This window comes from Lepisosteus oculatus, chromosome 12 (genome assembly GCF_040954835.1).
Source record: "Lepisosteus oculatus isolate fLepOcu1 chromosome 12, fLepOcu1.hap2, whole genome shotgun sequence".
Classification (NCBI taxonomy): Eukaryota; Metazoa; Chordata; class Actinopteri; order Semionotiformes; family Lepisosteidae; genus Lepisosteus; species Lepisosteus oculatus.
Window position 1 is genome coordinate 18,602,983 of NC_090707.1, and position 104,289 is coordinate 18,707,271.

General features: G+C 35.6%; 3 protein-coding genes across 7 annotated transcripts in view; 1 reads left to right on the forward strand and 2 right to left on the reverse strand.

Moving 5' to 3' along the window:
* Positions 1-3,703: 3,703 nt before the first annotated feature.
* ppp1r1c (protein phosphatase 1, regulatory (inhibitor) subunit 1C) lies at positions 3,704-28,888 on the reverse strand. 3 transcript variants are annotated; one of them, XM_015358843.2, is made up of 6 exons: positions 28,431-28,858; positions 27,157-27,217; positions 18,054-18,091; positions 17,093-17,159; positions 7,127-7,291; positions 3,704-4,818 (listed from the first exon to the last, which is right to left on the reverse strand). In XM_015358843.2, the coding sequence occupies exons 1-6, from the start codon at positions 28,509-28,511 to the stop codon at positions 4,730-4,732; spliced, it is 501 nt and encodes a 166-aa protein (XP_015214329.1). In that variant the 5' UTR covers positions 28,512-28,858; the 3' UTR covers positions 3,704-4,729. The 3 variants fall into 3 exon arrangements, with proteins under 3 accessions (XP_015214329.1, XP_015214331.1, XP_015214330.1); XM_015358845.2 differs by lacking the exon at positions 7,127-7,291 and having other exon boundaries at positions 28,431-28,832; XM_015358844.2 differs by lacking the exons at positions 3,704-4,818; positions 7,127-7,291 and adding an exon at positions 13,009-13,578 and having other exon boundaries at positions 28,431-28,888.
* Positions 28,889-35,161: 6,273 nt separating this feature from the next.
* On the reverse strand, positions 35,162-85,404 carry itprid2 (ITPR interacting domain containing 2). Of its 3 annotated transcripts, none has more exons than XM_015359012.2 (19): positions 85,307-85,404; positions 63,100-63,320; positions 62,646-62,691; positions 60,786-60,835; positions 59,890-59,943; positions 56,964-57,006; positions 56,760-56,858; positions 56,349-56,557; positions 52,693-53,348; positions 45,930-45,990; positions 43,099-43,187; positions 41,858-42,865; positions 40,125-40,202; positions 39,840-39,967; positions 39,374-39,518; positions 38,506-38,571; positions 37,935-38,342; positions 36,955-37,064; positions 35,162-36,355 (listed from the first exon to the last, which is right to left on the reverse strand). In XM_015359012.2, the coding sequence occupies exons 2-18, from the start codon at positions 63,275-63,277 to the stop codon at positions 36,960-36,962; spliced, it is 3,423 nt and encodes a 1,140-aa protein (XP_015214498.1). In that variant the 5' UTR covers positions 63,278-63,320; positions 85,307-85,404; the 3' UTR covers positions 35,162-36,355; positions 36,955-36,959. The 3 variants fall into 3 exon arrangements, with proteins under 3 accessions (XP_015214498.1, XP_015214499.1, XP_015214500.1); XM_015359013.2 differs by lacking the exon at positions 85,307-85,404 and adding an exon at positions 63,451-63,545; XM_015359014.2 differs by lacking the exons at positions 60,786-60,835; positions 62,646-62,691; positions 63,100-63,320; positions 85,307-85,404 and adding an exon at positions 60,245-60,441.
* A 15,544-nt stretch (positions 85,405-100,948) lies between these two features.
* The window catches only part of neurod1 (neuronal differentiation 1), a 3,466-nt gene continuing 125 nt past the window's right edge, over positions 100,949-104,289 (forward strand). The window contains exons 1-2 of the mRNA XM_015358864.2: positions 100,949-101,095; positions 101,979-104,289. The exon at positions 101,979-104,289 is cut by the window's right edge and continues 125 nt beyond it. Of these exons, the coding sequence (XP_015214350.1) occupies positions 101,988-103,037 (1,050 nt within the window). The 5' untranslated portion in view covers positions 100,949-101,095; positions 101,979-101,987 and the 3' untranslated portion in view covers positions 103,038-104,289. The remainder of the gene's footprint in view (positions 101,096-101,978) is intronic.

Genomic DNA, 104,289 nt, shown 5'->3' on the forward strand with positions numbered 1-104,289 from the left:
GTTGTCTTGCATAATGGTTTGACAGTTTTTGGGCCATTTTTGAACTACAGTACATAATATTAAAAAATTGCTACTTAAGAAACAATGCATTGCATTTTGCAATAATGGGTACAAGAGGGCAGTATTTTCCACTGTTTCTTGATTCTGCTGCTACACATTCAAGGTATAGAATAGGTATGATTTTGATTAATCAAGTCACGCCTCACCTGGTCTCATTAAAACAATGTGTACAGCCCAGCCATTCCAAGTTAAAAGGGACTGTACTGACTGTATCACAGGTGATTGCGGTCAACACCATAACAACCAGTCTGAAAATGTGATCAAGCTGTCTCCATTCTGAAACAAAAACAGTGAACTGTACCTAAATAAGTCATTGTTGTTTAAGGCACAGAGGGCCCCAAGTGTTACTGTACATATCTATAACAGCAGTGGTACCATGTTGTACAGGACAAGACTTGAGGTACTGTAGGTCAGCCCTATTCCTTGCTATTTGGGGAGTTATTTATAACCAGTACAAGAAACTGGTGCAAGAAATGCTTTTCCCTTTTATAATGACCTTCTGGCAACGATCTTAAAATGATCTTAAAAGGAATCACCTTGCATTTGTCCATCTCAAGCACCAGATGGTTTGAGTGAGGCCAACTATGAAGTATTTTGTATTTAAATTAATTGAATTAAATTGAATACACAATTTTATTTTTCTATTATACACTATCAATTTGGAACTTGGAATAACCAATCATTAATCAACTTAATTGATCACTAAAACAGCCAGCAAATGTACCACATAAATGGTGACTGTGGCTGCACTAATCTAACAAAATCGCTGGCCTCACCTTCAAGCAGGAGTTATTAATGATGATGGTCAAATGATGTACAGTATCTCTTGCTCACATGTCTGCATATTTGCGGGCAATAAGTAAATCACAGGGGTTGATGTTCAAAGCAAACAAAGGATACCCTGGACAGCGGATGCCTAACCAGTGCAGACAGTATTAGATGGCAGGTAATGATATACTGTAGCCCAGATTAGAACCGATGGTGTCTACGGTATGCAGTCAGTCTGCACTCTAAGGAAGCAACAAGGGAGAAACTGTACTTCAAGAAGAAACAAACTGTGAAACATGAATCACAGGGCAAAAGAAGAAAACACATGGAAGTGCATTTAAAACTGACACCAGAAGGCACTCCCTTACACAAGAAACAGCTAGTAGCTACTATTTACCGAATGTGCTAGGTGGGTCAACTGGCCTCTTTTCTTATAACATTTCTTATGTTCTTAAATAAAGAAAACAGCATTTTACAAGAATGGTCTTTTTCCAATGTAACAGAAAATAATGTAAATTTTATGTTGTAGCCACACCACAAAAAAAGGGAAAGCTTCTTTGGTTTGATATATTCCAGTCTTTCCAATCTTTTTACCCCCAGTATTATTTATGTACAGTAGGATGAGGAATTTGTGCTAAGAGCATCCAGATACGTCCCCCAATGTTAAAAATAAAAGAGAATGATACCAAAAAAGTCTTTCTACAAACTGTATGTTTCAATGGAAACACCAAAGGCCTATAAAATGTTTTCTTCAAAACAATAAGTTAATTAAAAGTACATACATTTATCTGCATGGAACCTACATAATATAGACCAATTATTCATAAATGCCAATTAGATGGTCCATTGCAGTTGACAGTAAAGTAAAGTGACATATTAGTGGATAAGATATATTCTTAAGAGCAAGTAAAAAGCTTAATGTTTTGTTTAAATATTAAAATAAATTTAATAAATTCAATTAACCTATCTTTCTGCATTGGTTCTACAAACACAAAGAATATTAATTTAAATTTAAATAAGACTGTACATGTCCTCCCCAAGACAAATGGACTGTAAATGGATGGATGAATAGCGTGATACTTCACACAAAATTTGAAGCCTTTTGATTTGCTTCTGAATAAAACTGTAAGAAATAGAATAACAAATATAATAATATAATAATAAAAAAACTATATTGGAAGGATGTTTAAGTTAAATTACTCTAATATTATGACCAAAAGCTGCCCTAACTAGCATATTCCCCTAGTCAACTTGTTTCTTTTTGAGCATTTTTTCTTCTTTAGAATGTAGATACTGTGTAATAAAAAAAATGCAGCCATTGGGACTTGAAAGTACATAATTCTACTCAGAGAATTCTAAACATTTAAAGATTTTAAACATGATACATTATCATATAAGGACTACATGATGAGAAAATTGTGAGTACCCTAAAGATAATAAATGGAAATGTCATAGTTTAATAATAATTGTCTTATTGAATCAAATCAGTCTATATGTTCATATCTAAGAGTGTTTATAGTTACTAGTTCAATGTCTTTTGAATGCAGTATAAAAATGTATGATTTAAACAAGCAATAAGTAATTAGGTTACAGGGTTTGAAAAATTGAGCCACCAGTTTCATCAGCTTAGTTTAGGGAATAATTCAAATCAGTTGTTTAAGTAACTACAGTAGGCACATCTTGAGGGCCGACTATGAAAGGCCTCACCCCATATAATGATCAGAAACACTGTTAGTTTAGTCTTCACCATACAGGTATGTGGACACAAGTCATGTCACATGTCACAAAGGGAGGTAAGATTGATGTTTCCAAAGCCACTTATACAGTACAATATGTAGTTAATTTGTGTTAAAATATAACTATTTTGTGATTACATATAAATTATCTTCACGATACTTTTTCATCCTTAAAAGTTATACTTTAGTGTTTTAACTCTATATGTAATGAACACAAAAGTACATAAATCTGTACAAACGTCAGCAAACACTTGGGATGAGAAACATACAGTAGAGATGTCAAGTCATTTTGGAAGATGAGTCTGCTTAATAACAAGCACATTCTTATATCAGAAGCTTTATTAGATGTTAAAAAAGACAGCACTGTGGGATTTAGATAAGCAATAAAAAGCTCTGGTATAAACATGTACAGTAGCTGTCAACTTTCAGTGTTTCCATTAAAAAGAAACTTGAAATAAGCCCAAACAATACTTCTTACCCATTCACTGTCATACACATCCAAATCTAATTCAGTTTATAAAACTGAGAAAAAAAAAAACATCTATTCAAACTTAAAGGGACCTTAAAATGCTGAGTCGTAAGCATTATGATAAAAATGTGAACTCAGATTTCTCTAGGCTGCACATAAATTTGTCCTTCTTTCTAAGCTCTACATAAAACTGAAGGACATTGATACAGGCCATAATCAGGCTAAGTGCCAGACAACCCTGCTGACTGTGTTTGATTTCTACAAAGAAAGACATCCCATTTTTTCACCAAGATGGTTTATAATGTGAACACAGGGATACATTAAATGAAACCTAATGCGCTGTCTCAGACATTTTGCATTATGGATTCAGAGGCATGTTGCACTTTATTTTTATTTAATTTAATTTCCCCTTAATGCACATTAGAGTCTATGCTGAAACTGGTAAACATGGTTTTCACACAAGTCAGATTTTGCCCCTAGAAGCAAGAATTGAAAGACTAGGCAAATGCTGTAGACAGTTAACATTTTACACAGCTCTTTCACCACTCTTCCATTTAATAAAATAGAATTTCTAATACATCTGTCTTGTAAAATGAACTTTATATTGTGACAGAAGTCTAAATGAGCTTTGCATGGTTGATTAAACAAGGCAGAAGAAAGCAGCCAGAAATTAAGTTCATAAGCAGTTTTATTCTAAAAATATAAGTTTTTTCTTACTATTTCAAAATGTGTTACACAGTACAATCAAAAATTAAATGCAAAAGAGAACTAGATGTAAGTGTTTATGTAACCCAGAAAGTAAACAACTTCTTTATACTGTGTATATGTATGCTCTGCTCTACAACAGTCTTAGACATGTTGCCTTATTTAAGGCCTTACCACTCAATTATCTTTTTTTCTTTATGCAGACACACAATTCTATAGTGATTGACAAGTTCAAGTGAGAATGATGGCAATGAGTCTATTAGATTAGATTGGTCAATATGATGGATTCATATTTACAGTGTATGCATAGGTTACCTTGGGATTTTTCAAACTTCACATTTTGGAAGATTCTGATCAATATGAAATAAATATTGCTCTATAACCAGCTTGATTTCTTTTTCACCCAGATGGAGATATGTCAATAACAGTCATAGTTGTTAAAGCAGCAGGAAAACTCTTAGAGGCTTTCAGTAAATTGTTGGTACTCTTACATATATATTACTCACGATTGTGTCTAAGATGTCTAAGGCTGTTGTATGGCAGTGAACAAGATGTAGATATATTAGACAACAACATTATTCTTTGTGTTTGAAGGTTGTTTTTAAAGATGTTGATCTGCAGTTTACAATCAATATTTCTGCAATAGCAATTGGCAGACTCAATGGGATATAATTTGAATATTCATTGTGGAATAATTGACAATGATAGCAAAAGGATTACAAACATAAATGTTGTACAAGTGTTAACGTTGAAAGAGGATGACATTCAGCTAATAAATTGCAACATTATTTTTCATTTGAGGGGTGATGCGTCATTATAGATTTAGAGGAAAAATTAGTTAGACCTAATTTTTAGCAGGTTTTATAAAACCTGGAAATGATCATTTCATGGCTAAATTCAGTCTGCAGGACAAGTTAGAAAAGGCTGTCAGTTCATTCATCTGAAGCTACAACAAAAATCCAAAATTTCCCATTAAGGCACCTCTTGTCTTCTAAGGGGACCAATTTTCTTCTTGTTCATTTATTCCTTCCTCTTCCTCTGGAAAAGCTGATTCTTTTTGTGTTTTCATTAGCTTCACCCCTACAAGTGCAAAAGAATTACATGTTAAGGTTCATATATGCAAAGTGAGACCTAATTCCTTTCTTTAATTTTTATCTTTTGTGTAGCCATTACAAAAGCTCAGCCAGAACAGATATTGCAACCATCAAGAAGTACCTATGAGGACATCAGGGGCCATTATTAAGAATGTTTATGAAGCCTTTTAATACATGCTTTCTGCAAACACTCTCTGTATCTGTACTGAACATACTCTAGGTCAAGTGACTGGCATTCAGACATTTCTAATTTTCTATATTTGAAGTTGGTTACAGAATACCTCAAATGGGTGGACTCCATGGACCCAAAGTTATAAAGAGCCACCCCCCCCCCCCTTTATTTTTGAATATAATACATTTAAATATTTGAAAAATGTATATTTGTAGCACAAATTATAGCTCAAAAGTCCATTTAGATACCCTTTCTTTGGCATTGGCATATAGTCAATTCTGACCACATACCAATTTACTCCCCCACTGACAGCTGACTGCAAGAGACTTAGCTTCATGATTCATCAGATGCTAATATCTGAATGCTCACAGTAATACACTTCAGACAGAATTCACAAAGGCTTGGATAATAGAGTTATGTACTGTATTTATTTGAACTGCATGGCCTCATTGAAGAGATGTTGAAGCACATGGACAAGTGTTTCATTGTTTGTGAGTACACCCATCCTCCCCCTCATTATTACTTTTGCTTCTGGCATGGAACGCAAATAATACAGAACAGTTTTAAATAAGAATTCAAATTTAAATAACTCAACGCTGTTCTTCTTTTCCTTATAGCATCTGAAAAAAAGTAGTACCAACAACTCCATAAAACACAGGCAAATGCTTACAATACAAATGTGTTTTAGATTTCTAAATCACATGTATCAGACTACCAACATTTTTCAAGAACCAGCAAGCATAAAATGAGCCAAATAATCTTACTTCTTCTCAGAATAAGATGCAAGAATATAATTAAAAACCAGGACAACTATTTTTGTTAAGTTTGTGTTTTGAGTTTTAAAAGCTACATCATATTGATACTTTTTAAATTACTTTTAGTACTAAGAAAGGTATTGGGTTTTGCAAAATGACAATGTCTTCTGGGCTATATTACTCTAAGAATTTTACCCATAAATCTTTGGTGTTAACTTCTGCATTATGCAGCTGTTGCACCTAATGACTAACTTAACAGACAAACTCTGCTTTAAGCTTGACCAAGTGAAATATGTGTATACATAGCCTAGGGTTTTTGAAAAAAATGTGTATGGCATCCGGATACTCCAGTTTTTGTGTGCTGTTTCTTTAAGCAGGCTTTCAGTTGGTACAAAGAATCAGAACCCTCACAGTACATTCCAGAAACTACACTAACTGTTCAGATTTGATACTTCTGACCTTTACGAATCTGACACACGATCCAAGCAGCCAATGACAACTATTTTGGGAAGCACAAGATGAACTCTCCCACATAACTTTTCTGCTCATTTTCCATCCTACAGGAATATTTTTGTCTGCTTCGTCCGCTTGGATTGCGGTTTTCCAAAATATGGTATACACATTCATTTATGTATCATTTCACAATGTGTTTACTTCTCTTTCTATTCTTTTCACTTTGGTGTATTTTGGAAAAAGTACTTAGTCATTGTAGCACTGGTTTGGTCATTGACAACATGGTTTCTGTCAGAAGGGAAGTAACGTAAATCATGGAACAGCTTTCCTAAGACAATAGCAGCAGGGAAGCAGGGAAAGGCCATGTTTCTCAGTACATACTGTATGGAACCTAAGAATATTAAAAAGGAACCAGCAACACCACAAAACATATTATTTGTTGCTAGAAAACAAATTATACATACAGTATGTTACAAGTGTTCATTATGCATTTCAGTACACATGGTACAGTAGATTGATGAAATATAAATATATATCCTCTTTCGCTGAGTTTTGTGATGAAATCAGACTAGGAATGATTCATACTGCATATTTATTGTCCCTCAACATAGTTATTGTTCCTGTTATTATTTATTATGTTTGTAATGTACTGTCTACATTGTGTGGTGTTGTCTGCTGTACTGTGTGTGTCCCGGGAGATCAGCGCATTTAAGAATTCCAATGTACGTGTACTGTACTGTACATATGGCAATAATCTACTCAACTCAACTAATTTGTATGTGGTAAAAATTCAAAATCAAAGATAAGATTTGAAAAAAATCTCCTATGTACTATGTATGAATGTACAGTAAATTAATCTCCCTGTTGCAAGTTACAGTGAAAGTGGTGACAGAACTGTGGTTGAAAGGCCCTACCTGGTATAAAGGGAGGTTGGTGGTGATATGGTGTGTCTTTCCGCCTTGGTTTCTCAGATTGCTCTTCTGAGCTCATCATTAAGAGCTGCTGTGTATTTCTGGAGCGCAGGAGATCATTCTTGTCATCGCAACTTTTTAGGGAATCTGCCTGTTCACAGCCTGTAACTGCAATACATTAAAATCCCTAATAAATCTAGGCATCCAATTACTGGAACCCGGCATATGGGCATGTTTTCTTTTAAGTTAAAGGATTAATTTAGTTAGCTTTTACTGATGGCAAGTACATGATTAGTACAGTATGTGTTAAGAATAAAAGGTTTGCCTGATTTAAATTCCCTGGCCATAGTAGATTTGATCCATTTGATGTACTGACGAGAGAGACTGCAAGGACGTTATTTAAATCATTCCATCAAATACACAAAATATTATAATTATTAGATACTTGATCTTCATGTAATGATTTTTGGTTGCTTAATTTTTAGGAATCACTACTCAATGCAATATACAGTAACACTAATCTCCGTCTCTTTTGTAATAAGTCAGATAATTCAAAAACATATCTGCAATTTATAAATGTGTTGTTGCTTTTCTGGCACATCTTTATATATTTAATATACCACATTTTAAATTTAAGCAGTTTTATGATATACAGTATGTAATAATCGAATAGTAATCAGGGAGAAAGAAGAAACATTTCAAGCAGGTATTGTAAATATGTCTAGGGTCTGTTCTGTGTAATTAAATCAATATTATTCTTTCCTAGGAAAACTGAACCAACCATAGAAAACAAAATTCTCCTGTAAATATACCTCCTGTCTTCATCAGAGAACAGTCATGCTCTTACTCTTTAATTCCTCCATTTAAATGACAAGATTTAAAGTAATGTAAAATGATTAATCAAACATAAAACTTATATGTTTTACTAATAATAATACTAATAAAACTAATAATAATAATTGCTTACACTTATATAGCGCTTTTCTGTACAATCCACTCAAAGCGCTTTACAGGTAATGGGGACTCCCCTCCACCACCACCGATGTGCAGCATCCACCTGGATGATGCGACGGCAGCCATAGTGCGCCAGAATGCTCACCACACATCAGCTCTCAGTGGGGAGGAGAGCAGAGTAGAAGCCAATTCATAGATGGGGATTATTAGGAGGCCATTATTGGTAAGGGCCAATGGGAAATTTTGGCCAGGATGCCAGGGTTACACCCCTACTCTTTACGAGAAGCGTCCTGGGATTTTTAATGATCACAGAGAGTCAGGACCTCGGTTTTACGTCTCATCCAAAGGACGGCGCCTGTTTACAGTATAGTGTCCCTGTCACTATACTGGGGCATTATGACCCACATAGACCACAGGGTGAGCACCCCCTGCTGGCCCCACTAGCACCGCTTCCAGCAGCAACCTTAGTTTTTTTCCCAGGTGGTCTCCCATCCAGGTACTGACCAGGCTCACACCTGCTTAGCTTCAGTGGGCTGCCAGTTGTGAGTTGCAGGGTGATATGGTGCTGGCCAATAATTCCACACAGCCTACAAAAATGTGTTTTGCATCAAATGATAGTATCACCGGATCTTTAAGGATTTATGTGTATTATTAGGTAAATATAGAACATGTTCGAATGTTGTTTTCTATGAGTTGTGTAGCCTGATCGGTTGGTCGGTCTTGGTTGTGTGCATTTAAATCGTATTTGCTACCTTTCTTAATCAGTAAATTACAAATAATTTGAAATAATCTAGAATCAAGACATTGAACTTTTGGCTATCTTAAATTAGAAAATAGGCAAAACTTACAGCTTTATTGTTAGTACAATGTACGAAGTGATGTACAGTGTTAGTAGTGATGTACGAAGAACCCCAATGAAATGCATTGATCCATTTTATAACCGGAGCCCATTCCAGCAAGCAACAGGAGAAAGACAGGGCATAACCTGGCACCAGTCCATCACTGGGCGGACATACACAGCTACACTCAAGACTAGGGCCAATCTTCCCAGATGTCAATTATTCTACCAGTATGTTTTTGGACTGTGGGAGGAAAACGGAACACCTGGAGGAAGCCCACACACACACACGGAGATAGAAACATAGAAACTCCACACAGAAAGCATCTCAGGTCCAGAGTTGAACCCAGGACCCCACTTCTGTGAAGCATCAATGCTAACCACTGCACCACCTTGCTACTGTACCTATATCCAATGAAATAGGAACAAAAACTCATTATAATCCAATTAATAAATCAATAAATCCTTCTGCTATGTTATGTTTTATAATGTGCATATTGTATTGGGTGTTTGAATAAATCTGTCACTGTAGCTGTCACAAAGTGACAAAGGTGACAGGCTGAGAATAAAGTAAATCTGAAAACAACTGTCATGACAATACTCATAGTTGCCAATTTTTTGTGCTTTTTTAAGCAGTTGGGGTCACATCCAGAATACTTTTGATCCAGGTGCTTCTGGTTCTAAAGAAGATGGTGCTCCATTGCTGGCTTTAGCTCTCTATTCAATGTAGGCAATATGTTTAATAACTTACACCCTGGAAACAGCACTATGTGGAGAAACAGTCCAACGCAAAAACTGATCTTGAGAGCTATAATATACTTTGATTAATTCTCTTTAGGTATATGTTATGTTCTCTATTTGTGTTCTAATCGGCGGTCATTAACCACACAGCTTTTCAATGATGAACATGCACTTTATTAACACAGCCTTCTTTAACTCTTACTACACCAACTCTGTAACTGCCTAACCAACTGCCCCTCAATCTGTATATTTTTATACTATTTACGTATTCATGCATCATCTGTGCAGTACAGCAACCCGTAAGGATCAAACTCTACTAATATCCTTAAAGTATACAGCATTTATACCTTAGTATTTATTCCCCTGATATGCAATTTCTCTTTCACATGTACTGGATTTAATTTTTAGAAAGGGATGCTGCCTTTCTGGGCTGTAGGGCTTATCAAATTAAAATATGTATTAGAACATGTATTAAAATATTGTCTTAAAATAAATGAGCAATAATCTTTATCTAACACATCACTGGGATTATTTTGATTACTAATTAGATGGGGGGGTTATATAAAATACAACGCTTGTTTTAAATTTGAGTCTGTACTGCATTTTTCACATAATACAAGTTAACTTTGAAAGTGAATTAATTCTATGTTTATACAGTATACAAGCTATTCTTTAGAAATTTACATGGAAAATGATAAGTGCTAGTAAAATACTAATGCAATATAATATAATATATATAATAAAATTTACTCTAAACCCAAAGGCTCCAAACCACAGTGTCACAACATGTTTCTTTCAGTTTTAAGTGAAAGTGCTGTCAGCTGTTTCCATGTACTATTTACTCAGAAGCCTAGAAGGTCTCTTTGACAGCAGCCTTCCTTTGGATGTACACACCTTATGTATTTTAAAATATTTCTTCTGTCATGTCTGACAAGTCTTGCAGGTGCAGAGATTCTCTGCCAAACCTTCACACCTCCTCCTGGACAAACGCAATCGACCATTCAGTAGATTTTCATCACACATCTTCCACAGTCAGAATTCTGTACCCAATAGCTCAAACACAACAGCTCCCATCAAGCTCATCCACAGTGACTGACCCTCAGTTTCGCAAACTTGGCTTTCATATAGCCTTTACAAAACAGACCTGGGATTACTTGTGATATCTGTTATTCTGCTGTTTGACGATTCAGATCCCCTGTTTTCTACCTACAGTAGTCAGAACTCTTTTATTTAACATGCAGCTTCTGTACCTCAAAAGCCCTGCTGTACCTTAATTCTGAAGCTGTCTACTTGGCCTGTGCCTTCTCCTTGTCCCAAACTGACACCACAAGTAGATCTGTATTGGCAATACAGAGCATACAGCTCATTTTCCCACTGAGAACGTTTATTTAAGGATTAAACTCCCTTTCAAGACACCTAGCTTCAAAAGTGAAAACACAGAGTAACAGTGCTCCAGTCTTAAGTAAATTCTAAAAATGAATAAAATGTGTAGAGACACACATTGGTAAAGAGAAATCTTTAAGGTAAAAATTAACTTAGTTATCTTACTTGTATTTTCAATAAAAATGACAGATTCATTACACATTTTACTGATAATAGATGCTGTGAGACGAATATATGCAGGCAAAGGTATGTACAGATGAAACACAGAATATTCAAGCAATTTGCTCAATTTATTAAGTTAAAACCTATGATTTGTACTCGTTGCTCTGCACCATAACTGACCCCAACAAACTCGCGGAACAATATTTACATCTGTCAATGTAAGAGACAACAAAAAAGTCAAGGAACAAAGCCAATACTGATGAACAGTAAAAAGCAAATTGTATTATTCTACTCTAGCCTGCATAAGGTGACATTATATAATCATTCCCAATCTCAGTAGCACACAGTACATTGCAGATTCTCCTAATTAAGCTCTCAATTTAGCTGAAAGAAACTACTAAGTGCAAAATGAAAACAATAACAAAGGCATCCAGTCCATTTACTGCCTGGGAAAACGATGATTACCAGTACTCATACAGACTTCTCCCTAAATCAATAAAAGAAATAAATGTCTGCTTAGTGCATCTATTCCAGGAAACACATCCTACATGAGTCAGCAGTGGGGCCTTCTAATGATTTCTCATTCATGCTCTTAAAATCCCTCAGATAGGTTTCAGACAATCTCTCTGAATTAAGCTTTCAGACCAGAGATTGTGAGGTGAAATGCATATCAAGTTCATCAACCACTTTGAGTATGGATTTTTTAAAAGAAAAGCAACATGATATTTACAGTACTTTATCTGCCTTGTGTGAAAATATTGTAACGCAACAGGGGCTCAGGCGGGCGCCCTTGCCGCATCTGGTCGGCCCCATCCCGACTGGAGGCTCTTACACAGTGCCTGTCGGCCGTAAGCGTTACACTCTCCCCCGCTTAAATCGCCGTCCCCCGGCGAAGGGCTATCCCATCCCACTCTCACACCAATGTAACGCAACGGGGGCTCAGGCGGGCGCCCTTGCCGCATTAGGTCGGCCCCATCCCGACTGAGGCTCGAACCCGGGACTTCCGTGTCTCTCTGCAGCGACCTAGCCCCGTGAGCTAAAGAGAGATCTCTCTACAGCCCAGTAGCTGTGGTCCTGCTATCACAGGGAAGGGCGGTGACGTCACCTGCTCTGGTACGCCGGCTCTTACACAGTACCTGTCGGCCATAAGCGTTATAATATAATGTTCATCTGCATATTTAAAACATTGTATACATATTTAAAACATATTTAAAACATTGTGCGCAAATTCCAACAGCAGAAAAATAACTTCACTTAACTACTGTGTCACTTGATACATCAGGTGGGAAACACATTTCAGAAAACACTTATTTGAGATCAAGAATACATTTTTTTCAGAATTATCTGGAAGGAGCCCCACACTTTTATAAATATACCCCAGAAGTCCATCTGAGTTTCTGTGTTCCTGGAAGAAAGGAGAATGGTTGCCTAACTTAAATTGCCTTTAGTTCATTAACTTTACAATGGTTTCTGAATTTATGTGTGGTATAAACTGGACTGTAGTAAAGGGATAGATCAAATGACTCAACTTTTATTTGTTTAGCTCTTTATGAATGAGTATGAATTCTCTCCAGCCAATTCCTTAAAATAAAACTTTTGACACCACCATTATGGTCACTACAACCTTCAATATCTGTATTCTATTTAGCAGTCTCCAATGAAAATACGTAACGTATGAGAGAAAGAGTAAGACAATAAAAGAAAATATGCTAATAATCTGAAGAAGTTGAAATATTTTTAGAAATATATGTTTTTTTTAATTTGTGACATTTGCCTAATGTGTTGGAGAAGCAAAACATGTTCTAAAATTGACCGTTTTAGGCAAACCTTTATTTTCATAACTAGTGATTACAAACAGGAAGGGCATTTAACCTTGGTTAGAACGCTGTGTAATACTGAAGACCAGTTCTGAAGGTGCAGTGGAAAGTTATCACTAAAACAAATAATATATTCCCTCTTTTGCATATTAGTCATGAAAAGCATTTGTTGAAATTATGCTACGAAAGTTTCCACAGATGAAAATGTTTTAAAAGATTTGTTTTAAAAGAAAAGCAATGTTCATCACACTGAAAATAAGCAATATGGATTCTGAAGTGTAAACAAAACATAAAAAGCCTGCCAAATTACTACGTTTATTTTTTATGAAGAAACTAATAACATACGGTTGAAACAGTATTTCTCTTGTATCTATGTTAACCATTTGTTTTGAATTTTATCTTGCACATGTCAGAAGAAAATTCTGCCAATTTAAAAAGTGCAGAACCGGTCTGGTGGAATGGACAAAAAAATGCAGTAGTCCTCACTCTGTCATCAGCTGAAATTTTCTGTTGACAGAGCATAGCTTCTACAGTGGGTGCAATCCATTTTGTTATTTTCCCTGAAGGAGAAACAAAAACCAGAAAATACACGATGACATGTAGAGTCGTCATGAACTACTGCACCATGCTGGATAACATCCATGCAACGAGTAAAAGAGTGGCACATTTCTCTCATTACTGTAAGAAAAGTATAATCCACTGCCCAGAAACTGAAAGCAAAATCAAGAAAACTTGTTAATGTAATTCCTTTTTGTACTGCAAATTACTGGACCAAACTGTCATGAAGTGTGAGGATTTAGCAGAATTATTGAATTAATGCAAAGTTTACACCACAAACTCACTCACAAATATGGAAAGAAATAGTATAATGGGTATAATAGCCCTATTAGAAATAAAACAGAAGTATAAAATGTTTGTCCTGTTAGAGATCACCCTGAAATGCTAATATCAAGTAACTAATAAGAATACATGAACATACATCTTACCTGTATCATAAATGATTGGTCTTCATATCCCATTCAGCACAAAACTGTAATTGACTGTAATTTTCATCTCCATTTTACATCATAATATGCTAATTTAATCTATTATGCAAGCAAACATAATCTTAATTTGGTAATGCCTTGTGCAAATCCCACTTTTACTCTCTTGAAACCCTACTATAGCTCGCATGATCTTTTTGCATTTTTAGTGGCCTCCACTTCCACTTACAATGTCCTGGAACCTCCATGGGATCACAGGAATACAGTTTTTAAGACTCTCTCTGTGTTGCCCAGTTCTATTTTGTTTTACTTCATTCAACTCTGTTACAGTTCAACTCTTCTATATTTTTGCTTTACCTCCCTCCTCAATAGTCTTCATCTGGCTGGTCCTGTTTGGCAAGGGCCACTTTTCTATAACAAGGCCAGGTATCCCTGACACAGCAGCGGCCATTTGGTAATTTCCTTCCTTTCCTCTTCATTCCATTTTCTCTCTCTCTCTCTGAGACTGCCCTTCTGTCTGCAGCTCTTCAGACACAGGATGTATAAGTGATTCACTCTGTGCTGTTTATATTCCTCCTCTCTAGTCTGTGGTGAGCAACAATAGTACAATCTTGCCAGGCAATACCTACGTCTTCAGGTGCTAGCTCCTCCTGTTAGCAATGATCTAGCAAGCCAATTCTGTTCTTTAGCAGCACAGGTCTTCCTCACTAAACCTTGAAAATTGAATTCCCAAAACACTAGAACCTGTGACACACCTCTGTACAGCACTAACTGTATGTGCCTCCAACCAACCCAGCTCTCTTAGTTCCACAGGCCTGTTACACTCCCCAATCTATCTCTGGTAATCACCCCTAACTGTGGAGTCCTCAATTTCTTTTCTTTCCAAACGGGACCCTAGACACAGATGGGTTTTCTTTTTTTCCAACTATACTTAAGTATAAATAACTGAATGAATACCCGAATATGTAAAGGTATATCTTATTCCACAGAGAGCCAATCTGAACAGTTCTTTTCCCTCCCATGGAATTCCATTTCCTCTGAGTTCTATACACTTAGTTAGTCCAACTGTATTTAATTTTACATCAATTTCCAATTACAGGGTAGCCATCTTGGCTCAAGGCCACGCCATAGAGTTAGGGTTTTGAGCCAAGATGGTGGCTTCCTCATGGAGCCACCACTCCCTACATTATACACTTGATTAACAGTTTGTTGCCATTTGTTTATAACACTGGTCTCAAACCCAAAGAAATGTTTGGCCTGCTTGATCCTTTAGTAATGTGTTTATAAAACTAAATCCTTTGCAGATGGGCCTAAATATTGAAGCATGTTGTGGTTTGGTTTTCAGAAATATAAATATTTTGCCTTGCAAAAGCATCCAGAGCCTTCATGTGCTATCTCATATTATGCAATTATAAAATTATTTGTACACAATTTAACTTTTGAGTAAGTCTCTACCAATATTATACCTATGTTTTGCCTCAAACCACCATACATTTTTTGGAGATCATTTATGCACATCTGTTAAGACTTTCCAATAAGATTCAAGTCAGGACTTTGGGACTCTCAAGGATGTTCAGTTTCTTATTCTTTAAGTACTCCAGTGAAGGATGTTCAGTTTCTTATTCTTAAAGCACTCTAGTGTAGCTTTGCCCTTCTGCTTTGGATTGTTGTCCTACTGAAAGGTGAAGTTTTGTTACAGTTTAGGTTAGAATCATGTTTTCATCAGTCCCTGCTTATGAGAAACAGAACTATAAGATCATGCTGGAAACCACCATGCTTGGCAGTAGGGATGGTGTTGTCTGAGTAAAGTAATAAACTGGATCTGCATTAATTTTGCCTTGTCTGACCACAAACACATTTGCAACATGGGTCACATGCAGTATCACCTTATTGCCAAGCCCATGTGGGAGCATGAGATGTTTTTTTTAGTTCCATACAAATCTCCTTTGTGGAGTGACAAGATTGTAGATATTTTATCCCATCTCAACCTTTGAATTATGCAACTGTTTTGAGGTAGTGTGGAGTTGGATCTGTATCTGACAAATATCAATTGCTACTTTAAGTATTAAGCTTTGACTCCAAACTTTAAAGCAAAAAATAAATGGTGAAAGGGTCTGAAAGTTTTTCTTATTGTTTTTCCCTGCCTGTAGAATACAGTAGCAAGCAACCATTTATGGCTAGATTACTGAACTGAAATTATGCACTTATAAGTAAGTGTAATTCTATAATCCAGAGGATGGGTTCTGTCCTACGCTGAGATTTACCTGTGTGTACACAATGAATCTGTAAAGCAATTCTTAAAGCCCCAATTAGAATTAAGTACCTTCACATTTCCTACACACATTTGAGCAATGGATACATCATTAAGGTTAATTTACAGTAGCTCTTAAGAGTCCTTATTTCTTACTAATATTGTATAAAATAAAGTTAGTTTAACCTTGCATAATATTGTTTGAGCAGCTCCATTACCAGTCTCACTATTCTCATAGATAAATGAAGTGAGGTATAAGCTGTCTTTTACTGTGCAAAAAGGCAAAAATAAACACTGGTACCAGTCTGCATCAGTGCTGTGCTTAATCACTTGAGTAGGTGTTGTGTTGCAGATAATAAATTAACAAAATTATGCAATTTAGCAACCTATTGATGATTTTTTTCTGATACATGTAGAAGACACTCTTGTTACATCAATTTAGTGACACATTATTTTTATGATCAATTGTGTACAATTAAATACAGAAACAAAAGACTGTATATATAAAACATGTATAACATGGACTTTGCATGTACAGGAGGTCTTTAATTAACTGGTATTTGGGGAGATTTCCCTTTGTGACCTTCAGACAAGTTTAGGATCGAAATGAAACATAGGTACTGTATAATGAACTTAATATACTGCTATTGGAGAGTGGCTACACAAACCTCTCAGAACTCACAGAAACATAAGGTAAAACATTGAATATCATTCATCATATACACTGACATATTGTGTGTCACATACTGTAGGAAATGTGATAAAGAAACTGTATACCAGCCACAATCCAAAACCCGTCAAGCAACCATGCAATAGTACAGATCAGTACCTGGACAGTACCTTTCATTGTGGGAGGTGTGTAGACACTCTGCTTTCTCTGCTTTGGTGACATCTCAGCACTCTGAGCCTGGCAGACAGAATGGAAAAGCTGTTAAGAGGGATATCAGATTCTGCTGATGTTATTTTTGGCATAAGCACATTTGGATATTCATTAATTCCAGCATCAGTTAAATGTTGTTATTATTGAAAACCCTTCTTGGATATTTTTCTGAGCACAAAATGATCCAAGAAGAAAAATATCAACTGTCTGGAAAGTGTGATAAGAATCAAAATAACACACATAAAAAGTATTTACTTCATTGAGTTTGAAAAGCTCCCTTACAACCCAAGTATGAAAAAAATAACAAAAACAATCATTTGTTTTTGGCATATTACAATTGTATAGAAGAAAAACATTCCTTTACAGAATGATTTCTTTCATCTGCTATACCAGTTTTAAATAAACCCATGTTTTAAGAACAAAAAATACTATTTCAAAATATTTTATATAAATTTGGACATTTTACTACTAAATAATAAAAATAATTTAAATAAGGTATCTTAGATTTAAAATATCTAAGCTAAGACTTTTGACTCTAAGGATGCTTACTTAGGAAAGTTCATGTTTTTTTCTATTTTATAAAATAATTGAAGGGAATCACTAAATCTAGAGCCACTCTGTATATTTTGGTCTGGAATGGTATGCCATGTGTAATTAATTTACTTTCTGGTTATATTTATTTCATTTATCTACATTGCAGATATCCACTTTAATATTAAAAATGCTAATGTGCAAGAACATTCTGACTTTAAAATGCCTGTAACATAACATTTTCATTTAAACTTTTTATTTTCAAACGAGGGACTCAAAATACCTTGAATATAAAATCTAAATTAAAAACATAATAAACTGAAATATAATGTCAAAAAAGGATAGACAGATGTTTTCCATTCATTAAAGAAAATAAATTATGTAACTTACTTCGCCTGGATTATTTGCTGTTCTCTTTTCATCTGTTTCTAGAGAAAGGAGAAATTAAATAAATGTATCACTGAACACTCTGATACATTTACACTTGTTGCTCCACTTGAATCGAAGGAAAACAGAAATTAATTCAAAAGAAACTAATAAGGCCACAGCTGTTAAGAGAAATGGATAGTCAAAATCCTGCTATAAAACAAAAAAGAATATTTTCATTATATTTTGATACAGTACTACAGTGCAATCTTAGTCTTTTTTCCTCCATAAATTGATTCTTCGATTATTGTAAATAGTCTGATTCTACAGCAAACAATGGACAAAACAAGGCACTAAAATATTTTTTTTTTTACTAGATGAAATATTTCAGTTTATTTATTGTGCTCTGCTTTTACTGGTATCCTGATATGCTTGGCATCCAAAAAGACTTTTGGCACACAAAATTTTAGGGTATGCAGTTAAAAGCACAGAATTTAAATCAGGGATGCTTGGTTGAAATTGTAAAACACACTAGTGAGGCCTCATTTAGAATAGTCTGCACGATTCTGGTAACCACATTATAGAAAATATATTGCTGCTCTGGAATTAGTCCAGGCAAGAGCAACCAGATACATTGTGGCGCTTAAGGGAATATCCTACACTGACAGGTTGAAAGAATTGAACCATTTTAGTCTTGAACAGAGACAATCACCAGGGGACCTGAAAAAAAGTATTAAAGTATTAAGGCATTGACAAAGTCAACTCAGTGGACTACTTCAGAATGAACGGTAAAACAAGAAGCAGAGGACACAAATAGACATTATCTAGATTTGCATTTTAAACCAAGAACAGGAGGTACAGTACTTCTCTGCCCAGAGTTGTGGGAGTTTGGAACAAGCTGATCAACCATGTTATTGATGCTGATATCCTACTCCAGCTTCTCTCAAGAAACAGCTGGATGAAATCCTTGTTTTAGTTATTAACTACTAATTGGGCTAGACAGGCTAAACGGCCTCTTCTTGTTGGGCACCTTTCTTGTGATCTTATTCTTTTCTTATGTTGTTCCTCTTGCCATTTACAATACATTTGTGGACAGCAGTAGAAGCAGTGATCATTATCTTACTGTTTGGTTAACTGAATAGGTCCTTACATAACATGGAATCTATATACAGCTCAGAAAATTGCAGAAAAAGGTTTGTTTTTAACAATGTCAAGGCCACACATATCTTTTAACTGATAAACCTAGTCTTTTGATAAGCAAAAATATTTAAACTCTTATCTCCAGAGCTATTGGCAAGCCTTGTCACATTCAGAAAGCTTTAGACCTTGACTACATATACAAGTAAAGTTTTATATTCAGTTTCAGAACTGGAAGGTTTAGTAAAGTCTCTGATGTTACCATGCTCAGAACAAATTATATGTCTGCTGAACAGACTTCTCTGATTCTTTGAGGAGACAAAATAAATTAATTGTGATTTTTTTGCTTTAAAAATCACATTACAGAATTGGATAATGCAACTCATTGAAGAAAATAAATAATAATGTAAGTTAATCATGATAGCATTGTATAGTGCAATTTATATAAACTCAGAACAAAAGACTACCTTCAAAGTATTTTTTTGCTCAAACAGCTAAATTTTCCGAATGGCAAAGGTCTTGTCCCTTAATACACGCAGGTTAAATCTAGATCATCTCCATATCTCTAACTGAGATGGAATACATTTTAGAGTTTGTCTGACTCTCCTCGATTTTTTGTATTACAAATTCAAATAAATATGTCATATTGACAAACCAGAATTTACACATTGTATGTCTGATACTATATTATGTATCAGTTTGTAAGTTATGTAAGTTCTTATTAAGATCTGTTATTTTGTACTTTAAAGCAGGAGAAGATTAGTAGATCCTACTTTATACAGTATGTAATTCAGATGCTCTAGTGGGAATCTATAAATACGTGGTCTTTACTACTGACAAACTACAAAAATACAATATACTGTACATAAGTTTTAACAACAGATAAAGTATGACTGTGAGAATGTCAATAGGCCCTTGTGATTTATTTATTTCAATCCATTCTGGACCAATAAAACCTCAGTGTTAGTTGTTCCAGGGATAAAATTGTTTCATGTCTTTAACATTTATTCATTTTGTATAACATTTTCTATCTTGATCAAGTATACTATTGTCCTACTGAAAGGTGAATTTTCATCTCAGCTTTAGCAGTCTGACACAGAGGCCATTCAAATAACTGCATGAGTTGTTGATGTAGTTTTTAGGAACAGAGAAGGGATTTTGCAATCCAGATATTTTAGTATCTGACTTGGCTTGTCTATACATGCACATAGCTGTACAGTAATATAAAGAAATATAAAACACAGCCTTCATTTTTATTTTAGCCTCAATACCCACATTTCAGGAGACATGGAAGGTGTTCCTCTTTAAAATGACTTTTCACAGAGAAAACATTTTAAACATTTTAAAAAGCAACACCATTCTCTCTGGCAAAGTAAATGACATTTAAATTAAAATGAAAAAAACATTAGATTGATCATACTTAAAGAGCCAAGATGGAATAACTGAGAATTCTTATCCAAAGAAGTAGCTGCCCACCACAGGCTAATTAAGTGCCGTGTCAGTCAAGTGTCCAGATCTGAACATCCATTTTGAAAACTAAGCGTTGGTGGACTTCATAATTAAACCAAACTCCGAACCTATAGATAAACAAGTGCTTAACAAAACAGCAAATTATGATAACTGTTATTACTTGCATTACAAATGACATCACAGTCAAGTTTATTCATATAGTTTTATTAGACCAGAAATATTAAATGACTAATAACTCGCATACATTGACCTAAACTCCCTCTAGTCATATATAAAATGCTGTGGTGGTTCAGTTGTGTTTGTAAGAACAGGGAGTTTATAAAGTTAAAAAAGAAGATATAAAAAGTCCAATACTTAGTATGAGCAATACATTCATTTTGTCACAACATTTTGTCATTTATAGTAAAACTAAAGTGAAAGCAACAGTATTTCTTATACAGTATATGTATACATGGCCAAATTCAGAAAAAAATATTTCCGGCAATATTAACAAGCAACATGATTGTCTTCAATATTTGTAATCTTTGGCAATATGTCGTAATTTAGCATTTTAAAGTAATGTTACTGAATTCAACACAGTGTATGCATTATATAGTTTCATATAATTCAGTAATGTCAAAATTCTCAGAAATTAGTTTTGCATCCAAGCAGTTGTTTACACATATCGAGATTATCAAAAGCTGTATGAAAAATGAACATTACATTAGAAATAAATATACCATTACATAAAAGTAATCAAACCATTGACATTTCACACCACTAATCATCCTTAGCCTTTGTAATTGTACATCACTCCCTTCATTTTTGCACCTAACCACTCAACTATGCACTTGTCCATAAGCAATGCTCATTTGTTGATTGCGTAATTTGAGTGAATGTGGGAAAACAAATTCCAAATTTAGTTAAATCTGCATTGAGACTCAAAACGTCTGTTTGAAGGCATGCATTGTGTACATACCACATAAGCACATCAAAGTATTATTTTACCTGCTTATGAGAAAAAGTAATTATTATTATTAAGATGCCATTATCTTACTCTCTTATCAGATTCCAGGCCCAGATCAGATATGTAGCATTGACATGCCCTGCATGACACCTCCTGCTGCTTTCAAACTTATCAATGAAAATTATAATGCAAATGTTACAGTGATGTCTAACACAGTCCTGAAAAAGAGAGCACGCAGAGGTAACTAGCAAACATATCCCCAGAAACACTCAAAATATATGGCTGTGAAAGAGGAAAAAAAGGCCAGCAAATAATTGGTTGTTCACTGAATACTGTTATAAACAGAGAAATAGTTCTCATGGACCACACACGTAAGCATTTTAGCAAAAAAAAAAGATGAACTGTTAAAAATGTTAAATAACAAGCACATTTTTAATGTGTGTAGGCATCAGTGATTCAGATCATATGGATGGAGACCAGGAAGGACAGAGAGGAGAGGAATATTTAGAATTCCATTTCTCTCTTTCTCCCGCCAGTAAAAAATGATGCTGATGATGAATGGATCAGTTTTACTAACTTTTAAATGCACCTTTATTAAATGATGTTCCAGATGTACAAATGCATGGGTTGAAAGCATCATGAAACAGAGACTCGGAAATTACCTTTGAACAAGATTATAGCCAATTTCAACACATTCAAGAGCAGGGCCCATCCATAAAGGTCAGATCTTGAGTAATGGGGTCATTTTCCAAGTCTAATAGTTCAAGCTGACAGCTATGAGATAGACAGAAATACAACATAACACTTGCAAATATTGAATTACAAAGTCATCTTGAAACAAATGTATCCAGCCAATTATATAGTTATCTTTTAATCTTCTTTTTTAGGTAAAATGAATTAAATTATTAAATAGTGAACATTCTGTATTGATTCAAATATTGATTCTGTAGGTGTTGTAAAACAAAGACTTTCTTTTATGCCGAAAAATAGGATGCCTCTTTAACATGTAGTGTTTTTGTAACATTCAATTTTCAAATTTTCAAAAGCACATTCAATAAAACCCAAAAATCTACCGGATCAAGTGACCAATAACTTACTGAATTTCTTTACCTGCCTATGGCAACAAGCTACTGGAAAGTCCAACTGGAAAGGTGCTTGAGAGACAGGGAGGGAGCAAAGAACAAGGAAGGAACAAAGGATTTACAGATTTTATATACAGTATGTGGGACAAAAAAGCCAAGATGATCATAAAAACACATTCAGGTTCCCACAGAAACGATAAGGTGCTATGTGGGTCTATGGATGCACCAGTAACAATAGAAAGAAATGACTGTGGAAACACAGGTATTTTTGATGATTTAAGATTAAGTCCATAATCTGTATTTTATTAATTATGTTAAAACATTGAGAAAACACTGCTTTGGGTTAGGCCTACAGCTAGGATCAGTGTTTGGTTACTAGTATGCAATTCATCTACACCAGAGGTTGGTTATTATTGCATTGTATAATTTATTGTATTGTAATTCTAACCTAATCCCTATAAACCTCTGTCCTACTCTTCTATCCCTCTGAATGCTGTACTGTTTTGAATCAATTGATTGATTGATTCATGGCACACCATAAAGTTATTCCAACCATAAAACCTAATCACCATGCTACCAGAATTGCTAACCTATACTTTAAAGTCTTGTTAGTGTATGAGTTATATTATGTTATCTCTCCCACAAGAATTAATGGACAATTTAAGGAAACCATTACATCAATTCAATAAGCATGAATTGCAACAAGTGCATAATCTACCAGGAAACCATGTGTCACAAATTGGAAACAGGCATGCTACTTGAATGAACTGGAAGGAACATACAATACTGTTTGTAAACATCTTTCTTCTGAGTACATGGAAAAACTTGTACTTGCCTACTGTACATAGTTTCATAATATGAATGTGAAAAATAGGCTTTTTATATGGACCAGAGGAAGGTCTGACAAAACAAGGCATTAATATGAATGTACAGTAAGCAGAGTCCTAGAAAATGTATTACAAAGTATGGATCGACTCAAGTGGACCCAGCTGAACCATCAAAAGGTACAACTTTTTATGCATAAAGGCAGGGGCAGCAAGAATAAAGCTAAGCTTCTTTGTACAATAAAGTAAGAATTTAGGCTTCTAACATCACAGCCATATAACCACAGTGTAAATGGAATTGCAAAAAGAAATCATTGCAATAAAGAAATGAAGACACAACTTTGAGTAAATGTGCTTGGCAAAGCTGAAGAAGTGAAACATGAAAGGGGTGATTCAATTACTTTCTGAATTTATATAAGTATAAGCTTTCTAATGCATAAGGGATATTCAATAAATTATTCCAGTGAGTGGTAGTCTGTTGAGTGAACATACAGTAGGAAAGAACACAATATTCTGATATATGCAGTCTGAAGATGAGAACTGTTTTGCTCCTGTTTTTTCAATTAACTGATTAACTTAATTTATGTTTTTATAAACAATTGTAGCCATTTAAATTGAAAAATGTAGTTTAAACTTATGTTCATATGTGTCTACATTTTTTCATGCATGTGAGTACAGTATATACACATCTTTCTATATGTGGTATAATTGGTTCTATTTGGGGTTTCTTTGTAATGCAATCCATACACTAAAAATTGCTTTAAAGAAAAGCACACCTAGTTTTAAACCCAAAAAGAATCAATGTCCAAAAGACTCTAAACTCTGTAAGTAATAATGTTTTTTTTCATTTTTGACACTGCTGGAAAGAGCACACATTCTTAACTGTATGATCAAAGACGTGCTAGTGTGTCTTCCTCCCTAAGGGAGTGTTGAGCTCTGCAGCTGAGACCTAAATGCATCTTCCCAAGGATAAAAAATGATGTCATCTAAAAGCCTTCTGTTGGAATCATGGTTGTTTCAGGAGCTGATCACATAGCCTTGCAGCAGATAATCCTTCTTTATTAATCATTAATATTTTCCCTTATACAATCTGTTATTGTCAATGTACTTGGTTTCAGTTACTTTCATGTTTATACATTTCACTATGTCATGGGGAAGCTAATTTGAATGCAGTAGGTGAGAATGTTGACTGCAGATGTTTTAATGTGTCTGCATTGCTCTTAACTCTAGTGCTGGAACTCTGTATAGCAATGAATTATGGCTTCTGATTTTTCTTACAGCAGACAAGGGCAAAATATCAAGCACAAAATGTTACAGTGTCAAAAACTCAAGGATAGATTAAAAAAGTTCAAAATTATTTCTGGGTACTTGGTACACTGTTATTCTTAAATAAAGACAAAACATTTGCTTTCAATGACTCCAGGTTTTCAAGGCAATAGTATAAACAGTATAAACATAATAAATGTTAGATCTTAACCATAATTAAATTATTTTATTTTATATTAATGTTATTTTAATATGCCTATATTATTTTATGTGCTAAGAAATGCTGAAGAAAACTAAGAAAGGCCAGTTATTGAATGGTGTGGTTTATTGTATCTAAATGTTTAAGGTTTAATTGTCTCTCCCTAATCTTTACATCTTCACCGATGTAAAGATGACACCAGTGTGTGGTACCTAATTATGCATCAAATCAATATATAACTAATTAATCATTTCATATGTGACATATTTTTAAACATTCTACCTGAATAAGGACTATTTTTCCTGTATTTAAACATTAAAGAATGACCTGTACAACCCCTCAAAGAAAAAATATGCATAAGACTTCAAACAAGAAATTTGTGGCTTATCACAAATTTTTCAGTCTAAACTATACTTGTGTTACAAACACATCAGGCAGACATCATAACCAGTGAAGTCATATTACCTTGGAAAACGATACAATACACTGAGCAAAAGAGAAACATTTCTAAGATATCAAACTTACAAAAAAAAAAGTTTTTTTGACCTCTAATCTCACAATACATGTTTGTATTGTGAGATTAGAAATCACTGGCTTTATGTCATGTGTGACATACAGTAATCCTTATAATTTATTATATGACATGTCTTAACTAGTTCTATTTAAATTTTCTTAAATACAGTATTAATTGCTTCTGAAACTATAATTACCAATACAAAATCAGCTCTAAATGCAGTCAATAGCTGGAGAAATGAGATTACCAGTTGACAACTAAATAACAGACACGTCAAAACACGAGGGGAAACCATTTATGTTTTTTCTGAAATAAGTTGGACATGTTACATCCTCATTTGAGAGATATAGAGAGGTTGTAGAAAGAAAGCCTATTAGATATGTAAAGTGTAAAATAAATGAGTACCTGAAAAGTGATGATCTCTCATTCATTTTGAATTGTGTTTTTAGTTTACCTGAAAACTTTTATTTATTTTTATGACAATTTAAAAAATAAAAAGGGGAATTTTAATTAATTGTCAAATTGTTTTGTTGCTTTTACCATTTTCTTCATGCTAAAACCTACTGTACGTTTTTGCATCACATCACTATCCATGATACTTATTGAAGTTTAATGTAAATCAAACTGGGCTTTTGTGCTTTAACTTCGCTCATCATGATATGCTATTTTATCTATGTACTGTACTGTATTAAAGGGGAATTTTCATTTGTGGATAAATCAGTTTTGAAACATGTTCCTTTGATAAATTTCTTCTGAGAAATTACAACTCACATAACCAGACCTTTTTAAAAATGTTGACATGTTTCTTTTAAAGAATTTCAAATGAGAATGACATTTATTCTCTGTAACATTTGTATGTCTTAAAATTCTAGTTACAAAATCAGTATAAGCTTAATATAATATTTTCATTGCTTTAAAATAACTGCTGAGATACCACACACTTCACAGCATTCATCTGCAATTATTTTTTCTTGTGGAGAGGTGTACTGTACAACAAGGCAACAAGAAGTTTTTATTAGTGCAAAAACTGACACCTTGGTCAAACATTTTCTTTTAAAAACAGTGTTTAATTAGACCACTTTAAGCACTTTTTATTTGAATCTGTGAAGTTAGTTTTTTGTATTTTTTGTATATTGTTTATTTCTATTTTGAAAATTAATATCAAGTAGCTATTGCTGTCATTGCATTCCTAATAGAATGCCATGCCTTGCTTTACTCAAAACAGGACAAACTTATAAGCAACATTTCCAAGTATATCACACCAGCAGAGGGGCCTTTCCCACATTTAATGTACTGTATATATTCAGATGACTGAGCAAATTCATTATTAATTGCCCTTCTTAAAACAAACACAAATGGGTCTTTTTAATGACTTTCCAGTAAGTGCTCTGAAATCAGACAGATACAAACAAACCTTGTCATATTTTTCCATAAATATTTATCGAATCCTATTACAAAAGTAACCTGTTGTTGTACCATTGTTCCCTATGCTGTGAAGAACAGGTATATAAAAAAATAATTTGGATCTGAAAATCTCATCAGATCATCATCAGTGCATCATGGTCTTGGGTAATTACAGTTTCAGCCATTGTACGTTTCCATTGTGATGCATGCAATATGAAATCATTAACCTGATGTTTACCAGAAGAACTCTCAAATTAATTGAAAATGTTATGTGCTCTAGTTTACCTGGTGGTGTTTGTTCATTAAAAATAACCAGTGTTGCTGGCGTGGGTCTTCTCTTCCTGATCTGTGGAAGACAGGTTAGAGTGATGTGGACATGTATAGTACTGTACTGTATATATAGGACAAACAGCAATTTCTCTTCATACATTTTTGTAACTCCTAGAGGATTTACAGTAACAAATTCATATTGCATTGCACTATCTACCATCTCCTCTAGTAATGGAATTTTCAATGGCATTGAATTCTTGTCTAGGGGAAGTATACAGATTGAACAAGTACGTGAAAAATGGTCACAATTCATTATCCTTTCTTTGTTAAGGCAAAATAACTGATTTTTAAAATCAAGTCTGATGGAAAGAAGCTAAATCAACAAACGACAAAGGCACAAAACTCTTGCTCTACCACATTATTAAAAAATCAGACTAATCTGAAGAGCTGTCATGGTCTATTACATTTGATTTGTAAATTGTCACTCGATTGAACATGAAAACAACTCCTAATGATACATCTGTACAAAATAATGTGTGCGCAAATATGGCTGCATTCAAAGTACACACAAGCCAAGCCCTTTCTCATTCTTTCTAATGCATCAGAGCCCCTGATCAGTTACCACCGCCCCAAATGACAGCCACTCTTCAAGCTCACACTGCTAAATAAGGCACACTCATGTATCCTTTACTGAGAATAATCATATTGTTATAGTGTGTTATATATCTTGCATTAAATTTCACTTTGGTTTTTTTTTGTTTGGTTTAAGTATTTAAGCGTTATTTGTAAGCAAAATGGCCTCAAGGGTCCTAAACTTTGTTTTCAACATACAGGTAAAAATTGTTTTCATGGGCCCCACCAAAACTCTTTAAAAATAAATCTCTTTAGATACTGCAGATCTAAAAATATAAAATACATTTCTGTTAAACTTGGGTCTGTGCCATGAAAGTATTCCACCTAAAGCCTTTTGTTTTCTTACGGAGGATTTAAGAAAAGTTACACAATGAGAGCTTTAATTTGTTAGAAAACAAGAAACAAGAACATGTAATTAAATCTAAAATGCAAATTTACCTAAATTACCTTTATTTTAAAAACCAGTTGTCTGATATTTCTTCATGAACTAAATAACATACACATTAAAAATATCCTGATTTTACTACCTACAACATGGATTTTTATAACAGATATATTGCTTACATTAAAAAAATCCAAGAATCCTAATGACAAACAAGCACCTTTTAACCTTATCAAGTCATATTACATATGATGTTTTGCTTTATTTTCCTTACCTGCTCAGATGCTTGTGGGTCTAACTGACTCTGAAATAAAGGAACAGCAAACTGAATCTTCTTTGGACTGTTAGGTTCCATAGTGAGAAGAGATGGAGGTGGAACCTCACCAAGTCTACCCAAAGAGCACAGCTACCAAGAATTATCCCTCTGGCTCCCTCCTTAAGACCAGGCTGATTGTGCTCCAGTCAACAGCCCGCCTTCAAGTCCCCCAGTAAGCAAGTAAAGGACTTCCACGCAGCATGAACTGAGCTGCCTGCACATCCAGAGTTATGCGCCCCTTGCCTTTGATACCTCACAGTACTAAAGAACTGCCTTGTTCTTGAAACCAACAACAAACTGCTAATTGTACAGCACTCTACCTCTGTGCTCCAGCCAGGCAGGCATTACTCACTGGCTCATTTCAAATGAGTCTCTGGCCTTGAATGGGCTGGTGCCCTGGGATTTCAATAAGCCAACCTATTTACTGTATATTATTAGCAGCCTGCTCAAAAGTGCAATATAAGCTTCCTTTGGGCACTGCTGATGTATTGTTAATTATTAATGAGCCAAGTTCAGGAAGCTTCCTTTTGTTTGTCTTTTTCTTTTTTTTTAAAAAAAAAAAGCATGCATATTTGAAAACATGACTTTTTTTGCATAGTTGTTCACAATGAGAATTGTCTAAAGGCTAATAAATATATACATTTCATCTGGCATGTGTTCTTCATTTAGTATGATTTCCACTTCTTCCAGATCAATATCTGTACTGGTTGTGCTCAGTAGAGAAGGGGAATTATTTAAACGTGTAGGACAAACCATACCAGAATTTCCTTAACTGAACTACTTTACATTGTGCATTACATTTTAAAAATGCCTTTGTATAGGCAAATTAAAATCTGATCTAGTTCTTTATCTCTTGTCATCAAATCAGGGAATATTATAAAAATCACTTAAGGGACTAAATAATCCATCAGTTTCAAGTTCCTCAAACTAACCCTATGTTGATTTATAAACCTTTTACAATTGAGCCAGACTGGCTGCTTCCTATTGTCCTGTCATTTCTTTCTTTATAAATGGCACATAACTAGATTGGAAGTGATTTTAACCTGGCTGGAGAGCGGCTGCTTCAGTAAAGAATACATGAACGCATCTTACTTATGTTGTCTTTAGACAGAGTTTCAGAATGAAACATAGCAGACCAAAAACATTTCCTTTCTATACCCACAGACGTATAATTGATGAGGATTTGCACACTTTCTGCCATTAGGCGGTAAAGAAGGAGCAAAAAAAACAAGCTTTTCATATGGCAAGAGTATTGATCCACAGATACTGTATACAACCGTTTTTACTCTGCTGAGAATTCACATAGAAAAAAAATGCTGCTTTGGGTACTCACCTTGCATAGAATTTAAATTCACAATAAAATAATTTTCAGTACAGGCCCTAATGTTTTAAACTGCATTAGCTATTTGTGTTAAATTGTTTTAAAATTGTTTTAAAAATGTCTCAATATAAATAACATACATTTCAAGAGGAGCAACAACAGCCAGGAATTAAAAGTACAGTAAAGTGTTTGACTTACTTTTATTGTTCCACATGGGACGGTTGCTTTGCCGACAGTTAAAGAACATAGGCACAGCACATTGAACACAACATGAACCCATTAACAATATGTATGATGAAAAAGAAAAAATATACATTTAATAAAATATACTATCAATTGCCCAAATTAAGCAGATTAATAGCCTAGGGATTAAAAGATAACTTGGTTCTATTGCATTTGAATCTAAGTAGTCTAAAAGTGGTGGTCATAACCAGTCAATAATTATATTGGCCTTCTGCACTATTTGTTTGACATAGATGTCTGAAAGCTGTAGCTGTTGTGCACCAATTATTTGCTGGCTACCTTCACAATACTGCTCAGTCTGTTTGACTGCGTAGTCATAGTAAAATGTGGCTCAATCCGCATGACTGAGGGACAAGCTCCTGGCCACGTGACAAGGGTGCTGGAACCCCAAGCTGTGTGAGGTCAAACATGGAGCAGCTTGGCTTAGTTTGGCTTAGTTTTAAAAGAAAAGACATCAGAAGTGATTACGATTTAGAGCAGCTGAGAATGAACTTGCCCGCTCTCTTCTGTCTGAAACATTTGTTGTAACTCTATTTAATTATAATTTACATTTAAGAAAGATTGTGTGGCAGTTAGCACTGCTGCTTCACAACGCTTGGGGCCTAAGTTTGATGGTGGACTGGGATGTCTTCTATGTGAAGTTTGTGTGTTAGCTGGGGTTTTCACTGGGTGCTCCAGGTTCCTTCCAAAGGTGGGTAGATTCTACATGTGAGTGCCCTGCAATGGAGTCCATTTAGGGTGTAAGTCCACCTTATGCCCTATACTTCTGGGTTGTTGTGACCCTTTCCAAGAATCAGTTCTAATGAAGAACGTTTTTTTCCCTGCACCTAAAAAAAGTATTGTCTCAAGCCTTCTTCATGTTTTTTACAGTCTTTTCCCTTGAGAGTATTGCCTACTGCATTTGAAAATGATAATGGCTATCATGAATCTACATTTTAGTTTCCCGAAATAATTTTTATTTTTTCATTTCAGCATTGTGGTCTAGAGATTAAGGTCTATGTCTTTCCTTTGTTTCCCCAAATGTAACCTTTAATGCACCTATTATCTCTTTAGGAAGTGAAGAGTGAGCAATACTAATGTATTTAAGCAAGCAGTTTCCACCAGTTTTTACAGACTGATGTTGAGTGTGTAGGCAGAATGTTTCCAGGATGAAGATTCCCATTTGCATTAAGTGCAGCAGACTCTGTATATGCGTATTTGTGTAGTAGTTGTGTTGCCTTATTCAGAGAACCTTGCTGCATTGTCAAAGCTTTATTTTAAGTGTAGATACAAAGGCAACAATAGATTTGATCACAAGCAAGTACAATAAAATAAGACATTTCTAAAATATAACTGATAACATGACAAGGCAAGCATAACGATGTTGGAAAGGAAGTACACTATAAGGACTATGGGAAAAAAAGGCAGTTAAGAATTTGAAAACCATTGAATGGCAAGCACAAGTAGTATGCTCATTCACACTGTAGATACACTGAGCATGAGCTCAGGAAAAATTCTCTCAGCAGCATGGACTTTCCTTGATACTTTATTTTAACAAGAAATATTTGTTAAATATTTTGAAATGGTCATTGTTACGACCCCAAGTGTCTAGGGGAAAAGGGGTGTGACATTTAGGATAATTCTTTTGGAAGCAGGTGGGTTTTAGTGAGGGACTAGGAAGTGTGATAAAGGTAAGGAACTAGAGTGGTGCCAAAGAAAAGAAAACAACAAACAAAATGGAGCTGGCTAGGACAGTAAGGGAAAGCTAATCTGACTACAAAAGAAAACCCGAAACACATGGTCTTCTGCGTCTTCAACACCCTAGCTAACCTGCACTGACTACCCAAAACCATACAAATGGCACTCACCCGTACTAAACTAGTGTACTAATACAAAATCAACTAAGTGTGTAAGTGTACCCAACAACCTAAACCTTATATACAAAAGTTCACACAAAAACACAAGTGAACCAGGAATACAAATAAGGGAAAACAAGAGTAATCAACAGGAGCATGGTACAAAAGAACACAAAAGTTGAACATGTAACACTAGGGCAAGGTAATGACAAAAAAAGGATGAACACAAACAAATGAAAGTACAAAGAAACTAACAAAAAAAACCCAACAAAACAACAAAGCCGAAGCTATACAAAAATACACAAACACTAAGCAAAACAAACCAACAAACGAAGCCGAAGCAATAACCAGAAGCGAAGTGATAACCAAACCCAAACAGTACCGAAGTCAAACGAAAGGCCTTTTCTTCCTGAAAGCCTCCATGTTAAATAGTGAATAAAATGAGTTCTGATTGGCTGAGGGCTGATTGATGATGTCATCCTGAAACAGTGGTGTGATGGTTGGCCAATGGGGAAGGGAGAACAATCAAAGGTCAGCAGTGTGGACATAACAGAAAAAACACACACAGAACACACACTGGGACGTAACAGTCATTTAATGTATACCACAAATACCTGGAAATGGCAAAATGGCAGAAAAAAGGTAACAATAAAAAATGAAAAACGGCTAAGGGGGTAGCTTTGACTTTAAATTGGTATTGGATATAAACTGTAGAAGCTCACATTAAAAATTAGTTTAGGGATGTAATGTATCAAGGAAATCATCTTACAGTGATCCATATTTAGACTGAGAAAAGATAGTTGAATGATTGTGAAAATGAACCAAACCTAATGGCACAAAGAATTACTTATTCCATTCAACAGACAGATGAAAGTGGCAAAATGCCGAGAAGAGAATCTGAGGGAGGACAGATCAGCACAGAACGAGAAACTAGAAAAATAGCGAAAGCATAATCTTACATTATACAACAGTGAGATTAACAGTGGATAGTAGTTGGAGATTTATAGATTTGGTGAAATCTGAAACTTACCCAGAACATCTGCCACATAAAAACATATTGACTCACCCCCACCTCCCTAACTCCACAAATGTGTCATTAGCTTGCAATCCACTTGTATCCAGACAAACGCAGGACATTATTTCTGAGAAAGATTCTTGAAATCAAGCTCTCTTACTTCAATAACTAATTACTGAACATTATTATCTGAGTGCTACCAAATATTTTTTGCACACTATATCTAAGAAAAATACTGCATAAGAAAATAATGTTGTTAAGCTCATTTCATGCAAATATTTCAACATCATAAACTACAGTATTTCTATACAGTAAATAACAAATGGGTTTGTACAAATTCCACTTGCAATTTTCTTCAATATAGACAATAGGGTTTCGATCTTCTAATGCGCTTTTTTAATATTGACAGATTTACACAATCTAATGTACACCTGTAGAAAGAATCTGTCTTTTTTTAGAAGATACATTTATAATCTTTATAATGTCAGAATCAATCTGAATTTCTCCCATAAATAAAAAACCGGGGAGCATAGTACTTTAAAAGTACCTTTTACACTTTAAAAAGTACAATTATACTTTTTGTATTACAACATTTCTAGTTATGCATAACTGCATAAATGTAGGTTACTCAAGAGTGAAAGAATGCTTTAAAGATACAGTTGTGCTATTCATTCCGAGCCAACTGGTCCTATTTTTGTAAATGTTGGTCATGAATTCTGGTGCCCACACTCTTGTTTTCAAACTTTCATCAATAGTAACCTTTAAAGTTGACATGTATATTAACATCTATGAAGTAACTCCTGACCAGTGATGTGTGCAAAATAAGTAATTTGATGCATTTCAGATAATGAACAACAACACAGTCAAAAGACAGGAAATGTGAAAGGCCCCAGATGTAGCAGGACATAATTAAACTGAAATTACCTTTTCAATTTAAGCTTCAGCAAGTTGGCTGTACCTCATTACCTCAGTAATGTCCATATTAATTAGTAATGGCAAAATAGACTGTACTGGTGCACAAAATGTACACATCTGGTCTAAATTAAACCATCATCTACCATTAGGAGCCTTTCCCACCTAGATGACATTTGTTAAATTCTCAATTGGTTTTTAAAAGGGTTTGGCATTGACAAAGTCTCTTGTGTTCATGTAAAGCAGAAAAAAAATGAGCTGCAGAACACGAAGTGAACCTCATTAACAGGGAAAAAGAGAACAAAATTGAAATCAAATCTACCTACTGTACGTTTGGTATAGCTTTCATTGATCAGTCACATTATTCTGTTTAAAGCAAGTTAATTATTAAATAGAAGTATTACACAGAAAATGTGCGTAAGACTGAATGCATTGTGGAACTATGCAAGTTTAATTTTCTGGGTCTAATAACAACATACACGTTTTCAATATCCCAGTTTTAACACAGCTTTCTTTGCAAGAAAGTGGGGGAAAAAGCTTCTGACAGCCTAGAATTGAAGACAGAGATGTGTGTGAATGACACATGAACAGGATAGACCTTATAAATAAGTAAATAAGTGCTGTATTGCATAGCTTTCGAAGTAAAGTAAATGTTACTCTAAAAGCTATGAAATTATAATGCAAAAGCCAAATATCCACTGATCAATTAAGCTCAAAACTGTTCTGATTTAACACTGACCACACTTATCAAAAATAGATTAATCCATATTTCATGTCTAACTTTGTTAATTTTCTGACTTAAATATTAATGTTTCAAGTTAAAAACATAAGATTAAACCTAAAGAAATGTGTCAGTACATAAAATGTGGACTGCTGTATCTCCAGCAATATATGTTCCAATGTAGAATCCTGCAACCTCTCTTTAAATTTCATTCTCCTGACAGACAAATATCTTTGCAAAATATATTGCTACCATGGAAAAAAAACTGTCTTTCATATATCTGAACTGATTGTAGAATTACTTTGAAAAGTATGAAGCTCTCTTGTAATCAATAATTTCATTTTCCCATATAGAATGAAGCTCTAAGTGAGATACAGTGTGATTTAAACTGATGTTTAAGATAAACTTGAAAAGATTATTAACTTTATTTCTGGGTCAGTTTTATATTTCCCATGGTGTTAAATTATATGAATATTTGAATTTTAACTTTTACAGTATCATTATATATTCAACAAAAATATTTTGGACAAATGGATGTTACTTTCGTTTCCTCAGGATTGTATATGCTCTCTTTCACAGACACCTTCCCTATAATTAAAGCTGATTTGAATCAGAACACATTAGAACACAAAACATCTTCAGTGTAATCAAAATAAATAAATCTTTATTTTTTTACTTTATAAATCTCCCCTTATACATCCCACATGACAAAGGTAAGAAAGTCCCTTTAAATTTCTGTCCATTTACAAATACAGATAACACTTGCCATAAATTTGTTAGTATCTATTACAAAGAATATTTTATTTTAAAAGAACAAAAATCACCCCTGTTTTTTGATACAGTATATAGAGACATCAGGGCTTGAAACCACAACACTTTACCAGTTCTGTTGATAATTTCCAATTTTCTTTGATTTCTATTGATTGACTAATAAAGTATTACTCTTGTTAATAAGACTGCAAAGTATATTTTTTTAATATGACTAAGCTGGCTTTAACATATAGAGAACACAATGTAAAAAGAAAACATTCTTGCTGTGCACGCGATAAAGTTTATTGTTATGAATACTCCTCAGTCTCAGGCAAACCAACTAGATTAAACCCTCTGGTATAAAATGACGTCCTAGAAAAGTTTCCTGAATAACTCAAGAAAAGCGAAACTATTTACATCTCTCTTATATAAAACTATTTTTAATAAATGTTATTGCCATGCTGGCTTCAGGTCTGGAAAATATACATTTTTCATGATAACATTTCTTTAACAAATTAATTATTTGAGACAACTCGGACAAAAGGCATTTAGTGATTGCAATACAACACAGGTAATTCAAAGTGACAAAAGTGAAAACAGTAGTTGCTCAGTTCAAGTCCAGAGTTAAAGGTATTGCACAGCTAGCTCCTCATAGAGGTCACATTAGTAAGGCATCAGACTGAAATAAATGCATGCAGATTTACAGTAGACACTTTCTTAAGGTACATTTTCACTAACCAGGCAAACAGCCATTTCAAGTTTTATCACCTTTTCCAATTACACATACACTCGAACCAACAACACTTACTTAAATACAGCACAGAAAAAATAAAAATAACAGCCCTTAGAACTTGACTTTAGCTGACCAAAAGCTCATACACATTTGAACAAAGGAGTTAACAGTAGCTCATAGCAGCAGCATTAGTGTCTCCTGAAGCTTTGTGTAGGATACATAGAGGAAAAGTCATATATATATTTTTATCTTCTAAATACATGATTGAAAAAAATTAGCAGTCTGGTTGTTATCAGTGCATGTTATTACCAGTGTTTGAAGTGATATTTGTCCACAGCGTTTCTTTTGTTAAACTGTAAATAAATAAAAAAACATTATTAAGACATACACTAATATATAGTCATGTTAAAACATTCTGACTAATTAATGAATTGGTAAGTCTGTTCAGATCTAGTTTCTAACTGCCATATTTTACCACCATCTGAAAAATAAATTTGATTTCCTGGGAAAGGCTTAAGATGAACTGTATACATTGATCCACATGGGCACCACTCATAGTTATCAAAAGGAAGGATTCAAGGGATTTGTACTAAACCTCAACCCTAGGAGTAGAACCTGAACATTTTTGGTATCACAGTCTCACTGGAAGTGTGCTTCTATTGTGTGTATATTAGGGAGAAACCAAGGAAAGAAACCATTAGATTTTGTATCTGTAATTATATGACCATTAAAATGAACTTGACAAGGCTTGAACTCCTAGTGGCACACTTTTGACAGAATGTTACTCATTCTCAGTGAAGTCCGTACCTTCAATTTTAACTAGGCACAAAGAGAATACTTTTATCCTAAATTCCTAGCACACATGATGAAATCCTTGAAATAATTTTATTTTGGAAAGTAAACCTAATGTAATTAAAGTTTTAAAGAGTAAGGTGAAGGAAAGTGGTATTACCATGCTCATGTGTGTTCTCTCTTCATAGCTGGAGATCTTCTGGGAGAGACAGCAGCAAGGAGCTCATTCACGATCTCCTGCCTTATTTCGTCAGCTATACTGTCCTTGATCTGAGGAGTGGGAAAAGTGTTGACAAATAAAAATGCAATTATGCGTTTATTATTGCAGATTTATTTAAGATCTAGAACAAGTTGTATAATGCAAACTCATGACAAATATCTGTAGAAAGACTGGCAGTCCCAAAAAGGTAAACTATGAAACATCCTACCTGCACTGTCAATCATCCAAAGAGAACAAAAATGTTTATTGCAATGGCATATGGAACAATAACATTCAAATAAATAAAATGCGCAGGACTATCCCATGATTTTGCTTATATTTTGCTTGGTGAAAACAGATATCAGGAATGCAAAAAGATCAAATATTTCAACTCAATGCCGATTTGTGCTCAAAACTGACATTTCAACAGCCCTATATAAATTATAGATGAAGTATCATCTTCATATCCTCCAAGTCACTCCAAACGTTATTTAACCAGATACACTAAGAGTATATGTCATAAAATCATTATTGAGTATATGGACAAAGTCAAAATACCGAGGAAGAGATTGTCCCCCACTTTGGCTGATTGGACACAGAATAACCCTGTAGGCTATGTCTATATTTGTTTCTTTCTGCATAGATTTGTATATAAATATTTATAGACACCTCCTGCCAAATATATTTAAAACACCACAAAATCTGCAAGTAGCAAATACAGTACATTTGCTATAATGCTGTATTGTACGCACTGCTGAAGACATCTACATAAAAGACAATTATCATATAGCTCATATAACCTACATTTGTCCTTGATTGTCTACCACACCTTTCTAGCTACATTATTTAGTGATTGGAAATAAACACAAGCACAAGGGGAAAAAAACAGTCCAGGGTCAACACTGCATTTAACCACTTTCTTAAGGAAAGATAAGACTTACCTCCTTTATAAGTTGTTTCATCTGGGGACTGGTTGTTCCTACTCTTCTACCGCCTTCCTCTGACAAAGTTGATGGCAATGATAGGTCGTCTCCCAGGCATTCTTCCACACTCTTGGAGTCCTCTTCTTGTTCCGCCTGGAGACTCTTCTTCACTACGGGCCTCATGGGAGGAGAGGGAGTGAGGACCACCGAAGCTCGGTAACGGCCTTCTCTCTGTAACGAGGACAGTTCCGGTGTCTGCGGTCTCCGATTCGTGCCCAGGTTCCGTTGCGTTCTGATGGGACTTGCTGACCCAGAAGAGTGTTCTGAAACCACAGAAGGAGCAGCACTGCTCCCATCGTCTCCCCCGGGCTCCTCGTATCTCAGCTCAGACTTCAAATACAGCTGCTCTCTGAGAAGCTCGTTGACCTGCAAGGGGGCGATTCAGGATGGCTTGAAGCACATTAGTAATACACAAATGTGAAGTTTCAAAACACAAAAAAGGCAAAGGTAGTGTTAACTGAACTGCCAACCAAGCAAATGGAACCACTCACACATCCCTTTGCATGAGGAAAAACACTGAAATACTTACTGGTTCCATCACATTCATTGGAGAGTTGCAAGACAGACTGTCCATACTATGAGTTCCATGGAGGCCCTGTAACAGTGGATGTAGCAAAAATAGAAAGGAAAAAAGAACAATAACAGTGTATTATATACTGGAAAATGTCCATTAAACAAAGATCATAACATGTACAGAAAATTATAATGCAGATGTATCAGCTGTAACGTACTAGAATGATTCTTGTGCGTGCTCATTTTTTTAAATGTCTTTTACCGGTAACTTTGTTTACTTGATGCAACCAGTATCAGGAATAAGCGGCTTTCTTATTATGATAAGAGGGATGGTATCTTTGTTTACCACTGTACACAGTATTTATGTGGTATTTATCTGGGAATATGCATGTAAATTGTGTTTTTGCTTTGTTCATAGTTGCATCTCTGATAAGTGACTAATAAGCAGGATTAATGGTAACGATATTACCATTAATTTATCTCTTTTTGAAAAAAATGGTTTTATGGTAAATATTAACTTAAATATTTAAACAGTGATTAAAAAACACCTTTAGATATTTAGAATTGGATCAATGGATGAAAAAAACCTACACCTACCAGTAGGAACGACGTTGGTCAATAGGAATTATTTTTTGTTCAGCAGAATGTGCTGAAAAGGTCTCTGAATGCATTTTGGCATACAGTAAGCATCATGACAAATCTGAATCATATGGCTGAATACTTGCCGGTTTCAATCAAAACAGAGCCTTAACATATCCCTCGATTTCATTCACATGCCTGTCATTTTAATAGTTTCAATACATAACCCATCTCAACTAAGCACACTGTAGTAATGCATGTGGGAAGGCAGCTGCACTTTGAATGATGAGCTTGCCAGTACTAACCATGGGAGGGTGATAAAGGTTGGTGTGGTGTGAGGCATGAAGCTGATCCTCCAGAGACAGCAGCCGATCCTCCAGCTGCAGCTCCAGCTCCTGCAGCTCCTGCCGCACTGCATTGCGCAGGTGTTGCAACTGCTGAGCTTCCTGTCTAGAAAGGAAATGCACCATTTATTGAACCTAACGCAAGTACTCCAGGAAGAGGCCGTTGGTAGAAATGTGCATTTTTAAGGGACGTACTCATTTCTAAAAAAAAAAAAGACTCTTACGGAAAGGCTCTTCAGAATTATGAATACAGGGCTGAAGCTACCGAGAATGAATTTAAGACAAACAGGTTTTCCATAACTCTGTACCCTAAATGTATGTTGTGATAGAGCTAAATACTTTGCAATGTAACAGTAACCAAAAATGTAACTGTAGAAGACACAATCTGACAAAAACCTTGCAGGTTACTGAAAGAGCAATACTGTACCTCTCTTCGTCTGTCAGATGTTGGTATACCATAGACTGTTGTCTCATCATTGACAGCTCCAAATCCATCATCTGATTCCGAAAGACACTAAGGCTCTTCCTCATGACCTGCAGCTCTTGAAATGTATTCTAAAATGCACAAGAGTTATGACTACCAGCATTCTTCTATCTTATTACACAATGCAATATTTTGTTTTTGAAATACTTAAAAGCACTAAGCATCGGATCACAAAATATTAAAATGCTACTAAATTGGGCAAATTGAAGTGTAAATAAAATAACTTGCCTCATAAAGTGGTAAAATGGATCTTTGCGAATTGAACATCGATGTAGTAGAAAGGTCTTCACCCCTCAGGGTAGAATACTAGAAAAAAATATAAGTTAAACAACCATATTATCTATAGACATGCAGACACCTGTAAAAGAGGTTGAGAAAAAAGTGAAAGAGAAAAGGGCAAGAATTACAACTTCTGCAAATGAAACTGGCAGATTTAATCTCGGCAAAGATTTAGAATAGAAATGTAATTTTAAAATAGACATTTTACAATATTTGCATTAGCGGGAAAACAAAACTACAGTTTCTAAAACCTGAAATAACTGAAACTTTAAAATATCAAGACAATCCTGTGTGAGGAAGTAAAAATTAAGATTGACAGGGACAGATAAAAATAGAAATATTAAGCACATATACAGATCAATGCTGCAGGTTTCGAATAACTGTCAACAACATTAATGTTTCTTAAAGAATCACTTCAGAGAGACCTGATGCAAAACCGATGACAGAACCATTCTACAGGGAGTTGCTAATATACTTCAGGGTTAGAAACCAGAAAATCAAGACTTAAAGCGTAACGTATTTAAGGTAAAATTTCCCCATAAGAACAATGTTAATATGGGGAGTTAGGTACTGTAAGAGCATAAACTTTTCCAAAGAGATTTAAAGCTGGAAGGCTTTTCCCCCATAAGAAACAACAGAATAGAGCAGGGATTGGGACCATAATTATTATTATTATTATTATTAATGTTACCATAGCTAACTATTTAAAATGCTACTTACATTTTGTACCTGCACTATGGTTGGAATTCATCATTCCATGGATGCAAAAATAAAAATAAAAATTAAGAAGTCATCTTCACCAGCTACACAAAATACAAGGCTTTTTCTGCATGAAACCTGAAAACAATATACTGATATGCGGATAATCTTTTCAATGTTTCTTAAATATCTTGATAATGTTAGTGTATACAGAGTTTGTAAGTAGTGTATGACGGGGCTACTTTAAATAGGGACTCCTGTAGATTGTAAATGACCACGCATGACATGGAAGTGCTACATTCAGTACAAAAGGCACCTCAAATCTCTTCACAAACTTTCCCAATTCATCACAGCATAAAAAATTAGGATTTAAAATTGAGCTACTATAGGAGTTCATTTTTTTTTTATTGGACCTCTATTCTTAATGAAACCTCAGAAACAAGTGTCCATATTCACGTAACATACTCTGCTTTTTAAAAGGTTTCTGATATTTTCCTTTAACATGTTTTACTTTTTAGTCAAAACAATCTTTGGCCAGAATATCTTCTGACCCCCTGCAGGAAACAAGCGTTGCCAGTTATAAATGCAACACTCAAGAACTACTTAAATGATATGATCAGTTCATTCAGTGAAATTATGTGTAAAAGTAAAGCAAAAGCTAATATACTTCCTTGTTTGCAGGGATATTTCACAAATAGTATATAATGTAACATACAGCCCATTCAATGTGCATATATGGCTTGGGACGGGTCAGATACATATCATCATCTGGTTCATAATTGAAATTACAGGTAATTGTTCTGCCGACGGAAGGTATGAGCCCTAGTCAATCCAAGATTCCATTAAACTTCACAGAACATGCTTTAACTGATATGTGCATAATATTCCAAATATTCTATGGAGTACTAACTGTAGAGAAGCAGAAAACCACTGTTTTGTATGTCAGACGCTTCTACGAATCTAGTATGAAAATCAGCACTCACCTGGGACAGGTTCTGCACAGTGTTCCTAATGTCGTGCAAGACTCTTCTCAGTTGCATCTCTGTTGTTGAAGGAGGACGACTGTGACGTGGATACGGGCAAGAGGATGGAGGATAAGGGCAAGAAGAAAATGAGTAAGAGGATCCACATGTGCTATAGGGGGGGACATTAGGAACACTACACGTGCTCCATGACCTCATGTGCTCACAAAGGGGCCTGCTGTGCCAGTCTGAAGGAGTGCTGTGCAGTGAACACATTGACTGAGTCATGTGTTGTGGCATCTGCAAAGGATAGGGGGGAATTTTGCTGTGCACTTCCTCCTCTATGTCCCTGGGGAAAACAGTCTGCTCCGTTTTCACAGGAGGCGTGTTTATAATGAGCGTAGACTTGCATTGGGGCTGTTCCTCTTCCTCTGCTAGGGGTTCCTCCTGCTCTTCTGGGGTGTACCGGTAGGTGAAAGAGGGGGGAGTGCAGCGGGCTCGGCTGCCAGGATGCAAGTTGATTTTTACAGAAGACACCACACGTGTGGGGCTGAGAAGAGAAGAGGGCAGGGAGCTGGCTCTCCTTAAAGGGTATCTGTCTTTTTCCCATAACAGGTCTCTGGATTTCACTCGAACAGAGGGAGACCTCATGCGACTCTCATTAGACACAGGACAAGCTTTCTGCTGGGCTCGGTGAAGGGCATCCCACACTTTTTCAGAAGCGGAAAGCACACATGGTGGTTCTTCGGGGTCTGTAGTTGAGTGAGGCTCATCCGTTTCAGAAGTCCCACGCTCCATAGGTTTTGGAATCTGGTGGACAGAGAATACAGGGACTACCTCTTCACTGGCAGCCTCATCTGCTTCTGTTTCAAGTGCATTGGAACCATCTATGGTGGACTGCGGTAAAAAGGCCTCTTTTCCCAGCATTTCCTGAAAGACTGACTGCTCCCGAGCCAGAGGGGTGGCCAACTCGCCTGCAGTGGATGTCACCGTTGTCTCACTGTCGCAGCTATCGGAGCTCTCCTGAAACTAACGAGATAAACAAACCACATGAATAAATTAAATGTAATCACAACACATAGAGAGCATGTAAAATCTGATTTACTTTGTTCAGTGAGAACAATATGTTATTTACAGCCTATTAATTAATTAATTTGAACACATTTGAGCACTAATATGATTTGGAAAGTAGTTTTTCATGCCACTCATTGATAATTACTGCTATTCCAGATTTCATGCATAAAACACACTGAAATAATTACCTTCAGGTAATTAGTGGAACCATCTGCTGAAGGATCTTCGGCAAAACCACTGCTATCGGAGTGCTGACTTGCAGTTCTTAATAACTGTTCTGAAGAGGAGAGGTTAACATATCAAGAGTAATACTCTAGCATATACAAATTTAAGCAATAACAGCCTTTGTCATTTAAACATGTTAAAGAGAAAACTTTTAGATGTTTATTTCTGTTTAAGAATTCAGAATCTTGTACAGTTTTCAAATATGTACTTTAAAGCTTGCAGTCATCACAATTTCAAGCAACAAATAATATTTATAACATACACAACCTACTCCATGCATTCAATTAAAAAAAAGAATAGATAACTATTATGTAAGAAAAATGGAAATGCCAAGATTGCAAAAGTATTTAAACTCTTTGCTGTGGCAAACAAATTGATTTGGGTGCACAGATTCAGTAATGGGACAATAAATGAGTTGAGTGGGCTGTGTGTGCAATAACAGTGGTTCATATAATTTCAAAAATAAATACACCTGTCTCTGTAAGGCCACCCAGCCAGGTAGTGAATGTCAAGCAACATTTCAAACATGAAGACTAAGGAGCTTTTAAAACCTCTCAGAGATACATTAATACAAAGGCACAGATCAGAAGAAGATAATAAAAAACAGATTGGAGACCGTTAATATTTTCACCTTATTAGCATGGTGAAGGGTTAGGCATTTACAGTAGATGAATGCCTAGATCAGGTTGCCCCACCAAATTGAGCAGCCGGGAAAGAAGGAAACTGGTTAGGTAATGTCACCATGACGCTAAGTGTAACTTTGAAAGAGTTACAGTTACAGAAGAGTTCCATGACCGAGATGGAAGAAAACTTCCATGGGTCAACAATACCTCTACCCCTCCACAAAGGAGGAACTGAATAAACCAACTAAAATCCTGCATGGAGTTTGAAATAAAGCACCTACTGTAAATCTAGGAGCAATCATGTGGCAAAAGGTTTTGTAGTCAGATAAGATAAAATTATAAGTTTTTGGTTTAAGTGTAAAATATTACATCTGATGCAAACCCAGAATAGTCCACCATTCAGTCAACACCAACACTGCTGTCAAGCAAAAGTGGAAGCATTATGTTCTCTTCTCATCAGCAGTGTGACACACATCTTAAATTTTTCCTTTATTTTTGTTTCTGTCATTTACTGCAACCCATCTTTCCCTTAGAAGCATTCATATTGAGCATTCAGCTTTTAAATAAAATATTAAGTTTTACAGATTTCTGTATTAAATATACTTGCATTGGTCAAGCATATTATTACTTTTGCCCATTAGATGGCAGGCTTACTCCACCAATGAGGCCATATAAAAAGCACACAAAATAGTCTGCTTACCGCTTCACTGAATGTAAACAGGTGTTTTGGCTAATGTATTTGGACTTAATTTATACACGGAAAAATCATCTAATTTTAAATTGATAAATCAAATACAAACAATATGAATAATTGTCCTATAAAAACAAATGTCATGTGCATCATCTGAACTCTGAACTATGTAGTAGTAATATCTACTTAATACCATAGATTCTCTAAAAAACATTATTATAATTCTGTACTCTGATGTTTTAATGCTAAACAATGTTTTAACATATCTTATTGTTAGGAAAAAATACGTGAGAACAGTACGAACTATTAAAACTGTGCTGCAAGGCACCTCCCTGTTTTTATATAGGCCACTTTCTCTCCGACAGTGATAATTGTTAACTGGTGGAATTCTACAGTGCAATTTATTTTAGGGTTTATATTACATTCAAGTATGCTGGTTCAACATTTTACATAGTTTCCTAATTAAAACAAAATGGTTTGTACTTTTTAGGATATGTTATTATAATTTCAGGGCAAAGTACAACTGTTATAGTTTATTACAGAAAAACCACTATGGTAATGTTACAGTTAATATAATGCATATTTTTTTAAAAAAATATTTCAGCAGACAGTTTCTCCATGAGATCATGCTCATTTGAACGCAAAGATTTTTTATTCCTGAATATAATGAATGTAATGCCGTACGGAGGATTGGGACTTAAAAAGAAAAACAAACTGCAATAGTATTAATTACAAGACAAATATATGAGCAGAAACGTTTAGGTCTATTTGGTAAAACAACCCCCATTTCAATATGTCCTGGTTTATTATAGGTCAATAAACCAATGTTGACAAACTTTATAAAAACACATTCAGGACGATAACTTCCCTTTAGAAATCTGCATCTTACAGCCCTTTCAAAATAATTATTTACAGCCATCAGCAATAACTCATACAGACTGCGCTTTGACTATGGGTAAATTTGAGATCATAGCAATCCTGAAGTTATCATTAATTGCTAAAATATTACAATTGTAAGTATATCAATTACAATGGAACAAGTAATAGGTTTATTCCATGCTGATAAAAAGAAAGAAAACGCAACGTTTCGGCCATGGAGCCTTCTTCAGATGTGAGAAGGCTCCACGGCCAGAACGTTGTGTTTTTTTTCTTCTTTCTTTCAGCATGGAATAAACCTATTACTTGTTACTTTGCAGCCTACACATGCTGACGCAGCTACCCACCTGAACTATTAATTACTATTACAGACAAGTTTAGATATTTTAGCAAATTATTTACATTTGTAAATACTTAAGGGGGGTACATTACAAAATAAGAACAAGGATTTAAGATAAATTTTGCCAGACATCATCTAGAAGTGGAACTTTGCCATTTCATTTTTTATAAAGCAAAATGATAAAAGGGGTCTGGAAGAATCATTAACACTAACACTTCAAAGTATAACTTGATTTACTCAATGCACTGTGACTACGGAACTTACCATTGCCACCTCTTGAAGCCAGGCGAGTCCCAGGTATAGTTTCCCCTTCGTTACTTTGCACCTACAAAATATTAAACTGGGCTCTTAAAGACTTTCTGAAAAAGAGGATAAATTACGGCAAAATGTTTGCAAACAATAATCATAAATATGCTCTCCAAGTCCTGAAAGAACAACAATATGAGAAATGAGAAAAAATAATATCCATTTATAACTTAAGCGTGTGTTTCATAAGCCTTTAAATTTCAAATTCGACTCACTCTACATTTCCTCCTTTCACAATCAACTGTTCCTTAGAACATTCTGGAGCAGTTAGCTGAAATGTTTAAATGCAACTCTTTGTAAAGTAGAAGTCGTCTCCCTACAGAAAGATATTCTAGGTAAACATCAAACTAAAGCAGCTAGAAAATTATATGTTGTTGCAAAAACAAAAAATGATGGCTTCTTTAACTTGTTTTCTTTTCCAAAACAGTTCCTCAAACTTCAGCTAAGAGAAGGTTTTATTGTGAAGCTGGCATGCAAAATTATTTAGAGTAAACATGATGAGAAAAAAGATGCGTCCATGTTTTAAATATCTACAAATTAGTTCATTGTTGTTGGTATATTATGACTCTATGTATTTATTAAACTAGAATTTTCTTCTACTATTTGGCCTTCAACCCAGTTGTCAATCGCAAATTTCTACCCCAGTAGATGATAAGTGACTTTCCACTGTGCAGCCTCGAGCAGACTGACCAAGTACTTCACTGCCATTAAGGGAAATTTAGTATTGTGACTGGCGTGTAGGTTGACGTTTCAATTTTATCAGAGCCGTTGTCTCGACTTAATACTGTTCTGCTTTAAGCACCACTGTGAAATTGTGCTGACTGAAAAAAAAACGAAATAAATGTTACATCAAAGAAAATGCTAGGCAGTTAAAATAAAAACCAAAGTCTCCAGCACTCATGAGAGTATCCCATTTCAGGAAATTTAGTAAAAGAGAAAAATGCAGTTTAGAAAACACGCATTACCATGATGTCAAACATTTGCCAGGTTTCAATTGATTTAGGCTGAGCTTCACGCCACAAAGACAGAAGTACATAAACTCAATAACATAGCATGCAAACCGAGAGCCACAAATGCCAAAAGAGAGAAACTCAAAACAAATGTAGATGGAATGGTACAGAATCATCCAGTATAAAGGATATAGTACATACGAATATAATCAGTATACTGTATATGTACAACTGCATTGAAGGTGCTATGGCCACTGTTCTATTAAACTTTAAAAATTATTACTAACAGATCACTAACAGTTTCATTCATCTATCCATCCATTTTATCCAATTCAGGGTCGCAGAGAAACCAAAGCCTACCCTAGCAGGCAATGGGACACCAGTCCATCGCAGGAAACAAACACACATCAGGGCCAATTCAGCTACTTCATGTGGAGGAAAGGGCAGCCCAGCCAGTATGTCTTTCGAAGGTGGGAGAGAACTGAATAACCTGGGGAAAACCTGTGCAAACTTGGGGAGAGCACGTAGACTTCAAATGGAAGGTGCCCCTGGCCAAAATCAAACCTACGATCCAAGTGCTAACAGGGGTGTTAACTCTCACACTAAAATGCATCAACTATTTCAAGGAATTCAAAATCAGGTGTTATTTAGTATGCAGCAACACAGTGGTTAGTCTTGCTGCCTCACAGTGCTGGGGCCCTGGGGTGCTATCTGTGTGGAGCCTGTATGTTCTGCCCATGTTCAAATGGATTTTCGTCAGGTGCTCCAGTTTCCTCCCACAGTCCACAGTGCCAGTACATACTGGTAGGTAAAATGGCTTTTAGGAAAATTGCCCCTAGGTGTAAGTGTGTGCACGTCTATGTATCTCGCCTGCAGTGTCTCATCCATTGCTTGCCGGGATAGGCTCTGACTCCCCCACAAACCTGAACTGGATAATGCAGTTAGAAAATGGATGGATGGATGATATTTGGTACTTCTTTTAAATTTTGAAACAATTATAAATTGTTTAAAAATAAGCAAAAATATTTTAACAAGAGTACTTCAGACATTGCTGCATCAACTGACTCTGAACTCTGAATCCAGCAACGTGGTTACTAATACAAAGCCTGCTCCTCCTTGGACAAGCCTGCAATTACTATGATGCATAATAACTGTGTTGACACAGTTATTGTTATAATGACACAAACATACAGCCAGCAGCCATATCACCCTGCAACTCACAACTGGCAACCCACTTAAGTTAAGCAGGTGTGAGCCTGGTCAGTACCTGGATGGGAGACCTCCTGTGAAAAACTAAGGTTGCTGCTGGAAGTGGTGTTAGTGGGGCCAACAGGGGGCGCTCACCCTGCGGTCTACGTGGGTCCTAATGCCCCAGTATAGCGATGGGGACATTATACTATAAACCGAGGTCCTGACTCTCTGTGGTCATTTTAAATCCCAGGGCGTTTCTCGAAAAGAGTAGAGGTGTAACCCTGGCATCCTGGACAAACTTCCTATTGGCCTTACCAATCATGGCCTCCTAATAATCCCCCTCTATGAATTGGCTTCATCACCCTGCTCTCCTCCCCACTGATAGCTGATGTGTGGTGAGTGTTCTGGTGCACTATGGCTGCCGTTGCATCATCCAGGTGGATGCTGCACATTGGTGGTGGTGGAGGGGAGTCCCCATTACCTGTAAAGCGCTTTGAGTGGAGTGTCCAGAAAAGCACCATATAAGTGTAAGCAATTATTAATTATTATTATTATCATTCTTATAAATCATGGAGTTAAACTACAATCATTATAAGCAAGTACAATACCGTAGAACCAGACATACAAACATCTTACTCATGAACTGTATATTCAGCTGCACTTCATATTCAAAGTGAGAAATATGCAGTCCCAATCATGCAGTGGTGCCAAGGGAAAATGAGCATCAAAACATGGTGGGCAATTTTAATTTTTCTTTACAAATTTTTTCTTAAATTACGAATACTAAAATTACTAAATTTTTCTTTAATAAGGACATTTTTAACAGTTTTCTACCATTATTCATTTCATGTTCCTCTTTTTTTTGCAATGGACATTTCAACTGGTGAGCTTGTTCCTTCCCCACTATGAATAATAGTCCACTAGGACCGTGGTTCTCAAACTGTGGTACACGTGGAGCACCCCCAGTTGGTATGCCAGATGACCCTGGAAATCTGTTGAGTGCAGTGAAAAATTGGAACAGATTTTCATATTTTCATTTTAATAAAATTAGTTTATGAGTAAAAAACGCAGCCTACAGTATGTACTGTACTTAGCTACAATGATACAGCGAGAGCTAATACTTGAGTAGACAGAAGAGTACTATGTAATTCTATACCATTTTATAGGAATGCGGGCTGCGAACGTAAGTGGCCAATTGTACTGTATTTTAACAAAGTTATCTCCAGCAAATACAGAGGTATGAGAATGTGTGAGATTTTGGAACACTGCCAATCTTGTAGGCACAGGAAAGCATGATACATAACACAAAAATATTTAAGGACTATTCTAGGTTAGCTGGAGAAAAATAAATCGAGCTCCTCTATGTTTCATTCCCATGCACATTAAATAAAAACTTCTTTTAACTTGAAATGGGGAAAAATGCAAGCTTGCGGATTGCTAAAGCAGGTAAGCCCCACACTATTGATGAAGAACTTTGTTTACCGTTGGCAAAAGAGCTGACATGTATTATGTGTGGAGAAAAGGCTGCTAAACCGCTTGACCTGCTGCCCCCTTCGAATGACACAGTCACTCATAGAATTAGTGATATGGCAGATGATGTCAAAAGTACGCTGATAGAGCGTGTTAAGATAAGCAGATGCTTTTCACTGCAATTAGATGAGTCTGTAGATGTCGTTGATTTGGTCAATTTGCTCGTTTACATTAGCTATGAATCAGAGGGCATGTCTCATGAGGACTTTCTGTTGTGTAAGCCAACAAGAAATACAGGAGAGCACATATTTTAGCTTCTGAATGAATTTATGAAAGAGAAGGGCATAGACTGGAAAAAACGCGTTGGAGTTTGTACAGATGGTGCTAGAGCGATGACAAGCCGACACAACGATGTAGTTGCACAAATTAGAGAGGTCACTGTGGACGCACTGCAGCATCCAACGCGAGGCCTTGGCAGTCAAGAAAATGCCTGAGGATTTAAAATCTGTGTTAAACTCTGCTGCCAAAGTTGTGAATTGTATCAAGGCTCGACCAATGAATTCATGCCTGTTCAGTGTGCTTTGTAATGTGGCTGGTAAAATTAGCCTACCTGGCTGATATAATCTCATGTGTGAATGGGCTGAATATGAGACTGCGGGGGCTCTCTTTAAGTATTTTTTATGTCTGACAAGATCACTGCTATGAAGAAAAGGCTACAGCTTTTTGGTAATAAAATAAACGCAAGTGATGTCTCTGCTTTCCCAACTTTGGAGAACTATCTGCACACATGTGGTGGGGCACTTGATGCTGCTGCTTATGATGTTATTGCAGTGCACCTCTTGTCATTGAGAGAACAGTTCTTGGGGTATTTTCCAGTTGAAGCCACACCAGAGTGGATCGGGAACTCCTTTACTGTTCATGTCAAAGGAATATCCAAGGATCTGACCTGTGCTGAACAAGAGAAGTTGCTTGAGTTATCATCTGATGTGACTTTGATGTCAGAATTGAAACAACAGTCACTGATGGATTTCTGGATCCAAAGATAGAGTGAATACCCAGCCCTCTCATTAAAGGTTGTGCAGTTTTGATGTCTTTTGCTACTACCTACCTTTATGAGAAAGGCTTCTCTGCTCTCACTGCAATCAAGACAAAAAGTGTTGCAACAAAATGGATGATGAGCCAGATCTGCGTTTGAAGCTCACTGCCCTCGTCCCTGACATTGCAAGTTTTTGCTCGACTAAACAGGCTCACCCCTCTCACTGAATGGTAAGTGCTCAGTGCTATTTGTATTATATGTGTGTGTGCACGCACTCCGCTTATGTCGGTCATTGAGATTTTCTGTGGTTCCTATGAGAAGATGACTTGTAGGTGGTACTTGGATGCTTTGGTTTGATCAGGGGTTTCACTTGGTCCAAAAAGTTTGAGAACCACTGCACTAGGACAATGGTTGAGAAGTAAAGATTGGTTTGAAAAGAGAAGCAGAGGAAAAAACTGAAAGTTGAACACAAAGATTTAACAAAGGATGATCGATTTGCACGGCAGTTAAACTAAAACAATTTTAGTAGTTTCCATCTGCATAATAAAGTTATAAAGCTTGATTAACCCACAATAATTAATGTCTATTCTCAGGCTGTAGAGATCCTTAAAAGGAATTGTAATTTTTTCAGAATTACAAACAACCTCCATTCCTCCTCCAACTCTGGTGTTTTCTTTGAAATAAATACATCTCTATGAAGTTTACATCTGCAGCACATTGGGAGAGTTCTTCTTTTAATAATATTCCATTCATCCATTATCAGAAAGTCACTTCCTTGTGAAGATCACAACAATCTATAGTCTAACCCAAAAGCATAGGGCACAAGGCAGAAGTGATACCATATGACTGCTCACAGACAGACCCCTAAAGGCCAGAGTCAAATATAGGACCTTGGATCTGTTTTGCTTTTATCTACTGCAAAAAAAATGTTGTATAATTAAAAATAGATGATCTAGTGAAGTAAAGAACAGACGTCAAACAATAACTAGTCAATATTATTATAACTGTCATAACCAATATTATAACCAATATTATATAATTTTATATTATAAACTGTTAGTTTAAGGGTATCGGTATTTGTATAAGCAGTAGATCACTTGTATTAGAGTAACAGCTGGACACAGGAATTGATTACGTAAAAAGTACAGTGCTGCAAACATGCCTGATTCTCTAGCTTTCTGCATATCTGTATCAACCAAAACGGAGTTTCAGAATGCGATACAGGAAAGAAAATACAAGAATAGAAAATTACGTTTCACGAGATACTGAATACAATAATATTTTAAGGTTTTTTAAGTGGGCAGAAGGCCTTTAATGATTATAATAAATCAAGATATTAAGATAAATTACAGTATTAATAAACTAAATAGAATTGGAAATAATGTGTCACGTAAAAATCCCTGCAAATTAATATATTACTCTTAATGTTCTCATTTTTTTAGCAGAACTTAATAATTGCCTTACTTTTTCCAAATTAACTTTGACCTGAGTAACGTTCTGACCCAATATGGCTCTTACACACATGCTGCCTTGAATATATGCAAAAAGTTGTTGATAGAACAGAATTTCCCATATTAAAGAACAGATGCCAGCATCAAGATTAATATATACATATTAAAATCTGCATTGTCCGACTACTGTGATGCTTGAAATAATCCAAACAAAACATGCATTTTCCTTTTCTCAATCCAGTGTGTGACAAACGTTAAAAGACCCAAGTCCTAAGTGGTTAGATGAGTCTTTTATTGCCTTGCCTTTTGTAGCTATTTTTGTTTGTATTTAAAAGATGAAAAAGACAACAGGCACAACCTCTTACAGAATATACCCAAAAGACTTAGGAAATCTATTCATTTGGGAGCACTATTCAAAACTTTTATGCAACATTATCTCCACTAATCCTTACCTATTTTTAGCACATCAAAAATTACAACAGAGTAACAGACCTTTTCACTGGATACTAAATAGGACAAAAAATCAAAAAGGAAAACATTGCACTTAAGTATACTCGACATAATTACCCTACCATCCGGAATGCATTAACCACTAAAAGCTAAATAAATGAGCATTATCTTACCTCTTCCATTTCAAATGAATCCTTTTGAGGTAACAATAAATGAGCAAAACGGGGATTTTGCAGATATGCTGAAGGCTCCTTATCTGGAGTAGAAGTTACGGTTTCTTTCTGCTCATCACTGCTCTCCAGATCACCACTGGCAGACATAGACAAATGTTTTCTCAAAACAGAAGGTTCGATGAACCCAGATTCTTCAGAAACACCATTTCCATTAACCTCAATTGGCGAGTCACCATTTAGTACTGTATTTCCATTTGATGAGGAGTCCAAAAGACAACTGAGTCCCTCTTCTGTTACTGTAGCTAAGGAAGGAGAATCTTTTTTCCTAAACAGTTTTTGTAACTTTTGTTCATTCTTCTGTTCAGGATCTCCTGACTGATCCTCTGTGGTTGAAACTGCAGGGTTTTCTTTATCTGTGGCTAGAGGCAAAGGTGAGGAATTACTATCAGGAGATCCATGCAAATTATGTTTGCTGATGTTCTTTTTTAATATTTTAGCAGCATTCAAGGCTGAGCTTCTTCTTTTTAAAAGAGGCGTCTCTCTGGTTTCACTTTCTGTTGTCCCAATCTCCTGAACCGGCTGTCCTGACACTTGTGAATAAAGTGAAGAAAAGGCGTTGGCGACAGTAGTGAGCACCTCAATCTGACGAAAGCGACCTACAGATGAAAAGCAAGAGTCAGTTTCAGTGAATATAAGCAATCATTTGTTGAGCATATCACCGTCAATTTTTTAAAAAACAGGTCTTTGCATGTAGCACAACCATTCACGCTAATGGATTTAAACAAATTTCACATGACTCCAAATTAAAAAGCAGAAGTAGATACATGAATCTATCCATTTTCTAACTGCTTTATCCAGTATACGGTCACAGGGGATGCCAGAGCTTAACCTAGCAAGCAATGGATGACAGTCCAGTGCAGGGTATATACAGACACACACACACACGTCAGGGCCAAATTTTTCCCCAAACACCAATTAACCTACCAATACAGTATGTCTCTGGAGTGTGGGAGGTAACCACAAAATCCACTGAAAACTCACAAAAACTATGGGGAGGACACAGAAACTCCACACTGATAGTACCTTATGAATTGAATCCAAGGAAGAACCAAACAATCAACAGAGAACAAGGGCTGAGAAATATAATTAAAAGGAAAATCCAGACTTCTCTCCAACCTTACATACAGCACAATGGATCATTTAATTTATTAATATATTTAAGATAGTCACTATTCTTTTCTTACGAATTTGGAAATTCTAGGAAGTAATCTATCCTAACTGTCTAAAGGGGGAGAGAGAAGAGTCATGAAACTAAAAAATGGGTGAGTAAGCACATTCATTAAGGGGATGCAAGCCTGAAGAGAACTACCTATATAATTGTGTTGTTAAAGTTATTTACTGTGATAAAACGTAAAAAGAGGAATAAATCTGAACTCCAATATATCCAAAGTGCTTTACTAGTGGCACAGCTGGATCTCTATGCAGCAAAGTTTAATGGTATTAACACAGACTTTGAATAATTGTTAGAGCACTACAACAATCAAAACCAACAGATGACACAGGGATGAAGGATTAATTTCCCTAAATAAAGGGAAACTGGGGGAAAACACTTCAGTCATTTTATTGTCAGGCAAGTGTCGGCATATTGATCCATCCTGGTCCCAAAACACTATAATACAGAACAAAATCCAAGATATTCCTACTCAAACAGATCAAAAGCTATCTCGGCATCTAATGACAAAGCAGTACAGTGTCAGTGTCTGCATTTGCATGTATGATGTGGAAAAGATGGCAAATGTTACTGGAGCCCTTAAATAAACTCATCTGATTGTGGTGTATTGATTTGTTTATATAAATTACAAGTCAATGTGAAAGCACCTTAGCATATTGGTTGATACCTGAGTAAACTGGTAAGGAAAATAGCTTACACAAAGAGTGGGATCTTCATTTTTAATAAAAAAAAAATACAATAATAAGAATAAAGCAGAAGTATTAAGATCCCTACAAATAGAGCATGCCTTAATGGACATGTGTTTCTTAATAAGCAAAGAGGACATAACTAACATAACCACAGCCAAAACATCAGATACGTTCACATTGAATGTAACTGTTGGCAGGGGATATCCTGGGATTATTTAACCCACCTACAATTCAGAACAACATATACAGATCAGTCACATACGTATCAAAAACCATGCGTCATGGAGGGACTATGGTCTTGAATTAATAAAGAAGAAATAGCAGCTACTAAAAGAATACCTAGACAATGACAAATGAGAAGTCCTTAATATTTAACAGAGGAACACCACAAGGGTGGAGATGTGACCCCAGAAGGGATCTCCTCTTTCTCTCTTCCCCTCCCTTTGTTGAAACTGTGACAATTTTATTATTACAGTAACCATGAAAAAGCCAGTCCCACCAAAAAAAAGTTTAGCCTACCAGACAACTCCTCTGCAAGAAAGGCAAAAAGCACATATTGGAAGAATAAGCAAAAATAAAACCACATAAAAACTTCCACTGTTTTCTTTCTTCCGTATGAGCTAGTAGAACAATCCATTCAGATATGAGCAACTTTAAAATCCTGCAACTATGTGAACACTGCTAACATGAACGACCTCAAGTACAATGGCTAAAACAGGGAAGTTTTCCTTGCTTCACCCAGCGATCGTTTCACATATCCTATTTATTGTCAAGATGCATAATTCAAAATTGTTAAAATCCCATATTGCCCCCCCCCATTCTAGTTTGAATGGTTGTATTACCTCATATACTATTAACCATTTAAGTTCTCTACCAGATACAGGCTAAAAAGTAAAAGCAGATTGATTTTAGTGCTTTAATCATCAGCATCTTAAGACCGATATTTGAATAGAACTTCTAAACCACCAAGAATAGTTACAGATTTTAGTCACAACAGGTTGAAACTGAAACTGTGGTTAGAGTGGACCACTGTGAATTGATATTGGGAGAGAGAGCAAATAATGACTGTTTACAACACTGCATAGAAAGAAATCACTTATGGATGGCTAAACTGCACAACTAAAAAAAAAACTTTACTCATAAAGCTGCATTTCATTCTCTCTCTTTACCGTAAAAAATGTTGCTAGCACTTTTCACATCTATTTTGCACTAACAAAAACGCAACTGTTATGCAAATAGACAAGAAATAAAAGAAACACGTCTGTTGAACTGGCAAGCAAATGGGTCCGATGTGAGTAGATTGCAAAAATAAGTTCACAACAGCACCACAAGGAAAACAAAGACATCCTTGTGTGAATATATTTATTCCGAGAAGTAGTATTCTTGTTAATTTTCAGAGGACACAGAACTCCCTGTGCTTGGGAATGAGAAACTTAATTTGCAGGTCGGAAGCAAAACAAAAACACAAAACTTCAACCATTAGGGTTTCAAGTCATCTAAAGCACAGCATAGAGAAGTAGCTAAAAGCTAAAGCAGCTAGCTGTGATTGTGAATTGGCATAATCCTAATGCTTCCACAATAACATCTATACTCACAACATACAAAAACTATCACATAGCCAACCATTTGCTTGTTTGGATTGTTTCTGCTGTTGCATTCTTGTTTCTGCATAACACATTAGTGGAGATGTCCTATTAAATATGATTTCTCAGGCTAAGAAATACAAGAAAACTTACTTGTCAAGGCATAGTTTGGATTCTCCAACTCCATCCGTTGAAGTTGAGCTCCCAAATACACTTTGATGTCTATGCCTTTCGCAGAAGAGGTGGAGTTAAAGAACCTGGATGGGATTTTTGAAGCGATGTCTGGCTCATCAGTCCCAAACCCCAGGTTATAAAGGATTTCCTCTGGATCCTCTTCATAAAGGTCCAATAATTCTGAAACACTTGGGGGGGGGGGAGGGGGGGGGCATTTAGACACAACAGTGAGCTCAGCATGTGTCCAGAAATCTACAGACATACTTTATCTTTTTTACCCCCATCAGTAATACATTTCCTTGTTTTAATACATTTTGTTTTCGGGACATCACTAATATTGGGGGAAAAAATGCCTTCATTGCATCTCCAAGTCTCTACCAAACGTCTTACCTGGAATATGTGGTACTACTTTTCCCAGAGCCAGTGGAGTTCATACTTCTGCCTTTCTGATGAAATTGAGTCCTTTTGTCTTTGGCCAGCATTCCAAAGCTACAGTAGAAAGTCAAAATATTAACAACAACATCACAGTATGAAGATATGCATATGTGAATGAGAACTGCGGTGGACTGCAATTAAGAAAAGCATATTCCTTACCATGGTGTCTCTCCTTTACTACTGCTGGGATGAAGATGATTGGCTGTTGAGAAAAAAAAATAACAGGACATTTAGAAAGAAAGAACTTGCATGAAATCTTATGTGTACCTGACATTTCTGATGACAAGAGTTAGCTAAATAATGTCATGTTACCTCAGCAAGCCTAACTATAACTGTTCATAGTCATCTAATCCCTACCTTAATACAGTTATTAGCAGAATCTTAAATGTATGCAACTGTTTGACACACTTGCGCTTGCTTAATGTTACATGTGAATATCACTGATTTTGCATCATGTATTTACCGTATATATAGTCTTAAGTACCAAAAAGCAGATATACATGAAAGGTGTTCTTGCATTTTTAAAAGATAAAACCAACTTAATTCACCGGAAATACATCTTGTTTTACTACACAATAGACTCTGGCAGCATTAATGTTTATGGACTGCTGACTCAAGACCAGTGACTAGCGGAAAAGGATAACAGCATTAATCTTGATAAATAGAAATGCAAGTTTCAAAAAATGACAATTATAAACCTTCATCCTGGTTACAAGTCTTAATGTTTAAGTGATTTCTGCAATCACACATTTAAGTGATTGCAGAAAATATACCTGAAAACATGGAAACTAAAATATTTTTAAAAATGATAACGTTATAATGTAAATATACGATCATCACCACCATTAGAGCTATTCAACATAAGGCAAACATGATTACATCTGGTTTAAAATATTTTGTTTTATAAAACTTTATTCAGTAACAGATTTTAAACATATTAAATACTAAGTCACAAATCTGCCAGACAACTACTAAATTAAAATATCCACAGTGCTATACTAGTGCTTTTAATTCTGCTAAGATTTCAAAATTGTTCTCATCAAAGAATGTGAACCGTCATCTTCAAAACATTGAGCAGATCTTTGGTATTCACTAAAACTTACCCTATAAAACTGTAACTTTTTAAAAAATGAAACAATGCAGGCACTCACCAAAAGGGCTCATCTAAAAGATACATATTTTTGTACTTTATTCCTTTTATATTGCTTGTATTTAATATTTCCTATACTGTATATGATTAATAGTTACTCTTTCTGCTGAAAGAATAATCCCTTTTCAGAGGGATAATTGAGAAAATAAAATGGTAAAAAACATGGGGACCTTCATAACCTAAACACAATACATGGAAGGCAAAATTTAGAATTACATTGTGCAGCAAAGACCACTCAACAATCACCCTCAAATGTCTTGTCATACTGTATATCTCTGAGTGGTCTCTGTAAGCATTAAAAACTACAGAGTGGAAACTATTTATATGTGTGATATGTGTCTGATTTGCAAAAAAACCCCAACAACATTACAATAATGCAGCAGAAACTGTAGGTTTTATGAAAAAAATATTTCAATCCATACATTTTCTAACCACTTGATCCATTTCAGGGCTGCAGAGTAGCCAGCAAGCTGGACACCTGGACAGAATGCAAGTTCATCACAGGGCACTCCCAGACAGAAACACATGAAAAACCTAGGGCCACTTTTCCCAGAAACCAATTAACCTAAGAGTATGTTTTTAGACTGTGGGAGGAAACCAGAGCACCCAGAGGAAACCCATGCAAATACTGGGGCAACATACTAACTTCATGTATGTAACACCCCAGGTCGGGGATTGAACCTAAGACCCCCGCGTTGTGAGGCAGCAATGTATACTACTGTGCCACTGTGCTATCCTGACATCCTGAAATCAATGTTTATAACTTTTTTAAAAAGATAGCCGTGAACTTGTATAAGCATGTTAATACATTTCTGTAGAATATTCAAATAATCAGTTACTGTGCTGACATCAACACAAAAGGAGGGCTGAACTAGTCTCAACATGCTTCTGTTTGCATAAAACAGGTCAGCTTGAAAACATTCAGCAGGAGGCCGAGTAATGAATAGGTATCAGACAACCAGAGATTAGTATTCTGTTCATAAAGACTGTTACAACAAACAATCCAAGACAGTAACATACTGACTAAGGCAAGAACTAGCACAAAGCAAAATTATTGCTGGTACAGACAGTTTAAATTAATCATTTAAAATTTAAATTGTTTAAAATAATCAAATACACAAAACTGTAAAAAAGATTAAAAGATAAAACGTACAGTATTTGCATTCATTGCATGTTTAACCTAAATTTCAACAGAGAAGTCATTTTATATTATTATAAAAACACTCAGTAAGAAAAAAAACATTGAATGTATATTGAGTATCGGTTTCTAAGCAATGTCAAATGTGATATCCAAGCAAAAAAATAATAAATGTTATAGTTCTCGATTCTGGAAAAAAGAACCATTTTGGATCTTAGTTTGAGAATTCCCCCCTTTGTACATTTTAACCACCTGAAAGATCCAAAGCAGTTATTTTAACCATAAGTATAGCGCTATTGTCTTCACAAACATGTTCCAAATAAAATCCAAATGGGGATTTCCTTTGCATATGCAAACAAAGATCATAAATGTCTTTATAGATACATAAAAGGGAATGAGTTTATCCACTTCTGAAGTTCTATCATCTGATACATGGAAACAGTGCAGCCATTTTGAAGCACATACAGTTTTTAATTATTTACTACAGTACCTTTTACCCTTATAGGACATCAGAACACGAATATGAAGGTGAAAGGAGAGATATAGTATCTAATCTTACATTTTTTCCTTTGAATCATGGACTAACTTGTTGCAACAGAGGCTGTTCCCAAATATAGAACACAGAAAATAATCTTTGCAGAAACATAAAATTACTGGATATGTTTGTAGCTCTCAGAAGACAAGTATAAAATAGTTCAATTATCCAAAAGATTGTTCTCTGATATAGTAAGGGATCTGTCAAAATATTCTTATTTTCAATAATCAACCCACTTTTATAGTTAAAACACACCACTCACCTTCTGCTCCCAGTGAAAGGTCATCTTCAAAGCTACATCCATTTTTTATTACTCCTGTAAAAAAAATGCAACAGAAACTTTATCTAAAAACACAAAACGAACCTCCCCATATGTCAAAAACTTAAATATTTTAACTGGAGGTTTTCTTCAAATTAGTTGAATTTATTTTGTGTTTCAATTCAAAGAGCTCACCAAACCAATTATGAACAATTCATAAAAAGTAATCCTTACCAGTGCTCGCTTAAGCCTGCATTCTACTAAGCAAAACTTTAAACTTCACTGTCAAAGGTCAAGTTCATTTGCTAACTATTCTTTTAACTATAAATTTCACAAAGGCTCACTCTGCAAATCTTACCTGTGTAATCACTGGCCTGATGACAACCCATGTAGCTTCAGATTAAACAAACAAAATCCGTTCCCCTTGCACTAGGTCATGGTTTTGTATGACAGATCAAAATGCCTTCATAGTATCTGACTCATTTGTTAAACTAGAAATGAATAAATAAAACATTACTAAGCTGATCATTTGCACAAGCTCCGTCTCCGGTCGACTTCAACCACATTCTAAGTTCACTGCGCTGTACATAAGTCAGGAATCCAAAGTTCAGCTGACTTTAAGGTGTGGTAAAGTAGCATTCATCAAATGTCTGTTGTGGGAACAGTTGACCTTAATCCTACCTAGCACACCTACAGACATACTTATATGCTTGTTTCTTGTTGGACCAAAAAGCCCAGTGCAGGTTTGAAGGCACTACAGAAGTTAAACACCAAAAAAAACCAAAAGTCGAACACTGCATTATTGGGTAAGGCCACTTCGAATTGTAGTTTGTACCAACAACCATTTTTATGGGACATAATGCTCATTCTAGCAGAATGTATTGCACTCTGCAACTCACCCTTCAATGGCACATTGTTCTGTTCATCTAGAGAGGCCCCCAGGGGTGTCCTGCAGTCATAAAAGGAAAACTTCAGACCTCTTCATCCTTTAAATCTATTTTTTTTGTGGGTTTATACCATACTTAATGTTCAATGTAGCCTTATCAACAAACATTTTTAAACTATCAACAAACTTTAGTTTAGAAAACTAAAAGTCCAACTAGTGACAAAAATGTGTGACAAAAAAAAGTGCAATAAAAAACAGCGGTCTTTTAATTTGACCTGTCCAACACATGTGAATTGATAGCCTACATGCACCTGTTGGAATTCTAGAATAGTTTCCAATCAGGTGACTGACCATGCCCACATATTCAACCCCCCCCAAAAAAACACTCCCTTTCAGCTACATCTTTATGTCTTCATTTAATTCCAGTTAATTTAAGCAGCCTCTGTAAGACTTTTCATGCTTTTTTAAAATGGGTTAAAGGAAGAGATTGGTACATAAACACAGACTTTTTTAACACCCCAAGAATTTGAAGTTGCAATTTTTTAATCCCCAGATTCCTCCATTAGAGGCTAGCAATCAGTTTTACTGCACATAATTTGTTAGCACAAGATACAAAATGAAGATTTTTTTAACAAAATGCAATGTACTTGTTGATGTGAAGTCAACATGATAAAACATGGAATTCTTGACAAGACAACACAGTGAAGAAACTAATATTTTATCGGCTTATATTATCACCTTCTGATGAGGGGTTAACACTGAAATACATCCATTGCTGATTGTATTCCTAGTATGACTGCTTTACACAGATTTGCTGCTCCAAGATTGGATTCAAAATGATTAGGTTTCTTGATCAAACAGTATATTCTCAAAAAGGTGAAGGCTAACAAGTTAAACCCGACAGCACAGAAGAATGAAAGAGAACTTCATATGTTTAAATATGCATCTTATTTTTGGTCCAGTATGTCCGTTAAATACCAACCAAAATGCTGGTAAAGAATTTTCAGTAGTTTCATCATTTCGGAAGCCACCCCAAAACAGTAAAGGCTATATTATATAAACGCTATTTCTCAACTGTTGAAAGGTTCCAAAGAAAAACTTCCCCGTCTACTTTCAGGGAAGATCAAGAGTGAAAGAAGAAAAAGAAGGAAGGAGACGATAACAAAAGATTTGTTAAATAAAATACATTGGAAGTTGTTGTACATTATTGCTTTTCAGGTTGAGATTGTTTCAAATAAAATAAAACTAAGCACCACCATTTACTTTTTTATTCTTTTACCATGTAATGGTACTTTGATAGAAATTACACATTGTCTAATGGATTATGGAAAACAAACTTCCTGATTTAGCTTAAAAAAACAAATTCTCTCTTTAGATTAGAAACAGTATGCTGGTCATGTTGGTGGCTAGTCGCTATGCTACAGCAATACTAAAATCCAATAATTAACATTTAAGCAGCTCTGCAAAATATCCAAGTAAAGATACAAAAATTCACAATCACAATATAACTGTGATATAAATTCACAATCCATAAAGCACTGAAAAATAACACTCAAGAAGCAAATAATTAAGTGCCTGGACCAAAATTAAAATGACTGAATTCTAAAAATCACCATTAATTGATATTAAAGCTTTCATACAGTATTAAAGTGGAAAAAAATGAATCATTTTAAATGTGAATATAACCGATAATGTAATAAAAGAGACATTAAAACCAATTTAGGGATATTACTGTTGATATATAATACTGCATTATTTTAAAAACCATAACGATGGCAGTATTTCAATTGCACATCACTTCTTCTGCAGAATGTTGAAACAAGATACACTAGAATGCACAGCTGCAAATGATACAATGCATCTCCAGTTTTACCTGCAGTCCTTCAGCCAAATGGCAATTTTCTCATTAGGTATTCTCCCTGAAGAAGAAGACAATATTTCAGAAAAAAAATGACAGTTGTTTGAAGAACAAACAAAACAAATAAGCAGATAACTCACTGGTATGAGAACGTCAATGATGTGTCACAACAAGTTACATTTAAATGACTCAGCTTAAGCACATCTCGGATAAGCTGCACGCACAGAGCTAGGTCAGTCTTGCAGCTTTTCTCCAGACAAAGTAGTCACAGTCACAAACTAGTATTTATGGCATTTCCTCATTTGAAAATAACATGCAATTTAAAACATCTAAGTTGCTTTAATATCCTGCATAGCGGTGGTATTACCTAAGATTTACATCACCGCATCTGCTTGTGAAACAAAACTCCCCTCTACAAAACAAGACAGCCAATAACCAAAAAAAAAAACAACGACAAACTTGTGTGTACCTGGCTCTTCTGCAAGAGGAAGTTTTTCTTCCATGGGCTCCGGGGACTGCTCTACCTCTGCAGAAACATCTACTGACTCCGAGTCCTGCCAGGAGGCTCGGCTCATTGCCCAGGCCTTCCTCTTCATTGTGGCAACTTTCCAGGGATGTAAATTGCCGTCTGCTACAGAGTCTTCCATCGTGACTGCCGTTATCTAAACTTTACCGCTGACCAATGTTCACCTGTTAGGCAATGGGGAGGGAACAAGGCTGATACACCACACAGAAAACAGAAAAAAAAAACTTTTTTTTTTAAGTGCACATTCCTGAAAAAAAAAAAAACCCCACAAATACAAGATAATATGAAGGGTACCTCAAAAGCTTCATCTGGCATATGCCAGATATGGAGCTCTTGCACAGCAACACAGACAGATGCATGATACAGAACCCACATTGTAAATCTCACAGAAGGAGATCAGCAAGGAGGCATGATATGACAGAAAAAAAACAAGTAGAACAGGAAATGTCTGTTTAGTTAAAAGATTACAAGCTGGTGCAAAGTCATTTCCTGTTTTGGATCTACTCTTTTTTCATTTTTAAGGAATAGCAAGACATTTGGAAATAGGACGGATTTATCTTTCAAGTGTGGAATCTCTATTTTGTGGAGCTATTTATAGACATCCCTATTCAAAACAGATACATGTTAAAAAAGACATGGATATGAATATCCTTTTGTACAAAAAAAAAGAGTTCTGCTGGCTTAAACACCTTTATTGCAAGGTCTCTATGCTTTTAGGTTCCCAATGTGTTGTGTTTATTGCAGGTTACAACTGATCAGAACTATAGTCAAGACTGATTGTTCTTCAAGAACAATAAGTCAAAATTGTTGTATCCAGTGTTTATTCAAGAGGTGCAAAGCCAGACAATCTAAATATGGGGTTGGAATCCTTGTGGTTGTATAATTGTCTAAATGGTCATTTGGCATGATAATGGAATTTAGGGATATTTACTTAAACTTAAACTCATGCATCTGTGAGCGTGTTTAAATCTACAAGGATACAGCCATAAGTGAATTTTCACACATTCTTTGATACTGCTTCTACTGGATGTTGTATTCACAAGCTTAATTAAGCTCAATAAACAGTCTTGCATAGCTGAAAGTCTTGTTGAGACTAGCAATGAGAATATCTGAAGAGCGCTGCACTTCTTCCACACTTCTCATTTTGACAGGTATTCTCAATACAGATGGAAAAATTCAGAGAACATTTATGAAAGTCCTGGTACAATACATACACAGACTATTTCATTGTCTGTTACAGCAGATTCCATTAGCACACATTGTTGGACATTACCTAGCTCACTTAGCGATTTAACATTTGAATGCAGTTTTGTCACAAAAAATATATACATTTACAGTAGGTATAAAATTATTGAGGTGTAGTGATGAGATCATTAAAAAGTTACAATAATGCCATCATTCAATTACAAATCCTCCCATCAGATGTTCAAATTAACAGAGAACAGAGCTTTGGAAATCCCCATGGTAACGCATCTGTTTTTTCCTACAGAAATCCTATCTGCACTATACTGTACTTTGTGCTTACATGTACATTTCTACTGCTATGACATTAAAATAACTACCGCTATGACATTAAAGCAGTAGGTTCTATACCACAAGTAATAATAATAATAAAAAACTTTATTTTATATAGCACCTTTAAAGGTAGCTTCTCAAAGCGCTTTACAGGATTACAACAACAATAAATAAGAAGAACACACAAGATAAAACACAATTACAATATATATAGAGGAGACCGTGGAACCAGTTAACTAAAGGCTTTTCTGAAGAAGAGGGTTTTGAGTCTACAATAAGTCCATCATATTGTAACAAAACTAAAAGTTCTACAACATACAGAACACAGAAAAAATAATTTATTTATATTTATGCTTCCATGTAGAGAACCATATCATAAGGCATTTTTTAGATTTCCAATTAAGGGAAGTCAATGGAAGATTGTAAGCATATATTTTTCAGGCTTATAAGTATTCGGGCCAATAATAACTGTAAGAATTGCCCCTCTCCCCTCCCAGTTTTGAAACAGCTTGTGTTCTAACTATTTTTTTTATCATAATTAGACAGAGTAGCCATCACATTTGTGAGTAAACCTGAGTTCCTGGGGTAACACAATGGTAGTCAGTCCCTCAAAACAGGGTTCCTGCATAAATCTCAAAAGTCAACAAGACATTTGTCAATTCTTTGAAAATGTAAGCTTCCATTGTCTAAGGGAAGTAGTGCACTGATTGGCTTAAATTTGACAGCGTTAATCACACTAAAACCTGCATCAGAGTTGCACCATATATTGTATGTTGCAACAAGCTTTTTTTACACCCATGACAGGTAATCATCCACTTCATATTGTGTGCTCTGTACAATTCCTTTTTTTACCTCAAAAAGTGCTTCGACTCCAAACCTGGCAGATATGGAATAGACAATGGGATTACAATATGACAGAACAGGATTCCGGAGAACACCAGAATTGACACCTGACAACTGTTTTTTCCATTATCAATGCGTCTCCTGTACCACAAATTGTTCCTATGTAAATACCATTAGCTTCAAACTTAGTTGATATAATTTTTGTGAAATAAAATCTACAGCAATGCAATTTATGTCCATACTAGATCAGCAACTGCTTGGCACTATGTCATCTGTAATGCAAGGCAGTCTTACACAAACATTGTTGGCCAATTAACTCCCAACTAAGCTAGCTGGGATTTCGTAACAGCATACAGTTTTCCAAAGTAAGTTATTTTAATATTCATTCTTGTATGAATTGCTGAATTATCTTCTTGGAAATGAGAAAGCATTTTCTGACATCCGTTTATTATTAGCTTTCCTAAGAAGACTGTACATTATCCCATACTTTTCCTAAATATTGTGCAAATACTGATCTTCCTCCAAATAAAGAATAATGAATTTTATATGTATTATTCAAATATGTTTTTTTCTATGCATATTTAATGATTTCCAAGGAGTAACAGGGTAAGAGAAGTATTATATTTGAAAATGTTTAAGAACAAAAAACTCATTTTCAACAAGTATCACCCTTTAGCAATGATGTGGCATGATATTAATCATCAAAAGTAAGTAAGTGTTCCACTACAGAATTCATATGATACAATGTTTGACCTGAAGGAAGAATGAACATGGATAAATAATAACAGTAGCTACTTCCTGAAACAATTCTGCACGCATTTTGCAACCCAGTTTCAGACACTGAGGCACCTGAGGTTTTAAGAAACCAATACCTTTCTTAAACTGCCACAGCCTGAAGAGCAAGTACTGCTTTTCCATGTCTGCTCCAGACAGAATCTTTATTGAAAGCAAAAAAGCACAATTCTGGCAGTGGTCGATGTTGCGTTCATCTGTGTTAAATCACATCATCATCCGGCAGAAACTGTAACCTTCTTACGAGAGCACCAAAATGTAATTCTGACAACTATTTTGCGACATACAGTAAAGCTGTCAAAACCTTTCACATCTTGGAATAATGAGTAATTTGAATCATTTATTTCCATAATAATCATGAAAAAAATCACAATTTTACAGACTGTCAAGTGTAATTTCTGCAATTGTTTGTTTTCCCGATACAGAAATGCAAAGTGCTGGTTGCACAGACATACTTCATAAACCTCCCGAAGTACTTTGCATTGGTGCCCATGAGGAAGAAAGAGCAGACCACAGTATTTGAGACTTTCGATATTACAACAAATACCCCTAAACCCATCACACAGCTGACAGTTTGAGAAGGAACAGCCATGGCTGTTCTTATTGCATTCTGCAAACCAGAAAATATCTGAATGAACATAAAGGTCTTGAGCGCACACCCAAACATCATAAAACAGGTTCACTCGAGCACTAATATGTACTAGTATGACTGTTAATAACAGGAATAGAAAATGTTTGCAAGAGAGTCGGTCGCAAAAGTTATTTTGTTACAGGGAAGTTTCAATCGCAGGCTTCTTCAATGAAACCAGTTATTTTAAAGATGCATCAGAATTACTGTTCCCCATTATTCCAAAAGATTATCACAATAACAGTATTATATCAACACAATCTAAACACTGGATGGAATCTCAGGCTTTTGTCCTGCAATTTACAATTTCAGACAAATTGGAAGAGGGCATCGTCAGCTACAATGTTTAATTGTCAGGTAAACACACAGCACGTACAGTATCTACTTAGAGATATTCTGACCAATGATTAGTTGAAATTGTATCAGTTAAGTGTAGAAAGTAAGTTAGTTGGCAGTCTGATTTCAATTTTCAGAAACGTTCACACCAGATTAACAAAAGTACAGATCTTGGCATTATGTCTGTTTTTAAGGAATTAGACTGAACTAATACTAAGTCCATGTGAACTAAGAAACAAAGCTAAACAATCTGTTTCAACTTGGCAGCATACCCATTTAAGTACAGACAATATATACAGAAGTGCACATGTTCATTTCCATTTTAGACATTGGACTTGTTGCAGCTACTATAAACACCAATGTCAGAGGTGCATATTATACTTTAAAAGGGTACAGCATTGAAGAGGAACAGCATGAAACTAAAAATTGAAATTGATGAGAGCATTGCTTTCATCTGGATAATTTAAGCAAGACACTTTGTCACCCTCTCCTCTTCCCTTTCTCACTTAGTAGAACAGAAAATCTACAGTGTATATAACACTGGTCTAAATGCTTAGGATACCACTTACCAAAGTTTTCAAAATAAGAAATAAGCAAGTAAGCAATTTACACTTTCGTGTCCTCAATTAGAAGGCAAACTTTTATTGAGTCACTTCTGCTGTGCAATAAATTCAGAGGGATATAGGGCACAGACATACTGTACATCATCCGAGTGCTCCACCATTCTGGCTATTTCATTCAGCACTCTTCAGTTTAAGAATCTAGTAATAAAACATATTGTATAAATTTCTGCTTTCATTCCCAATGTTCTGTTCTGTTCAAAATGCACCAACCAGGGACACACCCCAGATGGGAGGATAGTCTATCACATAGATACACACACTCACACAAGGGGCAATTAACCTACCAGTAAATCTGTGGACTATGGAGGAACCCAAACACCTGGAAACCCATGTTTGCATGTTCTGTCTATGTTTACTCCATTCATAAAGCATCCCAGGACCCCAAAGCTGCAAGGCAGCAATGATAATCACTGCATCACTGTACGGAAGCCTGTTTCTGCCAGGGACTAAAAAAAAAAAAAAACACTTCATATTTCGCAATTGTGACTTAAAATCTCAGAATTGTGACTTTTTATCTCGCATTTGCGACTTCGAAATAGCCCACATTTTATTGTCTTTCCTTTTGTCATTGTAACAGTTTCGGGTTCTAGGGCTTGTGCCCTCGCCACTCCCACCCTAGTTTGTGCTTCACTGCATTGGCTCGAGCCCAGCTTGCCAGCTGAGCTAAAGAAGACCCCGCTGGCCAACATCCCTGTTATGCGCAGGGGAGGGCAGTGCCATCACCACACTGCAACCAGATCAGACAACCTCTATGGCGACACAATATTCATGAATTGTACAGGATCATAGGATCTGTAGGCCTGAAGACTTGTGCTGTACAGTGCCCTGATAAAAAAAAAATCAAATAACACTAATTTTTAGGGAATCCCATTTCCGCCAGGGAAGCTTCCATCGTACCCAGATGGAATAGTGGATGGTGGGCTTTTTTAAAACGTTTCTATTTAAACACCAGAAATACAAAAAAGGAGACAAAATATCAAAAAGATACAGAAATAGACTCTTCCCATCCAGAGGAATTCACAATTATAAAAGCTGAAACTTATACTTTTTACATATTTCCATTGTATGTCTTGCCTTTTGATTCTTTAAATTTCTAATAGAATTTAAGTAAAAAAAGAATTGTACTTTAAAAGCATTAATAGAGGAAGCAGTATTAGACCATTTACTTTTGTGGATGAAGTATTTTGCCAAAATAATTAACAGATTAATAATAAGAACATATTCTTTACCTAAATCAGATCTAAATATAAAAATAAATTTAAAGATTTTGAAATTTTATCACATTTACTTTTAAATGTTTAACAATAACATTTTGCAAATCTATCCAAAATAATTTTGGTACAATTCCTTTTTTACTTGAAAAAGAAGGTCTTCTTTAGCTCCGCTGGCAAGACCTGGGTTCGAGCCAACGCAGTGAGGCACAAACTAGGGTGGGAGCGGCGAGGGCACAGGCCCCGGAACCCGAATCCATTACAATAACAAAAGGACAGACAATAAAATGTGGGCTATTTTGAAGTCGCAAATGTGAGATAAAAAGTCACAATTGCGAGTTTTTAAGCCTTACCATAGTGTGGGTTTTTTTTTACTCCCTGGCAGAAACGTGCTTTGTGTGTGGCACAGTGATATGGAAGCCCAATACATTAAATAAATTATGAAAAATTAAATCTTACAGTAAAACACAACCAAGACCTTGTCAAGAACATAAGCTTAATGTACAACAACTGCAGCAGGTTCTATCCTTTAAGATAAATATAAAGCAGCAGTGATAATTAAATACTTCTTACTTCCAGAGATTAAAATAAGGCAGATATCCATTGCTTCAGGTGACACAAAGGCTTGCCAACACTTGTGCCTTAATAGTAAACGTCAAAGGAAACTCACAGTTGTGTTCTGAAACACTATTGCTGACACTTTTTTCTGTATGAGATAATTCTATTTTAACTCTCTCTTTCCACAAGGATTCATAAAAAAAAACAAAGAGAGAAACACACTAGCAACAGTGTCCAAGGAAAACAAACCTGGGTGTCAAAGCTACAGAAAGCAGTTTATAGTCATATACCTGTAATTCATTTCTCATTTCTCCACTCCTTCCTAATCCAATACAACTTTGGCTACAGCACTATGATTCCTGTGATGTTGTCCTGAGAACACAAGCTTCCAACACTTTATATAAAAGTTTATTTTAAAAATATTTTACATTTCTTAAATAAATGGTCTAGATTTAAACAATAGTAGTGTGGGAAATAATAGCACCATGACTTAAAAAAAATAAATATCAATGAATAGTATGCTAAGGAATCTCCAATGAAACATTAACCCCTAAATTTAGCTCCAGCATCCTTTTTGGCTTCCAGATGTTTTTAAAATTTGCCTATAAAGAAGCTGGCAGGAAGGCCTGGATATTAACCTAATGATCTGAAACAGACTAATTCTCAGAGAAGTGGGCGTCTTAATAAAATACTGAGATATAAGCAACAATAGCAGAAGGGATTCTTTAAAGTAAAATGCATCAATAATTTAAATTAGAAAATATATGATATGCTTTAATACAAAGGTCACTTAAGAAATTCACAAAAGCTTCAAAGTAAGACCAGAGCCTCAACTTAAAGAACTTATTGTAAGAGGTTTCGTTGGAGCTTTGTGCTACACATGCAATCAGTTTTTTTTTTGTTGTTTAGAATGATTAGAGTCATAACAGAAAGCAGGTACTTTGTTGTATTTGAACTTCCAGTGACTTCTGTGCTTATTCAGTATACAATTCAGACTTGGGTGCACTGTTACAATAAGTCTGTGACGCAAGCGCTTTCATTGTAATATTGTTTGCTGAAACTATACCTGGAACCTGTCCAACAGTTCTAAAGCGGGAACACCTATACTTGGCATTGATTTCAACCCATGGGACTTACCAAGTGTGGGCTTAAACTGGGATCGTTCTGATCTTCAGCTGCATATGAGTAGCTACCTTGATATTATTGAACTGTTGGCATAACAACACACTGCTAGCAGGTGCAGAATGGAAATCACACAGTTAGCTTCACTAATTTGCATTTAATTTACATGGCCTTGAGCAACATCTATACCCCTCAAGTAATTCAAAAAGAAGAGAGGGGCTACATGGTGATCTTTGGCAGCATTCGCATTGTAACTGATACTGCCAAAGGATTAAATTCAAAATAATTCCTCAAAAGAAATGGATTCCTAATCTCTTGCTGCATCACAATTTTAAAAGATATCTCTGTGCATTTTGCACTGGAGCGAAACAGACAACTTGAGGACACACTCCTGGAATGTATTCTTGATTAGAGTATATAAATAGCATATTCCCATTTGTAAATGATTTTCTTAAATGTACCAATTTTGCTGATCTGGTTAAAAATATGTTAAATACTTAGCCTTTCTGCTTCTAATCCTTTATACTGTATTAAATTGCACCCTAAAGTCCATAAACTTCTGTAAAAAGGAAGGGATGGCATTTCATATTTACAGTACTTATTTCACCTTGAGAAGTCCTTGAGTGTATTACTTAATTTTGGACTACTTTGGTTATTCATATTACTCCCCATTATGCTTTGATGCCAAAGCTCCCTTTAGCAGTCACCAGAAAACAAAAAGAAAACTTAGTCTTTCTTTACAGATTACAAGATTTAGCTTGCTCTGGTGTTTCCCTTCATGTAAATTACAGTTTGGTCCCTTTATTTCTTATCTGTATGGCAAGTAGTGGAAAAACACTAAAATTAGTACAAAGGTGTTTTCACACGCTTATTTTTCATAATATAGCCCTTTTATCTGGTGGCCTTCCCTTTGCTTTTCTCCAGTGGTCTGACGTGAGAATTCACAGCTCGGTAGATCACATGAAAGACAAGTACATTTGCATGTTCCAGAACCTAAGTTACCAATACAATTTCATTTGTATCGACATGTTCATATGGCAAATGTATGCTTATGGTGCTCCCAGGAGCACAGAGTTTCCACCTCATCACTTGTGTAAAATACTGAATGTAAATGACAGAACAATTAACCTGGCCTCTTTCCTCTAAACCTATCTATTAGGATCCTCACCTAACAACTGGCAGTTAGTGCAAGTGACGTGAAGAGTGTGCTGGGCAGGTTTGTTCTCCTTTTCAATGAATGATTCTGAATTTGTAACCATCATCATTCATTTGAGAAGACTGTATAATGACACCAGATGTAGTTTGGTATGTGGCCTGCATCTTTCACAGGAGTGAAAGGATAAAGGGTCGTCTTTTTGGAATGTAGAGGGGAGTACATTCTGCAAGTGTAGGAATATTGTTATGAAACGGGAACATTAAAGTGCAGGTGGTTTTTCATGGCAATGAAGGAGAAAGTAATAGACATTAATTAGTTACACTTGATCAATCTGCATATAACTATGAAGCCCTCCTCTCAAACAGAGAATCTTCATCTCTCACCGACATACATTTGCCACAAAACACAACACCATGTGCAGTGGTTGAACCCGTTTCCCTACAGCAAAGGATTTGTCCTCCATTCAGCAAGATGGAGCACGTTTAGCAAGAATCACAGGGTACTGAGCAAGGAGCTTGAAAGATCAGGTACAGTATCTATGGTGCTGTATGTAGTATGGCAACAGTCTTGGCTCACTTGTCTAAAAAATTCCTGTTGAAACTCGAGAAGGTGTGACAGCTCGAGTGTCAGCTGTCAAGTTTGGGATCACTGAATTTTGAGAGTGTTAGGGGGTTTGAGATACATGAGGTGTAGCTTTAGGTGCAGGGGTTAGTAGTATTAAAATACTTAACATTAGGCTGAAGCAGTACTTTTAGGATGCTAAGAATGAATTTGCAGTTTATGGTGTTGAATAGAGGTTTGATGAGGCAGAGCAGCAACTAAAAGCAGGTTTGACTACATTGATACAGGTACACATTTTCTGTAGCAATTGGACAGTGGAAGAGACTCTGGAGGTTGCTGGTGAGGGTTTTGGGTGAGGGCAGGAGCAGGTTTCTAAAGAAAAATTGGATTATGTTAATAGTTGTGTAACTATGAACCTGGACTAGAACAGTACACATTTTCTACAAATGATTTCTGGTTATTACTGGCCACACCTCATAGGAAAGTGTCTACCATGAATCTCTTGGGCATGATGGGCACTCTTTGAAGCTCTCGCTTTGCTTTCCCATTTTGACATTTGGGATTCAGAAGAGGCAGGCACCTTCTTAAATATTATTTCCAGAAGTAGATATCAATGCTTTATTTCTTCACAATGCTTCAAGACAATTGGTGGTTATGCAACAGATGTATCTAACAGATTTACTGGGACTACTTAATCTCCATGGTATGGTATCAAAATAAACCACTTACAGCTACAACAAATTCATAATGTTAATGAGGAAAATTACATGTTTTGTAGCATGCACACTGATGTTGTACTGAACAGACACAGGATAAGTAAATCATCAACAGTTTTCTAGATTGTAAGCCATCATGGTGTTTGCTTTGTGATATCTTGCCAGGTTACAAAAACATCACATGGTGATCAACAGTCTTGAATTAGTCCAGCCTCCAGAATACTGATGACACTGCTATTGTTTTGCATTTTATTTTCATGAGACTTAACATCCAACAGATTAAGTCACCTCTCTTTATAAGATGTAATCAAGTTCTTAAGCCAAAAAAAGCAGCTCACCTTAGCCAGCGGGAAACACCTAAGCCAGAAGCTACTTTCCTATGCCTGACAAGTTAGATTACATCAGTGATTTTCACAGGAATCCTGCCCACGCCACGCACTACAGAAAACTGGAGATCTTAAATCGATAAACACAACACATGACTGATGATGATGGTGTACTGAGGAAAGCTTCAGCTTTCTTGGTCACTGGTATGCTTCAGCACATCTGCACAGATCTGATGGATTATATCTGATCAACAAGGCATGGGGAAAAGGATCTAGTTTAAAGTTCAAGAGGGTAGAATTATAATATAATCTGCAGCACTGATGCACAGAGTATGGCAAAAATGTTAACCACAGGAATGAAATATCCAATGATTGGGTAATTAAATGGATATACCTAAGTGCAAACAGCATTATGAGGGGATCCAATTCAAGCGTTCAAAATCGTCAAAGGCACTGATCAAGACGACTCGGAGGTCTTCAGAGTCAGTGAAACACAAACTAAATGACAAATATAAACCAAGGGGAAGTGTGTTTAAAACTGAGAGCAGAGTGCATTTCTTTACATAAAAGGTTATGGGAATTCAGAACAAGCTTCCCTCATGTTGTCAAAGCTCATACCCTGACTTCTATTAAGACACAGATGGATGAGATCCTTAGAGCTATAAGCTACTAATAACCAAATCAAGGAGATGGACTGAAAGGCTTCCTCTTATTGTCAATATTATGTGTAGAGCCTACTATGTGTTTGGCAAAGTGACTTACAATGCTGCCAACATGCTAAAGGCATTCATCACACTCCCATCACTGGCTCTTCATCACCGTCTTGAAGATTAAGATAAGACGTTTTATATTGAAGTGGTGAGTGATGACCTCAATTATTTTTCACTGAAGTATACAATAGCCATCTTAATAGCTGGCTGGAAAAGCAGAGGTCAATTTTGAAAGTTCCCATGTCCCATACGATCTCAAAACACAAACTTTGTGTATAGTTTACCAATCAAATTTAAACTCTGCAGAAGTCACAGACCATATCCTGAGCAATCAGTTAATCTGAAATTCACTTGACTGAACTAGAGCCCAACCAGTGTAATTCACTCCAGCTCAGATACCTAACTGAAGAAAATGACTGCAGAACCTTTTCTCTTCACTTCAAAATCTCTGATGCTTGAACACGGTTTTTGAATCAAACTGTATCAGGGTTACCACAGCACAAGGAAAATCGTACATTCAGTTTGCACTGCTTAATTCAGGAAAATCACTTATTTTCTCCTGCATTTTGTAGAGTAATGCAAACCTCTTCTCAGATGAAAATATTGCACAGGCGTGATGTGGATCTAGGGACACAAGATTGTCCACCTGTGTTAAAGAAGCTTTACACTGAATAACCAGTCTTTTAAGACAATTAAGGGTACCAATTCTTTTTAAACTAACATTGTAGACTGCTTTCAAAAGTAACATTACCAGGGCTGCAGTTGAGACATAAGCAATATGTCATTTTTAAATAAACTACATTTTTAGTAGTGGTTCTACTCTTAAGAGATTAGGGAATGTTTCCGCTACAATTTAAACAAAACCAAGCATGGATACTGGAGCAATAAATGTCTGTACAAAATGCTGTCTGAATCATATGCATGAGAATAACTGGAGTCTCTGTAACCTTCTATTTTTGCAATTACATTATTTCTGATTATTTCTTTGCAGAAAGAGTTCATAATTATTTACTATCAAAAACACTGCAGATCAAAACCAGGACCTGGGAAATACTGGTGGTAAAAACAATGATCTAGCTATTAAGAAAAAAGCACACATATAAACACATATTCATGGGGTTCTGACTAGGAGCAGGAGAAGAAGCAGTTATATTAGTAGTAGGTTAATAGTTTAACCTTAGTATACAGCTTACACAGGAAACTATCAGGTCAGAAAACGAATCTTCAGAAAAAAACAGCCTAATTACATACATTTTAAGAATAGAACAACAACACAGATAACATTGCATTCTTTTTATTTGAAAATATCAACATTTTGGCATAAACATGCCTTCATCATGATATGCACATTTGGCTAGACAGAAATATTATTAATCAAGCATTCCATGCAAGGGCAATTACACTGCATTTTTTTTTAATCTGGGAATATAGTAATTGATCTGGCACAAAACACATTTATTAATACATAAAACCTGCATATTTTTAACAAGTTGTATGTAGACAGTATGCAATATGTTATAGAACAGTCAAATTGCAATTCATCTAATTCGTTTTAATGTTTTCAAAATATAATTCTTTAGAAAACGTTTTAGAAAATATAAAAATCTTTATCAATTCCACTTTTAAAGACATCTTGAAATCTAATTTTGTTTAATCCATAAGGTGTTTACAAGTTAGAAAGAAATATCCAGAATGAATCCCTCATTGAATGTAGCCTATACTGTTAATGTCATCAGCTTGCCTACAAATGTGGACTTTTTCAAAACCCCCATATCTGAGACAGGAAATCACATGATCAACCTCAACAAAATGGGCGGCTGCTGGACTGGTTAAATTATGACACCTATTTGAACTACAATGTTCAGATATTGTGTTTGAACTGACTGCTGCAGTACATGAGATAAGTCCTTTTATGCAAATATTTTTACCTTAAGAGGGCGTTTAAAGGTAGTGTTTCACAGTGCTGTTACCCTGTGCACAAGACCCACAAATGTAATTACCATCAAGTAGAGATTTCAAACAATGCTTAATCTGGTGAAGGCAGACAATCTGCTTTAACAAAATAATCTTTTAAATTCTGCCCCCATTAGAAAACAATTCAGCCTGAAATACCGCTTGATTATCCGACTATAAATGTAGCAATGTTTATCCAGTATCATATTAAGCCCTTCAGAGCATTTAGTAGATCTAGTACTGACGATTTCCTACTTAAGTTTTATTTGTAAAACGTCTCATGCAGTTTTTTTTAGACTGTTTTGATTTGCAAATTGAATAATCATGCCCGTGAATCCCTTTAGGCCAAATCTTTCATTTCCAAGGAATTACATTTTGAGTCATATTTATTTCTGCAAAGTTGTTTCACTGTCCGGGTATATAGTTAGCTGTTTTATGGTATAGGATGAAACCAGCACTTAATGAAGTGTTGCAATCAGATGTTTTCTTGCACAGGTCTGTATACAGCATATTCTTCTCTTTGAATATCCATAAATCCACTACATTGATTCTCTACAAATTATATTCCATAGTAAATTTCATTAACTTCAAAAGAGAATTTTATAAAAAGGTCTTGAAAAATTCATTAGTGAACACTGCCCTCCCCCCAAATACCATCTGTAAAGGTCGTCAATGTACAGTATAATATTAGAAAGAAAAGTATTTATGTCCAAATCATGTATCAATTTCTCTTTCCAAAAACCCATTTAAAGACTGGCACAGTATGGTTCCATAGATTACATTTCCTGACTACCAACTCCCCTGCTTTATCAAAATCTAATAAAAGTTACAGTCCTTATTACTCTTCAGCTAACCAGAAGGTCATGGTAAAACCTAAAATTGGTGAGCTTTTCTATACACGTTAATGCAGGATGCCAAAGTAAACATCTAAAAGCTAAGACCGACTACAACTTAACTGAGCACAGCCAACACTCTGATGGAAAGTGGTATAAAAACTGTACCAGCCATTTTAGGAAATCAGAAAGATATTATCCAGATGACACCACCATAACAACATAGAATGAACCCAATCGCTCTGGATGTGCACTGGTTTGAAGATACAGTCATACAAGGCAAATATCTAACTTGTGCTGCCTTAACACCAGTGTATTCAGCAGCTGGTTCTTTTCATCTCCCGGAGGACTAACCTCAGGCCAGAGAGGCATCCAAGATGTGACGATAAAAGGATCTGAGAGCATTCAGCTGTTGAATCACAAGGATGCAGACAAGGATACAGATTGCAACAGTACACGTCTCCTTGCCTTCTGGGTGGGTAGCTCCGTTTCAAACACAAACTGAAGCCAGATAAAACTTAGATTTCTTTGTTGGAGGGCAACGGCAGCTCTTTTCCGGCTGTGTACTTTTCAGTTTACTGTTGCAGTTTTCTGGCACAAACATTGCAGTCACGGTAGTTCCTTACAAGATAATTCATGATAGAGGCAGAAAGCGTATTTTTACTAGGTTAAGAACACCACACAAGGACAAATAGAATGTCAGAAGCATACTGAAGGATAAGGTACACAGGAATTTGTGCATGGGGAGGTATAAAAATATGTTCCTGTATTCACACAAATTAAAATGGCCTTTCCTTTTTGAACCTTAGGGCCAACACGTATCATATACTGCAGCCTAAAGATGTTCCACCCTCTCTAAAGAAATCCTTCCAGCCATCACCACACACTGCACTTGATTGGTTGTGCACAGTGGCAATAAGTCCTGTTTAACAGGATCTTGATATTTCAGATGTTTCTCCTGTAATTAAAATAAATTATTGCTCTCATAAACAATGATTTTTTTTTTTATATTTCCTTTGAACAACCAATAACCCTTACAATTAAACCATGGCCATCGCAGTTCCTACACACACTACATCAACATCTACAGATTTCATTAAAGCAGAAAAATAATATATGAATAAAATACTTATTAAAGGTAAGAAATGTTAAGTAAATGAAAATTATTTTCAAATGGAAGAGAGGAATGGAGGAAATGGTTATGTACATATTTAGGGAAAAGGTCATAAATTAGATTTAAGGGACTAAAGAATAAATGCCATTTTACTACAAAACAAAAACAAACCTTGTACTGTAGGTCTTCTGGTAGTTTCTGAGAGACAAACTTCCCATTATGTTTACATGAATAAGCCTTATTCATTAACCTGAAAACAAACTTGTTTCTTTTAGTACAGACCCATCTTTTTTTTTTCTTCCCCACTTAAGTCCTTATTGTTGGTGGGACAGTGGTTTGCATTGCAAACAAGGGCCCCAGAGCTACAAGGCAGAAAACTTTCTCATGTTCTTAAAAATGGAAAAATCTAGTGACGATACATTAACCCATAAAAATTGAATCATATTATTATGACTCCTCAATCAGTGCTTCATCGATTTCATTTTTAAGACCAACGGAAAAGAAACAAAAAAGACTCCATAAGAGTTATTTTGTGAAACTTTAAAGTACACTTTACTTGAACAAAGTCTATGCATAACTTAAGAAGTAGAATCAAAACTTCTGTCAATCATTAACCTGCAAAGGAATCAACTTAGAAGTTTGTCCCATATGGGAAGCGTAGGCTAAGAAAATAACAGGGTATTGATTTAAGATAATTACAGCCTAACCTTTAAGTTCACCTAATTATATATTTAAATGTCCAATATATAGTTTAGGACCAAAACAATTGTAATATAGCCGTGTAATATACAATTTCAAACAGATTTCCATTTACATGATTCATTGACATATAAAGAATTACACCCTTTTCTGAGTTTTGAGACAAAAAAATCTAAACAAAAAACACCTTATATGGGCAACTAATATAGACATAGACAATTCTTCTCTTGAGGAAGTGAAGAACTAATACATAATTATAAGGAAACAGTACAACAATATCCCCTATTTCTCTTATTTTAAGATATTTTGGACAAAGGAGTACCTTTCCATTATATTCAATTCATTCTGAGACAGCACTTAAATGGCTTTTTTCTTTAATAATCTACCATCATCCTTGTAATCTGCCAATTGCTTGCATTAGGAGATCAGTACACACCAATTCCTTATTTAAATAAAATTACAGAGTGTGGGTTCTAAATGATGAAAAGAACCATTATTATTTTTGGTTGTATATAAAAAAGGAAATATACTATATAGCTTATCCACATTAACTACTTTTTTAAAACCCTTAGAGTTTTTCCCTTAGAAAAACCTTTACAAAAAGAAAGATTTACAGTATGGTTTCTAAAGGTACTCCATGCACTGTGGAGTAAATAGATATTTTGTGCACTGAAATGCACCTAACAGAAAATAATCAGGTAAAATTTCAGCACTGTGAAACTCAACCTCTAAAACTAAACCATAATTACAACAGAACAATTCTAAGCCTATTGCACATCTTCAAAAAAATCTACGTGTCTGACCATATCAGGAATTAAGCTTGGTTTTCGTCCCCATCTAGACATTACAGAGAGATTAAACAGAAAAAAGGTAAGGAAAAAAAGTGTTTCAAACATTCTATTTGGTCTCAGCTTTAGCCGTACCATTGAACAAAATAAGAATATAAATAAACTTTTGCAAACAGAAACTCTGCATGTCAGTAATCTGGAAATAAGAGGAAAACATAGACCACGTTCCAATTCTCCTGTTATGTTTTGTTTCAGGAAAAGAAAAACACTAAAGAGAGCAGAAAGGAAGAGCACCTGAAGACCTTAAAACTAATCTGAATCTTTATAATCCATGTTAAACATAAAATCATAAATCAGTAGGCCTACTAAATGTTCATCAGAGGCTTAGAAGTTGCTTTTGTACTGGCAATGCTCATCATAAACTGTAGTTTTGTATGTAGATTAGAAAATCATGCATTTAATTTCTTAGTCATACTAATTTAGCTGAAGGTATGAATTTTAAGCATGTAATAATGAGTAATAGGTGGGTTGTTTCAGAAATGATATCACCATACTTTCTCACCAAAGCACAGAGAACCTTACGACTTTAAGACTACTAAGTTTATTTTAAAACCAGCAATATTTCAGTTCTATGGGGCTAATACTTTATACTAGCAATGTAAAGAAATTGTGTGCTTTTGTATGAAAGAAACATCTGGGAACTGTCTGTACAGACAACTCTAGAATCGCTTCCCCTCAAAAATTAACTTAGACCTAGAAAATCTCTTGTGGCTTAAGAAAATAGGAACAGTCTGCAGAACCCTAAAAAAGAAAAAAAAAGCCAAGTCAGTTTCCTGTGGTCAGAGCCTCAGGTCATTTCTACATCAGATCTACAGCACTTTATTTTCTTCTCTCATCAGTGTTTCTCCATTCAAGTATACAAAGAAATGGACACTCTTATAATCAAAAATGTCTAGTTTGGGGAAAAATGCTTTTCCCCAGAATATAGGACATGTCATTTTGCATGACAACAGCCTAGGAAAATCCAGGTTTTTCCCAAACATTTGAGTGTAGCAACAAGCTCCAAGCAGTAATGTTGAACTGTCTAAATGTTGCTGTTAGTGAGTGAAGTGGCAGGGTAAACTGTAGTTTACTGCACATCAAAAACCACTGCTTCTTATCATTTATCGATGGTCATTTGCTGTTCCATAATTTCTATCAGTGAACAAGCCTTTATAGCATCAGAATATTTACACAAAACCCAGCAACATGAAACTTTGGTGAAACACTTCCAGATTAAAAATGAGTAAGTATTGAATGTTAATGTTACAAAGCATTCACTGTTTTAGTGGGACAAAATTAAAAGTATATATATGATGATGATTCTAGATCCAGAAACAATGTTAAACGTTATACATATTGGTGAGATCAATTTTCCAATACTGATAATGCAATTCTTACCTAATACTCAATGGTCTTAACAGTACTTTGGCCAAGTGCCAAATTAGTAACTCTTGAAATTTTAAAATCGATATTTCAAACAAAGTAAAATAGCACAAATGAACCACTGACTGCTGTGGAATGTGCTTTTAAAAAATACAAAAGAATAGCTTGACTGGACTTGTACAACATATAGCTAAATTCACACTGCGAGTTTGCCCTTCCCAACTACTGTAAACATCCCTTATAACTTCAACAAATTCACATTTACCAGAAAAAGTGAATGTTTTTTCACAGTTGTGCTGACATTTTATTGAACAAACATTACAGGTAAACTCATTATGCCGATAAAAATTCGTCATCAATAGAGTTGAGGGGGAGGACTGTAAAAGTCACAGGTTAGTCAAAGGTGTGGCCATTATGCTGTAATACAGCATAAGCTTTACACATCTGAAATAGGTTTTGCCTGTTCTTGTGGGATTCTGTCATACTCCTCTCATAGGGCCTGAACAAGCACGCACCTGTTCACTAGTATCTGAACTCTAGATTCCAGACACCATCCAAGCTGATACCATATAAGTGCAAAAGTGCTCAAATTTGGCGAGTAGGGTATCCACTGCATTTCTGTCACATTTGCATCTCACAAGAAAGGCATCTTTATATGACCAGACGAAGGATGATTTTGCATGTAATGTTGTCATATCAGGATAAACTCCAAGTCATATACAGCCATGCAATCAGATGGCCATTAATCACTACAAGTGCAGATCTGCATTAACTAGGCACTACTGCCCACATCATCGCACATCACAATGGACCTCCTCATCCGCTGGTCTAGTGTATCAGCACAGTGGTCTGCGTCATACTTGCCCATGTCCATCAGGGTGTTCTGCATAAAACGTGGATTTGTTGCACAAGAGGACTTTGCTCTACTGCCCAGCTGAGGTCATGTTCCAGCATACCACTGGCATAAATGTCCTGCCTTCTTGATAAGTGGGATACACTCCAAATACATTTAATCAATTTAAAACATCCTTATACTTGATTTTGTTTCTAAAAACAAACATGCATGAGGTGGTTTCTTCTGATGATTACCATAGTAAAAGTTTTCAAAAACCTTTTTCTTACACTGTTTAGGCTACATTATAATTCCCTTTTATCATGCACAGAGGGACTTGCAACAACTTTAACACCTTGAAAGAAATGCAGGACTACACCTAACTCAACAAACATCCGCCCACCAGAAGGCATGTAGTATGCAAAGCAAATACATCATGATTTAACCCTACCATTATTTCCTCATTCCTCAACATAATGATTTTATCAACAACAAAATTATTTTAAAATTTCCTTCTAGTATAGAGGATCTCTCATAGCCCTGGCCTTTTGGAATCCACTGAATTTATACTATGCTTGTCAAGGTGAGTTTAAGATCTGGATGATCTTAAATACAAAGGCACAGTAAAAGCACAAGAAGCTTAAATGCTTTCCAAAAAGATAAGCCGTTCACACACTAAAGGAAACACTCATGCAAGAGAGTTGAAACTGATATCACTCAAAACACACCTTCAGTTTCCCCTGAGTATTGACCTCCTGCTGCATACTTAATCCATGCGTTTATTAACAGAAAATGGATAAGCTTTGACTTCACTCCCAGTGGTTTCAATACAAGCACCAGGCAAAGAACAAACATAGATGCTTATTTAGCAATTTCCCCACCTCTACAATGTTATTATCAAAAGAAATCAAACAGTCACACTAGTCGTTTTGTGGTATTTCTGCATATAAAATAAGCATATTCAGGTAGCTAGTATGAAAAGATAAAGAATTATAATACAAATATAGTTTAAGTAGGCAGCCATGTCGGCATGCATAGGCTGCAAAAGAACAAGTAAAGCTTTATTCCATGCTGAAAAGAGAAGATATTTTCAGCAAAAAAAAAACATTTCAGCTGTGGAGCCTTCTTCAGGTGAGAAGAATGAAAGTGCTCTAATGCAACTATAATCTGCTATTCACATCACATTCAATAGAAACCATTTTGTTTTTCGATTGATAAAAACAATCAAATCATTCCTCTGAAGTTCTGATAACTAGTGGGGAATGTTTAGAATTCAAACCTTCTGCAGAGGGAGTTAAAAGCATTAAAATAAGTCAACTGTACTGCAAACAGTTAAAATAAGAAAATGGAATTTGACAGGATAACAGCAAAATAAGATGAATGTGAAAGTCTTCTTTTTTATGCTTTTCCAGGTGTAACAAAGACACAAAAAGCAGAACACTGAGATTCAACAAGCCCATTGGAGTAAATGATTAATATATGAAAAAGTACAGGCCAGAAGAGGCCTCAGTCTGCACACAGCCATGTCACCTATAACATTCTCATTACAGGAGAAAGATCTTGAAAGGAAGCTGCCCTATGGAATACTGACAGAAGCTATATTCAATATCCAAGTCAATGGATACTCCAGTGTCTCCTGCTAATAAAGCAGAATTATTATACAATTTAAAAGACGTTAAAGGTTGTGTGCATCCTAAAGGCAAGATTATAGAATCCAACACAAACCATAATTCTATGGCCAAATATAAGGTTTTCAATGCAAACTTCTTTTAATGCATAGGATACAAAAGAAGAGCAGTGAATCAATCACATTTATTTTGACCTGCAAAGGACAACACATTTTCAACCCATACTTACTTGACTTGTGTAACAATCGTTTTCTGAGGAGCCCAGACTCTCACAGTTCTTTTACACAGACAATACGACAACTATAGCAGTTTGTCTGCAACAGTGCTTCGGAAAAGAATGGTGAATTGGTGAAACACAAAGAACCTCGTATATCAGTAATCTGCTACAATGGGCTAGATGAATTCCAGTGTTTGTTCTGCTTTTTGTAAGGAAGGACATTGGTCTGGCTACAGTAGGGGTCTCCAACATAGGTTCTGGAGAGCTCCAGCTCAGCAAGTTTTGTTGGTTAAATTAAATTAGCAAGATCTGGAACAGTTTAACCATAAATCACTAAATTCCCTGACTAAATGAAATTAGCAATTTAGAGATCACATGGAACAAAAAAAAAATCTGAATATTTCTTAGCTCTCAAGGATCAGAGTTCTCAAATAATAAACATTACTTAGGAGTGCTCAATCTTCAGAAACAGATAATATAGGGAACGTACAGTATAAGAGTAACTGGTTTGAAGTTCACCAGGACACGTGTTGGAGACACTGAGTTTCTATAGCATTCTTTCTAATAAATAAGTTGGTGAACTGCCTCACACTGCCCTTAAATAGACCGAGAAAACAAGTGCACGGTTTAGCATTAAAATTGACAAGTATTTTTTCCCTATTTCTTAATGTATTGTATTATTAAAAATCACTGCAATAACAAAAAAAACATCCTTAAAACAGATTCTGTCCGGGAATTAACAACACATTCATAACCTTAAGACAGAAGAGAAACTATTTGTAAATAACTAGGTATGTTATGTAAAGCCTGAAACTATAAGAAGTGTATGTATTGATACAACGGTATATTGTTGATTTGCGGGTGAACAGGTTAATGGATAATAAACTATTTTCACAATAAAACATAGTTATTACGTGACACAGGGGTTTTTAACTTTAACGTTAGTAAAAAAAAAAGGGGCAAAAAACGGTGCAAGGAACATCTCCGATCCTTGATTCTTGAACACCTGACCAAATGAAAACTGAACCTTAGCCAATTACAAAATTATAATTCGCATAATTTGATATACACAGGTGAACGTCTATCTTGAAATAAGAAAGAAGGCTCTTGCAACACTCGCGCACACACCCCAGTGGTGTTGTCATCTTGAAATAGGAACTTCAGTTCTTTTTTTTTCTTTCAAGACTATAAAAGTTCTCCAGCAAGTCAACAGGAGTTTAAGTTGATCGGCAATCACAAAACTATAGTGATAGCGTGTATTAATTTCCATGACGTCCGTACAACACGATCGCTTCCAAACTTGTTATTTGTTAAAGAGTCTTGAATGTTTATTTAAATTACTTAATACAATGGGAGACAACTGTAGTAAAAGGTTTCAAAAAGATATCGCCCACTTCCGACAGAAATAAATCTGTTTAGCTATTTTAAATTACATCAAGTAAGAGTTACTAGACAATGACAAATTACTTCTAAAACAAAACTTTTCCTGTATTAAATCCATGTTTAGATCAGTGCTTACCAAGAGCAGAAAACAATGATATATATATATCGCAAATAGTCTTACCATAATAATGCACTTTACTCAGTAGTTTCAGTGGCCATGCAAACAGCAACTCCACGGGATTTGGCAAACTTGATCAAACTTTATAAAGCAACTGAGCTTCCGCTTCCGGCTGGGATACAAAGTAACATAACACAACAGGGGCGAGTCGCTGTGTACAGAGTCCTGCAGATTAGGACGAGTTTTTCCTTGTATAATACTGTCGATTCATTCTTTACCCGCTGCAGAAAAACAACTCCAGCCCATACGGTGAAGTGAGGAGTTACTGCAGAAATAATTAATATATAATGTGTATAGCACAGATGCTGAATCACCTACTTTTAGACTGCTATACGGGCTGTCCTTTTTTTGTTAATTAAAAACATTAACAGTCTAGAAGCACATCTGGTTTAGAAGTTCGTGGAACAAACTGAACTGTATATGTAAATATTTCTAAAAAATAAAATCCCTGCGTATTTAGGCTTTATCTACGGAAGAAAAGCGTCTGCAAATATGGTTTTAAGTAGTGACCATATTTTAAAAGTAAAAGATAAGATTCGTACATTTCCACTGTACTACAAAAAACCCGAATTACCCATTCATTTATATTAAGAGTAACTAAGAAAGAAGAAACAATAGTGTGCACATTGTTCTAAGTAAAATAAACCTCATTCTTCATATTCACCAAAGACAATACAAAGTATGAATATTGCCACCCCTCTTATTGATGTAAAGGGTATTCACCACACTATCCGAAATAAACGTTATATTCTGATCTTTTGGCACTTATTGCGAATTGAAAGTATTTCGTCAAATCAGTTGAAGTCTTAATTCAACTCCATTAGTATTATGTAAAATCTAACTGATATATTAGTCATATGCTGCCAAGACTTTCCAATGAAAGGGCGATACTGTTCTACCAACAAACATTAATAATCATTAAATAACGAGGGACATTCGAATTTGCCGTGTATAGCTTTGTGACTCAATAGGCGTTTCATATTGGACAAGCCAACATTTTACACAATTACGCGGAACTACATTGTATAGTTAAATATACAGTACATTCAGCCTATTCATCCTGCACAATATTGAAATATGACATTCGAATGTTTTAAATATTCGGGTGCTTTAATCTCAATATTTAGAGGTTTGGTTACCATACGTGCAGAAGCAAAACATCGGCGTTGTTAGTACACCTGACCACATGCTAATAAACAGGGAAAGAGTGGCCTCCTTTACTGCAATCTTTGACTTGGTGTCTTTTTGTTGAGATCATTTTCAATGTAGTATTTTGAGATCAAACTATTTTGCAGAATGACCCTGATGTACATAATCAATTAATGTGATCATTAACATTTGCATAGTGTTGTTGTAAATATAATGAAACCTTAGGCAAAACTGTGCACAAATAAATGAGCATGCCTCTGATAAAAAACTGTCAAAGTTCATTTTTAAAAATGTTTAATGGTTTCTGAACAATTTCTTTGTTTCTAGTTTTTACTTAGGAGAATTTAGGCAACTGTCTTAGGGAGATGAAGTCTCCTCTGATATCAAAATACCCACTTATTAAACTAATTGCTCAAACCAAGGGATTACATGTCAACGTAGAATTAGGAAACTTCATGCTCACACCATGGCAACCCTAGAGCATAATTGTGTCTTATTATAGGTAGACTGCTTTTTGAAGGCTATGATGTCTTTTGTGTGCAGTCATGTGTTTTCCCTTCTAATTTATCCCTTTGGTTAAAAAGCAGATTGTCAAATATCTAATAAAAGTTAATGAAGATGAAACAGGTTAGATCTCAAAACCTCACAGCACAATATTTACCTTTTTGGACTGCCTTAACTTGAAAAGTGAGTACTACAGTATTAAAGAGGGAAGTAATGGAAACAGACTCAGTTTCTGCACAATAATACACTGGAGTGGCTTAAGATCGAGAGAGCGAATGTGTATGTTTTGGGCTTTCCTGTAGTATTAGCCTGTACTTGGCTTTGTCCATTTTCCCTTTTATTCTATGAGGCTTTCCAGTCCCTGCTGAGGGGAAGCATCCCATATCAGGACACAGCTGTTATCGGTTAACTGTAGACATGGTGCTGAGTTTGAGATTGTGTTTGTAGTGTGTCGGGTCGGCCACAAACGTTATGTATAGTATTGAGATCCACAAAGTTCCAATTTGGTCTCATCTAACCAGGATGCCTTTTTTCCATATTGTTTGGCAGGATCACTCAGGTGCTTTTTTTTTTTGTGATCTCCATCTGGGATATGGATGGCTTGGCAAAGCAGGCCAGCTTTGTGAAGTGACTGGGATATTGTTGACTCATGCACATTTTTTCCCCATCTCAGCTACTGTAGCTCTTTCAATGTTGTCGTTGGCCTTGCATTGACATTCCCAATCAATTTTCTCCTTACCCAATCTGGGTGTCTTGCAGTTTTTAATGATGGACCTCATCATGCTTAAGGAGATATTAAGAGTGTTTGAAATATTTTTGTAGATTTTCAAATGAGCTGTATATTTATACAGAGTTTAGGTCTGAGTTATTCTGAAAGGTCCTTTGTCTTCATTGTTGAATATTTTCCAGAAATTGACTACCTGACCAAGGAACCCCATAGAAAGAAGTGATTTTTTTAATTCTGAAATAATGTGAACCACTATTATTGCTCACAGAAGCCACTCAACTAAATGTGTGGCTTACAATGGTAATTTTGTACAACTAAATTAATATACAGTACATTTGCCACAGCAAAAGACATTGAATAATTATGCTGTCATGACTTTTCATTTTTCTTTCATGTTAATTATCTATTTTCATCTTTCTTTTTGTTTTCTTCTTAAATTATGTGGAGTAGGTCATGTATACAGTATAACAAATATTAAATACTACTTCAAAGTGTCACAATCGGCCATATCACCATATCACATCAGCAGCCATATCACCCTGCAACTCACAACTGGCAGCCCACTGAAGCTAAGCAGCTGTGAGCCTGGTCAGTACCTGGATGGGAGACCTCCTGGGAAAAACTAAGGTTGCTGCTGGAAGAGGTGTTAGTGGGGCCAGCAGGGAGTGCTCATCCTGTGGTCCATGTGGGTCCTAATAGTGACGGGGACACTATACTGTAAACAGGTGCCGTCCTTCAGATGAGATGTAAAACTGAGGTCCTGGCTCTCTGTGGTCATTAAAAATCCCAGGGTGTTTCTCGAAAAGAGTAGGGGTGTACCCTGGCGTCCTGGCCAAATTTCCCATTGGTCCTCCTAATAATCCCCCTCTATGAATTGGCTTCATTATGCTGCTCTCTTCCCCACTGATAACTGATGTGTGGTGAGCGTTCTGGCGCACTATGGCTGCTGTTGCATCATCCAGGTGGATTCTGCACATTGGTGGTGGTGGAGGGGAGTCCCCATTACCTGTTAAGTGCTTTGAGTGGAGTGTCCAGAAAAGTGCTATATAAGTGTAAGCTATTATTATTATTATTATAATCGAGCTTTAAAGTAACAAAATGTAAAAACTGTGCAAAGACCTGGATAATTTTGCAAGACACTATAATTTTTTTGTGGTTGGCATTTTATACTTGTTTTCATTGTAACTGAACAGGTATGTCCATTTAGCTGGGGGGTCATTTCTTCTTGGGGGCACTAAGGATTATGGGGCTTATATTTACCAAAGATACTCTCTGCTCATTGGACATTTAACTGCCATCTATTACTCTTCTCTTCACTGTGCCACAATGTCTGTAAAGGGCTTTTTAATGTCAATAACTTTAAATAAGTGGAAAAATTAAAAGACTAGAAGGAAGTAGGCTTTAAACCTTTTAGGTTTATGAAGAGATGAGAGGGAAATATGGATTGAAAACATTACAAACAATACAAAAACATTACAATATATGTAATGAAAACATTACAAATGTACAGTAAATTGACAACAAGAGAAGCGTACAAAGATATATTTTCATCCATCCATTTACTAACCACTTCTTTCAATTCAGAATTGCAGGGGAGCCAGAGCCAATCCCAGCAAGCAACTGGCACAAAGCAGGGTACACCCTGGACTGGATGCCAGTCCATTGCATGGCAGAAAGACACAAACACAAACACACACATTCATACCAGGACCAATTTTTCTAGAAGCCCATTAACCTACCAGTTTGATTCTGATTATTTGAGAAAATAGGAGCACCTGGAGGAAGCCCACATGAACATAGAGCAAACACATAAACTCCATGCAGCCAGCACTCCAAGTCTGGAATTGACTACAGGGTCCCAACACTGTAAGGCAGGAATGTTAACCTCTGTGCCACTGTGCCACCCACAATATCTTTCTTCTCTGTAGGACAGGCATCTATGAATCAGGAATGGTAAGAATGATATCACTAATACTCATCACTGATAATAATTAGAAGGAAGAATAAAGGCAAAAAGTTAGTCACTCCAAGATTACAAACAACATATTTAATTAAATCTAATAATTGTGATGTCACATTTTAATAATCGTCAAATTGTATTTATCATCCTTACAAGAGATTAAATTTGCTGTTTACAGATACAGCTGAGATGAGCTTTTCTCAGGAAAAACAGCAATCAGCCTTGATTGTTTACTTTTCCATTTAACTCAGAATAATGAATGGTGTTATCAGTTATACTAAATAAAAAAACATTTTTATAACATCAATATAGAAATACTGTATCTAAATTCTGAATAAGAGTGCTATTCCAATGTTTTTTTTTTATTATTTTTACTATTTTATTTACTGTAGCAACATAATCAAATAATTTGATATATATATTAATAATGTAGGGTTGAACAGTGGTACAGTGGTTAGCATTACTGCCTTACAGGGCTGGGCTCCTGGGTTCAATTCCAGACCGGGGGTGCTACCTCAGTGGAGTCTGTATGTTCTGCCTGTGTTTGCATGGGTTTCCTCCCACAGGTTACTGGAAGGTTAATCTGGAGAACTGGCCCTGTTGTAAGTGTTTCTGTGTCTGTGTTCCCTGGGGAAGACTGATGTTCTGTCCAAGGTTTGTCCTGCCTTGTGCCCATTGCCTACAGGGTTAGGCTCTAGCTCCTTGGTGACCCTATATTGGTGTGTTGAAAAAAGCAGTTAGAAAGTGGATGGATAAATTATTTATAGTCCCCCAAGATAGCATTTATGCTCAGTTCTTGTAATTGACTACTTTAAGGTAAGAAAAGATCAAAATGTAATTCTTGCTATGCTCTACATTGCCTTTGGAGCACTGCATGTTTTTCTGTAATAGACACATGTAAGTACAAGACTTTATTTCAATTCACACTCTACGGTGTATTCCTCAATCAATTATTCATTTAATTGCAGTAACTTAACTATTTATCCCACCTCCAAAACTAGGTAGTGATTTGCAGAGATCAACACTATAAAAACAATTAGGCTATGGATTGCCAAGTATAGAACTGAGAGACACTGTTCCTTACATTCTGACATTTCTGGGTCTTTGAGTCCTTCAAATACCTATTCCATACTATGGAGCACTTTTTGAGCAGAATAAAAGGCTTGTTCCTGAAAGGGTTTAATAAGTTTCTTTTTGACACTTCGTCATGTTAAACACCAATTACAAAACACAGCCCTCCACTGTAGGCTTTATAATATTACACAAACATAATAAGCAGCACTCATTAAATTAAGGAAGCAAGCTAATACAACCATAAACAAATTAGCACATATTGATTTCAATTCATTTGAAAATAAAAAACAAACACTGACAGTAATATGATTCCAGGGTGGTATATAATATGGTAATTTAGTCATCCAATAAAGATATTATAATTCAGCCTTAAGAAAATAAAGTTACATTATTCAAAAGCAGGTACTATTGCATTCGAGTTTAATATTTCAGGGCCCCTTGTTCTGCTTGATCATATATATGGTTGCCAGTCAGTGTTTTTCCAGCCCTGAGCATTTGGCAGAGGGTCCAAACAGCTGCCTTATGCAAGTAAACTAAACTTTGTAAAAGGATATGATTATTTAAAAGAGTGATCATTTTATACTGGTATTGGTAGATGTTATGTAACTGGATAACACATAGTTACATGTTATGTAACTATGGACCTGGGGGCCCATAGTGTACTTCATAAATGCTCAACAATAAGAAGACATGCTACAACACAATGCAGCCACCATTATGCTTGACAGCAGGGATGATGTTGACTGAGTGATAACACTTTACATTTACACAAGAAAATGTCAGATATTGTCTTGTCTGATGCAGACCCCAAGCAGGATTTGAGACGATTTGAGATGTTTTCTTTTCAGCCCCATACAAAACCTCTTTGTGAAGTGACCAGGACAGGATATTGGTGACCTATGGATGTTTTGTTACACCTCAGCTACTGAACTCTGTAAGTCTTTGAAAGTTACTCTTGGACTCCCAGTGACACCCTCAAGCAGTTTCCTTCTTGCTCCTCTGCTCAGTTTGGAGGTACTGCCTCATCTTGTTGCTATCTGGATACCCTGCAATTCTTAATGATCAACTGCACAGTGTACAAATAAATATTAACGGTCTTTGAAATGTTTTACAGTGTATACACTTCTCCACATCTGTCCATTTATATAACAATCCCTGAGTTGTTTTAAAAGTTAGGGTGTAACTTCGATGGTGTATACAGTATAGCAATGCTTCTGAGTGTCTTAACGGAATGTGAAACTGTGGAAAGGTCTGAATACATTTGCAATGCACTGTAATATTTACTGTACTTCCATCCCTCGACATGATTGCTCTCTGCCTGAATCATTATTTTTCTTTAAATTGTCTTTAAACAGCTCCATCATAATATTTCAGTCTAAAAAATAACTAAAGGAATTTCTTAAATTGTTTCCGACTTCTGGTTTTTATCTCCCAGTACCTCATACATACAGCGGTGATAACCGCACTCTGTCAGACATGTGTTACTTGTTAGGTTGAAGTACATTTAACGGAATCCTAGCTCATACTATTCAATTGTTTTCTGACACTGTTGTCAGTTTGGAATGTTACCTCGTTCACGCATTATGAAAATGTAATTGAAAGTTATATAACCCACAGAGGCCGAAAAGGTTATTCTTTCTAGTTTGCTAAATATCGGAAGCATAAGGGAAACGCAAGACGAAAAAGACCACAGCGCCACCTGCCGAATCAATGTATAAACGCTAAAATTGCTTGTAAAACTTCATTGACCCGTCGTTACTGCGAATAGCTTTCATTTGCGTTTCTTATCATAAATTAACTGTTTTCTGCTTAAACCAAAACGAATTTTGCGTTTCCGAAGGTTTTGAAAATGACTTTAAAACAAAAAGAGCTTTGTCTTGTAACTTATATAAGCTACACAATGTACAGTACATGTGAAGCAAGATACGAAATCTATGATCTGATAATTTACATATTTTATTTAGAAATCAAACCCGCTTTATTTTACTCCGCAACCACACCACACAAAAATGTAAGTTTTATGCTTACATTTGCTTACACTACCAATTGCAAAAATGTGATTTGTAGTATGGGTGTAAAATGGGTGAATTCCTTTTACAGAAATATATGCCAGGATGGATTGGTAAAGTACTAATGATCATCTGTGCAAGAAGGGCAGTATTTGTCAGGATCTAATGATTAATACACAATATGATAACAAATACTGCCTGTCCAGATTGTCGAATTCCTTAGGCATCAGCATTTTATAGTTTATATGATTTATACAAAACATAACAACTTTTTATATGATTTAGTAATTTGTTCAATTACGACAAGAATGGACAGCAGTTGGTCCTGAAAGCTGCAGGCAGTTTGGGATTTCTTTTCACAGTCTTTGTAAGTCCACACTTCAGATCTACAGATCTTACTTATAAAATGTTCCATGTATCTTGACTCTCCAGGATTTGCCACATAATTCTGACTGTTACATGGCATGAACCTCACTGAAGATGGGCAGCCTATACATGGACCAATCCCACAAAATGCAGCAGAAGTCCAGATTGCCCAGGATACAATTAAAGGAGTTCCCGAACCCGAGCTCGTTCTTTATCATTGGCCAATCAATTTACATTTTCTGTTTGAGGGAAGTTTTACATTTGGTTTCAGCACTTTAAAGCTTGAAGGGGATGTATAATGTATCAACAATGTACAAATATCTGAGTTTTAGAACTCCCCTTATTGAGATGTGTTAGCTGAAAAGTGATCAATCGGACCACTACAAAAAAAAACAATGAGTTATAGCTTTTAGAACACCATAACTCATTAGTCGTTTCAATAAAGCATTTTGAATTCGAATTTGATAGACTGTCAATCCCACCTGTCCATTTAGCAAAAATTGATTATCTACTAATATCTATTTAGTCAGAAATAAAAGAGCAAATTATTGGTAAACAGACTGTGGGAGGTTCAGTTATGAAGCTGTTCATAGAGTGGGGCTGCAATCGCAATTTGCACAATTAGAAGACACACCACAAAGGTCGAAGTCAGGAACACATTAAAATCACAAATACTTACCCACGTCTCTTTTAATAATTGACAGATATTCTCTTAAACTCGAACGTCTTTGTACTTTATTTATTCTTACAGACAATGAGCCTTTAACAGCTCTCAACTAACGTTTAACATTTGTGATGTGAAACAAATCCCTTTTCCACCAGGGGTCACTATTGTGTTTCTAGCATTTCAAATTGTGACGGTGACATGAGCTGGTACTGTACCTGTTCTTTTGCTTGTTATTTCTGATGATCATCACACATTGTTAATATGAGAGCTTTCTTATTTCTAATTTAGTTCTGGCTCTCAGGCAAATGTGACTAGTTTACCAACCCTTTCAGATCAGGAGAAAATCCTTAACACCCTTTTGCTTCAAAAAGTTTTTATTTATTGAAGACCTGAACTCCAATCACCTGAACATGGATCGACAGCATTAATCACAGAAAATTCATCACTGTCGAATGAGACCTTACTAATAAACATGGAAAGAAATGATGGAGACGAAGTTTCCCTTAACACCTTTCTGTAGGTGTTAACTGATTTCTTTAAGGGTTAAAATAAAGTTCATCTTACGGATATGTGTTGCTCGGTGGACAATAAATTCAAATTGTCCTGTATTTCAAGAAAAATTAAAACTCATAATATCTCCAATCGGGTGGGAAAATGTAATTAAAAAAGGTAAGGAACATAAAAAAATATATATTTTTCAATGAAAATCCTTTGGTCAAGATATTTATCATTCTAATTGATGTTGCTCTTTATTTTTCTTTCCAGACTTAAAATACATCATTACATATTTCTCGAAGTACTTTGGCCAATATAACTAATATAATATAAAAAATATAAAATTTTTGTAAAACAGTAATTTGCGCATTGTTGTGTAAACAAAATGTGCAGATGCATAAGAATATATTGGGTAACTGTTTCTTACATATTTATTTAAATTTAAAAAGACAGGTTTGGACACATGACCAGAAATACCCATTTTAACCACGATCAAGAACCCTACAAGAAAACCTAGAAGATACGTACGGGAAAATAGTTATGTGAATATTAACAGGTGTACTGTACTTCTTGCTTTACATGTATAGAACACGAAAATACAAAAAAGAAAAAAAACTTATGGGCACTGTTTCTCTTTGTGTCTCTGAGGAATTTTAATTAGAATTCATAGTTAGCACCGAAAACAGATGGGACAGTATATTGTTTTGCTGGGAACGTAACATTTATTTTGTTCTTTTCCCACAGGAAAGTTAATTTTAAAATATATACATGGTTACCATATTAATAGAGCATACCGCCACATAAAAATCATATAGCAATAAACCATCTTATGCACACATTTATTGATTTAAAAAAAGGTTTTTCATTTTTAACCTATAGAGTAACATGACGTTAATTTGTTATTGCTTATTATTTTGTAAAACATTGCAGCTATTCAAAGTATTATTACATTTCATTTTAAGTCCAATTGCGAATTGTGTGAATTTTGTGCCAGTAACAATGTATTATTTTGTCCTTCTCCGACGTGAATTTGTGGACTTGGCGTAACTTCCTGAACAGTTTCAAATGAATGGGCACTGTGAATAACCAGGCTTTCAAAAGACAGCTTAAGTAAAATGTGTAAAATATGCTTTTTTTCAGTAAATCCATTTTTAAATTAACGTAAACGTAAAGAAATATCCGATAAATATATTTTATACATGGAAAATAAAATATTAGACAATTTTCAATCATCTACATTTAGAGAGAATTCAGACGAATTAATACTATATGGCCATTCGTATGTGAATGGCCATTTAGTATTCCCCAAGCTCTGACCCCAAGCTTCTCTCCCTGTCTGTGTCTGTGTCTCCATGGAGAAAAGCTGGGGTATGCGAAAAGACGAATTCCTAATGCAAGAAATTGTATAGGGCTAATAAAGAAACATTAACATTAATTAACATTAACTGTAATCTGACGATTTATTTAATAACTTCAAGAAACCCTCACTGGGTATCCAATAAGCATTACTAACAGGTAAAAAAAAAGGAAACCAAGAAACCAAAGGATACTTTTATTTAGAAATATCATAATCAGATTCTAAATACAGTATTTTCATTTCATAATGTACTATAAAGTATGATATACAGTATCAATAATTTCATTAAGAAGAAAAGCGAAGAAAATAACTTTTGACTGTAAGGATAATATATGTTTGTCTGTAGATTTTAAATTAAGTCTGGTTGAAAGGTTTCTTTTTTGCTGAAATGTTTAATGTAAAGAACAAAATGTATATTTCTCGAAACTTCAGGTTCGAACAGAGATATAACTCTTAAGAATTCTCCAGTGACCGATGGCAGGATTAAAACACTGTTCCCAATACAATACGACTGGATATACTGTATTAGTTTTTTTATTTAAAATGAATCATAGTCATAAAACATTTTCCATGACTTTTTTCACATCAATAAAATATGCAAAAAATCAATGATTTTACAGATTAGTAAATGCTCTTCGTGAAACGTTAATGTGGGCATTTACATAATAATTTAGGTGTTATATTTTAAAAAAGGATTAAGAGTAAACGTTGTTGTGAAGAGTGTACAGTATGACTAGGAGCAAAAATGAATGTTTCCAGCAATTCGATGCATCCTAGTTCTTCGTGGTTCCAGTGATCAATCGTCACGCAATGAATTTGGAAACATCTTGTCTTTTTGTGTGATTACTCTCACGCATACACTGTATGTTTCTGTGTTTGATGATTCTAGCATTTTTAAGTGTGTATTAGTCACGCAATGCCACTAGAAGGCACTCTGCTCAATGACGCCAACTTCTGCAGACATACACATTAAATCGCTATCAAATGCAGTCTATACGAAACACATTTGGGTTCATGCCTTTCTACCCCCTTAAAATGAAGTTTCATTTTCTACTGTGTTAAATTCAATTGGAATTGGAATTAAATTCAATTGGAATTTAACCAAAGAGGTTTACAGTATAAAACATCTTATTTACAGTATCTTCCAGAGCCCCCAACAAAAACAGAAAACCAACACAGCCTCAAAATTGTTTTGTTGCCATTTTCCGCAATATTATTTTCTCCAAAGTCTAAAAACTTAACGGTGTTAAGAAAGAAAAAACAGTTTTCGCCATAATGAAGAAAATTAAGACCTCAGTGGCAGGTGTATGCAGCAGGTGGCTTTACCTGCAATGCAAAGTAGCATTTTGCTTGTGATTTCCTTTAATATGGATACCGTATTCCACCCTGCGCCGCAGTTGGGTGATGAGCCAAAAATTCATGTCTGCACCTCTCTTCCAGCATGATTTATTGCGCGAAAATACCAAAGAACTAATCAGCAGAGTAACTAATTAATACAAATCTGCATTTTTGCATAAGTAATTAGTGCGAGGAGAGTGCAATGAAATGGGAAGTTGGATTCGTTTAATCTAACTGCCTACTCAAGCGTAAAGACACTGGGGCGAGGCACTGGATCTCCGTTTAGGGAAAAAGCCTTTTGATTAGGTAGTGCAAATAAAAGGTCAGATCATCAATATTTAAATCGCATCTAAATGCATTTATATCTGCAACAAAACACCATCCATTTCAGTGTGCTTTATGTGCAACTCATAGATAACAGAACTGGAAGAGCCGCAATAAATGAATCCCTAGTGTAGATTTACTGCGACATCACCTGGGCCATGTTCACACCAAAGAAGTAACGCCACGCTCTGTGAAGGCCGCTACATCGACTTTCTTTATTCTTGACGTCTCGCAGGTAAATAGTACGGCTAACAATCCGAGCAAACTCGGCTTAAAGGCATCGAAACCTGGTCTTAAGATTTGGTTACATCTATTTTTACACTGTGCCAAGTATATATTACATACAAATATCTCTTAAACCTTAAGGCATTACCTTTAACAAAAAGGCATTACCTTTCTAGACTACCTAAATTTTCATTTCTAGCAACATCAAATTAAAAACAAAATACAGATCGGTACAGCAACAGAATATTGACATGAGTGTATCTAGGAAGCCAACTAAATTTCAACAACAACAATTATAAACATGTTATTAACATTTTATTATAGGCGACTAGCAGCTGGAACGACTCTGTAATGCAGTATATTGTACAGTATTATGGAATTTAAAACTGGCTGTTTAGAGTTTTGTGAAACTGAATGTAAATCCCAAAACTGGGCTGTTGGACTGTCTGTCAATCTTATGTTAGTCTTCTCATATAATATTCAGTATGTTGTCTCGGTTAAAATGAATTATTTTCATTAGAAAAGTAAACACAAAACTCTTGTCTGATGTCACCCGCGGCTTGTCCTGGAAAACATTTTTTCCTACGGTATATTGATTATGCACTTATTTTAAAATGTTGTATCCTTTATACATATTATATAGGCTACTCAATCGTATTTATAGAAACTATTGGAAAATATATTACAAAAACCGAGAAACATTCCCAACAACAATGGAATGTAAAATGGTTCTCAATAGCAATGTGGAACAAAAGCAGGTTACTGTCGAAGTTTTATAGTATAACTGCTACTGTACATATAAGCAGTCGACCATGTTATACAATTATCAAAAAAATAACTCTTCCGAATGTTTCAACAGAATGATAAAAAGCACATTTTATGAACTGTGTCCAAACAAAGAGCTAAGAGCAGTACACTACTTATAAAATAATATTTGGACTTTATTTGCTTTACAGGCAGACACTTCTAGCACTCTCAGAAAAAAGGCTTTTAGTGAAATCGGACATCTTTTCACGTTTGGGAAATATCTGTAGTTATGAAACTTAAAAACTGTTTTCTACTAAATGATACTCTGCTACAATGAAACTAATTGTAGAAATGGTAGTTATGTCAGATACGATAGTCTGGAGACTGTTTATTCTTGAAACATACAGTATTAGGCTATACAACATACTGTATGAAATAAAGATGTTTTGGAATTGTCACACGAAAAGCACCAAGACAGTAAGAAGTAAAATGTTAATTTGTAACGAAGAAGTGTTGCTTTTAGCTTTACTCTGCCTCAAGTGTCCGGATACAGTATATTAACATTCTGCAGTGGCTTAAACAAATACGTTTTTCTTTGCAGAACAGGAAACCACTTAGAATCCTTTAAGTTTAAGTCAGTCGTGGTTCATACACAAAAGTGAACTCTATAGCTTTAAGAATCTGAAAGTACATTTATTAGATGTTTTTTAAAGTATTTTTAAAAGTAGTTTTAAGTTCAAAATGTAATATTTCCTCAGGTGTAGGCAATACTTAAGAGAATTCACCGCACACTGAGAACTTCTGTGAGCTGTCGGTGGTGCTGAATTTTGCTTGGGTTCACTGGAGCTTCAACTGCTTCTGAAACAAATTGCATGGCAACAGCAGGAAGAGTGGTCGAAGAGACAGGCTGTACCAGCTAAAACCACAGATCAACAAAACATGCCCCTTTTATTGCAAAGATTAGCAGGACTCCATCACAGATATAAGGCGCCGAGTTTCTGTAGGCACTTCATGGTTACCTGGTTTTTTAACTGCGGACTTCGGCTGACAGCTTAGAGCTAGGTCATAAACAGATGTTAAATATAAATGAATCAGAGCTAACCAAACAGAATTTTACAAGCCTGGCTAAACACTAGTAAAGGGTCTTATGTATTTTAAACAGAAACTGTGCAGCTAGATTCAAATTAACATGAAGTGACTACATGGAAAAATACTTTTAAAAGAGGACGAAAGAGCTGGAAATAATACAAAAATAGTTTTTGGAGTTCACAGAATACCCTAACCTACTTGCAATTAAAGTAATACTTGTACAAATCGTGTATTTGTGGATGTCATTAAAAAGAAACCAATTTGGACTAAATTCTGTCATTTTCTCTCCTCGCAGGTGCAATATGAATCAATTATCTTAATTAAGATAATACTAAATTCCCATGAGATTTGAAAAAGACGGATTTTATGCGGTGGACAACTGTCCTGCATTTATTAATTTCACCCCTTCTAGGCATAATGTGCTTAGTATGTTTAACAATTTATTCATTTTGTCAGTGACCAGTCTTACTTCTTGGCTTCGTCTTTACGGTAGCAGATGGCTGCAAGGATGGAAAAATATATCTTTCCCTGAATTAAATAATCCTAAAAATCCCGTGCATGGTGTAATTTCATTGAGGACATAAACAACCAAGTAACTTCGAGCAATCAAACCTCCGCTAACACAACTGTTCCCTTTGACAAAAGCTGAAATCAATTCTTTTTTTTTAATTCTTATTGTCTGGTGTTTTTAACACTTGTTTCACAGACTGCCCAACGGTCATCACATTGGTTTTTTTTCTCTCGGATTATATTAAATTGAATAGAAAACAGCAGATTTTGGACGTTGGATCAGGTTAGTGAGCCGTGAAACAGGCTTTTGTCAGTGCGCGTGCAGCTCGCGTGCCGACCTCCAGTCTGAAAAGAAGAGACTCATTACCAAGGGCTCAGTCCGGACTTCGGCAGCACTGTCTCCAAACAAAAGCACGCACAAATCATAAAGATTACCAGCGCTCAGGACTGGATAGTTTTGAGCAAGCTTTACCGACACTCAATGTAAAACGACCTAGTGACGCTACTGTACGCTTGACCTGAAATGTGATCCAAGTATTCCAAACTTATATATTAATACCAGAAAACTAATACAGTCGTTATTTTTTACAGGATGTCTGAAACGGTAAACAAACCCGTGAAATAATCAGGCAAATAAAAATGCAATCATTACTTTTTCTGACACATTTCCTCATTTTATTTTAGGCTGGACATGTTTGATTTTAAGGCAGCGCACACGCCTGAGGAAATCTGGAGTGAAAACGATACAATCCATAATATCGGCTCTAAAGATGAGTTCGGTGCACAGACTAATGCATACACATGGTGGTGGTGGGGGGGGGGGGGGGGGGTACGAATTTATTATTTAAGAAAATATGTCCTATGCTTGAAAGGGTTAATTCATCCTGCGGGTACAAACAGGTCTGCGGAGTCCCTAACTGGCGACAGATGGGCACTTTCTTTGGGCCACAAAGGGATGGAATAGAGAGCTCTGTTGAATACAAATGGAAGATGTCACGTGACGCTTGGGGCCGTTTGCCTGACGTAGCTGACCATATGGCGCGTGCCAGAGAAGGAGGTGGAGCCTTCTGCCAGACATTGGTGCAAGGGTATTGACAGCAGCAATAGATATACATGCTCATCTCTCAGCATCAGCAGCACTGCTATAAAACCTGAGCATCCGCCGAGCAGATAGTCAGAATATACCTTTACGAGGAACTGTCGCACAGCTTGAAGGGAATGAGATTTTCATAACGGGAAATTGTACAACAGGTAATTATGAAGTTGATTGTCAGCTTTTCTGATGCAATTTAAATGACATAAGTTATGCTTTGCAACCTGTTTCGTATATTTAAATGTATTGTTTTGCTAAAAAAAGAAAAAAGAAATAAATGTGCACATGCATTAGGATGTTTAACATTATAACTGCATATGTGTCGAGGGTCTGAAGCAATAGGCATTAAGCATGTTGTAGCAGAAATTATTAATTTGTGTGGAATGTGTTGAAGAGCGGCGTGAAAGATAAGAACATATGCTACCTGTTACCGCATCAATACATAGCTGAACAGGCAAGCGTTTAGTAATTAATTAAATTGTATCATCAGATTTGCTGTAACCCTTAGGAATTAAGTGCATTTATTTATTATTATTATTAGTCTAATATGATATTATTAGTCTAAAGATAGCTGAAACAACCTTATCTGTAGCTACAGCAATTGTAGTCGTACAACTTTAAGACTTATAGACTACAGTAAAAAGTGAGGATTTTGTACGCATTATGTAAAAGAGTTGCCTAGACAAGAAAATTAAGATTTGTATCTATTCATTTACTGAACTATAGCAAAGAAGATGTAATTTATTGATTTTGTTGTGTGTAAATTCATGGATTCAATATGAGAGAGAATTTAATCTAAGGAAGGTCTAAATACTAAGTTACATAACGGCATTTTTCGTGGCTACTGTATGTAGTCGTGATTTCTGTTGAGGTATTACCTTTATGCGTTACTTTCCAATTAAAATGTGTCCATACGATTTATATTTCCTTAAAAAACTTTTTCCCGTTTGCTGTAAAGTTTTACATCAACAAACATATTGGCAGGATTAGCTTCACCAACCATTATTTTTAATTATCCTTACGATTTTCTCTTCAATGCAGGGTTCAATAATGACAAAATCATACACCGAAAACAGCATGATGCCAGAGTCCCAAAGCACTTCGACCTGGACCGATGAATGCATAAGTTCTCAAGACGAACACGAGCTGGAAAAGAAAAACGAGGAGCATGAATCCATGAGCAAGGATGGTGATGATGACGACGAAGAGGAGCTTAGCAGGCTTGAAGATGACGACGATGAAGAAGATGAGGAAGAAGAGGAGGGAGACGACCAGAAGCCCAAGAGACGCGGACCCAAGAAAAAGAAAATGACAAAAGCCCGGCTTCAAAGGTTTAAAATGAGACGCATGAAGGCTAACGCAAGGGAAAGAAACCGCATGCATGGGCTCAATGAAGCACTCGACAGTTTGCGTAAAGTTGTGCCGTGTTACTCGAAAACTCAAAAGCTATCTAAAATAGAAACACTGAGGTTGGCTAAAAATTATATTTGGGCTCTTTCTGAAATATTAAGGTCGGGTAAAAGTCCGGATTTGATGTCCTTTGTGCAAGCCCTCTGCAAGGGATTATCACAGCCCACCACTAATTTGGTAGCAGGCTGCCTTCAGCTGAACCCCAGAACGTTCCTTCCAGAGCAGAGCCAGGAAATACCCACACATATGCAAACAGCAAGTGCTTCCTTCCCTGTTCATCCATACGCTTATCAGTCCCCTGGTCTTCCCAGCCCTCCATATGGTACAATGGACAGCTCCCACATCTTTCACGTTAAACCACATTCATATGGAAGCGCGCTGGAGCCGTTCTTCGAAAACGCTCTCACGGACTGCACTAGTCCCTCCTTTGACGGACCTTTGAGCCCGCCCTTAAGTGTTAACGGAAACTTCTCCTTCAAACACGAGCCATCGTCTGAGTTTGAAAAGAATTATGCCTTTACCATGCATTACCCAGCTGCCAGTTTGACGGGACCACAGGGTCATGCTTCCCTTTATTCAGGCTCTGCACCTCGTTGTGAAATCCCCATTGAAAACATTATGTCATATGATGGACATTCCCACCATGAAAGAGTCATGAACGCCCAGCTAAACGCTATTTTTCACGATTAACGAAAGAGAAGTCGAAGCGCCTTGCAGATTCGAATAAAACGGTCTCAATGACTCCTCTATAAGCGTCTCAGCATTCGAGTACCACTGGTACGAAGTGCAAATATGACACGCTTAAACTTATGTATGTATTTATTATTGTTACTGCCTTTAGGAGAAGAGGGAATGCAAATTCCCGTTCACCTTATGTATTATACTCTATAGCGCTTCTATATAAAGGTCACTAGAAAATTGATGTGGCCGTATTCAGATTGTGTTAATTATATGATCCATATAACAAAATCACAAGCAATAATTAGGAAACTATGCAATTTTTGATCTAATAATGGGCCAATTAAAATTAAATAAATATATATATTTTTCAACCAGCATTTTACTACTTATCTATCCCATGCTGAATTATTTTGTTGTGATTTTGTACAGAATTTTTAATGAACTTTTATAAGGTCGATTTCCTATTTTAACCCATGCAGCTCCATTGATATTTTATAAAAGAAAAGTAAAATTATCTTATTTATACAAAATAATGATAATAATTTAAAAGATTTAACCAGCAGTCAAGTGCTTGGAAAAGTATTCTGTTGCCTTAGCACTTCTTTACTGTATAATCACGCAAGGTTGCACAATATTCACAGTTGAATTTTTTTCCTTACATTTATGTTTTTCTTACTAATCCACATACAAACCGAATAGGTGCACTATAAAAACATAAAATTGCAATATTTGCTGCAGGAGAGTACAATATCTTACTGGTACACTCTTTTGACCCAATTATCTTTTTCAAGAGAAAGGTTTGACTGTCACCCGTAATTTGCAATCTCATCGTTACTTTCCTCAAGAGACTTTTGATTACATTATTTTTCTAAAGGTCAAAAGAAAGCTGGGCCCCTATACTTACTGTAACTGCGAGATTCTTTACAAGAAGAATCAACGGCTTGTCATGTCAAAATGAAAAAAATATAAAAATGGAGCCTGCAGTTGATCCGATTATTCAGATTCATTCCTGTAGACGTTAATTAGTACAGTAGATAAAAATTCACACCACTTAACTCTACACATAGATCAATAGATATTGCATGTACAATGCAGTCCAGATTAAGTGCTGTTTGACGTGTAATGCCGGTTCAATTTGAATCAATTTGTACTGTATTTTGTTTGTAAACCTGTATATGATGATGTATTGCCACAACGCATTGGGGATTTATATTACACATCGCTGAACCATTTATATTGAAAATAGTATTGAACATTTGGT

Excerpts from the sequence above, each read along its gene's own strand:
- ppp1r1c (XM_015358843.2), bottom strand. The coding sequence starts at position 28,511 with ATGGAACCTAACAGTCCAAAGAAGATTCAGTTTGCTGTTCCTTTATTT. Across the intron at positions 18,092-27,156 it reads TAATGAACAAACACCACCAG|AAACAGATGAAAAGAGAACA; the intron begins GTAAACTAGAGC and ends TCCTTTCTCTAG. Across the intron at positions 4,819-7,126 it reads CCAACCTCCCTTTATACCAG|GGGTGAAGCTAATGAAAACA; the intron begins GTAGGGCCTTTC and ends TTGCACTTGTAG.
- itprid2 (XM_015359012.2), bottom strand. The coding sequence starts at position 63,277 with ATGGAAGACTCTGTAGCAGACGGCAATTTACATCCCTGGAAAGTTGCC. Across the intron at positions 43,188-45,929 it reads GGCTTCAAGAGGTGGCAATG|AACAGTTATTAAGAACTGCA; the intron begins GTAAGTTCCGTA and ends TCTCCTCTTCAG. Across the intron at positions 37,065-37,934 it reads TGAAACAACTTATAAAGGAG|ATCAAGGACAGTATAGCTGA; the intron begins GTAAGTCTTATC and ends CCCACTCCTCAG.